Genomic DNA, 144,179 nt, shown 5'->3' on the forward strand with positions numbered 1-144,179 from the left:
TGCTTTTTTACTTACTTTAGTTAATAAATGTGTCTAAATAAGTATTACTACTCTATAGTATTCCATTGAAAAAACCACAATTTATCCACTCCTTTGTGGAAGTAGTTATATCTTCCCCCAATTTTTCCTCTACGAACATGAGTGCTACAATTAACATTCTTTTTTTTCCCTTTATTTTTTAAAATGTAAGCTCTACACCGAACATGGGGCTTGAACTCAGGACCCCAAGATCAAGAGTTGCATATTCTACTAACTGAGCCAGCCGGGCATCCCAGCAATTAACATTCTTGAACATGTATCCTTGTTCACATAACTGTGAGTTTCATAGGGAATAAATATACTTAGAAACAGAATTGTTGGCAACTAGGGTATGTAGATACTGTATATTACCAAATGTATCTCTGAGGTAGACTAGGCTACAGTATCAAATGGACCCCAAAATGTAATACTTTGACTCAATAGTAGTTTACTTCTCATTCACCCAAAAGCGGAGAATGGCATGTGCGTAGACCTTCACGGTTATTTGAATGAATACTAGGCAACTTGCAGAGTGGGTTGGGCGATGGGGACTCCGCTCCACACAGCTGTTCAGGTAACCATGCTGTCCAGGATTCTCCCTTTTTTAACCTGCAGCTTCCAACTTTCCCTATGCATTGCCATCCCAGTTAGCCAGAAAGGGAAAAATACATAGAGAAGCACTTTGCTTTTAATCCCATTCTAATAGTAACACTCTACATCTAACCGCAAGGGAAGCTGGGAAAGTTAGTATCTAGTGTGTCCAGGAAAAAGAGGAGAATGGATTTGGTAAAGACAGCATACTCTGCTTCCTTCATTTTCCAAAGTAGTGGAAATAAGTTTTATTTCCTCCAGGAGTGCACAAGAATTTCTATTCCCTCACGCTCTTACCAGTATGTGATATTGTCAAACTTTTCCATTTTCTCAAGATAATGGGTATGCAATAGCTTAGCATTGTGTTCTTAACTTAAATTTCTTTGATTAATGGTACAGTTAACATTTTCATATGTTTCTTTTGTCATCCATTTTTCCTCCTCTGTTCAAATCAAGTGCTCCATTTTTTTTTTCTAGCTTTTCCTTATTGATCTAACAGTTCTTCCTAAATTCTATCGACCTATTATAACTACTTTGGCTATATGAATTGTACAATTCTTCTGTACAACAATAGTTGGTGGATGTCTTTTCACTTGTTATTGTGCCTTTTGTCATACAAAGTTTCAAATTTTATTGTAACCCTGTTTATGGAGTGTGCCATTTATGCCTTATTTAAGAAATCCATCCTTGCCTAGATGTAATGAAGGTATTTCTATGTTTTTCTTTTGGAAGTTTTATATTTTCATTTTCCATATTCATCATCTATTTTTATCGAATTTGTTTTTGTGGGGGGTGGAGTTGGCAAAAGATTCTTTTATACCCGCATATGGACAGCTGATTGTTCCAGCATTTATTGAATAGTCCAACTGTCCTCCACTGATTAATAATACCACCTCTGTCATAAGTCAAAATCCTTGTACGTGTGTGTCTGTTTCTATATCCTTATCTCTTTTTATTGGTCTATTTGGTTATCTAACTGGTTGTAACAAGGGCATGTTTTAAGTAATAATAGATTTCTTGTAAGACTTGATAAATGGTAAGGATAATCCTCCTCTTGTTCAAAGTTGTCCTGGCTCTTCTTGGCTTTTTCCATTTGAGTTTTAGAATGGGGTTTTCAGGTTCCATTGGAAGTACAATAGGAATTACAATAACTTCACAGATTGATCTGAAAAAAACCATCATCTCTATGGTAAGATTTTGGTATTGTTTAAGTGTCTTTTTATTGTGATGTGGGGTTAAAATTTTAAACTGTGCATTTGTCAATGCCCATGCTCTGTACAACATAAAGTATGAACCCTAATGTAAACTATGGACTTCAGTTAATAATAATATATCAATATTGGTTTATCAATTATAAAAAACATACCACACTAATACAAGAAGTTAATAATAGGGGAAACTGTGATCCTGGGAGTAAGGAGACATATGGAAACTCTCTGGGCTATCAGCTCAATTTTCTAAAATTGACCTAAAACTAGTCCAGAAAAATCTATGACTTAAGGGAGAAAAAACCCATAAGCTATGATAACTGACGTTTAGTAGTTGTGGAATTTTTTTTTTTTTTAAGAGAGAGAGAGGGCACCTGGGTGGCTCAGTTGGTTAAGCGACTGCCTTCGGCTCAGGTCATGATCCTGGAGTCCCGGGATCAAGTCCCACATCGGGCTCCCTGCTTGGCAGGGAGTCTGCTTCTCCCTCTGACCCTCCTCCCTCTCATGCTCTCTGTCTCTCATTCTCTCTCTCTCAAATAAATAAATAAAATCTTAAAAAAGAGAGAGAGAGAGTGAGAGAAAAGAGTGAGCATGTGGTTTTGGGGGGGTGCGGAGAGGGACTGAGGGAGAGGGCGAGAGATGATCTTTAGCAGGCTCTATACCCAGCACAGAGCCTGATGCGGGGCTGAATCTCATGACCCTGAGATCATGACCTCAGCCAAAATCCAGAGTCAGGCACTTAATCCACTGAGCTACCTGGCCGCCCCAGTAGTTGTGGAATTTGAACAATGTTTTGTGGAGTTTTTTGTTTTAGTTTTTCTCTTGCTTGTGTCTTTATCTGTGTCGTAGCGGTTATAATAGTGGTTACCTGAACAAATTATTGTAAAGATTATGTAATAGGTGTAAAGTTCTTAACATGGTGGTTGGCAAATTGGAAGAGCGCAAAAGTCTTGTAATGTAGGCCCAATCACTCCTCTCCTATAATAGCCTAACATCCCAGCTTTAGATTAACCTCTGATTTAGTCCTTAGCTGCTTCATTCATTCATTCATTGGAAAAATATTCTGTCCTGGACATTATGCTAGGCACTGTAAATACAGAGACGTAAGTTTTCTGCCCTCACATAATTTATAGTCTAATGCGTGAGTGAGAGAGGTAAACAGACAATACGGTACAGTGCCACAGTATCATGAAGAGCAACACCTGATAGTCCTTCCATGTTCAGTTTCCAGGATTTTTCTAACCTCTGAATCTACCTGGCCTTGGGACCCAACCTTCTTTGCTTTGGTCTGCCAAGCCCCTGACTGAATGTAGGCTCTGACAGAACACTGCATTTAGAAAAGTCTCAGGTCCCAGTAACTCTACCTAGACCCATCACCATTAGCAGTTGGTGTTCCTGATTGATGGACTGCTTTCCTACCAAGAAGAACACACTTCATGGATTTTACTGCTCTTAGAAATTAACATCTCCCTCCATGACTCTTAGAAGCCAAGGCTTGCCAACCACACTGCTTCTGTTTCCCTAATCAGGCTACTCATGATTGTTTATGATAAGCATAAATTAAATACATTAAATACTTTTTGTTTTGATGTTAATAGCCACAACGTGCTAAGTTCTTCTTACCTAATATGTCAACTTTTACACTGCAATACAAATTTACATAAAAAAAAATCAATGAAGTTCTAAAACTTCATTATAACTGTGTTATCACTCTTGACTTACCTTAATCACATAAAGCATATGCATTATGAGGAGAAAATGTTAACCCCAACCCTAGAAATGATCTCTTTTGTACCAAGAGAGTGGCAAAGTTACTGGATTTTTTAAATTTATTTTTTAATTATTATGTTATGTTAATCACCATATATTACATCATTAGTTTTTCTTTTTTTAAAGATTTTATTTATTTATTTGACAGAGAGAGACATAGCAAGAGAGGGAACACAAGCAGGGGGAGTGGGGGAGGGAGAAGCAGGCTTCCTGCAGAGCAGGGAGCCTGATGTAGGGCTAGATCCCAGGACCCCGGGATCATGACCTGAGCTGAAGGCAGACGCTTAACGACTGAGCCACCCAGGCGCCCCACATCATTAGTTTTTGATGTAGTGTTCCATGATTCATTGTTTGCGTATAACACCCAGTGCTCCACTCAGTACGTGCCCTCTTTAATACCCATCACCAGGCACCCATCCCCCCACCCCTTCCCTCTAGAACCCTCAGTTTGTTTCTCAGAGTCCATCATCTCTCATGGTTCATCTCCACCTCCGATTTCCCCCCCTTCATTTTTCTCTTCCTGCTATCTTCTTCTCCTTCTCCTTCTTCTTCTTCTTCTTCTTCTTCTTCTTCTTCTTCTTCTTCTTCTTCTTCTTCTTCTTTTTTAAACATATTATGTATTATTTGTTTCAGAGGTACAGGTCTGTGATTCAACAGTCTTACACAATTCACAGCGCTCACCAGAGCACATATTTTTGAGATCATTACAGCAGGTAGCACAACAGTTCATTTATATATTCGATCATTTAAATATCTGACATTTGGGGGGGGTGCCTGGGTGGCTCAGTTGATTAAGCTTCCAACTCTTGGTTTCAGCTCAGGTCATGATCTCATGGGTCGTTAGACCAAGCCCCAGGTCTGGCTCTGTGCTCAGCAGGGAGTCGGCTTCAAGATTCTCTCCCTCTGTCCCTCCCCTTGCTCTCTCTCTTTATTTCTCTCTCTCTCTTTCTCTATTTCAAACAAACAAACAAATAAATAAAATTTGGCGTTTGGGGGCACCTGGCTGACTCAGTCGGTGGAGCATGTGACTCTTGATCTTGGGGCTGTGAGTTTGAGCCACATGTTGCATGTAAAGATTACTTAAAAATAAAAAATAAATTTAAAAAAATCTGACATTTGGTTTATTGTAATGTTATGACTGCTAAGTAGTAATTACTCTAGAGCACATTATGAGTTCTGAATGTCTTTTTATCCTATAAAAATTGTTCAGTCGTGTTTCCTGCTTCTTTTTGTTCACTGGGTTTCAATATCACCCACAATGCCCTCAAAATACTCTTTAGTTTCTTAAGAAACTAACATGGGAAGCAATCAACAAAAACTATATGCATAAACCAAAGAAACAAATCTGATCCTAAATAAAGCTAATATTTGCCCATATTTCCACTAACAAGGAATTATTAGAAGATTGCCATAAAATTTGAAAATAGAGTAAATTTCTTCTGTTCTTGCATGCTTTTAATAGAGACCAAAGCTAAACATCTTTTAAAGTTCAAATGTTTTCTATACATGCATTTGTGTACATAGACATATATATACATAGGTGTAATACGAGATGTAATAAAAAAATAATATGTACAGACAATTTATTTAGGAAGAATATATATTATTCTCATATTGCAATCAGCAGCATGGTTCAAATATTTGCTTGTTTGTTTTAAGAAGTAACAAATAAAAAACTAACATATGAACATGAGTTTGCTGTCTTAACAGTTTTTTGGAAATATTAGTTAAAGATTTCTTCTTTCCTGATACACTGCTTTCGAATATGATTTTCTAAATCTGGTAAGAATGCTTACTTAGAGATGCCTGGCTGGCTCAGTCAGAAGAGCAACTGACTCTCGATCTCCAAGTCATGAGTTCAAGCCACCCTGTAAAGATTACTTTTTAAAAAAAGAATGCTTAGGGAGCCTGGGTGGCTCAGTCATTAAGCGTCTGCCTTCGGCTCAGGTCATGATCCTGGAGTCCCAGGATCCATTGGGTCCTGCATCGGGCTCCCTGCTAGTCAGGAAGCCTGCATCTCCCTCTCCCACTCCCCCTGCTTGTGTTCCCTCTCTCACTGTCTCTCTCTCTCTCTCAAATAAATAAAATCTTTAAAAAAAATTTAAAAAGAATGCTCATTTATTTTGAGTTCATAAAATTATCTTCATAAAATAGTGGTGTTAAGTGCATGAAACATAAAATGACTTTGACTTGCAAATGTTTTGTCTTATTGCAATATGCAGTTCATTACTTTTAACAATTGTAATGATTTCTGGGGTGCCTGGGTGGCTCAGTCGTTAAGCAACTGCCTTCGGCTCAGGTCATGGTCCCAGGGTCCTGGGATCGAGTCCTGCATCGGACTTCCTGCTCTGCGGGAAGCCTGCTTCTCCCTCTCTCACTCCCCCTGCTTGGGTTGTCTCTCTCTGTCAAATAAATAAATAAAATCTTTAATTAAAAAAATTGTAATGATTTCCCTGTGCTATCACTAAATTAAAATTTTAGAGTGATAAATATAAGGGGAATTAGGTAAAACAATTCCCCTTGTCAGGATAGGAGCAGCTATTAGTTGTTATACTATATTATATTATTTATTAATCATCTTACATTAATTTATAGAATTTTTGTCTTATAGCCTTCTACTTAAAATTCATTTGTCATCACAGAAAATGAAAACAATGATGTAATACAAAATGAAGCCTTTTTTTTAAATTAAGGGATTCTTCCAATTGTACTTTTTAGCCTTTGGGAAACATTTTATTACATTCTTTTTAAAAAAAGAAAGCAAGAAGAAATGGGAGGAGGAAGGAAAGAAAAGAAAAGAAACCTGGTATAGCACAAAGTAATAATATTAGAAAAATAAGTAAGACCTGAATCTAGCCTTGTTGGAACCCATGGTCTGCTGGGAGAGTTAGATAGCTAAACTTCACAATGAAAAGTGATGAATGTGTTTTCCACTGCTATGGTAACTGAAGATTGGAGCCCAACCTTCAGAGAAAGTTCAGGAAAACATCCTTAACTTCTAATGCCAAATTTTTCCAACACTTTGGAAATTTTTTTAAAGATTTATTTATTTATTCCAGGGGGGAGGGGCAGAGGGAGAGGGAGAGAAAGTTTGAGCGCAGAGACCCCAGATCACCACCTGAGGTGAAACCAAGAGTTGAGGGCTTAACTGACAGAGCCACCCAGATGCCCCTGGAATCTTATTTCTAAGTGAGCATGTGGAGAGCATTTTGATAAGCCTCAGCTATGCTCTTAATTTTTATGCTTTTGAACATTTAGGTTCCACTCAGTATTTTGTAATTATATGTGTAAAACCTTTTCATGTCCACTAAAACAGGTACTAGATCTGAATGCAGTCAACTGAATGCAGTTTTAAGGCAATTCACAAAGACAAGCCTTTTTTAGAAGATTCTTTAACTGTGTGTTCTTTTGGTGTAATTATCTTAAACTGACATTGCAAAATAATTTCTGTAGTTAGAACTTATTAAATCTCAAATAGGCCATTAATGCAATTAAGTTGCAATATCTTTTCTCTTCAAAGATATATGGCATGTACCTGGATTTTAGAGTCACAAAGTCTTGCATTTGGCACCTTGCTCTATCACTAATAAGCCGTCTGACCTGGAAGGTTATTAACTTCTGTGAGTCTTAGTTTTCTCATCTGTAAAATAGGGATAATAATAACTGCTTGTGCTTAATTCAGTACCTGAGACAGTGAAGGCACTGACTAAATTATTACAACTTTGTGGCCCTTTCCTTAAGGCGCATCCATAATTGAGTAGTCAAAGCAATGGTGTCTGTGGTTTGAGGACCTGGAAAGTGACTGGCAAGATTTGTTTTTATTCTTATAAACTAATAAGTTAATATGTTACTGTTTTGTGGATACTGGCCCAAAACACAAGACTGATAGGTAGGAAAGAAAGGACTTTATTACTCACAGCACGGGAAGCTGCATGAGCTTTGGGTGGATGCTATGCATGCAATCAGTTTCCATTGAGGCTGAGGAATACTGAGCTTCAGGAATTCGTCACTTTTAGAGTAAGTGGTGAGCAAACCTACTCTTTGTCTGGGGTAGGCATTACCTCATCCCTCAAGGTTGCTCACTGCAAACACAACCCTGAGAAATGTCCCAGGGAAGGAACAGTAAGAGCCTTGCATTTTTGGCATACCTAGCAAGATTGTACAGGGATGCTCAAGGCCCATGGTGAATTGCCTCTCCACTTCTACCTATCTCACAGGTGAGATTGTTATTAAATATAGATTGAGAGGTGCTTTGGGCTTTTTGGAAAAAAAACAACTCCCTAGAATTTAGCATAAGACGAGACACAGTGTTTAATGAATAATTAATGAATAAATGAGAAGTATGCCCATGAAAATATAATTAGTATATTTATTGAATGGGTTTTTGTTGTAATTTTATTTTAAAATTAACATAAATGTTAAAAGGGCAATAATTTGTTAATTAAAGTAAAACTATGTATCTTGATTATTACTGGTATTTTGTAAAACCATGAGGTAGCCAGAGTCCTACTAGGAAATGTAGAAATCTAACTGTGAGATAATAACAGAGATAAAAGGGGACTCGGGTGTTTAAACAGATAAATGGCCAGAGTTGACAATACCAAAGTAAACATATCCATAACTATTGAATTTGCTTATTATTGTTAACTGCCATCAGCTATTCAAGTTGTAATTTATTTTTTTTTAAAGATTGATTGATTGATTTGACAGAGAGAGAGAGCACGGGAGAGCACAAGCAGGGGGAGGGGCAGAGGGAGAGGGAGAAGCAGACTTCCCACTGAGCAGGGAGCCCGACGCAGGGCTCCATCCCAGGACCCTGGGATCATGACCGGAGACAAAGGCAGCCGCTTAACCGACTGAGACACCCAGGTGCCCATCACGTTGCAATTTAGAGAAAAGAGTAAATACATGAGTAACTGTATTAGAAATCCTACAGGGCTACACTATTAATTTTAACTCTGTGGAGCTGCCTTATCTAGACATGCTTTTTGGCTTTCACAGCACACCACTTCCTTTATCCTTTCAAAGCCAACCTTCTATATCCTAAGACAGCTGCTTGGTTTAAACTCAGTATATTCTTTTGACAATAATTTCTTCACATGCTCTGATCAATTTCAGTTCTGCATTTGTGTCATGTGCAAAATGTGGACGGTGTGCTCACTAGCTTTTGTCACCCTAAGGGAGGCAGGGTATAAATTAAACTGTCCATGCAGTGAGAGCAGACACTGCCCTCCGCACTTAAAGTCCACTCTTACAATTTCCAAAATCCTCTGATGTATTGTATGCAACTACTTATACCAAAAATTATGAAAGCTTTAACTATGTTTGGGAGGTAGAGAAAGTTGAGCCATTCATTACCAGAAAGGAAATCTTACAGATCAAACACCCCCAGGGAGTGGAGTTCTTGCCAGTCAGATCGTCCTGAGTCTATTGCAGGTAAACATTGAGCCTACCTTCTCTTGGTCTCGCTCTTCCTATCCTCCCTGAAGATCTCTATAAAGTTCTTCATCCTTTCCCACCTCTTCCCTCCCATCCCCACCACCCTACTTCCTTTTCCTCATTCTCTGACTCAAAGTCCTTCTGAATCTGACAAACAACTGCCTAAGATAGAGAAGGAGAAAGGGAAGTGGGGTGGGAGGTTAGAGGGCACTGCAGACTATCAAATCTTACACACAATGGAGAAGAGGGAAAATTGATGGTCAAAATCATGAAGACAACGAAACTTTCTTTTAGTATCGAATCTAGTGTGTAGTTTTGCCAAAGAGTACGGTATTTTTTCTTCCATCTTGTTCTCCTTGTAGTATCCCAGCTTTGGGTGAGCCACATCCCCAGCAGAGTTGTGGGTAACTGTCCTAGGAAAAGACTGGGGGGAGGTGGAGTCTCTTACCAAAAATACATGGTTACTTTTGCATGTGATTGGCTTATTAGAGGCATCACATAATATTTCCTTATCTCCTAACCCATATTTGTCAACCCCAGGGATGGACCTTACCTTGCTTCCTGAGTGTCATGGAGCACATAACACAAACACAGTTGCTAAATTGCTCTCTTTATTACCTCCCTGGATCATTTTTTCCCTTACTTTTTTTACCATACCAAATTCTTATCATCTGATGATACTTATCAATTTTCTTCATATACAAAATGTATTTGTATACACATCCTTCATATTCTCTGCTAGACTGTAAGCTATCTAAGAACAAGTTGCACTTTCGATTTTTATATGCTCGCCACTGAACATCTGAAACATATTAAGAATGTATAGATAAATACATTGAAAAAGAGTGCAAATAAACATTCTCTTCTTTTCTCCAACTCTGTGATGACTCTGCTTTTGGTTTCTCTTTCATTTGGCATCTTTGACTCTTTAGTGTTTTTACTATATAGCTCTTGCTATAATGTTTCCCTCATTTTTACTTTCTAAGGCCACGAGATCTTTCTTCTCTATGCTGCTTTTATAGGTCTTGTGACATGGTGACATACTTCAATAGCTGTGTAACATATTTTTAATGTCATCTTTTATGAACATAAAATGAATTCTATGGAGACACATGGCAGATGAGGCACTTTCAACCAGAATGAACTCTATTTTGTTACCTGCAATCTTCCCAAGTATGACCATACTAATATCTAAAATTGAGAGGAAGCCTTATCTTTCAGTTAAGAGACTTTTTATTAAATGTGACTGAGTGGGAAGTTTGGGAGGAAGTGATGAGTTTAAATTTAAAGAAAAATATTATGCACATATTAAGTAAATGACTGTTCAAAATGGTTTAAAATGGAAAATACTCTGCTGCCCTGCCTCTAGTTCTTTTAATGATTACCTTCATCTCTCCATAGCTGTAAATAGTTTATTATTCCTAGATTTATCATCTTTATTCAATATGTACTACATCTTGACCCCTAATACAAATTATTTTTCATACTAATTTTCCCATCCACACCTTCTGCCAAATTAAATAGTTGCTTTATTTCCATTATTGATCCATCATTACTAGGTTAACATGGGTAAGTTACTTAACCCTCTGTGACTCTGTTTTACTGACTCCCCAAAAAAGAAAATCTGAGTACTTCATAAGATTGTTGTGGAGATTAAATGAGTTAATATATGTAAAGAACTGTGCCTAGCATATAGTAAATATTATATAAGTAATGACTTGTTGTTGTTATTTTCCTTCAAATGATTACATTTATAAATTAACATTATATTCTCAAATATTAATTTCTCATTCCATCAGTTTAGAAAATAAATACTAGCTCCCTACTCAAAATGCTATTCTTGCATTTTCCTCCATCTGACCTCTGATCTTGCACCTCCAAGTGTATTGGAATTAAATAATTTAATTGCATTAATTTAATTCAATAATTAATTCTGCTTTGTAACCAAAATTAAGGTTTCTGTGTTTTGCAATGAATGATCTTGAAAATTGAACTCTCCCTCAAAAGACAGCATTTACATTGTGGTAATGATGTGAATATTATTCAACAAACAGAAGAAGCAGATGATATGATTATACTTCTTTATAAGTCCAACATCATTACCACATACTGATCAAAAAGTGATGTTCTAAACATTGACAAAATATTTCCTCTTCTCACATTCTTCAATCGTCTGTTCAAATCATTCCATATTTTAGTTTGCTATATTTATACCATTGTTTCTGATAAAGCTTTTATTTTTCACTGGTATTTCTATTTGCTTTTCTTTTGCCTTGCTGGTAAAAGAAACATAACACTTTACCATATGCTGAAGATTATCCAACCTGTACATACTACTATCTGTTGCATTACTATTTCAGGATCCTTCTGATTTCCTGCTTCCATCTGGACAAACTTTGTCCTGATTTTCCTTTGGCTTAGCTTCATTGCTCTAATACTTTCCTCATCATTCACTTCATTCCTTGTTTTGCTAAACTAGATGACTAGGAGGTAAACTTTCTGAGTTCTTGCAAGTCTAAAATTGTACTATTTGCCTTCATAATTGTCTGATTATTTAACTGTGCATAAAATACTGAGTCCAAAATCATTTTTCTCTTCAGTATTTGTTCATATCCAGTGCTGCTAATTAGAAGACAGATGCTAGTTGGATTCTCATTACTCTGTTAGTTAACCTGGATTTTCTTTGTGGAGGCTTTAGAATTTTCTTTATCCTTGGTAATTTGAAATATAATGAGGACATATGTGTATGTAATTTTATATACATATATATAAAATTATATATATGTAATTCACTTGACTCTTCATAGGTATTTTCAATTTAAAAACTTTGTTTTCAATCCCCAAACATTTCTTTTCTAATTTCCTCTCTCTAATTCTTCAATTCTCTCTTTCTGAAATACATGTTAGTTAAATGTTGGAGTTCCTGGACTGAGCCTGTATATACCACCTTTCCATCCTTATCTTTTTCCTTCTCATTCTGGGACATTTTCTTGCAGTTCTTCTATTAATTTTTTTTAAATAATTTTTTGTTGGGGCGCCTGGGTGGCTCAGTCCATTGAGCAACCAACTCTTGATTTCCCCTCAGGTCACAATCTCAGGGTCGTGAGATCAAGCCCCACATTCGGCTGTGCACTCAGTGTGGAGTCAGCTTGTCCCTCTCTCTCTGCTTCTCTTCCCTCTCATTCTCACTCTCTTTCAAGTAAATAAATAAATAAAATCTTTAAAAAAAATAATATTTTGCTTCCAAAAGTTTTTGTCTTCTGATTGTTTATTTTTCATAGTTTCTAGCAGTCTATAGCATAGTTTTATGAATGAAATATCATTTTGAACTTTTCAGAGGGTAAATTCTGAGTTTTATTAGTGTTACACGTTCTCAATCACACATTGTCTCTGTTTTTGCCAGTTTTACTGTTTGTTCATCTTGGCTGTTTACATTTATTTTATTTTTATTTTTATTTTTATTGTTTTAGAGGTGGGGGGAGGGACAGAGGGAGAGAGAAAGCAGGCTCCACACCCAGCTCAGGGCTCAATCTCACAACCCTGAGATCATGAGCTGAGCAAAAATGAAGAGTTTAGGCACTCAACCAACTGAGCCACCCAGGTGCCCCTTGGCATTTCTACATTTAGACTGTCAATTTTCTTCATATTTCTCCATTTATGTTTATTTTTAAAAAGTAGATTGAGGGACGCCTGGGTGGCTCAGTCGGTTAAGCATCTGCCTTTGGCTCAGGTCATGATCCCAGGGTCCTGGGATCAAGTCCTGCATCAGGCTCCCTTCTCAGCAGGGAGCCTGCTTCTCTTTCTGCCTGCTGTTCCCCCTGCTTGTTCCCTCTCTCTTTCTGACAAATAAATAAATAAAATCTTTTTAAAAAAAGTAGATTGATTGATGCATGCTTGTGTGGGTTTCTATTGCTGTGTGTTGTTTCTCCAATAGGCTTCTCCACTGACTAGTAGCAACATACATGTAGATGAGTTAGAGGTATTGGTTGGCCAACTTTATTTAGGCTTTTCAAACAGAGAGCAAAAGAACAGTTTGGAGAAACACCAGAGAGTCAGAGTGGGGATGGGGGCAGTTTGCTCTGGGATATAACTCTTGTACTAGAAGCCTTAAACCTCCGTAGGAAGTTCTTTAAATTTCTTTAGAAAACAACCTCTATTCAGCTCTACTGGTAAATGCAGGGCATTTAGTTGCTCTGCTCCTACGGGGAGAGAAAAGTTGGAAGGACAAACTGAACAGTTGTTCCTGAAGTGGACTAATAACTCTCCTGTTAGAACACGCCAGTTCTACAGCCAGTGCCTCTCTAGGTTCCACTGGAAAGTTCAGATCCTATCATGCTATAGCTTTCTCCTTTTTGTAGAGCTTCCCAAGTGTCATTTGTCAACAAACTACCTTCCATTTTCCATCTTTCAGAAATTCATTGAAAACGCTGGTTAAATAATCAACCACTTCCCCATTTTATTTACTATTAAGGGTTTATTCTCTTTTGTATTTCTGTTTTGTCACTTAGATGATGATATTTGGGGGGGAAGGAGTATTAAATAACTGTACTCAGGCTATTAACTTAATTCACTCATTTTACAAATATTTACTGAGTGCATACCAGGTGTCAATATTAACATGAGATTGGTTTGTTGAGCTATAGATTTTCTCATTCTCAGAAGGCCATTTTGGGAGAGCAAATAATTTTCAAATTTTTCTAAACAAATACACCAAAGAATCATGCAGTGTTGCTAGCATTAGATACAATCCTGGGTCACAAGTCTGCACACTCCTTTGCAACTGGTCCTGTGATAGCAGAACCTTTCATTTCACCTTGATTGTTTACTATGACTCCCATGTTATTTTCAAATAAATGGGGAAATCTGGAATTTCACACCGGAGGACCCACCACATCCTTGCTTTGACATCTTGAACACTGCTCGGAGGCCATTTTTCTTCTTATTTCATATGTGAGAGACATAAAGCACCCTGAAGTCTGCCCTCTAACCATAGCTCTACTAGGTGGAGCTAGTAGGAAAACTAGATGGAGCTGATTAAGTCTCTCCCTGAACCAGCCGCCAAACTCCCTCTCTCTCCCTTACGCTTTTCCCTGAGGTGTTTTTTTACCTTTCTGGAACGTTGCCCTTCCCTTACAGTCTGGCTTCCACATAACAGTACAGAATAAATGGCAAGTTATTAAAAAAAAGTTATTAGGCCAAATTTGAAGGAAAAAATAAGAACCTAGGGAGTTACTTTAAAAAAAAAAGAAGCTGCTTTTGACCAAAAACATTTTCCCAAGATCAAGGGTGAGAGAAGAATTTGATGTCGTTATGGACTGTAAGGCAGATAAATCCATCCAAATCTGGAACAACGGTTGGGGGTTGGGGTGTGCTCTAAAGGATCATCCCTGCAATAAACAGGGACTCTTCTTTCAAACTGAGAAAGAGCATATGTAGAGTTACAGCCCAGTCAAATTCCCTGGGACATCCAGAAAAACTCAAGACATGAACCTGGTTTTCTATGGCCCAGGACTTATAACATGCCCAGACACAAATGCTAATTTTTCTGGAGGAAAGTAACTTCAAAGTGTTTTATTTTCAAACATCATGCCCAGGAAACTGACATAACCAAAAACTAGCTACTATGAGCCAGAAGCAGATCCTCAGAGACTTCAGGTGTTGGAACCACCACATGGAGACTCCATAAACACGCTGCTGACAATTTAAAGGAACGAATACAGCATCGAAGATATCTTCAGAGAATAGAAAACTATAAAAAATGATACCTGGGGGTAGGTAAGTGTGGAAGATAGAACAGCCTTTTCATCTTGAGAACCTAACAGGAGAGGTGTTAGACCCTTAACGGGCTTGAAAAATAATAGATATTAACAAGAGCTGACAGAATCTGAACGTTCACTACATATTAAATATTTCAGTCGGCTAGGGCTGCCAAACTAAAATACCACGGACTGGGGGCGGGGGGCGGGGGAGACTTAAACAAGAGCAATTTATTTCTCACAGTTCTGGAGGCTGGAAGTCTTGAGATTAAGGTGCCAGCTGGGGTGGTTCCTCCTGAAGCTTTACTCCTTGGCTTGCAGATGTCTGCCTTCTCTCTGTGTCTTCACATGGCCTTTTCTTTGTGCACTCGCATCCCTGGGGGCTCCTCCTCTTCTTATAAAGTCTCAGTCATACCGGATTAGGGGCCCATCCTTATTACTTCATTTAGCCTTAATTATCTCTTTAAAGACCTTAATCAAATACAGTCACATTGAAGGTTAGGGCTTCAATGTATGAATTTTGTTAAGAGAAAATATTTGCTAGGAAACTTTAAGAAGAATGCTATATCCATTTTGAGTGAACAGATGTTTATAAAAGCTTAAATAATAATAAAAGAACAAAAGAGATGAGATTTTATCATCATCATAGTTATAATCTTTGTAGAACTTTGGTAGAACCATTTGACATGCTGAAATTCATAGCATCAAACAGAATCATCTTCAAGAACTGTATTTTATTTTTAGCTATTTAATTTCATTTATATTAAAAAGTCTTTGAAGAAAAAATCCCTTTGGGAATTTTTTACTTCTGTGAGGCAGAATTAAAAAGAATATTAATTTTGTCAACTCAGATTCTGGAGTTGCTTGTTTATAAACTATTCAAGGAAGATGAAATATCTGCTATCATGTGTATAGATACCCCCAGGCTGATAGAACCAAAGAAAGCCTTTTTACTATGCTTTGCAGATAATAATACTAGCATAGCAGAATTTACTAACAACCACTGATTGCCTGCAAGAGAAGTTCATTTGCTGCTGAAGAAATAAAATGATGTGCCTGGAGAAGGTAAGCCTTTCTCATGTGATACCTAGTGTAAAGATCCTACCGTCATTTAACTCCAAGAAGATTCTGGAATTAGTAAGCTTGTAATGAATGCTGAGAAGGACATGGAAATTCAGTGGTGATTCTATTTTCCTTAAAGCCAAATCCATTTCCACTGCCACATTTTTGAATCCAAAGTGTAAGCACAAAATGTTTGTGTAAAGGTAGTAGTTGATGCAAAAATATTTTTTAAAATGTGTGTATGTAAAAGCAAATTTTTAAAATTCACTTTTTATCATAAAACTTTTCAAATACACAGATGAAAGAACAGTGTAATAAACCCTTTTGGACTTGTCACCTAGCATCTACAATTACCAGCATTTTATTACTCTTCTTTTATCTAATCTCTGGTAACTTTTAAATTTATTTATATTTTCTGGAGTCTTTTAAATAAAATTCCAGATATCATATGATTTCACCCCATCTGAATTTCCACATGTATCTCTAAAAGATAAGGATTCTTTAAAAATACTATTATCACACTTAACGAAGTTTTTAAAATTTTGTAAACACCCAGTCTATGTTCAGTTTTTACCCATTGCATTAAGAGTCTTTTTTGTGGTTTAGTTATTAGTTCATCCAATTGTTTATTAGCTTGTTTAAATCAGAATCTAAATAAGATCTACGCATTGTATTTGTTTCACATGTCTTTAAGTTTCTTTTACTTTTTCTTTTATTTTCTTCTATTTTTTAAGTAGGCTCCATGCCCAATGTGGGGCTTGAACTCATGACCCCGAGATAAAGAGTTGGATGCTCTATCTACTGAGCCGGCCAGGCATCCCTAAGATTCTCTTAATCATAATATTTCTCCCTTCTTTTTTGTTCTTTTTTTGTAATGTTAATTTGTTAAAGAAACTGGGTGTTTTGACTTATAGAATTTTCCACATTTTGGATTTGCCTGATTGTATCTTCATAGTGAAGGGAACAACAATCTTAAGACTGATTCTAAAAAAATAAATACATAAGTAATAAAAATAAGTAAATTAAAAAGACTGCTTCTAAAAATAATTAGAAACATCTTTTTCCTTCAGCTTTTAAATTGAGAAATAATTGACATACATCACCATGTAAGTTTAAGGAGTACAGTAAGATGGTTTGATTTACATGTATGGTAAAGTGATTACTACAATAGGTTCAACTAACATCCATTTTTCATACAGATAAATTAAAAAGAAAGGAAAAAATAAATTTCTCTTTGTGACAATAACTCTTAGGAACATCTTTTTGAGGAAGAACAGGATGTTTATATCATAATATTGTCTTTAAAAATATATATATCAAAAGTACCAAGCAAATCTTCAAGTCCAGAAATAAAAATAAATCTTTATTTTAGTCAATTACTTCTAGAGAAGAAGGAAAGCTTAATCCCCTCAGTAGCAACATCACTATCAACAGTACCTACACTGACAGATTTACCCAGAAAAATCTGTAGCTCCTTTAAAGATCTCAGTTGAAAGTAAATAAAAAACTCCAATATGATACTTAGTCTCACAAATGCACATATATTGACCATAAGGGCAACATAGTTGCTGTGTGTTGAACAATGGTTTTTCATGCATATGCTATAAGATAAAGATCAAACTGTTGCAGTACCTGGCTGGCTCAGTCAGTAGAACATGCCACTCTTGATCTCAGGGTTGTGAATTCAAGCCCCACGTTGGGCATGGAGACTACTTAAAATAAAAATAAAATAAAATATTTTAAAAAATCAAACTTAAAATTGAACTGCTAATATTTTTAATAATAAACTTATAATAATGAAAATTTTTTAAAGTTTTATTGTTTTCTAGTGGTTTATTCTTTTTTTTTTTTAAAGACTTTATTTATTTATTTGTCAGAGAGAGAGAGAGAGAGAGCACACGCACAAGCAGGGGGAAGCAGCAGGTAGAGGGAGAAGCAGGTTCTCCACTGAGCAAGGAGCCCGATGTGGAACTTGATCCCAGGACCCTGGGATCATGATCTGAGATGAAGGCAGACGCTTAATTCACTGATCCACCCAGGCATCCCTAGAGGTTTATTCTTTTAATGTGCCATTTGGTTTGGCATCAGTTTTTGCTGCATATTCATTTTACCATTCAGCCATATGTCATTTGCCTAAAATGTTAACCTCTATGTGCCTAAATACTTATTTCATTTTATTGTAACATGAAAGAGATGCTCACTTCCTCCTGCCCCAGCTGGAACTGGGGTGCTCCAGTCCATCTTTAGTGTGTAGGAATTCAATTTCCTCATATTCTAGTTAGTGATAACATATTTGAACCAAACATCCCTCCTACCACTTTTATTGGGGGACAGGAGGGAGAGACACAGACAGACAAGAATCTAGTGATCCCGTAAGAAGTATCAATGGCTAAAATTTTTGGTTTTGCTTTTGTTTTTTAAAAGACTTATTTATTCATTTGAGAGAGAGAGAGAGAGAGCAGGGGGAAGGGCAGAAGGTGAGGGAGAGGAAGTCCCAAGCAGATGTCACACCAAGCACAGAGCCTGACACGAGACTTGATCTCAAGCCCCTGAGATCACGACCTGGGCCAAAACCAAAAGTGGGATGCCCAACCAACTGTGCCACCCACTTGCCCCTAAAATTTTTGGTTTAGATGTATTTGCTTTAATCTAAAGTTTTGTGAGTTTCATATATGCTCACAGTCTTCTCCTATTACTATGTCCCACTTTTCCTCATGTTCATTGCCTACTAAATCACTACAAATATGTTTGGTGAGGGAGAAGCACTGTGAAAATAGTGATGGTGGGCTGAAGATCATGTCTTTCAGAGCTATCAAAACTGTGAACATTTAAGGTGCCAGCAAAACACCACATTCCCTGAAGGTAGGTGCCAAAGCTGTCTATGTTCTACTCCAGGCATGGAGGAATGACCTCGTCCCCTGTCCACACCACACTTAGTCTTCTGGATACCAAAGAAGCAGTGCTTTGTATCTTCACATTTTATGAACGCCTTCATTGAGAAACTCTTTGGCTTCTACCTACAGAAGCACTGGGACAAAATAATGCTCTCCTTGGCTTATGAGCCAATATGCTGTCCAGACACCACTTTCTTTGACCCCTGGCCTGGTGGATGCTGGAGTGGGGTGATTGGGGCATTGGTGGGATAAAGACAGAGGAAAGGATGACAATGAAACACAACAAAAATCCTTTTGTAGAGGTTAAATTCTTCCAGCAAATCCATTCTTGGCAGATTTAAGTCATCAAGCCATGGAATGTTTATTGAATTACTACTATGAACCAAATATTGTGCTGAGAGCTAGAGGCTAAGATTTGAGCTGCATACAGTTTCTGTTCTTTTGAAGCCTACAATCCAGAAGAGAGAAGGAACACTGAACAATTAATATACACATGCTTAATAAAATAGTTACAAGTGGGCAGAGTTAGGAAAAAGTTGAGGGATGCCCAAGAAAATATAATGGAGGACCTGTGATGTAGGTGTCCTGAAAGAAGCGATGTTTGAGCTAAAACCAAAAAATTATATAGTTTCATGATTCCATTGATATGAAACATCCAGAATAGACAAATCTACAAAGACAGAAATTAGCTTAGTGAAAGTGATTACTGGTTGCTTAGGGCTGCCAGGAGGATGGAAGTTGGACAGTGATGGCTAAAAGATATGAGATTACTTTTTGAAATGATTTAAATCTCCTAAAATTGATTGTGGTGATGGTGTGCAACTGTGAGTGTACTAAAAATCATTGGATTACACACTTTAAATGCACAAATTATACAGTATGTGAATTATGTCTCCATAAAGCTGTTACCAATAAAAAAAAAATCAGATCATGTCATTCTTTGCTTAACACATTCCGCAGTGGCATTCAATTTTGTCTGTAATAGATTCTAATTTCTCTGCTTTAGCCTACCAGGTTCTTGCCAATCTCTCAGCTTTCTGTCTTGCACCATATGCTCCAGTCACACTAGCCTTTTCTGTTTCTAGAGCATCCCAAATTCATTACCATCACAGTCTTGAATTAGCTTTTTCATTCCCTAGAGTACTCTTCCATTGTGACCTCCCTGGTTGTCTCTTGTCACACAGTCTCATCCCCTTACTTCCTCTTGTCTGATGAAATCCTTTTCCCTGGTCCTCCCTTCCAGTCTTTCCAGTATGTGCTCTAAATTTCCACCTTAGGATCAGTAAAGTTTCCTACATATTTCTTTTTTTAATTTTTCAAAATGATTTTATTTCTTAAGTAATGTCTATACCCAACGTGGGGCTTGAACTCACAACCGAAGATCAAAAGTCACATGCTCTACCAACTGAGCCAGCCAAGTACATGTGCGCTTCCCCCCTCCCCCCACTTTTTTAAAGTTACCTACATCTTTTCTTTTCTTTTCTTTCCTTCTTTCTTTCTTTCTTTCTTTCTTTCTTTCTTTCTTTCTTTCTTTCTTTCTTTCTCTCTCTCTCTCTCTCTCTCTCTCTCTCTCTCTCTCTTTCTTTCTTTCTTTCTTTCTTTCTTTCTTTCTTTCTTTCTTTCTTTCTTTCTTGTTTCCTACATATTTCTATTGAATGAACTACCTGAGAGAACTTTTCTCATAAAGCCTGGACCCTTCTAGCAAATGCTACATTTTCTTGAGGCTCTGACTCTATAGATATTAGGTTGTACATAATATTTTGTAACTTATTTTCTTCAGCAATAGTTTGAATTCAAACACAAATTATAAACAAGTTATTAGCTTTCGGTGATATAATTCGAAAAAGTTTTAAATGGGCAACCTGGCCTAGGAATGCCAGGACTGGTCCTTTTTGAACAAAACCATGACTACATTTAGTACCATAAGAAAAGAAGTCCCTCATACCTCATTCCAAGTCAGTCTTGCCTCATGGCCTTATGTTCTGTTGTAACTTGCTGAGCTTCCTGTTGAAGTGGCTTCTCCACCTCTGGACTGAGTGACATAGACTCAGTGCATCTTGGGAAACTGCAAGCTGCAGAAATGACTACCATCTCCTTCTTTATCTTCTGCTTGGTGTGAAGACAGTTGTAATCCTTCCCATGCCTTTGGGCTATGGACCTACCTTTTTGCTTTTCCACTGAGAGTGGGCCTAGTGCAGGCAGCATAAAACTTGTCTTAATCATATCTGATAAATCTGTTTCTCTACTACTCAGAGGACAAATCACAGCTCTAGCAACTGGGAGATCAGTCTTCAACTAGTTGAAAGTTATATTTAACCGCCTCTCAACAGATCCCCTTCATGTCCTTGACTTAATTGAAATCTGGCTATTCCCTGAGGATCTTATTTGCTCTGCAACTCTCTCAAGCAGAGACTACCTATTTTTCACACCCCTCTTACCTTGGGCTAGGCTTTCCATTTCTCTACTCCAGCTTCTTCTAGCTCATTTATTTCTTTCCATTCTGGGGGTGGGGGGCAAAACAAAACTGCTACCACTCTATCCCTCTTCTCATTACCATCATCTATCTGTTCCTGGTCTTTTCATGATGCCTTTAGCTTCTAGCTCAGCCATCTGCACTCCTACCATCATGTAATTTTCACAATGTAAGTTTTCATGTAAAGGATTCATTTAATACGCTGAACTCTCACATCCTTGACACTCACTTCCACTTCACCTTAAGAATTCATTCTCATAGTCATACCTGAAAACTTGTAATCCCCTGAAATTATAACACTTCCAATTGTTTTGATTTCAGAAATCCTCAATTTAGTCACCAGCCTGGCCTTCCACCACCCTTACTTTATCATCCTTTGTACTGTTATTTTCTACCTCATTCAGATGCCAACCTATTGAACCTCACTACTTTCTCATTATCTAGCATGTTCTTCTTGTCTTTACTTCCTGCATCCCTCTCTTTATAGACTATGGTCTATCAATGTTACTACTCCCTAAAAATTATCTACCACTCATTGCTTCTCTTTTCTTCCACTTACACTTGTCTGGCAAAACCTCAACTCTAATTGAATCCAATTATCCACATTCTCAATGCCTATTGCTGTGTAGTAGACTATTGCTGAGGTAAATCACACAACCAGGCTAACTGGCTTCATTTTATCATCACTGAAACCTTAAATAGACCCCCAAAACTACCCAAAACATCTCTTCCATTTCCTTAGTAAGCTTGCTTTTCCACTCCTAGAAACATCAACTTCATTGCTTTTCCTTTCTCTTCAAATATTCCAATATGCTTCCTTTGCTTACTGTTAGTCATTAGGAAGAACTCCCTCATCCTCTCACAACGACAAAACAATAGTTTTAACTGTAGCTTTATCCACTCTCCCCTCCTTTAAAATGGTGAGATTATCCTTATGCCTATATAAGGCCAACTTCCAAAGGTTTAGGGTCAGCACTTAAACCAGCAAACTAACTACTCACACACACACACACACACAAGTCTCCTTTGAGTAGAGCTCTGTTGCCTCTTGCTGTTGCTCTGTTTCCATGCTTCCCTTAACAACAAAACTTCTCAAATCAGCTGCTATGCACATCATCTCTGCCTCCATGCCTGTTTTGTGCTCATTACCTACTGTTTCTCCTTCTGTTTCTGTGGAGGGAGCGTTAGTTGCAAATCAGCTAGTTTCTTCATATCAAGCTTGATACTATTCTTTTATTTCTTATGTGGCAAAGCCATCACTATGAATTGCACATCTTTTATTAAACATTATGAGCCAAAAACTGTTCTTGATTAACCTAAAATAAATTACAGAAAGAGAATTCCAGCAAAGCAAAGCACACCCTTTGTAGGACATAATGATGAGAACAGCAGCAGAACCTACAGTGCCCAAGAGAGGGTACAGCAGGATTTGTGCTAACGCATGGTGACTAAAGGTTTACAGTTCAGTCTACCTAAAGTTAGTTCTCAATGTCTTAGAGTGTGCAATAGCACTCAGAACATGCATAAATACATCAATATATCAATGTCTACTAATGGCTGCTTTAAATATATATATCTTTAAAGAAAAATATTTCAGAACCAAGTAACATAAAAATCAGTGCGGTGTGGGGCAACATTAACCAAATAAGCCAGGCAATAAGTCAGCTTTCTGCTAGGGACACAGAAAAGAAATGATGTCTTTGTCTTCGAAGAGCTCAATTTTTTTTTTTTTTTTTTTTTAAGATTTCTTCATTGATTTGAGAGCTAGAGAGTGCACACGCAGAGGGGAGGGGCAGAAAGAGAGGAAAAGAATCTCAAGCAGACTCCCCACAGAGCGCAGAGCCTGACTCTGGACTCAATCTCAGGACCCTGAGACCATGACCTGAGCCAAAATCAAGAGTCGGCCACTTAACCGACTGAGCCTCCCAGGTGCCCCCAAGAGCTCAAGTTCTAACTGGAAAGACAGCAGCCTAGTAAGTTCTATAACAGAAGTGTGTACAGGATACAAAGTGGAGGATGAAGTATTTTGCTGTGGGAGGGAGACAATTAGGAAAGATTTTATGAATGAGACGTGAGTAAGAGTCTGCTAAATAGAACTTTCCAGTAGAGGAAGCATGTGCAAAGGAATGGAAGCATGAGATTGCCCCACAGAATTATGAGGAATTTGGTGGCTAGACCATAAGAACAAGAAAAAGGTACTGATGAATTGAGATCAGATCATAGATGATCTTATAAATCGTGCTAAGAAATTAAACATAAGATTATATTTTAGTCAGTGTGGAACTTTGAAAGGTCATAGGGAGAGGACTAACATTATTAAATTAGCCTTGGTTTTTGAGAAAGATTGTGTCCTGACCTGTGGTCAATAGATTGAAGGGAAACTAGAGGGGAGACTACTTCCACAATAAAGTCCAGAGGAGGGGCAGATTTTGGAGATCTCTAGGAGGAAGAATGGATAGGATTTGGCACCATTCTGTTCATTTGGTCATTCTAATAACTTAATCACTACTTCAGAGGACATGTTCTAAATATTCAGAAGTTGTAAATAAAGTTTTACACATCCTTTAAGTAGGCTTCAGGCCCAGCTTGGAGCCCAACATAGAGCTCGATGTGGGTCATGAGCATATGACCCCTGAGATCAAGACCTGAGCCGAGATCAAGAGCCAGATGTTCAACTGACTGAGCCACCCAGGTGCCCCAAGTTTTACACATCCTTTAAAATGTTGTTGTGGAGCTACGTGATTAACTGGGAGGAATCTTTACTATATATAATTGATCTTTAAAAAACAAACTTAAAGTAATACATACAGTAAATCCCATTTTATATATAAATCTTTGCATACTCAACTTTTATTTTCTTAAGATAAATTTCTAGAGGTTGAATTCTAAAGTCAGAAGATTAAAAGTTTAAAATATATCTGGGACGGGGTGCAGGGGTGTGTGTGTGTGTGCATGTGTGCATATATATTGTTATATAGAACAAAAGTCTGTAAGATATATAATAATATGATGACTGAACTTATAGGTTGTTTTCAATTTTATATTATGAGCATCCCTATTCATAAATCTTTAGATTCCTCTCCTACTATTTCTTTTTTTTTTTTTTTAAAGATTTTATTTTTTTTTTGACAGAGAGAGACATAGCGAGAGCAGGAACACAAGCAGGGGGAGTGGGAAAGGGAGAAGCAGGCCTCCCGCAGAGCAGGGAGCCCAACGCGGGACTCAATCCCAGGACCCTGGGATCATGACCTGAGCCGAAGGCAGACGCTTAATGACTGAGCCACCCAGGTGCCCCAATTCCTCTCCTACTATTTCTTTAGATAAAGTCCTAAGAATGGAAATTCTGTATCAAAAAGTGTGCACATTTAAAGGCTTTTCAGAGATGCCTGGGTGGTTCATTCAGTTAAGCATCTGCTTATCTCTTTCTCTATAATAAATAAATAATCTTTAAAAAATAAAGGCTTTTGATACACCTTGCCAAATTTTTTTCTAGAAAATTATCAATTCATATTCCATCCTTAGTATATGACAGTTTATACATGCCCACATCAACACTAAATGGTGACTTTTAAAAATATTTTAGCTATCTGCCTGCTGATAGATGATATGAAGTTGATCATTTTCTTTTCTTTTTTTAAAAAGATTTTGTTTATTTATTTGAGAGAGAGAAAAAACAAGCAGTGTGGAGGGGCAGAGGGAGAGAGAGAGAGAAGCAGACTCCCTCTATCCCAGGACCCAGAGATCATGATCTGAGCTGAAGGCAGACACTTAAATGACTGAGCCACCCAAGTGCCCCATTTGATCATTTTCTGACACATTTATTAAAGATTCATTTTCTGGAGTCTTAAACATATCTGGAAATACTGTTAGCATAAAGTGTGAGATTGGGATTCAACTTCAATTTTTCCCCCAATTGTTGCCATGTAGCAAATAATCCTTTCCCTACAGACTTGAGATGGCATCTTTATTAGAGACAAAAATTTTATTGATATTCATTTTTCTGCTTCCAGACTTTTTTTTAACAGCTTTATTGAGATGTAAATTCACAAACTACACAATTAATCCATCTAAACTGTGCAATTTAATTGTTTTTGGTATATTATTTATTTTAAAGACTGTGGTAAAACATATATAAAAATTGCCATTTTAACGTGATTCAATGTACAACTTAGTGGCATTAATTACATCCAGAATGTTGCATTATTTCTAAAACTTTTTCATCATCCAAATGGAAACTCTGTAACCATTAAATAGCAAATCCTCATTCCCACTGTTCCTGGCCATCCTATTCTGTTAATCAACCATGTCTCTGTTCTCCAGACAGTCTCATGCCATTTTTATTATGATACATTTATATATTCTGGGACGCCTGGGTGGCTCAGTTGGTTAAGCGTCTGCCTTCAGCTCAGGTCATGATCCGAGGGTTGTGGGATGGAGTCCCGCATCCCATCGTGTCGGGGCTCCTTGCTCAGCAGGGAGCCTGCTTCTCCCTCTGCCTGCTGCTCCTCGTGCTTATGTTCTCTCTCTCTCTCGAACAAATAAATAAATAAAATCTATAGCTATCGTTGAGCTGCATCTTAAGAGGATGCAGGAGCAATCCACTTAACATGGTGGGAGGGTCTTTGGTGATGTTTGGGGTCAGTTCAGAAGAGGGCATTCCTGTCAGAGGTAACAGCATGAGCAAAGACTTTAGGTTGAGAGATAGTATGGATGTGTGTAGGAACCAGTAAGAACTTACATATTGCTGTATCATAAATTTAAAAAGCAGGGAATAGTGAGAGAAGATGTTGAAGAGCTGGACAAGGACTAATACTAAAGTGTCTTAATGGTCATATTAGGAAGTTTGGATTTATTCTTTTTATTTTGGAGAACCAGGGAAAGATTTCAAGTAGGGAGATGACATTATCAGTGAGGGACATTATCACACTTAATTTATTTATTTATTTTTAGGGAGGGAGAGAGAGATGGGAGGGAGAGGAAGAGGGAGAGGCCCCAAGGTCAGCACAGAGCCTGACAGTGGGGCTTGATCTCACAACCCTGAGACTATGACCTGAGCCGAAATTGAGAGTTGGATGCTTAACTGACTGAGCCACTCAGGCATCCCTCATTAACACAGTTTCTTTGTTAAAAGATTTTCAATCATTTTCATTATTTTCATTTGCAGTATGTCCAACCAGATAATGAATTGTTTGCAGCTCCAGAACCACACGGATTTTCTGGAACTTTCTTGTCCTTGAAGGCATCGCTATGTCAGAAATGCCTTCTCTCCACTCCAGGCCAGTTAAAACATGAATACATGTCCTCTGTGCCAAGCGCTGTCAAAGCACTTAATGAGAGAATTGATCCTTCCTCGTGCTAAAGTCCGCAAAAGTCCTTTCTATGCCTTGTGCATGGAAAAGTTTTATTTTATTGTTTGACCTAGTCTCTCTAGGCCTCTCTGATCTCCAGTATGCTGTCCAAATGATTTACCCTGGGTCAGGATACGCATTTCCTTTTCACCTATTGTTTCCTGCTGAAAGCCTGAGTAGTTAGGAGCTATCTTTCTGGAGAGAGTAGGTAAAAAATTGTGTGGGAAGGGCGGAAGCCTGACATAAGGAACAATGTGTTCTGGGTTAAGCCCTTAAATTCCACAATGAACTTAGTAAAATGAATTCCGAATATTTTGATTTCCCTGCCTTGGTCCCATGTTTAAGAATAAAAACATTTACATCTATTCTAAACTAACAGGAAAGTGTGTCTGTGTATACAGAAAGTTTTTTCCAGAAAAAAACCCATTAAATATATTTGATATTTTTATTGATTTTCTGTTTGCTGCAGTTAACTCTTTCCACTTTTTCATCTTTAATGAACTGATACTGTAGAGACCAGTGTTTCAATGATGACAAGCATTTTTCATATCAAACTTAACCTGCATACCAGCTTGGTGAGCCTCACTCTCTGGACCAGGCTCAATATTCCTGGGTAAAGTTTTGCAAGATCCAAATTTTGTCAGTTTTCATTTTCCATCATTTTTAGTTGATTACAAGTATACTGGTTAGTATTAGCCACTGTTAGTTTTCTTGTCTTGTTTTCTACCAAATTTAATTTTCCTGAGTTGTGAGGTTTCAACACTATCAATACAATCTGATTTTCCAATAGGTCCTTTAACCAAAGCAGTGTCCTCCATGTTGTTAAAGCCATTCCCAGTATGATTATGATGGTTCTTTCTTCTTGTAACCTTTTCATAGACTGGGTAAAGACAGATTGTGTTTATATCTAGAAGCAAAAAGCAAAGATCATTAATGAACAAATCTGAACCTGGGTGCTTGGCTAGTTCAAAATAAGAATCAAAACATCATGCTTTGTGGTAAGCTTGTTGGCTTTTTTAGGATGAGAAATCTTTGTTTTGTGAATGTGACAGACTTGTCATTTCTATATTTTCTTTTTAGCTCCATTGTGTTTTTTCATAAATTTACTAAAATTTCTTTAACAAGATAAGTTTTCCCCAACTCTTCCAAGGAAATTTTCCATCTAATGATTTTCCATTTGAGTTCTACTCTAGTAAGTCCCTTAGGATTGGATTTTGTTTATAATCTTATTCTTTCCCAATGCCTTTTTCAAATTTCACATTAAGGTCCAGAAGATGAGTAAAAATAAATTTAAGACTTATTTGTGCAATTCATCCCAGACATTCCAAGGGAAAAAAAAAATGATTATTCATTTCTATTTTCCTTTCTCAAAAAAAAAAAAACAAAACAACCCATAAAAAAAGATAGTAAAACCAAGTTTTTAGGGATTGATGAGTCAAGGCAGGGGATGGAATTCTAGGATTCCAGTAGAATTAGGACAATCTTAAACCTCCTTTGTGGAAGAGCATTAGTATTGGGAATGCTCCAGAAGTCTGGAGAGAGTAAAGAACAGCTCTTCACCACATGCCTGTGAGCTATTATTCTACTCTGCACAAAACCTGCAGTGTGGACTACGGTTGGCATGAGGCTTAAATTAACAAGTAAAGGTTTCTGAAGAGCCCAGCAGGTGCTGGCTATCATTCTTTAGTGGGTACTGTAATGGTCCTTGCAAAAAGAAGGCACAATCCCTGTCCTTAAAGGGGCTCATTTTGGTCCTAGTGATGACTAGCAACAATTACCTCACAGTGTTTATAATGGACTGAGATAGAGGTCAGCCCAAGCTGCGGTGGAAGCAAGTAATCTAGACCAGGGGTTTTCAAACTTTTTTGTCTCAGGACCCCTATACACTTCCAAGAGCTTTTGTTTATATGGGTTAGTTATTTATCATCATAGGAATTAAATCTAAGAATAAAACATTTTAAAAAATAACAAAATTCTTTGTTATCATAATCGATTATGAAAAATATATTTTCCCACAAAATTTAATGAAAAGAGTGGCATTGTTTTAAATTTTTGCACATTTCTTCAGTGTCTGGCTGAATAGATGGCTGGATTCTCCTGCTTCTGAATTTAATCAGTTGCTACATGTTTTGGTTGAAGAAGATGAAGAAAAGTTGGCCTTAAACATATGGAATTGTCTGAGTTAAAGCTTCTCTGAAAGGTCTCGGGAATCCTTCGGAGGATCCTCTTGATACATTTTGAGAACTGCTGACTTCGACCGGGAATGATTCTTGGAGAAGGCAACTTGAGTCCTGAAGATGACTAGCTATTTAGAGACAAGGTGGGGAACGGAGGTGGTTAATGATGGGACTGTTGTGCACACCCAGCAGGGATTCTTGGGCAAGGGGCTCAACTACTCCGCTCTAGTCTTCCATTTTTGAAAGCAAACCCAATTAATGAAAAGTATGGGGGGCGGCAAATTTGATCATCAATATTACATTTTCTATGAAGCCTTCGTGCTTATTACAATCGAGAAAACCCGATCTACGCCTCACCCCTTCGGGCCGCCGGCGAGATGATAGCTAAAGGCCCGCAGGCGTGCCGCGCCCTCAGAAGACTGGGAGGGGCGCGGAAGCGCAGGGGAGTGCGACTGCCTGGGCCCCGCGGAGGCGCGGCGCGGGAGGGCCCACACTGCGCAGGCGCAGCATGCAGGCCGCGGCCCCCGGAACGGTAAACAGTGGGGTCACGTGACGCGGCCCGGCTCCTGCCCCCGCGCCGCCGCCGCACGCCGATGGCTGCGGGGTCTTGCGCCGCCGCACGGTCCCCACGAGGCGAGCGACCCTTGGGCCCTGGGCGGCGGTGGCTGCTACGAAGATAAAGAGGGCGGCGCGGAAGCCGGGCTAGTGTCGTCAGCAGCAGCCGCTCGGCCCGGTGAGGAAGAGAGGCTGTGGCAGCGACGCCGACGTCCTGCGCGTACCCCCTCGCCTCGGCACCCACCGGGCCCCCTCCTCCTCCTCCGCGGCGGCGGCGGCGGCGGCGGCGGCAGCGGCCACCATCTTCCTCTTGCTGCCAGTGGTAGCGCTCGTCTGGCGGAGCTGGGTGAGTTGCGGCTCTGGCCGCGGCCAGGGAGACGGGCAGTCCTCCCCTCCCCCACCCCCTTCTACACGCACAGCGCCTCCGCGGGCCTCCCCGCCCCTCCCGCGGCGGACACTCCGCGCCTTTCTCCCGCGCAGCCGGGAAACCTCACCGGCCTCTTGCGCAACGTCCTCGGCCTGCCCGGGCCGCGCCTCTGTAGCCCTGGAGCGTTTGGACCGCGGGCTGGGAGGGAGGCGCGGCGGCGAGATCGCCAGGCGGGGAGGGTCGGGGCCGCGGCCTCTCCCCGGCTCCTGCTCCCGGGCCTTCGGCGGTGAGTGTGCCCTACCGCCGCCGCCGCCGCCGCCGCCGCGCGGGCGCGCAGGCCCGCGGGGATCGCGGGCGCTGCCAGGAAGGCCTGGTCCGCAGGCCCCCGGACCCGGCCCTTCGGACCTCTTCCCTCCGGAGGAGTCCGGCTTTGAGCTTTGGGCCCTGGGTCTGGGAAGCCAGGATTGGCCTTTGCCGCGAGGCCGAGCCTCGTCCCAGCTTTTGGAGAGGGGGGAGTTGGCGCTCTATCCATCCTCCTGCTACCGCGCGCTTTTGTGCTCGGGACCCAAACTGTCGACTCCTTTTGCTTAGTTTGAAATGGGGAGCCTAGAATCTGGCCTTCGGATAATACGAGTAATTTAATGAACCACTTGTCGATACGTGTGTGTTAATGGTGCTAAATAACTGATCACCTGACACGGGGGGGGCGGGGGGGAGGAAGAAAGGGAGAGAATGTTGGTACCGCGCGTAGTCCTGTTTCCCTTCTTTCCCCCAGCAATGTGTTGCCGGGTCCGATGACCTTTTCCCATCTTTGGATTTTTAAGTGCTATTTCCTAGAGACTATGATTCGAGGTAGTTTGAATGCATGATTATTGGTGCTATTCAGGAATCATTCGCAGATTATGATCATGGATAATCATTAATGTAAGTGGCAACAACGCTTTGTTATCTACCTTTTTAAAATCTTCATTATGTGTAGAGATACTTAATTTAAAATCAGACATTGGTTACTGAGCCTTTCCCAAATGCTTTACTACCTTATTTTAAGCTTAAAAAAAAAAAAAAAGATACAGTAAACTATTTAGGGAGTACTTAGATAGTACATTGTTCTATTTAGTTACTATTTTGGGGTCGGACTTGTCTTCCTTTTTACAAACTCGTTGTTTGAGATCTTCCGAAACTACGCCTGCATTACTCATTCATTTCCTACCATTTTTTGATTCTTGAATGAAGTGTTTGGGATTGTGAAAATGTTTGTAGATGTGTTTGTGGTTGGAAAGAGACGTGAGTCAAAGAACCAAGAAATCTTCGCAGCATTCTTCTGTTCTTGAGTTTGTATATTCATTCCAGAGCACAAGAGATGTGTAAAGATTATTATTTCGGGTAGTTTTTACCTTCACTACCACTCGACCTTTTCTTAATTTTCTATTATTATCTGTCCAGTTCTTCTGTTGACTAGCCCTATAGTACAATAACGAATTTTTTCTCCATCATCATTATCACTATTTTAAATTACATATAATTTGAGAGGGGACTTAGGTAGGAACTATTATTGTTCTGATTAAGCCACACTGTTCAATTCTTGAGCTGCCGAAAGACTTCTACTCAACTGAAGTGGGCCACTTTTTAAGTATGCAGAATTTCAACAATAGATTTTAAGCTTTATTTCATAGCTGTATTGGTGATTTGTCAAAAGGATAACAAATGAGTTACTGATGGGACCAGTTTTCCCTTGTTCCTTGCATGCTTTATAGGTCCGTTTATTGAAGAGCATGAGAATGTAATTTATTATACTGCTTTTGCATCGTTTGGGAGGGTAGTGAACTTCCTTATCTATCACATGTCATTGGGATAGACTTCACATAACTTTAGTTGATCCTTTGGTATACTCTGTTGCATATTCAAATAAGTCAAATCTAAAAGAAGTGGTATGTGTAAATGTAGGTGAAAATTAGCGTTGGTTAAGTGCAAATTTCAGAATAGAAAAGTGGTAAAGAAGTTGTCTTTATGTTAAAATGGTTTAAAACCATACTATTAAAATTTAAAATGTATTGAGATTGGAATTTAGTGGTAAAGAAGTTGTCTTTATGTTAAAATGGTTTAAAACCATACTATTAAAATTTAAAATGTATTGAGATTGGAATTAGTTAAGAAAGGTTGGTAATTTTTGAGTTCTGTAATAGCATATTAATAAAACTATTATTGATAAAAGTTTGGAAAACAGCAATTGACAATTTGGATTACTGCAAAATTATCTTGAATTTAGATTTTTACATAGTATGGATTATATTTGGAAAAAACCGATGAATGTAAATTAAAATTAGGCATACAGTTCTGTTTTTTTGAGTGCTGAAACGTAATGGTTATCTTCCTTGGTAATATGGTGTTTGCCTTTTTGATACATTTTGCTTTCTTAAATGTGCACTTTTTTCCTTGTTTTTTACACAGATTTCTCATGAAATCCTTTTTACTTAATGTTTTGTCTAGAGATAAGATCTTTTTATTTTTTGAGGTAGTGAGATTTATTGATCACCATCTCAGGTTTGTAGGTTACCCATAACTACTTCACCAGTGTCATGAAGTATCAGGAGGAGGGCTGATTTCAAAATATTTTCATTCATCCATGTTTCAGGAATTCTTTCTGACAAGTGGCTGCTGATTTCTTTCTTGTGTGGAGCAGTACATCTTGGGCTCTGTTTCTCTTTTATTTCTTCTTGGAGCACCTCTGAGAATCCTGGAGTATCTTTTCAGAAGCTTAGACATTTTATTTTTTTAACTACAAAAATGACTTGGCAAGTTGTTAGACACTTACAATACAGTTGTGTGTTGAACAGTAAAAGGTAACTAACTCCCTTTTAGTTTCTGCTGTTTGATTACTGGGAAAAGATATGAGGGTATTGATTCAAAATATTTGAGACCCGGGTGCTGTTTGTACCCTCAAGAAACCTGGACTAGGTTGAGAAACAAGATTCAAAGACATGAGGTGTTAAATCATTGTATTAGAGTTAAAAGAAGAAATTTCAAGAATTACAAAAGGTATTGTGAGGAATTGTCAAATGTATAGACTGGACACTTACTCCTATGCATTGTATGTTTAATTTAGATCATTTTTTAATGGTCGGGATTTTAATTTTTATGATCATTTGTACCATGAAGAGAGGTGATGAAGAGAAATAGTTGAATAAAAATTTCAAAATACTATTCAGAAGTTTTAATCCGCACAATCTATTAGATGAAGTTTTAAATGGCATAGTAGATTGTACAGAAAGGCTAAATGTAATACTTTTGTTTCATTCATAATTTGTGTGAGTTGGCCACATGAAAAAATTCTAAAATTGTAGACTGTGAAAATAAATTGCAGAGTTTGTAGTGGATAACTTCCAAAATGATGTTTATACACACTGAGGATAGATAGCCACTGTATTTTTTTATATGTAGGGAGTGGCTTAGTGTGTATTTTCTAACTTATTTTGGAAGAAGTGTATGTCACTTTATTTTTAGTATTTTTAGGATTCATTAATGATATATTAAGAACTGAAAAATTAGTATGTGTTGTGAGTAGAGTGCATAAAGTATAGTAGTTTAAGTGTGCAGACTCAGGAATCACAACACTGCCTGGGTTCCAGTTTGGGTATACTGGATATGTGACCTTGGGCAAATTACATAATGGTCTGGGCCTCAGTTTGCTCATCTGTAAAATAGATATAATAATTGCACCTACCTCACAGTGTTGTTGAGAGGGACTAATGAGATAATGCATACAAGACACTGAGCATAGGGCCTGGCACATAGTATATGCTAAAAGGACATGTTAGCAGGACTGTTATTACCTAGGCCATAGTTCTAATGATGAACTACTTCCACTGTTTCTGTGGTTAATCCAAACTGCTAATGCTTCCCATAATATCAATAGGATATAGTTGTAAACTTTGAAGTTAACTCAATACGGTTGGCTAGTGTAATTCTGCTTTTGCCAGTTTCAACTTGTACTTGATAGTTCTTTTTCTAGATTCTTAGGTCAACTTTAGTCTTAGTATGGCAGAAGCCTTGGGTTCTTACATTCTCTTACCTGATAAATTCAGAAAAGTTACGAACCTTGCTGCTTCTTACACATTCTAACCAGTGAAACTGGAGTAGAATTTGATGTGTGTGTTTGGAGCAGTTGATGAGGTTGCGTTGCTCTATAGAATTATACTTTCTAGAATTGTGTCATACCACATGGTTTAACCATTTAGTGATTTTCCTTATCTCTATCCTGGAAGGATAATCTGTTATTCATCTTTAATGTTGTTATATTATGGTGGTTAAGAACTGACCTTTGTCTCAGAGCAGAATTGAGTCCCAGCTCTGTCACTTATTTATTCTATAATACTGGGTGTAACTTCGCTAAGCTTTAGCCCCACTCTTATGACTTGAGAATAATGATAGTACCTTCCTAATTGTGTGGTTGTGAAGATTAAATGACATGCATTTAGCTTTAGTGTGGTGCCTGGCACATAATAAATATCCAATGCATTTTACTTTATAAACAGATATTATAGGGTAGTGGTAAGTGCATTGATTCTTGAATGAAATTTTCTGGGTTCAGATTTCAGCACCACTGAGCAAGTAATTTAATCTCCTTGATCCCAATTAATTTCTTCCTTCCTTCATTGTTTCTTTCTTCCTTTGTTTACTGGATTATAATACAGCATTGTTGTGAGGATTAAATTAATAAATGTAGAGCAGAGTTTCTTAACTTTAGCAGTTTTCTGGCTGGATAATTCTTTGTTGTGGGGCTTTCCTAGCGCATTGTAGTATATTTACTAGATGCCAGTAGCCTGCCCTTCAGTTGCGATGGCCAAATGTCCTCTAGAGGGGCATAATCACCTCTGATTGAGAATTACTGATGTAAAGCATGTAGAACATTGCCTGGTGTGAAATTAGAGCACATCATTTTACGTTTTCGTCACCATTAGTAGTGGTACTTTTATTTTTCTACTACTACTGCCTATTAGAAATTTGTTTATGGTAAGGATGACTAATGAATTGATGGCTTAATTTAAACTGTAGTATAGGGGCTGGAAGTCACCAAGTTTCCATTTCCAGGCTTTGCGTTTAGATCTTCGCCTGGATTGCTTTTCCCCATTTTTGTATGGATCATTCTCTTTCCAGTTTTTGGCTTACATGTTGCCCTGTAATAAGATCTTCATTTAGCATTTTATGTAGAAACTCTCCTCCTGGGCGCTTGGGTGGCTCAGTCGGTTAAGCGACTGCCTTCGGCTCAGGTCATGATCCCAGAGTCCTGGGATTGAGTCCCACATCGGGCTCCCGGCTCAGCAGGGAGCCTGCTTCTCCCTCTGACCCTATCCCCTCTCATGCTGTTTCTCTCTCTCTCTCTCAAATAAATAAATAAAATCTTAAAAAAAAAAAGAAACTCTCCTCCTCCCCGCATCACTATTACCCTGTTTAAATTTTCATCATAGATTTTATAATCTCCTGAATATATTTGTACCCCCCATGCCATCCCCATACACATACACACAGATATAGACTGTATGAGACAGAGCTTCATCATGCGATAACCTCTTAGGGCCTTTGATAGCTTTAGTTATTTATTGTTAGGCTTAGATCTCTCTCTCTATATATATTTAGGGAGATAACATGGTAAAATACATAGTTTTACTTTGAAGATGCTTCTGAAAAGTCGAGATAATTTTAATGTACTCTTAATTTAAAGGGGATTTTTGTAGAAGTGTAATTTTGTGTGTGTGTGTGCTGTTGGTGCTTTGTAAATCTTTCTGCTTTCTAGTCATACATGGAAAAATACATGTTGGCTTTTTTCAGCATAAACTAAATTTGGCTGCAGTATAATTTTTTGTGAGTTAAGATAAAACAAGTATTTTAAAGTGGTAAATATCTTCAAACTCAGATTAAATTTTATTCAGAATGTTGGTAGTAATACTTACTTTTTAATTGTATTCTGAGTCTTTCTAAATGGTCTGTTAGGACCAAACTCTGTCATTCATAATTAGCACATGCTATTCCCTTTGCCTGGAGTATCCTCTGGACCTTGAGGATCCAGCTGCTTAGATATTCTTGGCCTCATAAGTTTCACCTTCCTCTGTGATGATGTCAGTCCTTCAATATGACACTTTCATATTTTGTTGTGATGTTTACATGTTGTTGTATTTGTTTATATGTCTATACTTTTTTATATTGTGAGTTCCTTGAATTTTGAGAATTGTGTTTGTTTCACAGGTACCTGTGATAACTAATTAAGTGGATTATCCAATTCTCTGACTTAGTTGGATATATTTTATGGTCTGTAAACATGAGTTGTGACTGAACTGAGAAATAATTTCTGATTTTAGCATATATATATTCTCAAATTATTAGTATCGATTTAATTGGATATATTCGTGTCATTAGCCACTTAGCATACACCCTAAATAGGCTTGTTATATTTTATTTTTATTTTTTTGAAGATTTTATTTTATTATTTTTTTTTATGGGGGGTGCAGGGACAGAGGGAAAGGGACAGAGAGAATCTCAAATAGGCTTCACACAGTGTAGAGCCGGATGTGGGCTTGATGTCACAACCTTGAGGTCATGACCTGAGCTGAAATCAAGAGTTGGACTCTTAGCTGACTGAGCCACTCGGGTGCCCTTTGAAGATTTTATTTTTAAGTAATAGGTCTACACTCAGCGTGGGGCTCAAACTCAAAACCATGAGATCAAGAGTTGGATGCCCCACTGACTGAGCCAGCCAGGCTCCCCTGTTTTAATTATTAAATTTATAATGACAAATATAAGGAAGCATTTAAGTATAATGTCATTGTAAGAAATAGGAATTTGTTTAACTCTGTTTAATTAACAGATATTAAATCAACTCTTAATTTTTTTCTTAATTAGATCTGATTGTTTATCCACATTACTAGGTATCTCCCCTAATTCTATTTTATTATTATTTTTAAAATAAACTTTTAAACAATATCATTTTTTTAAAGTTTATTTATTTAAATAATCTCTACACCCAGCTTTGGGCTACTCATGACCCCAAGATCAAGAGTCACTTGCTCTTCCAACTGAGCCAGCCAGCTGCCCCTTCTCTAATTTTAGGTTAGTGTTTTAAAAAAGACTTATTTTGGAATAATTTTAGACTTATAGAGAAATTGCTGACATTGTGTAGAGTTCATATATATCCTCATCCCAATTTCCTGATTGTTACATCTGACATAATGCTAGTGCCTTAATCAGAACTAGAGATTAAAATTGGTACATTGCTATTAACTAACTTCCAGACTTTATTTTGATTTTACTAGTTTTTCTACTACTGTCCTTTTTTTCTTCCATGATCCAACCCAGTTAACCACTCTGCATTTAGTAAATTTTTATGTTCATGTTAAGTGACTTAATATTCCTGCAGTCAGTTTAATGTTTGTTTTCCAGTTTAGCATGGAAATAACAATAAAATGTTATTATTTTTGATCCTGAATACTTGAAACTGATTTTTAAAAATAAATTACTTTATACTTCCATTAAATGTTACTTTCAAGATAGTCTTGTGGGATGACTATATACTATCATTTTTGGAATTCTTTGGAATTGCCCCCAAAGCCAGTTGCAGCTGCTTATGAAAAGTCAGTCTTACTAATTTATAACAATTTTACAAGAAAACTAGTCTTGTGATGTGCTGTGTAAAAATTGTCTTCTTGGGACCCTTAAGTTTGGGATGCTTTATACCCTATTCTCTGTTGGCATATTAAAGATGTCTCAGTGGTAGATGCTTAGCAAACGTTTGTTGAATGAATTAAAGGTATTATTAAAGAAATGTAATTTTGTTTTGCCAGTCCTTCTCAATATTTGACCACGGAAGCTTTTTCCCTGATGTGCTTATTTAAATCCAGATAAAACACACCTTTTAAGTCATATACCACTTTTGGCCAAATACCTGTACAGGAAAGTTTGGTTCACCCATCTTATTTACAATATGTTTTACTTTTTTTTAAATTGGTCTTTAAAGACTAAATATTGTTTACCATTGAGATTAAAAAATATGCCACAGGCTCTTAAGGTAAGGATGGTTCACTAATAACAGTGTTATTGAAAAACATGTGTTGCCTATTTAGGTCACTATTTAGAATGGGCTGGTCTTCCCTATAGCTTTGTGAGTTTGAGCTGTGTGATCATAATTTCTGAATATTCTGAACGTCTCATCACTTGAAAGCACACAGCTAGTAGTAACAGAAAGACTGACTTCAGGTGAAGTTTGTAGAATTTACCAGACTCGTGTTGCTGTGAGAATGAGTGCATTTTTAGTAGATTCAGCATACTTTTTTTTTTTAAAGAAGGAAAGTTAACTTTGCTTTTAGAACTGGAATTGCCCTTTTATTCTTTTTGATTTATCTGAGGAAAGAAAAGATTCCTAATTGGGATGCAACTTTGAAGAGGAGGTAGTCTTGGATTCTAGCACATTCAGATAAACTAATTTGTCTGTAGTTCTAGCTACTTGATTGTGTAAACATTTAGTAACCTCTTTGTAAATTATTTTTAATTAGCAGAAATTTATTATACTAAAATTTTTTTTGGAACTTAAAAACATATTAGTGGAAGTATTGGTGATGTATGATAATTGAGCCTTTCTTAGTACTGAGAATCAGGTAACATTAGGGAATTAAAACTTTTCCTGACTTTTTGTCAGCATTGTGAGCTATAATTTTCTTTTAATGGTATAGTTACAGAATGCATGTAAAATAACCAGCAGATCAATCAAATAGTTAACATTTTATTTCAGTGTTTTATCAATATTTTAAGTAAATTGAAAAATTTGAGAAGAGCTAGTAGTAAAATCCTATTTAGAAGGGGATTAACTTTTGTAAGAATGAGGAAATTGTCTTTCCTTTTTTTAGAATTTTAAATTGCGTTACAATAAACTTTCCATTTAAAATGAACAGGTTGATGAATTTCAGTGGATGTATACATCCATGATTTAGGACATTTTCATCATCTCCCAAAGTATCTTCCTGTCCCTTTGCAGTCTAGCCTTCTGTTACCCGAGGACCCAGGCAACCACTGATTTGTTGAAAGTTATGGAAAATTATTTTTAAAGAAGAGCCTTTGATGAATCAAATCTAGTCAATTTCTAGCTCTGTAGCTCAGTGTGAAAGAGGAAGAGGTATGGCTATGGGCTATGGAGCCTTGGAACCTGGGATTGAATCTTGGCTATTTCTTGGTTTTGGGGGAAGACATTTAAATCATTTAAATGAATTTTATTTCATAAAACAGATTATTTACATGTATTTTCTATATAGAGCCTATTATTGGAAATAAATGGGTTAAATTTAAGTAAAATGGTTAGCAGCATATAATATATAACCAGTAAGTTGTTGAGTGTCTTTGGACTTCCTCTTCTTTCATCATCTTTATAGGGGAAAGATCAAGGACAGTTTGAGGAAATTTTGGTAGATTTGGAGTCAATCTAAAAATCATTAGAATTTTGGAACCCAAGATGTTCTCAATTAGTTGATTTTCTAGCTAACTGAATATTATTAGATGTTTTTGTTGATGAGGCCCCCCCCCTTCCAGAATACATTGGTTCAGTTTTTTCTGAAACCAGTATTGAAGATAATTCAACTTTTGATTAATTGCGGATCTTCTAGGGCATTAGATGACCTTTCTGAGCAGTACCTAGTATCAGTAGGCGACTAGCTTGACATCTGTATATATCTCACATAACTCACTAAAATAAAATTAAATCTCTGCTATGTTGTTTTCTTGTCATTTATCTCATTTTATACTAAAGGAGTCCCCCCCACTAAAATGAGTGTATGTTCACGTCTCTGCCTGCATATGTGTAGTTTTTTGAGTTTTGATTTGTTGGGTTTAATTAATAGTTTCTTTCCATTTTTTCCTCCTACCCCTACAAACAACCTTTTCTTTCTATATTACCTTTCTTTAAATAATGTAAATGCTTTGTAAGTAAAACAAGGCTATTTTACAGTTTTAATAGGTATGGGACAATAATTTGATTTTGGCTCTTTTATATGGATTTATTGTAAAAGCAGTGTCATTCTTAATTTATGAAAAGATTATGGTTAAAAACATACGGTTTTTATGGTTTAAGCCATGTCATTCTTTCAACTGTATCAAATTAATGGATTATATACATAGGTTTCCCCCCCTCAAAATAATGAATCGAGTAAACATTTAATAGGATTTATGGTAAAATGATACTCTACATGTGTGATAAAGAAACATTTAGTAAAGATTCGTTCTACATGTCCAAATGTTTATTCTAAAAACAGTGAGGATTTTTTTTTAAACAATTCAGAAATACCTGTGTTCTTAGACTCAAAACTATTAAAATAATTTGGTTTTAGGTGATTATCAATTGATAGCTTTATTTCTTATGGTATTTTTTTTGTCTTTCTATAGGGCTGAAAGACACACAGAAGTCTTCATGGATATAGTTGATACATTTAATCATTTAATTCCTACTGAACACTTAGATGATGCCCTATTTCTAGGATCCAACCTGGAGAATGAAGTCTGTGAGGATTTTAGTACAAGTCAAAATGTCTTAGAGGACTCGCTGAAGAACATGCTCAGCGATAAGGATCCTATGCTAGGATCTGCAAGTAACCAGTTCTGTTTGCCTGTTTTGGATAGCAATGATCCCAATTTCCAGATGCCTTGTTCAACAGGTAATTCTTACTTTTTTTTTTCTTTTTTCTTTTTCTTTTTTTTTTAGTCTGCAATTTAAAATAAAAATTTTCAGCAGCATCTTTTTTTTTCTTTTTCTTTTTTTTTTTGGTGAGGGTAGTGGATTTAGGATTCTTTAACTTGAATTTAGAGCTCTTTTCTAGACATCAGAATTAGACTTTAAATTTTCTTCCAAGGAATGTGGAATTATCTTTGAGGATATTATGGATGTAGATAGGATGACCAATGACAATATAATTTATTATCCAAAGGGGGATACTTTTTGAGAATTACAGGGGTGCTGTTAATAGTTACATCATGACAAAAAGTATAAATTGGGACCCTCCCTAGTATATAGGGATTTCCTAGCAAATCAGGACATCATATTACCCTAGGCCTGCTGGAGTCAAGGGGAACTGCTGAATAGACCTTTTTCAGTGCCCCTTCCAGCCCTTCAAATTTAATATATTGTGTGCTTCCATTTTAGATATTTTGGCATTTTGAGAACTCTAGACCTGTGCTGTCCAACTTAGTAACCACTAGCCACATGTAACTATTAATCACTTGAGAGGAGTCCAGTCTTAATTGAGATGGGCCATAAAGTGCACATGAGATTTTAAAGACTCAATATGAAAAAATATATAAAATATATTTTACCAGAGTTTTTTAAAATGTTGATTACATTTGTGATGTTTTAGATACTTTTGGTTAAATAAAATCTATGATTAAAATTAATTTCACCTTTTTACCTTTTTTCTAAAGTGGCTACTTGAAAATTTAAAATTATGTATGTGGTTTCCATTATATTTCTATTGGATAACACTGCTCTAGGTTCTGTAGTTGAAGTAACTGAAAGATTGAGGATAGTAACTTTCTAGTAAGGCTAAACTAATTCTTAACTACTTCAGAGATATATTAATATGTGGAAGAATATGTAGGCTTTCTTTTATAAAGCAAAGCAAATATTACAACAAACCTTGGGGCAATTAGCTATTCCTTAAGCTAAAATTAAATAAAGGAAAATCAGCTTCACATGGAGAAGTTAGGCTTCCCCTCACTGTTCCCTGGAATAGTTCACAGGTTTATGTGGTGTTGATCTGTCTTTCAGTGACTCTAGACTTCTGCACTGTAGTTTTTCAGTATAGTTTTTGTTTCCTTTTAATATTTTCTACTTAATATTTTAATGATATTTAAAGTTTGGATTAGGCTGGCCTGCTATTCATCCATAAATCTGTCAGATTACTCAGCTTGAAGACCTCAACACTGACTGCTAGGAATTTTTTCATTTTAACAACTCTTTAATGCTGAGGTCTTTTGAACTGCTTGCTAATGGTGTATCTCTGAATTATATACATTGTGTTGTGTTATTGCGTAGGTTTACATTGTTTTTGTTGTATTCTAAATGTTACAAAGCTTTTAAAATTTTGTTTTATGTATGCATTGTTCAAGTTTTTTACTTTGGTTCCTGTGTCAGTACAATATACCTAATTATCTTTATTGTCAAGTGCTTTTGACAGTTCTTGGTTGTATACACAGTTTCACAGTTCAGTCCAAATTCGGGAAAAACATTTATTGCATACTTAATGTGCTTGTTACTGGAAATATAGATCCTCTTAAGGATGTTATTCTAGGTCTGAAATTGGCAAATGTATCATCTTGTTAGACTTCTTTACTTATAAAATTTCAGCCCTTTAGTAATACTACTGGTATTCCTACTTGCTGTTCCCCTATTTTAAAAAAATTATTTCTGTTGATATGAAAAGTTTTTATTGATGTGAGAAGTCTTTTCAGTTTGGTGAACATTTCTTTTGTTATTTGAAGATACTTGACAATTTTTTTGAGGTATGATTAATTAATACTTGTTTGTGATTCTATTATCTTACAAACTGACTTTTTTATTTAAGAACATAAGTGAATTCTTTTCTAAAAATTTTTTTAAATTGCTACAATTTATCTTTGTTCTGAAGCAGAATTGTTTGTATTAACATGTGTGTAGTATATGTGTTTTTAAGGTATGTAGGGAATTTGTAGAGGAAATTTTAAATAATAAAGCTCTTCTGTCTAGGATTGTTGAGGTTTCTTTGCCACCAGGTAGGGCATATATCTTGATTGCTTTGAAGTTCCCTTTGCCGTTTGGGATATTTGCTTGAGTAAAAGACCTGTATATTTTCTAATGATAGCAACATGGAAACCATTTCAATTTTAAAAGAATTTGTTTTGACATAATTTTAGATTTAAGAGAAAGTTGGAAAGAAGAAATTTTATTATAAACTAGTGAAAACCTTAGATGGACAACTTTTATAAGTTTTAGCTATTCACATACTACTTCAGCTTTTTGTTATAAAAAGGACAGTTTTTACCCAGATGTTTTGTTTGTGGGTCCATAGATTTTTACTAATTGTCTTGACTGACCTTTAGCAGGGAAATGATCCTGGCAGTGTTACTCATGTCAATGAAAGCTATAGATTATGGTTATTTTGTAACTTTGGTTTAGGTAGTGCTAAAACTAGCAAACAAAGTAACTGCTATGTCTTGTTCTCTGCTATGCTGAACCAAGTTGATTTGCTGTAGTTGTTAAAGACCAGTTTTTTGTTGACACGGTTGAGTAGCTTGCATATATTTCAGTTGTCTCCAGAAATCATAGAATAGCTTTAAAAATTACAAAAATAGGAAGGAAACATGGAAGATTACTTTTAGGGTTCTGTTCAAGGCAAAAGAGGATGCTAATTGCTTCATTTGGGACATAACCAGTAGATTTCTCATCCCCCCCCTTTTTTTTAATGCTTTAGACTCTAAAGCATTTCTTTATATACATATTGCAGTATTTATTTATGGTTTTTAGATTTGCCCAGTAAACTTTTTTTTTTTTTTTTTAAGTCTAGTAAGGAAAATCATTAAGTATTGTTGGGGAAATGTTTGGTCTTGATGTTCAATCAAGCCAGTTATTGGTATTTAAAAATCCTGTTATCCTTAAAATTAAAATATTTGCCCACGTAGTAGTTTCAAGATGCCAAATATATTATTTATATAAACATTTGAAGAGTATATGTAAAATCATTGAAATGGTTTTTGAAAAACTGGTGGTATAGAATGTCATGAAGAAATAGTTTATCATTTTACAAACATGTTCCCCTTTTACATAGATGACTAAGATTCATAAATGTGAAGCAAATCTTGTATTATTTCTTTACATGGTATATTGAAAAGTTCAGTGGCTGTAATTTGATTTATTTTCTTAAGACCAGGAAGACAGATACATTGTAGATATATGGGTATTCAGAGTAGCCTTTCATTCAGATAGCACTCATAGCTACTGCACCCTTGTAATATCAAGGTGTTCTTTCCAGGCTACATCATGGCTTACAAAATCTTCATTCACTAAATTAAAAAAAAAAAAAAAAAGCCCCTCCTGTGACATGGTGTTTGGAGATTAAAGAACTCAGAAAGTCATTAAATTCTTACAGGTATCTTGCTTATTTGCTAAGTTGATTCATATTGTATACTTTAAGTATTTTTTTCAACTGTAAAGGAAAATTTCTGCTAGCATGCATATGTGATACTTTCCTATCATGAACGACATTGATAATATATTGACATTAAGCAGTTTTGTTTAAGAAGAATTTTAGCTTATACTGCTTTCCTCTCACCAAAGTATTGTAATACTAGTTAAGACTGGTTTTGTAAGCCTCTTAGCAGTAGTGTGATTTATTCCCTTTTTTGGCACAGAAGTTTTAACTTTCAATCATAGTGCTATAGTTGGGGCTTCTTCATCATTAGAGGCAGAATTCATCTATGTAATATTAGAAAAATGGTGTACTTGTCCTGAAAAAATAATTTCTGTCTTAGTGCATCACTGAGATTTGTTTAAAAGGTGTTCACAAGTTTTTATGGCTTCATGCTTCTCTTAGACAAATTTCCAATCAGACAGTACATTGAACTAAACACAGTGGACCTTTGGTCCAATAAAATCCTGTTTTCAAATTTTAATTATTGTTCTTGTCCGGGGGTGACAAACTCTTTGTGCAAATTATTTAGACACATGAATCCAAGTACACATGTAAATTCATTCCATATTTGCACTGGGGTCCTTTTTCACTGTTTTTGTTTATTCTGAATGGTAGTTTTTTTTTTTTTTTTTTTAACTTCTTGTGCCATTACAAGAAGTCACAATCAATGAACCTCTTGTGTGGTTGATCTTCTTTTTGAGAATTGCATTTGAATGAGAAAATACAAATCTAATACATGTAAGTGAAGTAGTTATACAAATGAGATGAAATGTATTGTTTGAGACAAAGTGTATTCTGTTAATTGATTGGTAGAGTAACTGATCAGCCTTGTAAGAACATGCATAGCTCTTTAAGAATAAAACTTAATTTCTTAAGATTGATATTAATATTAAATATCATTTTGAGTTCTACTTTAGAGGGGTTTTGGCAAAAGAGGGTATGTTTAGAAGAGAGCAAATAGAAAAGATTGGCGGGTGCCTGGGTGGCTCAGTAGTTAAGCATCTGCCTTCGGCTCAGGTCATGATCCCCGGGTCCCGGGGTTGAGTCCCACATCGGGCTCCCTCGTCGGCGGGAAGCCTGCTCTCCTTCTCCCACTCCCGCTGCTTGTGTTCCTGCTCTCACTGTCTCTGTCTCTGTCAAATAAATAAATAAATCTTAAAAAAGAAGAAAAGATTGGCAAAAGTTTGTAGAATTAGAGATGTAACTTAGTGGAGGAGAGAAAATGCTGGAAGGTGGGAAGAGTAGGATATAGTAGCAGCCATAGATCCTTGAGAGTTTGTCAAATTGGCAAGAGATTTGACCTTTTAATGGGTAATGGGAAAGAGCTGGATCCATTATGTAGCAGTGAGAGATACAGTTTGATTGGCTAGAAGGAAGAACTTGGGGTTCCCCAAAAATAGAGTAATAGTTTCCTGGGGATATGAGATTTATGCTTTTTTTTTTTTACAATTGACTTTTGCTCTGCTTAGCTTGAGCTAAATATAAAACCAAGTATATTTTAATTTTACTTCGCATTGACTGAGCCTTTAATTTTCTTTTTAATTTAAAATCTGAAATCATGGGGCGCTGGGTGGCTCAGTCAGTTAAGCTTCTGCCTTTGGCTCAGGTCATGATCCCAGGGTCCTGGACGGGCTCCCTGCTCAGTGGGGAGTCCGCTTCTCTCTCTCCCCCTGCCCCTCCACCCCACTTGTGCTCACTCTCTCTTGCTCACTCTCAAATTAATAAAATTTAAAAAGAAATCTGAAATCATGTTTTCATCACTATATCCCTAACTAATATCTTCTGGTTTTTTCTTTTATTTATTACTTAAAGTTTATTTCTATTTTTATTCCTGTAACCCATTGCTTACTTCACTTAAAAACAAAATACAAACCTTGGATCAAGACTAGAATAGTTTTTATTCTTTGGGTTGCTAACTGAATCTTTTTTTTTTTTTTTTAATTTAACTTGGATATCTGTGCTGTTATAACAGGCTTCTTTTTTCAAGGTCTTGGACATTTGGTTCTGTTGAATCTACCTTTTTTCTGGAGGTCTGCCTCACAGGGTCCTTTGTCTTGTTCTTGTCTGGGTTTGCTGTTCTCTAGGCCTGTTGAGTATCTGTCATCCCTGAGCTTCACCGTGCTCCTGGAGTAGAGAGCTATTGTTTTCCTGTATTTCATTTTCTTTATCTGTGCCCTCTTAATGACATCCTTAGTAACTTTCTGATAACATCATATTTCAGTAATAATTTGCTTTTATATAGAAAACAAAGTTGAGAGCGCCTGGGTGGCTCAGTCCTTAAGCTTCTGCCTTCGGCTCAGGTCATGGTCCCAGGGTCCTGGGATCGAGTTCCACATTGGGCTCCCTGCTCGGCGGGAAGCCTGCTTCTCCCTCTCCCACTCCCCTTGCTTGTGTTCCTGCTCTCGCTGTCTCTCTCTCTCTGTCAAATAAATAAATTAATTAATTAAAAAAAATCTTTAAAAAAAAAAGAAAACAAAGTTGAATACCACCTTTTCTTAAAATTTTAAGACATTGCTTCTTAGCTTCTAGCACCTGGTATTGTGGATGGGTTGTCTGATTTCTTGTATGAGACTTTTAGGTGGCCTTTGTTAGGTGGCCATCCCCGCACCCCTGCTTTAGGATCTTTTCTTTATCTTTTGGTGTTTAGCGTTTAATTTTTGCGGGTACTTGGTGGTCCTTGAAGAGTGATTCCTTCAGCTCTGAAATTTTGTTTTTTGTTTTTTTTTTTGCAACTGCTAGTAGACAGATTTTGCTCTTTCTGGAGCCCATGGTTGTTTTTTGTTTTTCTTTTTTTATTACTTTCTTGCATCTTTACCATCTTTTGTCTTTTTAAAGTTCACTGCCATATTTTCTCTCTTTGAATATTTAATTTTGACAATTATATTACAGTTTCTAAGAACTCTTGTGTTCATTTGTACCATTTTTCTAAAAAAATTTATTTATTTATTTATTTATTTTATTTTAAGTAAGCTCTATACCCAGTGTGGGGCTTGAATTCAACCCTAAGATCAAGAGTTGCAAGCTGTATGTCCTGAGTCAGCCAGGAGCCCCCTATTCGTACCATTTTAAAAAAGTATTCTGTTGTTATAGGGATATAGTAAGAGTCTCTTTATAGTCCAAATTGGTTTGTGTATTTGTATATTTTGATCTTTCTCATTGTGTTGTAAGTGTTTTCCAAATGTCTAATTATTTTTGGTTGTTTGTTGATGTTTAAACTGGAGAGTTGGAAATTTATGTCAGGTTTGCTGTGGGATAAGTGTATGTTAACTAAATAGCCTGCAGTTATTTGGGGGAACCTCTGAATACCAAGGTGAGAGGCCCTTTATAATGAGGTGCTAACTGTCTTCGTCTCTCCAGCTTGTTCATTCAGTTTCAGTTTAGGGTTAAGAAAAGATTTTCTTGCTTGGAGTTCAGTGCTTGGCTGCAGGCCTTGCTGTGGGTGGTATTAAAGTCAGGAGAAAAGATGAGGTTGACCACTTAGCACATTAGTCCTTAAGTTAATTCTTCATTTCTAGCCCAGTCACTACCAGTGCCCTTTGCTGGGTGGGATTGTTCCTTTTTAAGTTGCAGCTCCTTTTGGCTCTAGGCTGTAACTTTTTCATGCTCTGTTTCATTAATCTCTTCTCTTGAGTTTTCTTTTCATCTTTCAGAAGTGTGTTACAATCTTTCATCTGTTTTTGGGCTTCCACTTACTCTTTGTTATTATGGGCTTTTACCTTTTATTTCTTTATTCTCATTTTAATGGGATTTACGTAGAAGTAGGAGATAAAAGTTGGCCATATGGAGCCAATGACTCTTTTAATTAGATCAGATAAAATTTCTGATAACCAGTAATTCCTACTTAAGAATTTTGGAACCCTGTCCATTATTATCTTGCCTTTGTCAGTTTAGAATTTTACCCTGTTCTTTATTTCTTCTATGGTCAGTTTGCATTTGTTCCCTTCCTTTTAAGATTTCTTAACCTATTAGTAGTATTAATCTTAATTGCTAGTTTTTTGTTAGTAATAAAGTTATTAACAAACTCCTCAGAGTTTGCAGGTTTATTAGTCAGAGTTTTCCAAAGAAAGAGAAACCAGTAGGGTGTGTGTGTGTATTATATAGGGAGAGATATTAAAATTAAGATTGTTTTATTTTAAGAAATTGGTTTATGTGATTGTGGAGGCTAGCAAGCCTAAATCTGCAGGGTAGGCTGGTAGGCTGGAGACCATAGGAAGAATTGATGTTGTATCATGAGTCTGAAGAATCTTGAGTCTGAAGACAAAATTCCCTCTTACTTGGGGGACCTCCATCTTTTTTCTCTTAAGGCCTTCAGTTGCCTTGATGGGCCTGATCCATGTTACGGAGGATAATCTGCTTTATTTAAAGTCTACTGGTGTAAATGTTAATCTCATCAAAAATATATTCACAGTAACATTTAGATAGGCATGTCAATAAATAAGTTCTGTGGCATAATGAAGTTGACACATAATATTAACCATCAGAGCAAGGTGCCAAACTCTCAGAACATGATAGATTATTCTTTGAACTATTAGTGCTAGTTTATGTATGTTTTCATGAAAACAATTTTTAATCTCAGAATTTTTGAGAAAGTGGTTTCATGGGGAGTTTGCAGGCAGAGGTATCTTATAAAGCCCCCAGGTCTTTTCTCTTGTAAGGGATTATATATAAAGGAAGTTGATAGAAAAGCTAGTATTTGTGGATGTTAATCTAACAAGTACTGTACAAAAGTATTTGGCCGGCATTATCTCATTAACTCTTTACAAAAACCTTAAAAGCTGTAAATAACTATTATTAATCTTATAGGTAAGTAAACTGAGATTTTGAGAGTTAAGTCATTTTCCAAGTTTACTAATAAGTAGGTCATAGTAACTTAGGTTAGAAAAGATTGTCAGTCTTTTTTGCCTTCAAGTGCATGAGTGCTCTTATGGTCAAGTCTCTAAACTGTATCCCAAACTTCATTCGGCTTCATAGTCAGCAAAAGTAGCATGAGGAGTGTTGTTTTGTTTTTGTTTTTCTTTTTGTTTTAAGTTCCATTTTTAAAAGAACAAAGGGGTTAGTTGTCTTCTTTTCCTTTCAAAGAATGTGTGGATTTGTAGGAGATATGACTCTTCACTATTAAAGACCAGGTGTTTTAGAGAGAGATAGTCATTAGCCAGTGATTTAGGCGATTGTAAATATTAGAAAGTTGCTCTAAGGATGTGCTTTTTACTCAGTGTCAACAGGTAGAAGTGTACTACAAGCTATGTAAAACTTTCTTCAACAGGTAAAGTACTGATTCAAGATGCTATTCAGTTAGATAAAAGGAAAAAAAAAATCTAACCTCTTCTCATTTTATAGTTGAAATTGAGAGTTAAAAATAAACATTAACTTGAAGAAATTTTGTTAACAGTGGGTCATTTTTGGCTTTATTCACTTATTGAGTGTGTATTTTGTATCAGGTAGTGTGCCAGACAGTAGATATACAGTGCTGAGTAAAACAAAACTCAGTTTCTCTTTTAAAGGAGCTTTAAGTTTAGTATAGAAGTAACGTTTCTGATATTTTGAGGTTGCTTAATAAGTCTAGTTATTTAACATGCACTTGCTGGGAGAGGTAGTCTGTCATGGGTCTTGTGTGTTCCTGAATGTTCCTGCTGAGTGTGCCAAGAATGCAAGGTCTTAACCAGTCTGAAACTGGGCTATTTTTTTAGGGTTGCATATTGAAAAATATAAAAAATTGTATTTTTAAGGTTGTGCAAGCAACCTTGAAGACTAAGATAACATTTATTCCTTCACCCCCACCAGACAAATTGCAAGTTTGCTTATTGCTTACTGTGAAAACAGTAAATTCCCCACACTGTTCCTCTCCTGTATCTCAACCCACTATGTACGCCCACCTGTTGCCCCTATGGAACTTGGGGGTGGTGGGGGGCAAAGAGAACTGACAACATCGAGGTCATGTTGCTTGCTCTGCCATGATGACAGAATTCTTTGTCTCTGACTCAGTAGTTTCATGTCTTTTGTATTCATGTATCAGTAACAGGCTAGTTTTTTAGTTTGCAAGTAGGGTAAAATCCCAGACCCTTCATAGTTCTCAATATTACTGTGTTGAAGTTCAGAAATGATAATATGAGGGCTTATTACCAAGCACTTTAATTATTAAATATGAAAAAGTGATTTATTTCCGTGAAGGCAAAGATAGCTTTATATACAGTATGTTGTTTATACTGGCATTAGAATAGTTCCTAGTCTAGCACATAGTAGGTGTTCAGTAAATTTTAACCGGGGTGGGTGGAAAGGGACAAAGAAAGGAAAAACAGTAGGGCCAGGTAGTGGGACCAGAAGTTAAGATGGTAAATAAAATGTTTGCTGCAGGTGGGGCACAGCTTTGGCTCTCAGATTTCTAGCAGTCATTGTGGAAGAGGAAAACATTCCAAGGTGAAAAATTAGTGTCTTAAAGTAAAACCAAATCCAGTACCCAGGAAAAGGAAAACTATTTCTGACACTAAAACTAGAAAGAAATTTTATCCACAAAGTTTTGTCCTAATGTGTGATGCAATTAAAAAAAAATCCTTAGCAAAGTACTCTCAGTAAACAAAGGACTCAACACTCAATATGTATCCCAGTATGAGCACTATCACAAGGACTAATAGAATGGTCTGACCCAATCCTATGTTAGATTTTACGCTTTCAAACAACCTTACTTGGATGTCATTTCTTACACCAGATTTTTAAACGTATTCATGTGAGGGTGAGTTATATAATACTGTCTGAGAACTGGTGGGAATGCAATTACCCAACCCCTTTTTTTTTGCAACTGTGAATGCATAGACATAAGCTTTATAAATAAACAGGGCTGTGTATGGGATTGTGTAAATTTAAAAGCTCTGATGGGGGTATTTGTTTGAATAGGAGGCTTCTCTCCCTCCCTAGCAGAGGAGGACAGAGCCATTATTTTCCACAGAAAATGATTTTGGGATCCTCCATAATGCATAAATGGACAGGAGAAGCCTCATATTTCAGATATAAATGAAGATCATTTTGGCATAGCTAATCTTTGTTTTATAGCCCTTGTTTTAAGTAGCAACTTGTTGAGTAAAATTAATAGATTCTATCCTCTTTAGTTCCAATCGATTATTCTTGCTGTTCTCTTCTAGTCACGGGAGGATTGCATAATCCTTGTGGCTATTTTCACTATTATCACTGCCTAGATTCCTTTGGAACTCTTTAGGCTTATTCTTTCTACTTCTGCCCCTTATACTTTTCTCCCTTCCATATTTATTTGCCTTAGTTGGAGAATGTTTTGAAAAGATTTCTTAGCTTTAGCTATTAGTGTTGGTATTGTCCTCTGCTATCTCTTCTCTAAAATACTGCCTTTCTCTAATTTTGCTCTTCTTTTTTCATAGACTTTATTAAGTCTAAGTGCATCTCGAATGGTAATTAGTTACAAAATGTGTACTTATAATAAAAGAGGTAAATTATCATGGAAGGATTAACTAGAAGTTTATTTACTAAAGCAGAGAAATACCCAAAATTGTTCTGAGCATAATTGGTCTAATTCCTTTTTCCCTGGTAAAGCTATTTCCTATAATCAGAGTCTCAGTTTAAGGTGAAAGCATTAGTTGGGTTGCACATCTTCAGTACGTACCAGTCCAGGAATACAGTGTGAATAATACCTCAAGTTAAGTGAACAGCTGCCTGGGATAGCTTAGGGGAGTAAACATTTTAAGTTTACATTTGGATATTTTTATTTAAAATGATCTGATAATTATTTAATTACACTGGTTATTTTAATAGTTTTTAATCTTCTTAAATAGGATGAACGTCATATCTAATAAATCTCATTAAAAAACTACTAGTTTGAAAAACTAGTCTAAAACTAGACTTCTGTCTGATGATTAGACTACCATCACCTAGGGGTGGTGCCCTCTAATAGCAAGAAAAGAGAAAAATATCTTCTGTATTTTGAGTCAGAAAAGCAAGGTATTTTTTTCTCCTCCCAGAGCTAAGTATAGTCTTAATTTTAAAAACTTTCATCACAGGAAATATTCTTATTTAAAAAATGTAAAATTTGGGGTGCCTGGGTAGCTCAGGCAGTTAATTAAGCGTCTGCCTTCAACTCAGGTCATGATCTCAGGGTCCTGGGATGGGGCTCCCAGCTCAGCAGGGAGTCTGCTTCTCCCTCTCCCTGGGCCTGTCTCCCCCCCGCCCCTTGTGTACTGTCTCTCTCTGAAATAAATAAAATCTTTAAAAAAGAAAAATGTAAAATTTATAAAATATGGCTGGCACAGTATTTTGAAGAGAATAATGTCAGATATTAAAGATATCCTAATTATAGTTAAAATGAAGAACATAAACAGGAGTCTGTTCTGATGATGTATAAATTTGAATTTACTTTTCTCATTAATGGGGTTAGGAATGGTTAGGGGTTAGGAATGGTTAGATTTCATATTAGCTTTCACGTGCTTTTTAAACGCATACTCTGTTGAATTAGAATAATAGAGTGAGCCTGACCTTGGTGCCTGGTTTTGTGGAGAAGTATGAAAGAGAAGTGTTGTTAAATCCCTTATCCTGGTGCATTTTGAAAATATGTGATATGCTTGTTTTTGACCATCTTATATTTTATTATCTCAATTCTCTCACCTTCCTACCTCTTTCTTCCTAGCTGATTTCCTTTCAGCCTCATTCTTTATCTGTGAGGTTTTTTTTTTTCCTCCAGAATTAACCGCTTACTCTGTTATCAAAACGTATTTTTATACCTTGTTTGTGATCTCAAGTCACAGTTTAAGCAAAGTAAGCTTATCTGGCTAATTTAAACATGATTGATAACTCTTTAACAGTCCCAGAGCTACTTATATTATTAAAAGAGCATGCTTTCTAATGCAAATGATTTTGCAGTTATTGGATGTTTGTACATTCTAACATAGTTGGTAAAAAAGCTTTCTGTATTATACGTGGTTGATGGATAGTATTCTTTGGTCAGGAAAGCTAATGTTCTGAGTTTAAAAGTTTAAACTTTTTGCAGTTTAAAAGACGAGTTCTTAAATTGACAGCTGTTTAATGTGGTAGCAATTTGATCAAATATACTTCTTGTCACAGAATATTTGTTATATACTAGATGTGAAATAGATGTGAAAACATTGATATTTAGTGTATTTATTACTCAGCATGAGATGGTTTGTGAGCAGCTTTTTAATCTTTAAAGTAGTGAATTCTGCTTTGCAGTTTAAAAATTTTGGTATAAAAAGAAAATCAAGGATCCTTGTGCAAATGCTTCTTGGCTTTGGTTTGATCTTCTTTTCCTTTGTCTAATTAATCTTATAGTTTTTATTCTTACCATTTTTTTCCATTGGTAAGAAAAATGAATAATGAACTCTCATTTTGCTATATCTTGATTTTTCTATCTCTTTAGGATGTTGACCAAAAGGAATTCTGATAAAAGAATGAGAGCTGCATCTGCAGTTCTTATGGGATCTCAATGATGAGACAGTTTGGCTGACTTTTAGTGATCCTAGAGAGAGATTAACTTGTCTTAAGGCCCTGTCCTGGCGTACTGTCCCTGGCAATTGTTGTACCCGCCAGCCGGAGGAATTGAATTTCATAATTCCTTGGCACTGGCAGATTCCTGTTATTAGAGAATTGGAAAAGCCGAATTACCTAGAATTACTCGAATCATAGATGTAGGCATCCTCAGCCTACTGGCTGATCCCAGAAATACTTTCCCTGTTCCAGGTTCTGTTCTTTCCCTAGTCTGTCGCTGTGATGGATTTGGTTCTCATAAATTATGATTTACTGGGTCATCTTGATAAAATTTTTTGGCTTTTTGGCCTAGGATTAAGTTCAGCTTGGGAGTGACAGAAAACTCCAAATAACAGTGGTATGAAGAAAAATGTATTTTGTTATATAGTAGCTCAGAAGGTAACTGAGAGTTGGTGTGGAGCTTCACAGTGTAAGGGGCCTAAGCTCCTTCTACCTTGTACTATCATGTATGATCCCTAATTTCGGGTTCACCTCATAGTTTGAGATGGCTCCTCCAGCTATGAAGCTGGATTCTAATCAGTAAACGAGAAAAGGGGAGTGGGAGGGTACGTCCCCTTCCTTTGTCCTGAAAGTTGCATGTACCATTTCTCCTTTCATTCCAGCGGCCATAACTTAGTGGCCATATCCAGCAGTAAGGTAGGTTGAAAAGTGTAGTCTTTATTTTGGGTGACCATATACTCAGCTAAAAGACAGAAATTCTTCATGAGGAAGGGTGGATGAACAGATACTGGGCAACAGTTGGCCAGCCCTTGCAAGCACAGATTCTGTAGCTCACTCTGTGGAGAGGCTAAGATCAGGATCTTTTTCTTGGTAAGCTGACCTCAACATACAGGTTATCCTGGGAGGTTTGAATCCTTGGCTTGTTTTCAGAGTTGATTCTGCTTCACTCACCAAAGACTTTCCAAGGCTGTATATCTGTTTTTTTACCCCCAACTAATGGAACTTGGGTCTCAGTTCATAAAATTCCAGGTCTGTTCATAGATCATGATTGTCTGCTCATTTCAAAAATTTTAAGAGAATTCTTCTATTGTTTCACCCTGAAGAGATGGGTGTCAGAATTGCTACTTGTATATCTGAGCCTTTATTTCATTAAGGTAATGGTGTCCAAACCTTTTTGACTGTACATGTTTATTAGACATTTTGGAGAGTTCATCAGTACTTGTATGTGTATTGATACACTTGTCCTACTATACTAGTATATTAATGTTCATTATATAACATAAAACGTTTTATTTTTTATAAAGATATTTTAAAATAAGTTATAGATAACATAAATGATATTTGCACTTTATGTACAAGAACTTTTTTGGAGTGCAGTTTCATTATACTTAATTATTTTTGAAAATTACATCTTGTCACTTTGATACAATGTTTTATACATTTGGTTCCAAGTTGAGTTTATTTTGATCCTTGATTTTAATGGCTCTCATGGATGAAAGCCATAACTCAAGAAAGATACATGTATTTAAATGGAAGAAATTTACTGTAGGCTCTACATAACAGATTATAATCCTAGGTTTTTGTTCCTATCTATCAGGTATACAAAGGCTTTTATTGCAGCTAAACTGGGAACATTTCTGCCATCTTCACTGTGTCTGTTATTCTTTTAAACCAATAGGAAGTTTTTACCTTTCAAAATATTTATCATTTGAGCTCAGAACTCACTAAACCTTTTTATTTGGAAAAATTTTAAAGTGTCCAGATAAGAGGGGCGCCTGGGTGGCTCAGTCCATTAAGCGTTCGACTCTTGGTTTCTGCTCAGGTCCATGATCTCAGGGTCCTGCGATGAGGCTGTGCACTTGGCACAGAGTCGGCTTGAGATTCTTCCCGCCCCGCCCCCCCCCCCCCCCCCCGTGCTCCCTTTCTCGCTCTTAAATAAATAAATAAAATCTAAAGTGTCCAGATAAGAGTTTTTTGTAGGTGTCAAATTTCATTTTTAGTTACAAATCATGTAATAATGGAAGCATTTCTAAACTTCAGTTTTCTTAGCCCAAGTTTTTTTTCTTTTTCTTTTGATTTTGGTATAGTTAACATACAGTGTTATATTAGTTTCAGATGTTCAGTATAGCGATTCAGTAACTCCATACATCACCAGTGCTCATCATGACAAGTGCACTCCTTAATCCCCATCACCTATTTCACCCATTTCCCCTGCCCACCTTCCCTCTGGTAACCATCAGTCTGTTCTCTATAGTTAAGAGTCTGTTAGCCCAAGTTTCTTTTTGAAAAACAATTTCTTATTCATTACTAAAAATGTCACCTTTGTCTAAAAAGGACAGATTAGGGTGCTTATTTTTTCATATGACCTATCCCTTACAGCTGCTTATAATAGAAAAGGCTTGTAACACTTGTCTCATTTATAAAACATTTGTCTTATTTAAAAAAAAAAAATGTATAACTCACCCTTAAGTATAACACTTCTTTCTTTTTCCTTCCCTTCCTTCCTTCCTTCCTTCCTTCCTTTCTCTCCCTGTCTCTCTCTCTATCTGAGAGATAGAGCCAGAGAGCACAAGCAGAGGGAATAGAGGGAATGGCAGAAGGAGAGGGAGAAGCAGGCTCTGCACTGAGCAGGGAACCCGACACGGGACTCGATCCCAGCACCCTGGGATCATGACCCGAGCCAAAGGCCAACTCTTAACCATCTGAGCCACCCAGGTGCCCCAAGTATAACACTTCTTAAGGACTTTGCTATGAATTAATGGAAGATCTCTCTGTAGTATAAAGATTTTAATGGTCCTTTCCCATTTTATGAAACTTACTGTAAACAGTCCACCCTTTATAAAGGTTTTGTTTTTGTTTTTGTTTAAATATAAAAAGAACTGTGTTGATGACATCCTGTAACTGCAAAATGTTGAAGACAAACAAGTCGTTTAAGGGTGCCAATTCCACGACTTTATGGAATTCTCACTCTTCTCTCGGGGTATCTCTCTTTAGATAAGTTGTGACTGACAATTCAGCAAGGATACTATTTGATTAAAAATCGGTGAAGTTTAATTTCTTTTTAGTTTTTAGATAACAGTAGATAATATTACTTCATTCCTGGACAGATATTGTGTGTACACGCCTTTAGTTCTGTATACCTCTTTAAGAGACCATTTGTTTAGTATATACTTGAAGTCTAATGGAAGTTGTTATAAGGATACCTGTTGAAATGGTATTTTATTTAGAGGCAGTACCTTTTTAATGTATACTGACCATTTTTTCATATTTTTCTTTTCAAAGAGTTTTTGATAAATACCTGACAAACTTTGACTTTTAAGCTTCATAAAATGTAAATATATGTAACTCATTCTAGGTACTTACATCATCCTTGACTTAATCTTAGTTTCTTATATTTTTCTTTTTAAATATTAGCTTGTTTATCTTTTGTAAGACCACTTTAAGTCTGTTTTGGAACAAAGTGGGCTATATATCAAATGTATGCTGTTCAGATACCTGATTAAGGATATATTTTATTTTGAGCTTCTCTTTTTTGTCTTTTTAAAGATTTTATTTTTAAGTAATCTCTATACCCAATGGGGGGCTCAAACTTAGAACCTCGAGAACAAGAGTCGCAATCTCTGCCTACCAGCTGAGCTGGCCAGGTGCCCCGAGCTTCTCTGTTTTTCTAAAAATTTAACTTTGTATTTTGAAAATTTAAAACATACTGAAATAGGAAGAATAGTACGGTATACACACATGGTGTATGTGCACCATCAACACGATTCAACTATTAATGTTTTGCTCTATTGGCTGCATCCATTTGTCAATGTACCAGATCATCCACCCACTCCTTCCATCTAATCAGTTTATAACTTCATGCATCTACAAAAAAAAAAAAAAAGGATTTCTACATGACAGTGTCATAAGCACACCTAAAAAATAGATAATTCCCTAAAATGTAATATTCTGTCCATATTCAAGTTTGCCATTTGTCCACAAAATATCATTTTCATTTGGTTTGTTCAAATCAAGATACAATCAAGGGATTTAAGTGTTGTATTTAATTCTGTTTCTGAAGCCTCCCACATTCTTTTTCCAGTGACACTGGCTTTTTGAAGTAATAAGACCAAATATCTCTTAGGAATGCCCCCAGTTTTGGATTTTTAATATTGTTTCTTTGTGATGTTAGTTAGCTTTTTCTATTCCTTTTATTTCCTGTGAATTGGAAGTTAGGTTTAAAAACGTTCTTCAGGTTAAACATTTGGCAAGATTCCTTCATAGGTGAAGCTGTGTAATTAATATTATATAACATCAAGAAGTCTTACAATGTTTCGTTTTGATGGTAAATTCAATTTACTGGGTTTGGCAATAGCCAAAACTGTGCTTCCTAAATACTTCAGATAGCAGGTAATCTGTAGGGATAGAACTTTGGCAACATTAAAATATTAGTTCTTCATTAGCGTTTCCTCTAATGGTTTTATGCATCCATTGATGATACTTGGTAGAATCATTTGTAGTAAAGTGGTGATTTTCTAATTCTAGTAAAGTGATTTTTATAACTCAATAACACTGAAATTAAAAAAAAAAAGTTAAAAAAACCTGTCAACTCTGCAATAAATTTAGAACACATAAGAGAATTATTACAACTTGGAAAACACAAGAAAAGAACATAAAAATACCTGATAAACTTAAATATACCTAGGTAAAGGTCTTGTTTAATGAGCAAAACATGAATTAATACTTTATGTATTTAGCTTTGAAGCAATGGTATATATAGTAAAACATATCTCATTCCATTTCATAATGTAGGTTTAGAAGTCAGTACACACTTTCTGTCATTTCACTAAGTCTCTCTGGGCTCTTATGAACAAACTGGACTGGATGAGTCCTTATCAAGTTCATTTCAGTTAAGATTCTAAATCTAGAGCCCTCCCTAAGGAAAAGTTAATAGCAGACCTCAGTGAAAAACTACTTTAATAAAGTTTATTTTTGTCTGTGTTACACACACACCTTTATTTACAAGCATGCACTCCCTTACTTTTATTTCGTGTATTTTTAACAATCTCATTTCCCTGAGACTTAACAAAATATACTCAGTGCTTGAGAAAGATACACTAATAGTTCCAAAGACATTATTATTTAAAAAGGAAAAGTAAATCACTAAAAAAAATTTTTTTCCAAGTATATTTGTCTCTGGTCCAATTAACGTAGGGACCAAAAGCCCTACCTACTACAACAGTACCTAAGGATATCACTAATATTGAAAGATGTAATAATTTATTTCCTAAGATAATTCAGTCCACAGTTATTAAATTCATGTTCACTATATTGATTAGAAAAAAAAAAGAGTTATGTAACATATTTTAGAAAATGACCCACCCAAAATAGTTTTCAAAAAAATCATTTTAAAACTACTCTTTCTTGGGGACTATCTTATATGGGATAATTACTTTCCTAAAACATCACATCGATGTTTCTCTATTAAAGTCAATATTGGGGATGCCTGGGTGGCTCAGTTGGTTAAGAATCTGCTTTCAGGCTCAGGTCATGATCCTGAGGTCCTGGGATCAAGCCCTGTGGTGGGCTCACTGCTCAGGAGGGAGTCTGCTTCTCCCTCTCCCTTAACCCCTCCCCCCGCTTGTGCTCTCAAATAAATGAATGAAATCTTCTAAAAAATATATTTTTAAAAAGCCAATACTGCTTGTCCATTAGTCAAGGTCATTTATTTGACAATTCTCCTGTGACCAAAGTGTATCAAATTTGATTTAAAGCATTGCTATCAATGTTAAACCTTAAACCTAGGAAAATTTTTCTGTCAAATCCTATCAACAGATCAGTTACCAAGATGACTTCTTTTTACACATTAAATGTACTTTTGTAAAGCTGCTTATCAGGAAATCTTTCATCAAGAAATTGAATTACACATGTAAAACAGGAAAATAGGGTTCTAAGGCCAAAATTTAACTAATATTTAATCTCAGAATGAAAAAAGGAAATCAGTAGTACTTTAAGAAGCACTCTACCTCTGTAACAAAGCCAAAGTATGTAAATTCTCCCTATAAAAAGGTATATGACTGGACATCAATACATATATTTAAAATATTCCATCTCACTGATTACAGCTGGGGCAATTTGAGCATATAAAACAAAAAGGACAATTTGAGCATCAACAAAAAAAAAAGTGTAGGGGTGCCTGGGTGGCTCAGTGGGCTGAGTGTCTGCCTTCCACTCAGGTCATGATCCCAGGACCCTGGGATTGAGCCCTTCATCAGGCTCCCTACTCAGCCAGGAGTCTGCTTCTCCCTCTCCCTCTGCCTGTGTGTGCTCTCTCGCTCTCTCTCTGTCAGGTACGTAAAATCTTAAAAAAAAAAAATGTGATACAATTAATGTATTTTTTAAATCTGTGCACCAATTAGGACAACCTAAAAGGAAAGAGCCAAAAAAATAATCTGCCACCTCTGACACTGGATGTGATCTGGAAACTGATAATCAGATGTTCATTCTTTCCCCTTAATCTGCCTCTTCAGGAGGAACTAGTTCAGAATAAGCAGATAATAAGGGAAAACTTTTCTTTGCCAGAAGAATGTCAACAAATAAATGTAAAAGAAAAGATAGCATTAGAAAATCACCACTTTACTACAAATGATTCACCAAGTATCATCAGTGGATGCATAAAACCATTAGAGGAAATGAGTTATAATTGGCATATAAAACTGTAAGGTATTTAGAGTGTGTATCATGGTGATTTGATACATGTATACTTTGTGAAAGGATTCCCCCATCTAGTTAATTAATAATTATCACCTGATGTATTCATGTTCATATTTTTTTTGATAAGAACATTTCACTTCTCTTACTAAGTTTCAGTTATGCAATAAAGTCGTATCAATTACAGACATCATGTTTTACATTAGATCCTCAGATCATATTCATTTTATAGCTGGAAGTTTGTACCCTTTACCAACCTCAGCCTCTCCCTATTTCCCCCACCCACTGGCATCCACATTTTTACACTCTGTTTCTATAAGTTTGACTTTTTTTTTTGATTCCACATGTAAGTGATACCATGTAGTATTTGTCTTTGTCTTTTTCTTGACTTATTTCACTTAGCATAGTACTCAGGGTCCATCCATGTAATCCCAGATGACAGGATCTCCTTCTTTTCTCATGGCTGGATAATATTTCATTGTGTGTGTATCTGTCTGTCTATCTATCTAGACACCACATCTTCATCGACTCATTGATGGACACTTCAGTTTCTATATCTTGGCTATTGCGAATAATGCTGCAACATGGGAGTGCAGATACCTCTTTGGTACCCTGTCTTCATTTGGTTTGGATATGTACCCAGAAGGGGGATTGCTGGATCATATGTTAGTTCTATTTTTAGTATTTTGAGGAACTTCTGTACTGTTTTCCATAGTGCCTATGCCAGTTTACATTCACATCAACAGTGAACAAGCGTTTCCTTTTCTCCACATCCTCACTAACACTTGTTATTTTTTTGTCTTTTTGAAGATAGCCATTCTACCAGGTGTGAGGTGGTATTTCATTATGGTTTTGATTTGCATTTCCCTGATGATTAGGGATGTTGATCGTCTTTCATATACCTATTTCTTTGTATGTCTTCTTTGGAAAAATGTTCAGTTCCTCTGCCTGTTATTTCATTGGATTATTTGTTTTTGCTATTGTGTGAGTTCTTTGTGTACTTTGGATATTAACCCCTTTTCAGATATATGATATGCAGATATTTTCTCCCATTCTGTAGGTTGCTCTTTCATTTTGTTGATGGCTTTCTTTGCTGTGCAGAAACTTTTTAGTTTGATGTAGTTCCCCTTATTTATTTCTGCTTTTGTTGCCTTTGTGTTTGGTGTCAAATTCAAAAAAGGATTGCCAAGGCTTGCTTGCTTGCTTATTTATTTATTTATTTATTTATTTATTTATTTTATATTTAAAAAAAAATTTTTTTTTAAAGAGAGAGAGAGGGTGAGAGACAGAGAGCACGAGATGGGAGAGGATCAGAGGGAGAAGCAGACCCCCCGTTGAGCAGGGAGCCTGATGTGGGACTCGATCCAGGGACTCCAGGATCATGACCTGAGCTGAAGGCAGTCGCTTAACCAACTGAGCCACCCAGGCGCCCTTATTTATTTATTTTTAAGATTTTATTTATTTGACAGAGAGAGACACAGTGAGAGAGGGAACACAAGAAGGGGGGAGTGGGAGAGGGAGAAGCAGGCCCCCCGCCGACCAGGGAACCCGATGTGGGGCTTGATCCCAGGACCCTGGGATCATGACCCGAGCCGAAGGCAGACGCTTAATGACTGAGCCACCCAGGTGCCCGGGATTGCCAAGGCTTATATGAGGAACCTACCCTCTATATTTTCTTCTAGGAGTTTTATGATTTCATGTCTTATGCTCTGGCCTTTAATTCATTTTGAGTTGATTTTTATGCATGGTGTGAGATAGAGGTCCACTTCCATTCTTTTGCATGTGGCTATCCAATTTTCCCAACACTATTGAAGAGAATATCCTTTTTCCATTGTATATTCTTGGCTCTGTTGTCATAAATTAATCGACTATATATGCATGGGTTTATTTCTGGGCTCTCTATTCTGTTCCATAGATCTGTGTGTAGTTTTGTGCCCAGTACCATATTGTTTTGATTGCTATAGCTTTGTAATTAATAGCTTGAAATCAGGGAGTGTGATTCCTCTAGCTTTGTTCTTCTTTCTCAAGATGGCTTTGGTTATTTGGGGTCTTTTGTGATTCCATAGGAATTTTAGGATTGTTTGTTCTATTTCTGTGAAAAATGCCATTGGAATTTTGATAGGGATTGCATTGAATCTGTAGATTGCTTTGGGTAGTTTGGGAATTTTAACATTAATTTTTTTTTTTTTTTGGAAATTTTTTTTTTCTTAAGTAGTCTCCATGCCCAGCATGGAGCCCAACACAGGGCTTGATTGAACTCATGACCCTGAGATCAAGAGTCTGATGCTTAACTGACTGAGCCACCCAGGCACCCCTAACATTAATTCTTCTAATCCATGATGGAACATCTGTCCATTTATTTGTGTCATCTTCCTTTTTTTTTTTTTCATCAGTGTCTTACAGTTTTCAGTGTACAGATCTTTTACCCCCTTTGTTAAACTTATTCTTAAGTATTGTATTCTTTTTGAAGCCATTGTAAATGGAAGTTTAAGTCTTTAATCTCTGTGTAATATGCTTGGCCAGAGTTCCTTTTAGAGACTTTATCAGTTCTACTCTTCAGAGGATTTAGTTCCTATGTATATAACCTGAAAAAAAAGCTACCAATTGTATCTTTTTGAGTGAGTAGGTTTTTGTTGTTGGTTGTTCCATGGTGGGATATTTCTGGTCTTTGTTTAGTAAACAACTGTTAGCATTCTTACTCTGAGTCCTGCAAGGGGTCAATCAGCACTACTGTGATGAAGTAGAGGTGTTTTATTCTGTTTCTTTGCTTGCTAAGGGTAATTTCCTGACTAGAGTCAAGTTTAAGGTAGTGGTTCAAATCTCTTGAGATGGAAACTTGGGAACAATAACATTTTTGTATACTTTCATGCAGTTCATTCAGACTGTGCTTAAGGGTGAATACTATGTTCAGGTGTGTTCTGGGAATTAGGGATATATCAGAAAGCATAATGACAAATTCCTGCTCTCATGGAGTTTACATTTTATTTTATATTGTTTATAATATCATTAAAAGTCTTTTCTTGGGGGGCGCCTGGGTGGTTCACTTGTTAAGCGTCTGCCTTCGGTCCTGGGATCGAGCCCTGCATCGGGCTCCCCACTCCGTGGGAAGCCTCTTCTCCCTCTCCCACTCCTTCTGCTTGTGTTCCCTCTCTCACTGTTAAAAAATAAATAAAATCTTTAAAAAAAAAAAGTCTTTTCTTGGGCTGTTACATATTAGAGATATTAAGTCTTAACTACTGAAAAATATGTAATCCTTTACGAACTTTTTTCTTGGCCTCATTTGCCTTTGGTTTTCTCTTGTATTTGAATAAAGCGAACCAAGTGTTATAGAACAAAGTGCATAACTGAGTTCTGATTCACTAAAATGGGAAACTCAGTAAATAATGGTAAGATCCATATTACAAGATGGTTATATCGCATTTTTTTCAAACGATTTTTGTTTTATGGAATCATTCTCATTAAATAGCATTCCGGACTTCAGGAGCTTCTGGCCTAGTCCACAGTGTGAAGTATAATGATTTGTTTTGGCATAAAAATGGTTGGTACTGTTTGTTCATTTAACACATATTTATTGCATACCCATCAGGTACCAGACTGTTTTCAATGCTGGAGGGTACAGTTTTGTTTGAGACAAATAAAGCCCCTGTCCTCAGGGAGCTTACAAAAATGTAGGCGATAGAGAATGTCTGGTTGTTTGGTGCTGGAGGGCATGGTTTATTTGAGTTGGGCTGGTCAGAGGAGGTCTCTCTGTGGAGGTGACATTAAAATAGCAGCATTCTTAGAGCCTTGTAGTGGCCAGCCTTTGAAGATCCTGGGTTCCTGGGTAAGTGAAGTACATTCCATGTAGAGAAATAGCAAATGAAAAGTATGCATTAATTTAAGTGGTGATTAGTCAATCCTTTTGTCAGATTAAAGTAATCCACTGTTAAAAAATAGCTCTACTATCCCCTTGGATTGTGATTACATGATTACATTCATATTTAATTTTTCACCCAGGAGAGTCTATAATTGGTAGAATACGTAAATGAACAGTGAAACACAGATTTCCCCATGTGCTGTCCCACCAAAAAAGAAAAAAACTAAGAAATAAAAAATGAAATTTAGATATCCAGAAGCAATCCCTAAGCAACTAAGTACTCCCAGTATTCCCTAAACACTTAGGCTTATATTAACAGTGTTTACCTGGTCACTGAACTTTTTTCCAGAGTTAGCTAGTGGGTGGCCAAGTGCTTTCTTCTCTGCGCTTGTTTTTAGAAGCATGGGATGGAGCTAATAATCCATGTGAAAATTTGTTATGTGCGTTTTTTTTCCCCAAAGATTGTATTTGTTGTGGAGAGAGAGCGCATGCATGCGCAAGCAGGCCCAAGCAGGGGGAGTGGCAGACACAGGGAGAAGCAGGCTCCCTGCTGAGCAAGGAGCCTGATGCGGTACTTGATTCCAGGACCCTGGGATCACGACCTGTGCCACAGGCAGACGCTTAACCGATTGAGCCACCCAGGTGCAGTGCTCTGGTAACTTTGTGTTTCACACAAAGAAAAAAACTAAAGTCCTTGTAGTCTAGACCCTTCTTAGTTTCCCCTGATACCTCTGCAATTTTATCTCTTATTCCCCTCACTTTCCCTAATCTAGCCACACAGACCTGCCCCCGAATCTATTCTGACATCCTAGGCATGTTCCTTCTTCAGAGTCTAGGTATTTGAATATGCTTCTAGATAGCTGTTGCCTCAACTTGCTCAGGTTTTTGCTGCAGAGTCATCTCAGCATTGTCATCCCCAGACCCCTTCTAGACTATACAGTGTCTTTTTGGGAATTAGAAAAAGGCATCCTTTTCTCCTGTGCCCTTCTAAGAGAGCAGACAGAGGCCTGGATGTCAGTCTTCACTTTCCCTTTGGGCCTGAAGCTGTTGTGCAGTAAACAGCCATTACAAGTATCCCTGGCTTTCCCTGGCTATTCTGTTTAAAATTACAAACCATACTTTGTTCCCCTCTCCACACTCTGTATTACTTTTTCCTTTGAAGTGTGAAGACTTATAATCTAACATGGTGTATGCTTGTCTCACCCTCATTAAAATGAAGCTGAAGCTTCATGGAAACAGTTAAAAAAAATTTTTTTTTTTTAAATATTTTATTTATTTATTTGACAAAGAGAGCACAAGCAGGGGGAGCGGCAGGCAGAGGGAGAGGGAGAAGCAGGCCCCGGCTGAGCAAGGAGCCCGATGTGGGACTCGATCCCAGGACCCTGGGGTCATGACCTGAGCTGAAGGCAGACGCTTAAGCGACTGAGCCACCCAGGTGCCCTAAAAATTTTGTATTTTATGGAAAACATCAAACAAAGCAGTGAGAATAGTGTAATGAACCTACGTGTACCTATTACTTAGCTTAAACAGTTAATAGTTGGTTTTATTTCATTTATACCCTACTCACTCCTCCTTACCTACCTCCCACCACAAGATTATTTGAAGCACAGCCCAGAAGTCATATAATTTCATCTGTAAAGATTTCAGCATGTATCTTTAAAATAAAGAATTCTTGGGGCGCCTGGGTGGCTCAGTCGGTTAAGCGTCTGCCTTCGGCTCAGGTCGTGATCCCTGGGTCCTGGGATGGAGCCCCGCCTCGGGCTCCCTGCTCGGTGGGGAGCCTGCTTCTCCTTCTCCCTCTGCTCCCCCGCCGACTTGTGCTCTTTCTTTCTCAGATAAATAAAATCTTAAAAATAAATAAATAAAATATGAGAATTCTTTATTTAAAAAAATAGCCAAAATAATGTTATCCAGTCTAAAACATTTAAAGATAGTTCTTAACATTTTCAAATGTGCAGTCTGTCAGCTTTCAGTTTTAACCCAGTTCCCTAAATTTTTTTTTAAGTTTGAATTGGAATTGAAATAAGGTCAATATATTCATTTGGTTGGTATATAAGTATATATCAGTCTTTATAAGTCCCCCCCCCCCCAACCTCCTTTCTTGGTACCCATTTATTGAAGAAACCAGGTCATCTCATCTTAAGTATTCTGTATCATTGGGATCTAGAATAATCGAGGCCAACATGTGACATATAGTAGTACTCAGTAAATGTTTTTAAAGGAATTAATTGAAAGGTAAGTAATTTATAGTATTCTAGGATGGAATTAAAATGTTAAATTTTTAGGGAATGATTACCATCTCACTTTTACATTAGCTTGATAGAATGATCTTGGCAATAAGAGAAATTATTTAAAAAAATAAGAGAAATTATTTAGACAGTTGAGAAGGAGCCAGATACAGGCCACTTAGGGCTACAGAAAGTTATTTGGAAAAATCTGCCAAGATATATTAATAACTGCTACCATTTAAGATCTTATTATTTGCATACCAAGCGCAGTATTAGAAGTTATGTATTAGTCAATTCAGTTTTCACAGCAACCTTTCAATGAAGGGTTCAATGTCTTCATTTTCCCAGTGAGATCATTGAAGTTAGTGGGGGAAGTGGAGAAGTGGTTCCTGGGCATTAATGTTTCTCTTAACAAACTTTATAAAACTAGAGACAACTCTTTAAAACCATATGCATGTATAACTTTGATAAAAAAGAAAAAGAAAGAGGCACCAGTAATACTTGTTTAGTGTGTATCTTTCTAGTTTCTTTTTCTAGAACTATTTTTTTGTGAAATGGATTAGAAAATGAAAAAGAAGAAAGGGAAAAATCTCTGAAATAACCATTATTAGTGTTTTGGTGTATGTTTTTTGGGTGTGTATCTGAATATAAAGCTTGGAAGACAGTTATACCACATGCGGTTCTTTCCCTCATATGATGCCTGTTTAGCATATTGAAAACTGAAGATCTGTGGTGAAAAAAATGGTTCTAATTTGCTTTAACCCAGTGTCTTTCTTTTATACTTATTTGATAGAAAATCCCCTTTCCAAGACATAGTGATAAGTTTTACCCAAAGTATGAAGTTGAGTTTGGCAGAAGTTGAAGTATTTGTGCACAATTAAGTATAAAACTTTATAAATTTGTTAAATTATAGCAGAAAGGATGGATAATTTGATGGTATTGGAGTAACTGAAGATGACATTCTGAAGAAAAATTAGCTTAGATTGACACCAAATAATACTAAAATAAGGTAAACAAGGGAAAATACTTGTGTCAGATAGGTAACATAGATATTACATAAAATATTCTTATACAGGGCGCCTGGGTGGATCAGTCGTTAAGCGGCTGCCTTCGGCTCAGGTCATGATCCCACGGTCCTGGGATAGAGCCCCACATCGGGCTCCCTGCTCAGCGGGAAGCCTGCTTCTCCCTCTCCCACTCCCCCTGCTTGTGTTCCTGCTCTCGCTGTCTCTGTCCAATAAATAAATAAAATATTTAAATATATATATATATATATATATATATATATTCTTACACACACAAAAAAATACTCGTATACATTGGAGAGAAAAACACCTTAACACCTGAGTGGGGGAGTAGGCAGAGCTAAAGAAATACAAAAAGTCAGTATACACATCTGAAGCGTTCAAGGTTTTTTAGTAACTGTTTCTTTTAAAAATCTGAAACTCAATGCCAGTGAGTTCTTATTAACACGCTCTCTGCACAGTTCTTTATAATCTTTATGGAAAGACATATGATGAGATATATAAAATAGTAAAATATGTATATTTTCATTCTTTGACTCAGTAAACCTATGTTTTAAAGTTTATTGTAGAGAAGGAATTGAAGAGGAAAAAAAAGATACATGTGCATAGTAGCAATATTTATATTTTCAAATTAGGAACATCTAATATCTAAAGTGATAAATTCACCCAAAATGGTTTATTTTATGTAACATACAACTTGATGTATATCATGCCACAGCTTCTTCTAGGAATGAATGGATGAATCATCCATAAAGGAAAGAACTCTCATTGAAGGGAGTTTAAGTAGAGGCTGGGTGGTATTCTGCAATATTAGAGGAAAAAGTTGTGGTGCCTCTGTTAGGAGAATATAACCATATAATTTCTTTTTCTACTTCAAACACAAGTCCTGTAAATAGATATCTAACCTTTATTGGAATGCTCAACATCATGCTCTTTAGGTTTATCTCAAGTCTGATACTTAATGCCAACTTTTATAACAGAGGAAATAATTGTAGTTGAGGAAATAAAAGCAGTTAAGTTTGGCCTTTGTACTGCCAGTGTGAATTAAGGCATGTCAAATGTGAAGAATTTCCTATTGTACTTGTGTTTTTTTTCTTTTATATGGTATTAAAGTGATTTAAACTAATCCTAGTTGTTGAGAAATTCAGTTAGTTTAACTCCAAATCGTTTGGTTTTATTTTCTTTATCTCATTTACCTCCTCTTCCCAAAAAGATAGATTGGAAATAGTCTGGAATATTAGTGTTGGGAGGACGTCACATAGACTTGACTGGCGCCAGAACTCAGCAGATTTAATTAGGCCCATTTGTGGATAGGGATGGGAGGAATTTTAATGTGATCTAAACTCAAGCTCAAGGATTTCTGAGTATGATCATAGATTTTATGCCAAAATTTCAAAATGAGACTGACATCTAATTCTGGAATCTGGGAGGGAGGAAAAAGTATATTGTTTTTTTCTGTATGCCATGACCATACACTTGTCTCCTAAAGAATCTGGGCCATTGCATTCTTTTGGTAACTCAAAGTTCGCATTTTAGTGAATTCAAAAAGTTGGACATCAAATACTGAATCTTGGTTAGCCTTGTGGCAGAAGGAGCGGGAGATGTGGGAGGTCCCTGAGAATAGGCAGGGTTCTGAAAAGAGCCCAGATTCTCCTTTACTTCTATTCATTTTCTTAGCAGAACCAGTTGGATTAAACTCTTTAAAACACAAATACCTATTTGGGAAGGTTTTGCCCCAGAGTATTCATTCTGCATTGTGAATTACTTTAATCAGATGAATGGATTAGAAGAAAAGTTTCAGATACTTTTTAAAATATGATTTGTTTTAGGAGGAGTTGAGGAAAAGCAGTGAGGGAGAAGGAATACATAATTTTTGATGGTGGGTACATGGGCGGGGAAGACTGAAACAGAAGTTAACAGGAAATGTAGGGCTTTCTAAGTGCTAGATACGGTTCCAAGCCTTTTAAACATATTAGTTTAATCATCACTGTAGCCCTCTGACCCACTAGTATTTTCTCCATTTTATTGAAGAATTTGAGGCCACAGAAGAATGGTAACAAGATAGGACTTCATATTTTAGAAGGATCACAGTGATGACTGTGTGGGGAGTAAACTGTGTATGTGTGTAGGGGGTGTGTCAGAAGAACCTGGGATGCTATTATGGTATAGTTTTGGTAAGAGGTGGTGGTAATTTGGAGTAGAATGTTAGCTGTGGAGGTGGTAAATGATCAGATGAATGATAGGTTTTATTTATTTTTTATTTATTTTTTTAAAGATTTTATCTTATTTTTATTTTTTTTTTAAAGATTTTATTTATTTGACAGAGAGCACAAGCAGGGGGAGCGGGAGAGGGAGGCTTGATCCTAGGACCCTGGGATCATGACCTGAGCTGAAGGCAGATGCTTCACCAACTGAGCCACCCAGGCACTCCAAGATTTATTTATTTTAGAGGATGGAGTGTGTGTGTGCACGAGCTGGGGGGAAGGGTAAAGGGAGAGAGAGAATCCTCAAGCAGAGCCCAAGGAAGGGCTCCATCCCAGGACCCTGAGATCATGATCTGAGCCGAGATCAAGAGCTGGCCTGCTTAACTGACTGAGCCACCCAGGTACCCCGAGTGTTTTATAGATAGAACTAGCAGGATGTGCTGATCACTTGAATGTGGTATATGAGGAGAGAGGAACTAAAGATAGTTCTAGAGTTTTGGGTTTGAACAGCTGGGTGAATGGTGGTTCCATTACCAGGAATACCTTAGGAGGGACAGTTTTATTGAGGAGGAATGGGTAGAAGCAGTGTTTATTTTCAGTGTGTTAAGCTTGAGATACGTGTTAGACCTAGTGGAGATGTCAAATTATACTCTTCCAGAGGTCAAATGTAAGCTTGGGGCTGGAGAAGATAATTTTGGGAGTCATCCAAGTATAGGTTGTACTGGATGAGATCACTTAGGGAGGTTTGAGTGTAGATAAAGAAGAGAGATAGGAGGACTGAACCCTTAAGTTCTCCAATGTGTAGACCTCTGCAAGAAGAGGAAGCTCTATAAAAGGATATTGAAAAATAGCTAGAGAGATAGGAAGATGTGTGATGTTTAAAAGCTAAGTGAGGAGAAAGGGATTCAGGAAGGAGAGATGGGTCATCTATGTCAGGAGGAAAGGGAGTAAGATAAAAACCTAATAATCGACCTTTGGATTTGGCTTGCTAAATCCCATTGATTTTTGCTTTGCAATATAGCCCTAAAATCTAGAACATACCTTTTCACTCCCTGCCAATAAACACTATTAATCAGGCTTTAATTGCCCTTCTCCTGGATTATTTTCATACTCTTGACTTTTTCCTTTTTCTCTTGATTACAGTACAAAATACATTGTGATTGTAAAAAAAGTTGGAAAACACAGAGACAGTATAACAATGACGTAAAAAAACTTAAATTCCTTATCTACCTTACCACTAGAGATAATCACTGATAACACTCCAGTGCTTTTTTTTCCTATTTCTATCTATGCATATTTGTAATGCATATATTGTATATGTGCTTTTATATAAAATTGGGATGAAAAGTAGTCTTAAATTTTACTTTTTTAAATGAATATTAAAATTTTTTGAGAATGTGTGTGAATGTGTGACAGCATAAGTATTTCATCATGGTGAAATAGCCTTCTAAATGAACTTTCCACCCATTTCTCCCCTAATTATATCTTCAGTGAGTCCTGATGAATTTTCCTGAAGTATATTCTTTAAGCTTTTAGTGCGTAGGATAGTGATTGAAGCATAGACTATTTTTGAGAGTAATACATGCATATAGCAGGAAATCTGGAAAATAGGAAAGAAGTATATTATCTTTTATAGAATAACTTATAATTTTCATCTATTTCCTGCTAATCTTTTTTCTGTTTGTCTAAATGTACATACACATGCATTTTGTTTTTTACTAACAAAGATCACACTGTGTTTTCTAGCCAGCTTTTTTCCATAATTTATTCTATTTATAATTTATTGGTCAAAGTATATAAGCAGTTTCATTATTCTGTTTGTTGTCAAAGTGCTCTTCAAAAAGATTGTACCATTTGAAAGTATATTTATAAAGAATTTTGTTCTCTTTAAATTTTAGGATAGACCACTATCTTGTTGAGCTCTTTTAATTGAAGTTCTTCTTGGATACAAAGATGAGGACTAGATAACTTCTTGAGGTTCCTTCTAACCCCTAGGATGAAGATAATAACTAACATTTGTATAGTGCTCTAAAGTTTACAAAGTGAGTTCTCATACATCATCTCACTTGATCCTCACAACAGCCCTGTGAGGTAGGTAGGACAGGTATTGTTATTCTCATTTTAGAGATAAACTGAAAGAGAGCTTAAGTGACTTGGTCAAGTTTTATTTAAGTGTTTTAGCTGGGATTTGAATCCAGGCCTTCTGATCTAAATAATCACATTCTTTTTACAAGATTTCGTACAGCTGCACATTTAGAATTGCTGTATGTCAGCTAGTTAAGTGAAATAAATTTGTTATGTACAGAAATAAACCCAATGACAATATAAATAAATACAGTGTTTATATTTTCTTCAATGTCCCCCAATCCTTTTCCATATCTCCCCCTCCCCATTGAATGATATGCTCTCTGACTAGAAGGTAATTTAATTATATAGCTATACACCTACTATTTTACCTGGCATTTGGGAGAGGGGGAAGTTATGTTTTTCATTTCTCTCTGTGTATATTTTTTTTGCTAGCACTTAAAGGTGTACCTATATTACTTTCTACACATGTAGCATAAAATCTTTAAGTAATAGAGTTATACTTCGAACTTGAATCTTTTAAGTCTAGCATGAACTTAGAATCACAAGCTTTTCAGGGTATTAAAATTTTGTACTACTTTAACTAAAATTGGGATAATTGAGTATTTCAGGTATAGTTGTTTATGATGTTCACAGAGGTACAGTGAATAATAAGTGAGAGTGACAGTGGAGGTCAAATCAAGAACAATTATAGCTAATCTACACTCTTTGACTAGTTACCTCATAAGGTAAAAGTTTGTAAAGCTGAATTGGGAGCTTGGTAGTGGCAATACCACATAATAGAAGTAGACCTAGATTTTCAAGACTGTGTAGTATAGTATTGCATTAAAATGTCTCACAATGTTTTCTGTAACTGCCTTTAAATACTTAAGGTAGTCAGTATTTTTAAAAATTAATTTTCTTGTTTTTGTTTTTTCTCTAGTTGTTGGTCTTGACGATATTATGGATGAAGGAGTTGTTAAAGAAAGTGGCAATGATACCATTGATGAAGAAGAACTGATTTTACCTAACAGGAATTTGAGGGACAAAGTAGAAGAAAATTCAGTGAGATCACCAAGAAAATCACCTCGTTTAATGGCACAAGGTAATCCTTCCAGAGAGGTTGAGCTAGAAAATCAAAGGTATAGGGACAGATGTGATAGTTTGTAAACTTGCTAAGCGGAGACTGTATTTTCATGATGTTTGCTAGTCTGAGCATTTTGATAATAATCAATTTTGAGGTTATATCAATTTGTTGGTATAATTTTTAAAAAATTTTTGTTGAAATTATATATTTACAAAATTTGAAGGATTCACTAATTCTGTAAGTTTCTAATGCCTATTTTCCTTTCCCCAGAGGAAATCATTATTAACTTTCCCAGATGGTTTTACTAAATTTTTTGGTATTTATTTCCATGTCTCTAAGTAACATATGTATATTGCTACTTTCTGATTATTCTGATGTGTACGTATTTATTGATTTCCCACTCTAGATGATGAATTTAGTGTTTGTCTTCTTGTCCTCATCTCACAAAAGTATATTTTCTCATCCTTCTAGTAAGTAATTTTGTTAGATCAGTAGTAATTATTTATGTTATTGTGACTGTGCTGTTCGAGATGACTGATTTAATAAACTAAGGTTACTTTTCCTATACAACTTTTTGTCTTTCTGATTTAATAATTGTTTTTGTTCATTTGCTTATAGTTTTGTACATTTGTACACACAGTTTTCTGTGTACATTTCAGTAATAACACCTCAACTATTCTGGTAGTTGTCTAAATCTTTCCTAAAAATATGTGTGCATATCAGATACTGTGTCATTTTCATTTTATTGAAGTCTCTTGGAGCTTTCTGATCTGCTTCCATGTGTACTGGTTTGTTAGCCCTATATAAGCGTGATGCATAGCTATTATCCAAGGATCTCCCTTTACTATTCTTCTGACGATTCTGTTTGGTGTTGTAGTTCTTATTTCCTTTTTTTTTTGGCATAACTCCTTCATTTTGGTGATACTTCTAGTAGTTTGCCGTGAAAAAGGAACATGGAGATACATTATTTTAAAACTGTATGTCTGCAAATGTATTTAATCTGGTCTCATGTTGGAATTATAGTTTGGTTGAACATAGAATTCAAGGTTGGACATAATTTTCCCTCAGAAATTTAATAGTGCTCCTCTATTTTCTTCTAACTTCAGTGTTGTTGAGAAGTTTATTCTGATTCCTTTTTTTCTTTTTTGATATGTTATTTACTTTCTTCTGGAAGTTTGTGGAATCTTCCTCTTCAGCTCGAGTATTTTGGTATTTCTGATAATGTATCTTGGTATAAGTGTATTTTAAGTATTGAGCTCTGGATACTCCATAGGTCCTTTTAGTCTGAAAAGTATTATTCAGTTCTGGGAAAATTTTTTGTATTATCTCATTGGTAATTCCTCTGTTTTTTTTCTCAGCTCTTGCTTTCTGGAACTCATTACTCAAGTGTTAGGTAGGAAGGACTGGCCCTTCCATTTTCTTTATATTGCCTACTTTGTACCTCTATGTCTTTTTCCTCTATTTGGTGAAGTCTTTTCATGTTTATCCTCCAACTTTTCCATCAATTTTACATTTCTAATTTCTGAGTAGTCTTTTTTTTGTTTTGGGAATAGTCCTTTTGTAGCACTGTGGTCTTGTTTCATGGACACAATATCTTCTGCTATCTTTCATAAGGTACTTACGTTTTAAAAAGTGTTTTAAAAAGTCTTTTTAATCTCCTTTCATAGTTATAGTTTCTTTTTTCTCCATGTTGTCTGTCTATCTGTCTCTCTTTATCTGTCTCCATCTTTCACGTCAAGAGACTTTTCTAAAATGTCTGATAGTTTGCTCGTGTTTAAGAGTAGGGAACTAAAACTGTATGAAACTAAAAGGTTAACACTTAAAAGAGAGGATGGGTTGGGTTTTGTCTACTGTGAGCTTCACTGTATGGTTCTCTGGTCATGCGGGGTTGTGTTGTTTGTTTGTTTTTTAAGGAATCCCTGATGCTAGAATTGAGGTTATTTATTCCCTTAGGCTCATTAGATTGGTAGCATGTTATGGGAACCTTTCAGGAAAGCTGACAGGGTGTCTCAGCTTTCAATATATATAAATTCACTTAATGTCACAAATTTCAGTGTACTTTACTGCCACTTTTAACTGTCTAGAAACCCAGTTTTATACTCTTCCAGAGAGCAAGCCTCCAGTCTTGGATTAGGACCAAGAAAGGGCAGTTGCCTGGCAGATGGAGTGGAGGAGAGGGAGCTAGGGATCTAAGTGCTTCTTAAACAGCTTTCATCTCATCTTCATTTTAACTCGCTGCCTTCATCCACACTTTAGAATCATCTGGGGTCACCAATTTCTAGCCCTTTTGAAGTATTAATTGTATTGGTTCTTGCTGACACTGCCATGTTAGGGTTTGTCTTTTTGGGGGGGTCTCTCCTGCATCAGTTACTTCTTGAGCATCTCTTGTTTGACTTCCAGAATTGTCACTGTTTTCTCCTGTTCTTCCTTTCATTTTAGATTTATGCTTTTGTATAGCTTTAGTGTGGGGTAGATGCATGTATTTACTTTATCATCTTTTCCTCAACTTATATTTATATATGTGTGTGTATATATATATATGTGTGTGTATATATAGATTAAAGATTTTATTTATTATAGAGTGAGTGCAGGGAGGAGCAGAGGGGGGGCGGGAGAGGGAGGGAAAAGAATCTCAAGTAGACTCTGAGCTGAGTGTGGAGCTTGATGCAGGGTTCGATCTCATGACCCAAACATCACGACCTGAGCTAAAACCAAAAGTAGATGCTTAACCAGCTGAGCCACCCAGTCTCCCTACTCTCAATTTATATTTCTAATCAGCTTTTTAAATCTGTTATTTGGTAATACTCGTGACTCTGAGTAATGAAAAGAATAGGATGAAAATTATGGACAAATGATTAACGCTTGGCCTTTTCAGCCAGGATTCAAACTAAGGCAGTTTATATTTAGAGCTTGATCTTTGGCTCAATAAATCGGTTACTATTGGAAAATGTTTTTTTCATCTTAATTACCTTGATAGTTGAATATGCTGTTTATTTGTCATTTTTAGCAACAACCTAGATAATGGGTGTTAAAAGTTCATTTATTTTATTTCAAGGCAGACAGAGTAGAGCTGTAAATTATTTCAGGCTGTCTTCAAAGCTTAAAATATATAAAAATATTATTAAAGTATATAAAAATATCCAGATATTGATAATGAACCATTAAGTTTTTAGTTACTTAAAAATGTTATATATCTGGACATGTGATAGTTAATAATCCACACTAAGTAATTTTTTAAAAATTGTTGGGTACTTATCTAATGATGAAATACTGTGCCACGTTCTGGGAGAATTAGAAAGAGAGTCTCTAAGATTAGGATGAGCAAATAATTTTTTGTTCAAACTAGGACACCTTTGAAAGTAAAAGAGTGTGCTATTAATAATCACATCAGGATTGTACATGTCACCTAGGACTGTTACAGACAAATGAAGACACATGATACCTTCCTTAAGAGTTTAATGGTATATGACAAATAAGCAAGTGTTTAAGTATTGGTGCATAGGAGGGTTTTGCATTGAAGGGAAGGAGTCTTTTTTTTTTTTTTTTTTTGTAATTGATAGTGTTCAGTTTTCATGCAGAGTTTATTTGGAGGCATTGGATGTGCATAGGCTTGGAAATAGCTTATTTTGTATTTCAGTTTGTGGGTTTTTCTCATTAATGAATCTACTGTAGCTCTCTTTCCTTCTAGTTTCTTTTCATTCCATTTGTTCTCCTGGAGGGTTTATCCAGATAGGGAAAAGAGGAGAAACTTATATAGTGGATTCTTTGTTAGGAATACTGTTAAAGGTGGGAACCTTTATTAAATTATTTTCATATTTTCCACATTTTCTTTCATGATATATTTTCTTGGCTTAAATTTCTTTGATTGTAATTTCTCTTTATCTGTGTTTAGTACTCTAGCATGTGCTTCATTTCTTAGGAATAGCTTATATGCTAAAATGGTGATACAAGTGAAGGACATTCATAAAAAGGAGTTTGTGTTCTTGTGAGGCTGTGTTTTGAAACTCACACAGATCCTGTTTATGATAGGTGGTCTAGTTCATATTTTGCTGGGACCTGAACTTGTTTGGTATTATTTATTTGAAGATATTTAATGTTAAAAAAAAAGACATTTGGTGTTTAAAACTGTATGACAGTCTTGCTTTATGATGGCCATTAATGTGAAGGAAGCTCATTTTACTTATTTTACTCCCAGCTTACTTACTATAGAAAAGAAACTTGATGTAAACATTCTTGTTTTATAGTAAAGTATAATAACAGTTTGAATTTTGTAGTTTGTTCTCCTGCCAAAATTTATAGAACTTTGATAAATATAAAACTTAACATGGGTATGTATATATATATATATACACACACATATGTGTGTGTGTGTGTGTGTGTATATATATATAAAATCATCATCATGAGTAACTGTTCAGTACATTTTCATTGAAATGAGCAAATTTATAACTCAGAGTAAAGAAGTAAATTGTATTGAAATAAAAACACATGGCAAAATAGCTAAGTTATTTTTATTTATTTTTTTCCTTTGTGATAGAACAAGTAAGAAGTTTGCGACAAAGCACTATTGCCAAGCGTTCAAATGCAGCACCTTTAAATAGCACAAAAAAGGCGTCTGGGAAGACTGTGTCTGCCCCTAAAGCAGGGGTGAAACATCCAGAAAGGTGTCCGATTAAAGAAGTTTCTGTGTCACCGAAACCTGAGTACCATAAAGAGAGCAGAAGGAGCAGCCGACATATTGGACAAATTGAAGTGGTACCAGAAGTATCAATGTCTTCAAGTCATTCTTCAGTGTCATCTTGTCTTGAAATGAAGGATGAAGCTGAATTAGATTCTAAGCAGAAGTGTAATAATCAGGGAGAAGCAAATGTGACATCTCATGAATTAAATTGTTCACTCCTTTCAGAGACTTGTGTTAGTATTGAAGAAAAGAAAAATGAAGCTCTGATGGAATGTAAAGTCAAGACTGTTAGTAGCCCACAGTTTAAGTTTTCAGATAAAGAAGAACAGAATGATTCTGTTGCAGATAAAACAGATGGCACTGTTGTTGAAGAAGTGAGGGAAAAGGGGAAAGTTGAACAAGAATCAAATGAGACAGTAAAATTATCCCATGAAGATGACCAAATTACTGAGGAACCTGCATCTTCTGCTTCTCTCTCTGATGCTGCTGCTTGTGCAAATCCAAATAAGACCGAAGAGAACCTTGTAGGTTTGTCTTGTTCTGTGAATGAAGTGAACAAATGTAATTTGCAATTGAAGAATACCATGGAAGTTGCTGATAAAGCTAAGAACTCCCTTCAAAGAAATGAAATAGAACCATTGGGTTATTGTAAAGACACAGAGTCTAATGATAAGCAGTTGGAGAGCACAGAATTTAATAACTCAAACTTAGAGATGGTTGATACTAATGCTTTTGAACCAGAAAGTAGTATTTTAGAAAATGCTATTTGTGATGCACCTGACCAAAATTCAGAACAGGTGAATATTGTTGAAAGTCTTAAAATGGAGTCTCATGAAATAGCAAACCTTCAGGATGATAGAAACAGCCAGTCAAGTAGTGTTTCTTGCTTAGAGTCAAAAACCGTAAAATCCAAACAAATAAAACCTATAATTCATTCTAAGCAAAACATGACCACAGATACTCTGAAAAAAATTGCCGCAGCAAAGCATGAATTAATGCATAACAAAACTAAAGTTAATGTCAAAAGTGTGAAACGAAATGTTGATGAACCAGAATCTCAGCAAAATTTCCATAGGCCGGTCAAAGTGAGAAAAAAACAAGTTGAGAAAGATTCAAAAATTCAGAGTTGCAATTCTGGTGTTAAATCTGTGAAAAATCAAGCTCATTCTACATTGAAAAAAACATCACAGGATCAAAATTTAGTACAGGTTCCCAAACCCTCAGCTCATTCTTTGAGTGATAAGCCTCATGGTCACCCTGGTTGCTCTAAAGAACCCCATCATCCTGCACAAACTGGACATTTATTACATTCCAGCCAGAAACAATGCCATAAGCCCCAGCAGCTGGCTGCAGCAATGAAAACCAATAGTCATGTGAAGGAAGAGCTTGAACATATAGGTGGTGTAGAGCTTTTTAAGGAGGAAGATAAACTGAAGCTAAAAAAACCTGAGAAGAACCTACAGCCCCGCCAGAGAAGAAGCAGCAGAAGTTTTTCTTTGGATGAGCCACCATTGTTCATTCCAGACAACATAGCTACTATAAAAAGAGAAGGCTCAGATCATAGCTCTTCATTTGAAAGCAAATACATGTGGACTCCCAGCAAGCAGTGTGGGTTTTGCAAAAAACCACATGGCAACAGGTGTGTGTGTGTGTGTGTGTGTGTGTGTGTGTGTGGCATGTGCATTAAAGAGAAATTGCTTTTTAGGGTGGGGTTATGTAAGAACTTTTTTATAGAAAGAAATTATTTAACATACAAAGACTTTTGCAGAAACAAAAAAAATCATCAATCCTGGATAAATGATAGAAAGATGGAGCCACTGAATTTATAAATATATCATCCCAGAACATCTGAAAAAGCATAGCCTGACCAATGGCTGGTATATATTGAAATGTTTTTTTGTCATTGTAACCAGTTAGAGAGTGTGATTTAGTTACTGCATCTGAAAGAGAAAAAAAGCTTGCTGCTAATCAGAAAATTGTTACACTGCTTTGGGTCTGTAAGTTATATATTACTTTATTTGGCTTGAGAAGAACTAGTAATAAAGTGTAAAGGTCATAATGGAAATTCTATTTTTCTTTCGAAGACTTTTTTTTTTTTTTTTGGGTAAATGAAGCACACTTACCATGACTTAATACCACCACTTCATAACTATCAAACTTAACCTTGGAATGAAGTTTGGTAGCTAAAACAACTGTTAAATTATCCAGGTGAATTGTGTATGTAACACAATAGAAAAGCTGTATTTATTTTTTGAATGTTTTAGTGATTTGAAGGATTTCTTATGAATTCTAATCTTTTAAGTGATTTTAGGATTCAGTGTTTATAGATTTTTGACACTGCCTGACCCTTCCCCATGAATTTTTTATTTGTTAGCTTTTTAAGAAAAGGAAAACAGGAGATGAAGTGGAGTTTGCAGTACAAGATTGTCCTGTTCAAGTGTTGAGATTGCTGTTGGAACGTCTGTCAACACTGACATGATAAAAGAACATTATAACTTGCACATTGTAATATTATCCTTACTCATGAAAGTAAATATTAGGATGACTTTTCCCAGTACTATCAGATTACATAAAAATGTGAAACTTCTTAGATAGGGAAAATTTAGTAAAGTACGTTGTGTAATTATTTTGTGTGGGAGCTGGTGGTTGGGGAGAGTCAGTGGGAGTTTGTGGGGCTATTCTGTAAAAAGTTTTATGTCAGCTGTTATGTCAAAGACATAACAAACTTTTATGTCTTCATTTATGATTCAGCCCATGTCCTATTTTTAAATGTCAGTGGTTACTCTTCATAACAACATATTCCAGTTTTAAAAAATTGTTTTGTTTTGTTTTTTAAGTTTTTTGGTTTTTTCTAACAGCTTATTCAGATATTCTAAAGTGGGCCTGCTAAATTTTCAGAATTAAGGGCTGGGTGGTGCTTTTAAGTGTTCTTTTAAGCCAACACTTTTCTCTCTGCCAGAATCTTCTAAAAATCATTACACTGACATGTGGTCAGAATAATAGAATAGGAACCTTAACTTGAATGAGTTTCTAAAATGAAACTTGAGCCTAGAGTTGGAAGTCATGTTAGGTATATCACCATGTAGCTTTGTTGCAGATAAGCTGCTCTTTTTTTTTTTTTTTAAAGATTTACTTATTCATTTGGGAGAGCGAGAATGAGAGAGAGTACATGAGAGGGGGGAGGGTCAGAGGGAGAAGCAGGCTCCTCGCTGAGCAGGGAGCCCGATGCGGGACTCGATCCCGGGACTCCAGGATCATGACCTGAGCCGAAGGCAGTTGCTTAACCAACTGAGCCACCCAGGCGCCCCATAAGCTGCTCTTCTGATGGCCTGGTCCTCAGGAGTTTGCCTAGGCTTTTTAACCATGGGTCACTTTACCAACATCAGTTGTTTTCCTAAAATGAAGATTAAATTTTAAGTCCCATTATGGTTCCCCCTGCCATGCCACCTTCTGTATCTACTCTGTAAAACCTAGAGTTTCTTTGCCTCATTGTGGAAAATGACTTAGAATATTAGCTATGTAGGGATTTTGAATTTACCCAATGTAATTAACATGAATATATAATGACACTGGAAACGATCAATTTGGGAAGCAATATTTCACATTACTTCAATTTTGTGAATAAAGAAGCGTAAGTAATTGATTGTTTTTTTCTTTACATATTAACTAGCCTTCACTACTTTTTTGATACATTGTGCTTGTATACATTGAGTTTACTCAGAAAATGTACCTGACATACAGCATGTAATTTTCCTATTTTAATCCATGTGTAAGATTTTGAATTTATTAGGAAGGGTATATCTGGAGATAATTTTCATTCATTTCATGCACTAGCCATATGGAAAGCTATTTGTTAATATGACATTTTCTGGCACTTGTGACAGGTTTGCATCTGTAAGGACTGTTTTATAACTTCAGCATTTTACATGTATTACAAGTGAAGTTAGCTTCCTGCCTGCGCTTCAGTTGGAAATTACATTTTTAAATATAGATTACTTCATGGCATCACCAAATGTAATAAATATTTGACCATAAGCAACTTCTGTACATATCCTAAAGACAGTAGGTATGGACTCTAACAATTTACACATCAAGCTTTTGTACTTGCTTCCATTTACTTTCCTCATTCAGCCTTGTAACAAAGGTATACTCCTTATTTTCAAAACCGGACTACTTAATAGTCATTTTTAAAAAATGATCTTTGGACATATTTACATAAGCCAGTTGGCATTTTGGAAGGAAGAAGTGTGGGTCTTTTCATATTACCTATCTTGCCGTTTCTAGCGTTTCCCTACCGCTCCAGAAGGTGTTTATGTTTTTAGTTTGTATTGCAGTTTCTTGCCCAGCTGTAGATGATTAGTATATTGGATGAAGTTTAGAAACAAACAAAATCTCCATAGCAGGATGGATTCATAGCTTTATACTCAAACAAATCTTTTTCTGAGAAGGAAATTTTTTTCCAGAATAAAAGATTTCTGTTTTTTCTCAAGATTTTAAGGGTTTGACAGATATGTATTTTTGTCTGCATATTAGATTGTTAGTGACAAAAACAGTGATTTAATGTTTATATGGAATAGAATCATTTTAGAAAAGAGTGAATCTACATTCACAGTAATATGGTATAGATTGTCACACACTTACCAGAACTGAACAACCATCTTGTAACAGGTCCATTGTTAGTAATCATAACACAGATATGCTAAGAACAGGAGTTCTCAAATGTTGCTTGCCTTTGTGATTTACTTTGAAGAAACTTGGAAGTTTTCTAAGAATATATTTGGCTTATGCCAAAAAGATTAGAATTTTAGTTTTTGTCTTATAACAAACCTAATTTTTATTTTTAAGCTTTGTGTATGAACAGTTAACAGTAAAAGAATACAACAAATATTTCTGAACTCTTCTATTTAACTGATTCATGCCTATCTGGTTTACTTAACCGATCCAGTGGTAAACTCCGTACAACATTATTTTTTTTTAGTGAAATATTTAACATCCAGGTTATAGTCGTTTCCGTAAGTGATTTTGCCTATTAGTAATCAGAAATTCATGGCCAGAGCAGAAAATGGAATAATTCTGTTAGCTATGTGATTCATACTCCCACCTCTCTCCCCCCTTTTTTAAACCATGAGGAATAATACAAAAAGGAAAGAAAATCATATTCCCTCTTTGTGATAGGACTTTTTTCCCTCAATATGGTTCATAAAATTTGTAGTACTTCTAACTTTCAGACCTAAAAATGATCCATATTTACATTTTTGCAAAATCAGTTTTATTTTCAAGTGAATTAGTTCTATTTTTCCCTAGGACATGTGGAAATTATTTTTATAAATGACTTCAGAATTTTATTTAACTGCAATATCTTTTATATAAAATCCTAAACTATTACGATAACTGTAGATGGCACTAGAGATTTGCTTTTCAGAACGTCAAGTTTCAGGAGACATTTCCAAAGTAAGCTTGAAAGGAAGCATGATGAAATATTTAGTTTTCTCATCATAAAACAACTCTTCCCTGATTAAATAAGAATTTGAAATTTTTAAATATGTGCTTTATAATTAGATACTCAGATTTGAATATGGGCTAACAGCATAACCATGGCCATAATGTGTAGGTTTTTAAGTAGTGTCTTATTGAAACTAGTTTAGACTTGCTTTGAAGAAATCATAATACAGCTCTGATAGTGGAAGTAAAGGGAAACGACTGCTAGTTTTCCTTCAGTATTTCAAAGACATTCATATTACCCACTTGGAAAAAATAGTTCTTACAACTTTGCAATAGGAAAACTGTGCACTTGCATTTTTCAAACTTATTTTGTTGGCTGGAAGATCTGTATCATTGAAACATGGACCCATCTAAAATTTCCCCAAGCCTAGATAGACCATTTCTATCTTGTAAACAAATACCACATTGTTTGAAAGTTTTCTTGCTGGCTTATGAATCCAAAACATTTGTTTTGTTTTGACATAAGACAGGAGGTTTTCTTGTTTCTGTTTCTTTCCCCATCATTTTGGGGAAATGAGGACTTACTTGATAAAGCTAGCACAGGCATTACTAGTTAGGGTAAAGAATGGCGAATTACAAACATGAAGTCAAGTTTCCTTAATGTGCAGCAATAGTTTGATACACAGTAGAAGGGCACAAGAGGAAGAGAAAAACGTGCTGCTGCTGAGGAATGAGTAGTTGCGGTGACTTTTTTCAAGACCTGTAAGGATTGAAAGTGATTTTTATAATTTCAACCTTAAATCTCTGGTGTAAGAGAGTTGGCTGTATCACTTATTGTACTACCTTAAAATGAGTTTTGGCATTGTTGGTGCCACTCTTAACAAAATCAGCAGAAAGTCTTTAATTAATTAAAGAATATACCTAAATCTTTTTATCTTAACCTTTCAAAAACATACCATGAATTACTAACCTGAAGAAGAAAGAAGAATGTTAAACATGATTAAGTGAGCTCTCTAGTTTACTTAACAGTGGGTTAAAATTAAAAAAAAAAAAAAAAAATCCCTCAAATTGCCATTTGTACATCTTATTTACCATTTTATTAAAAAGTAATTGCAGATATTTTTAAGTTAGACTAAATCTTGTGTCCACTGATTTTTTTCATTGTTAGTGAAGTTACTTAGATAAAATGTAGTAAAGGGAAACTTTTATAAAGAGATTGGAAATTAAAAAAAATTCAGCCTGAATATTAATATCTTCATGTTAAAATATCTTTATTCAGAGAAACAAGTTTATTATCTAAAGCATGGTCAGTAGTAAGGAAGTCTGCACACAAAAGTATGTAAAGAGATTCTTCAGCTTAATCACTGATACCACGAGCCAGAATGTTTTGAGCTCAAAGAATAGTGACATAGTTAAGGTGGTTAATAAACAATCTGAGTCTCCATTTTGTTATTTTTTGAGTTGCGTTTTTGCTCCGATCTTTTGTCATTCAAAATTACTCATTGGATGACCGATTCTTCAGTTTTAGGTAGGATTTCGGGGGTGTGGGGTAAATGTTATTGTAACTTTGACGGATTGTCTGTGATCAGATTTTCACAGATCTTACCACCCTTCTCAGAGGAGAAATGTGGTTATTTTATACTTTGTTACTCTGTGCAATATGCTGACAAAGGTCAGTTGCCCTTTATTTTGCCTTTATGGTTTTGTGTATTTTCTCATTCATACTAGAGTGGGTATATTTGACTTAAAAGTTCTGTCTTGAATATTCTTGAAAACTTGCTCCATGGTGAACCAATAGAATGGGTAAAGATGGAAAACATATCAGAAAATGATTAAAAATTTAATTTAGGCTCACTTTTAACATTTTTTTTAATGTATTAAATCAAAGTTTTTTCCCCCTCTTCCCAGGTTTATGGTTGGCTGTGGGAGATGTGATGACTGGTTTCATGGTGATTGTGTTGGTTTAAGTCTTTGTCAAGCACAACAAATGGGAGAAGAAGACAAAGAATACGTGTGTGTGAAATGTTGTGCTGAAGAAGATAAAAAGACTGAAATAGTAGATTCAGATATTTTGGAAAACCAGGCTAAAGTTGAAGTCCATAGTGAAGATAGAACAATGGAATATGAAAAGCTTGGGTTATCAAAGCACACAGCAACAAATGATAAAACCAAATATATAGAAGATACAGTGAAGCACAAGGTCAAAATTTTAAAACGGGTAAGCTTCTCATTAATGCATTCTTTCTGTTTAAGAACTTTGTATGGTCTGACAATTTGAAATTTCTCTTTGGGTTTTATTGTTCTAAGTGTATGTTTTCAAATGTATTTTTCCATAAAAATGAATGGATTTTTATTCAAAATATTTTGGCAATCGTGGTGAAACCAGGTAGTGAAATCTTCAAAATATATATATTTTATTTCTTACAGTATTTTGTGTAGTTTCTAGTCTCTAGTTTGATACTTGGATTTCCTTTGATAGGATGTGTGTGTGATTTTGTGGTATTAAAGTGGTACTGAGCTCTACATTGTGCTTGCTGATAAGCTTTTAAAACTTTTCAGTCCATAACTACTAATTCTTAAACCACATTTGACATTATTATTTTCAGGTAGAAGAGTTATTTCGTCTCTTTAAAGAAAAGTAGACTTAATTCTTTTGATTTTGTCCCAGTGTTTGCTTGGAACTTCACTTCATTACTTTTTCTCTTTAAAAAGTAGTTTTCCCTTACCTTATATTTTTAACTAATTTCTAAATGTATTTTCTAAATAGAAATTTCAAGATACTTAGTCAATTACCAGAGAGATGTATAAAAGATTCAATGCTTTATCTGATTAAATTTTTATAATTTTCATTGTGTATGTTTTTATTACCTATGATTTTTCTATTTTTGTTCTTATAATGGTAGGAAAGAGACAACAGAGGCAACAAATATATGTGGATAGTCAAATATAATAATCCAAGAAACAATGAACATGAGTTGGAGTGTTAGAAGAACCATGGAAATTTTTTAGTCTAGCCATTGAGATTGAAGAACATAAGCATGTTTTCTCCAAAATATTCTTCATTATATATAAACTCAGTTCTTTGAGACACTTCTTATATTACAAATCTGGATTAAGTTGCAGTTTGCCAGTCCTTGTAGCATCCAGTATTTTCTGGCTCCCCAGACATTTTGAGAATTAGATTATGTCCTTCTGACATTTGCTGGTCCTTTTTCTGTTGATTTGATTAGCACCGAAGTAATTGATACAGAATTGAGAGCTCCATTGAGAACAGTTTATAGCACATCTTTGGAAAATTTCTGTTAATTACTAACTATTAATCATCACTTCTTAGATGTAATATCTTGGCCATTCAGAAATATAGCTCATTGTTTTGTCATTTAGCTAAGTTGTCTCCATCTTGTCTGAAAAGACATGAAACATTAAATGTTTTGAGGAAACCACTCTATCCATTCTCTGTATCAGAAAAGAAATTGAAGTTAGTCTGATTTTTAAGGACATGTGCAATCCAAGTAATTACTGCTTCCTTTTCTTTTTGATGGTGAACTGTTGAATCTTATTTGGACTCTGCTGATACTAGTTTGTGGAATCTGCTTTTTAAATATCACTTCTTATACCTAGATTTTATGTTGAACCATTTCTTGAGTTCCTGTTGTGTGCCAAGCATGGTACCAGACTTGGGTGTATAGCATTAATTGGAATATGTTTCTGTTCTCAAGTAAATCTAATTGGAGAGATAGAAAATAAGTAAATAAAAAATTAGAAGATTTCTAGTCTAGAGAAAATCAGTTTTTTTGTATGTACTCTGTCTTCTTAAAGCCTATAAAAACCTATGATTATATATCATAGTGTTCTTTTCCCTGTCATTCTTTTTTAAAAATTTTCATTTTTTAATTTAAATTCAATTAACATGTATTATTTGTTTCAGAGGTAGAGGTCAGTGATTCATCAGTCTTATATAATACCCAGTGCTCATTACATCACATGCTCTCCTTAATGTTCATCACCCACTTACCCCACCCCCTCCCACTCCCGTCCCCTCCAGCAAACCTCAGTTTGTTTTCTATGATTAAGAATCTCTTATGGTTTGTCTCCCTTTGGTTTCATCTGGTTTTATTTTTTCCTCTTTTCCCCTATGATCCTGTTTTGTTTCTTAAATTCCACATATGAGTGAGATCATATGGTAATTGTCTTTCTCTGATTGACTTATGTCTCTTAGCATAATACCCTCTAGTTCCATCCATGTCATTTCAAATGGCAAGATTTCATTTTTTTCATGGCTGAGTAGTATTCCATTTTATATATGTACACATCTTCTTTATCCATTCATCTGTCGATGGACATCTGAGCTCTTTCCATAATTTGGCTATTGTGGACATTGCTGCTATAAACATTGGGGTACAGGTGCCCCTTTGGATCACTACATTTGTATCTTTGGGGTAAATCCCTAGTAGTGCAATTGCTGGGTTGTAGGATAGCTCTATTTTCAACTTTCTGAGGAATTTCCATATTGTTTTCCAGAGTGGATGTACCAGTTTGCATTCCCACCAACATCCTAATAGGGTTTCCCTTTCTCTGAATCCTCGCCAATATCTGTTGTTTCCCGACTGGATTATAGCCATTCTGACTGGTGTGAGGTGGTATTTCATTGTGGTTTTGATTTGTATTTGTATTTGATGATGAGTGATGAGCAGTTTTTTCAAGTCTGTTGGCCATTTGTATGTCTTCTTTGCAGAAATGTCTGTTCATGTCTTCTGCCCATTTCTTGATTGAATTATTTGTTCTTTGGGTGTTGAGTTTGATAAGTTCTTTATAGATTCTGGATACTAGCCCTTTATCTGATATGTCATTTGTAAATACCTTCTCCCATTCTGTCGGTTGTCTTTTGGTTTTGTTGACTGTTTCCTTTGCTGTGTAAAAGCTTTTTCTCTTGATGAAATCCCAATAGTTCATTTTTGCATTTGTTTCCCTTACCTTTGAAGACATGTCTGGCAAGAAGTTGCTGTGGCCAAGGTCACAGAGGTTGCTGCCTGTGTTCTCCTTTAGGATTTTGATATATTCCTGTCTCATATTTAGGTCTGTCATCCATTTTGAGTCTCTCTTATATGGTGTAAGGAAATGGTCCAGTTTCATTCTTCTGTATGTGGCTGTCCAATTTTCCCAACACCATTTGTTGAAGAGACTGTCTTTTTTCCATTGGACATTCTCTCCTGCTTTGTTGAAGATTAGTTGACCATAGAGTTAAGGGTCCAATTCTGGGTTCTCTATTCTGTTCCATTGATCTGTGTGTCTGTTTTTGTGCCAGTACCATGCTGTCTTGATGATTACAGCTTTGTAATACAGCTTGAAGTCCGGAATTGTGATGCCACCAGCTTTGGTTTTCTTTTTCAACATTCCTTTGGCTATTTGGGGTCTTTTTTGGTTCCATACAAATCTTAGGATTATTTGTTCTAGCTCTATGAAAAAAGTTGATGGTATTTTGATGGGGGTTGCATTGAATGTATAGATTGCTCTAGGTAGCCTAGACATTTTAACAATATTTGTTCTTCCAGTTCATGAGCATGGAACATATTTCCATTTCTTTATGTCTTCCTCAATTTCTTTCATGAGTGTTCTATAGTTTTCTGAGTACAAATCCTTTGCCTCTTTGGTTAGGTTTATTCCTAGGTATCTTACGGTTTTTGGTGCAGTTGTAAATGGGATCAACTCCTTAATTTCTCTTTCTTCTGTCTCATTGTTAATGTATAGAAATGCAGCTCATTTCTGTGCATTGATTTTATATCCTGCCACTTTGCTGAATTCCTGTATGAGTTCTAGCAATTTTGGGGTGGAGTCTTTTGGGTTTTCCACATAGAGTATCATGTCATCTGCAGAGAGTGAGAGTTTGACTTCTTCTTTGCTAGTTCAGATGCCTTTTATTTCTTTTTGTTGTCTGATTGATGAGGCTAGGAGTTCTAGTACTATGTTGAACAACAGTGGTCATAGTGGACATTGTTGCCATGTTCCTGACCTTAGGGGAAAAGCTCTCAGTTTTTCCCCATTGAGAATGATATTCGCTGTGGGCTTTTCATATGTGGCTTTTATGATAATGTTGAGGTATGTTCCCTCTATCCCTACACTGTGAAGAGTTTTAATCAAGGATGCTGTACTTTGTCAAATGCTTTTTCTGCATCTATTGAGAGGATCATATGGTTCTTGTCCTTTCTTTTATTAACATAGTGTATCACACTGATTTGTGGATGTTGAACTGCCCTTGCAGCCCAGGAATAAATCCCACTTGGTCATGGTGAATAATCCTTTTAGTGTACTGTTGGATCCTATTGGCTGGTATCTTGGTGAGAATTTGTGCATCCATGTTCATCAGGGATATCGGTCTATAATTCTCCTTTTTGGTGGGGTCTTTGTCTGGTTTTGGGATCAAGGTAATGCTGGACTCAGAACAAGTTTAGAAGTTTTCCTTCCATTTCTATTTTTTGAAATAGCTTCAGAAGAATAGGTATTACTTCTTTAAATGTTGGATAGAACTCCCCTGGGAAGCCATTAGGGCCTGGACTCTTGTTTGTTGGGAGATTTTTGATTACTGCTTCAATTTCCTTGCTGGTTATGGGGCTGTTCAGGTTTTCTGTTTCTTCCTGGTTAAGTTTTGGTGGTTTATATGTCTCCAGGAATGCATCCATTTCTTCCAGATTGCCTAATTTGGTGGCATACAGTTGCTTATAATGTGTTCTTATAATTATATTTCTTTGGTGTTGGTTGTGATCTCTCCTCTTTCATTTGTGATTTTATTTTTTGGGTCCTTACTCTTTTCTTTTTGATAAGTCTGGCCGTGATTTTATCAATCTTACTAATTCTTTCAGAGAACCAGCTCCTAGTTTTGTTGCTCTCTTCTACTGTTCTTTTTGTTTCTATTTCATTGATTTTTGCTCTAATCTTTATTATTTCTCTTCTCCTGCTGGGTTTAAGCTTTATTTGCTGTTCTTTCTCCAGCTCCTTTAGGTGTAAGGTTAGGTTGTTTATTGGAGACCTTTCTTGTTTCTTGAGAAAGGCTTGTATTGCTATATTGTTTGCTATATACTTCCCTCTTAGGACTGCCTTTGCTGCATCCCAAAGGTTTTGAACAGTTGTGTTTACATTTTTCATTTGTTTCCATGGATTTTTTAAATTCTTCTTCAATTTCCTGGTTGATCCATTCATTCCTTAGTAGGATGCTCTTTAACCTCCATGTATTTGAGTTCTTTCCAAATTTCTTCTTTTGACTGAGTTCCAGATTCAAGGCACTGTGGTCTGAAAATATGCAAGGAGTGTTCCCAGTCTTTTGGTACCAGTTGAGACCTGATTTGTGACCCAGTATGTGATCTATTCTAGAGAATGTTCCATGTGCACTGGAGAAGAATGTGTATTCTGTTGCTTTAGGATGGAATGCTCTGAATATATCTGTGAAGTCCCATCTGGTCCTGTGTGTCATTCAAAGCCCTTGTTTCCTTGTTGATCTTCTGCGTAGATGATGTGTCCATTGCAGTGAGTGGGGTGTTAAAGTCCCCTACCATTACTGTATTATTATAGATGTATTTTTTAGTTTTGTTATTAATTGGTTCATATAATTGGCTGCTCCCATGTTAGGGGCATAAATATTTACAATTGATCTTCTTGTTGGATAGACCCTTTAATTACGATATATTGTCCTTCCTCATCTTTTATTATAGTCTTTGGTTTAAAATCTAATTTAATGTAAGGATTATGACCCCAGCTTTCTTTTCTTGTCCATTAGCATGATAAATGGTTTTCCACCCCCTCACTTTCAATCTGGAGGTGTCTTTGGGTCTAAAATGAGTCTCTTGCAGACAGCATATTGATGGGTCTTGCTTTTTTTTAATTTTTAATTTTTTTAAAGATTTTATTTATTTATTTGACAGAGAGCGAGAGAGAGATAAGTAGGCAGAGAAGGGCAGAGGGAAAGGGAGAAGCAGGCTCCCCACTGAGCAGAGAGCCCGATGCAGGGCTCGATCCCAGGACCCTAGGGTCATGACCTGAGCCAAAGGCAGATGCTTAACCAACTGAGCCACCCAGGCACCCCCGGGTCTTGCTTTTTTATCCAATCTGATACCCTGTGTCTTCTGATTGGGGCATTTAGCTTAGAGTAACTATTAAAAGATATGAATTTAGTGTTGTATTACTTATAAAGTGACTGTTTCTGTATATTGTCTCTGTTCCTTTCCGGTTTATGTTACTTTTGGGCTCTCTCTTCGCTTAAAGGATCCCCTTAAATATTTCTTGTAGGGCTGGTTTAGTGCTCACAAATTCTTTTAGTTTCTCTTTGTTCTGGAAGCATTTTATCTCTATTTTGAATGATAGCCTTTGGATAAAGTATTCTTGGCTGCATATTGTTCTCATTTAGCACCCTGAATATATCATGCCACTCCTTCCTGGGCTTCCAGGTTTCTGTGGATAGGTCTGCTGCCAGCCTAATGTTTCTACCCTTGTAGGTTATGGACCTCTTGTCCTGATTTGCAAGCTTCACTATTATATGTTGAGGTGTTGACCTATTTTTATTGCTTTTGAGGGAGGTTCTCTTGTGCCTCCTGATTTGAATGCCTGCTTCCTTCCCCAGGTTAGGGAAGTTCCTTGCTATATTTTACTCCAGTATACCTTCTGCCACTCTCTCTCTTTCCTCTTCTGGGATCCCAATTATTCTAATATTGTTTCGCTTTATGGTATCACTGATCTCTCGAATTCTCCCCTCTTGATCCAGTAGTTGTTTATCTCTTTCTCAGCTTCTTTATTCTCCATCCTTTTGTCTGCTATATCACTAATTATCTCATCTGCCTCATTTATCCTAGCAGTTAGAATCTCCATTTTCGATTTCATCTCATTAATAGCCTTTTTGATTTCTACTTGATTAGATTTTATTTCTTTTATTTCTCCAGGAAGGGATTCTCTAGTGTCTTCTATGCTTTATCTTTATAATCGTTATTCTGAACTCCAGTTTTGACATCTTACATCCATACTGATTAAGTCCCTAGCAGTCAGTACTGCCTCTTGTTCTCCTTTTTAAGGTGAGTTTTTCCATCTTATCATCTGTCCAGAGAAGAATAGATGAACAAGAGAATAAAATACTAAAATGGCAATAATGACTTCAGAGAAATATACACTAAACAAGTTAGAAGAGACTGGAAATTGGGAGGAAAAAAAAATATATATATATATATATAATCAGACAGGTGAACAGAAAAGAGCAATACATTGGATCCTGTGTGTATTTTGGTTTGTTTGTTAGAAGACTAGATCCCAAAATTTTAAAGAAAGAAAAACTTATATATGTACAAAAATGAAATTAAATACATTGAAAGGATAGAATGTAACTGTAAAAATGAAAATTAAAAGACAAAAAAAGGACTATAAACAGACAGGTGAACAGAACAGAGCAGTACACTATATCCTGAGTGTATTTTGGTCTTTGTTAGAAGAAACTACATCCCAGAATTGTAAGGAAAGAAAAACTTATATATCTATAGAAAAATAAAATTAAATACAGTGAAAGGATAGAATGTAACTGTAAAGATGAAAACTTAAAAAAGTTTAACAAAAAACAGGAAAAATAAAAAAGAGAGAATATGATCAGACAGGTGAAGAGAACAGAGCTATACACTAGATTCTGGGTGTATTTTGGTCTGTTAGAAACTGCATCCCAAAATTGTAAAGAAAGAAAAACTTACATATATACAAAAATAAAATTAAATACAATGAAAGGGTAGAATGTAAGTGTAAAAATGAAAAATTTTTTTTTTTAAAGATTTTTATTTATTTATTTGACAGAGAGAGAGGTAGAGGCACAGCGAGAGAGGGAACACAAGCAGAGGGAGTAGGAAAGAGAGAAGCAGGCTTCCCACCGAGCAGGGAGCCCGATGCAGGGCTCGATCCCAGGACCCTGAGATCATGACCGGAGCTGAAGGCAGTCGCTTAACCAACTGAGCCACCCAGGCGCCCCATGTAAAAATGAAAATTAAAAAGATTTTTAAAAGTTGATAAAATAAGAAATTGGTTGAGAAAGGAAAGAGAAAAAAAATTGAAAGACTATCATGGGAAAAACCGTGAATTCTGTATATTATTTTCCCCTAGTACTGGAGTTTTGCAGTTCTCTATGATTGGTAAACTTGGTGTTAGCTGGATGTTCTTGCTGATCTTCTGGGGGAGGGGCCTGTTGTGCTGATTCTCAGGTGTCATTTTCCCAGGCAGAATTGCACTGCTCTTGCCATGGGGCCAGGCTAAGTAAGTGGCTCTGGATTGCTCTATGTGACTTTTGTTTCCTGAAGGTTTTCTGTGCTGCTTTAGAGGATGAAAATGAAAATGGCAGCCTCCCAGTCTCCAGCCCTAAAACCCAGAACTCCCCCTTCCCCCTACCCCAGTTCCTCAGTGTGCCCTCAGGGAAAAGTAGTCAATCACTGTGGTCTCCCTGGTCTCTGGCTGCATTCTGTGCTCACCCAGACTGTGACCAGCGTTTCTGTTTCATGGCACGTGACCCTGTTTCGAGTCTCCAAACCCTACAGACTCCTGCAGCACCCTCCTCCCCAGGGAGGGGTCTCGGGGTGGTTCTGCTGTTTGCTGGGCCCTTGCTCAGAGGTGGTCACCTGACCATGCTGCAGTTCGCAGTATGTGGCAACCATGAGCTGAGAGCCCACTCCTGGGCTCCCTGATTGCAGCTGGCTTCCCTGCTCTGATGCCTGGGAGCTCTGCCGCACACAGGCACCCCCCGGTCTTCCTGTGACCCCCAAGGATCCTGAGACCACACTGTCCCACCTAGGTGCTTCGCCATCTGAGCACCTTTCAGGCAGGGATGCCCCTCACTGGAGCAGACTTTTAAAAGTTCTGATTTTGTGCTCTGCTGCTATATCACTTTCTGGTGCTGGCTGCCAGAGGCTCCCTCCCCCTACAGCTTATCTTCCCATATATCACCTCAGATTCACTTCTCCACATCTCCTACCTTGCAGAAAGTGGTTGCTTTTCTATTTGTAGAGTTGCAGCTATCCTTTTCGTAGACCTCTGGTTGAGTTCGCAGATGTTCAGAATGACTTGATAGCTGTCTAGCAGAATTCCTGGGACCAGATGAAACTAAGGTCTCCTACTCCTCCACCACCTATGGAAAAACTTCTCCCTCTCTTTCAAACACTACCATGATGTGATTAATTACTTTAAAGGCTCTTAGAATTCTAGCTCACTAGTAGTTCTTTGTTGGTTATAATTAGGATGAGAGTAGCAAGTATCCTGATGGTTTGTTCTACTTTATGGAAGTTAAAATTGCCAATTGATACTGTGAGAATATAAGTGATAAACTTTAGTATATGTGCTGCCGAAGCGAGCACTTAAGTGATAAACTTATAGGTGGGTGTGATTTCATTTGTTTTAGAAAATAGTGTAAAACATAGATACCTATTTGTCCACAATCTTTCCCTCCTTTTTCCATATCTACAGCTAACTAAAAGAACTCTTACTTACTGTCTTATATCTGATTTTTTTTTCTAATATCGTTACTGGGAAAATGGTATCCAAGTTTTTTAGTTCTCCTTTATAGGCTATTATGTGTTCTGCAGAATAGGTGCTTAACAAATGGATTTTGAATGAGAGAGTAAAACTCCTTTTTGCTATTAATTGAGAGTTATTTTTGTACATCTTAAAAAAAAACCTTTAAATGCTTATTAGGCTAAAGAATATAATGTTTGCTATCTTAATAGATTGTAATAATAATTAGGTTTAATTTTTTTCATCCACATACTCTTGAGCCTTGCTTTAGTAGTTTTCATTCTAATGAATTAAATACTATTTTTTCCAAGGAATCTGGTGAAGGCAAAAACTCATCAGACTGTAGAGATAGTGAAATAAAAAAATGGCAGCTAGCTCCTCTTCGAAAGATGGGACAACCAGTTTTACCTCGGAGATCCTCAGAAGAAAAAAGTGAAAAAATGCCAAAAGAGACTACAACTGTTATTTGCACAGGAGAAAAAGGTTCCAAACCAGGTAGTAAGATTAGTAAAAATTATTATGTATTAATAAAGTTATATTTCATACACTATCAATTAGTGTATTTTAGGGAAATTTAACCATTTTAACATTTTAATAGCAATAAAAATAGTTTAGGTGATATTTCTTGAAATTAAAAACTATTGCTCTAAATTCTGGGAAGGGCTAATGAACTTAGTAAGACCCCATCCTCATGGCACTTAAACACTAATAGGAGAAGACATAATAAGTAGACAAAATGGTGTGCTATTTTTACAGCGTTTAGGCACTGTGAAGAAAAAGTAAATGGGGTTAAGAGTCACAGTTGAGGAGAGTGGTGGGAGTTTGTTTTAGGTAGGAGGAGGTAAATTGTGAGGTGGGATTTGAAGGGATGGGAACTTTTTTTTGGAGGACTGGGTAGAGTGCAGTCTCAAGGTTTCAAGGTAGAATCAAGCTTGGTATTTGAGGAGCACAAGAGCCACTGTGGAGTGGTTAGACAGTAATACATGGGATAGAATGATGGTTGAGATGAGTTCAGAGAAAATTATGTGGGAACTTTGAGGGCATGACAAAGAGTTTATATTTTATTCTGAATGTAATGAGAAACCTTCAGAGGATTTTGTACAAGGTAATGATGGGTTACTTTCGTTTTCCTGTAAAGATTGGATTGTAGGAGAGTAAGAGAGAACGAGGATAGTTAGGAGTCTGTAGTATCCTAGGAAAGAAATGATGGTAGCTTGGAACAGAGGTAGAGTGGAAGAATTAGAAATGGTCAGATTCTGATATATTTTATAGTAGAATTGGCAGAACTTGCTGGTGGATTAGTTATAGGTAGGTGAAGGAAAGAGAGTCTTAGCAGAGGATTAAATAAATGGTGCCATTTATTGAGAAAAACAGATTTGGGGAGGAAAATTGAAAAATTATGTTTGGGTGTTTTAACTTTGAGCTGCCTTTTAGATACCCAGGTAAAGATGTTTGAGTAAACCTTTGGCTGATGAGTCTGGAGCTTAGAGAAGACTTAAAGGGGTGGTATATAAACAAGGGATTTATCAGTGCATAGTTATTTAAAATCATGTACTAAGATATAAACAGCTACAAAAAAAAGTTTGATAATGAAGAGGCAGAAGCACAGCACTTGGGGGGCATACCAGCATTAGAAGTTGAGAAGACAAGAGGTTCCAGCAAAGGAGACTAAAAGATGGTCTGTGAGGTAAGAGAACTAAGGGACCATGATGAAGTTTCAAGAAGAAGGGAATGATCAATTCAGTGTTGTCTGGACATCTAATAAGATGAGCACAGATCCAATGTGATTTAGTGAAATGGAAATCATTGGTGACCTTGACTAGAATGGTTTTGGTGGAGCACTGGGGATAAAAGCCAGTTGTAGTGGTTTATGGAAGAATGGAAAGCCAGGAATCAGAGATCCTGATTAGTGTTTTAAAGAATTTTGCTGTTAAAGGGAACAGAAATGGTGTGGTAGCTAGAGGGATATGGGAGGTCAAGAATTTTTTAAGGGAGATATAGCATGTTTGTAGGACTGTGGGAATGATCCAGTAGAGAGAATTTGATGATGTCTTTTTTAGGGGCTCAAAATCCATGAAGAAACAAGAGGGGATGGGATTTACGTAGAAGGGTTGGTCATAGAAAAGGACAGCTTATCCATTTTAATAGTAGGGAAGATGATTGCATATGGTGGGAGGGAGGGTAGATGCAGGTAGGTTAGATTTGGTGATGGGAAGATGTGATAGCTGTCATTTTCCTGTTTTTCTTAGTAAAATATGAAGTGAAAAAATCAAATGAGGTTGAAGTTGGGGAAGGAGGTATTGTTGGTTTGAGAAGAAAGGAGAAAAAAGTCTAAAATAGATGTTTTGGGAGGTGGAGAGCAGATTTACTAGGAAAACTTAATAGAATTAGGACAGCAGATTGTTATCTACTTCAGATTTGTGGTTATAAATTTAAAGCAAGATCTGTTAGCATCAGTGTTTATTTTTCTCCAGTTGCCTTCAGCTGTTTGTAGGCTATTTGGCTTTTATCGGGGTTGTAGTTTTGCAAATGCAGATGTTTAAAGGAGAGAGGATAAAGGTGTTTAGTATGCAAGAGTGTGGTAATGTTGGACTGTCAAATCAAAGTTGGTTATGTGGGAAAATGACATGAATGATAAAAATGATAGATTTCAGAATTGTTGGGGCAGGGAAGGGGGCGGCGTGGGGGGGGGCCTGGCTGGCCTAGTCAGAAAAACGTGACTCTTGATCTTGGGGTTGTGAGTCAGAGCCCCATATGTGGGGTATAGAGATTATACTATACTTAAATAAGCTTAAAAAATGGGAAAAAAATAAAATAGGAAAAGGGCATATGCGTTTCATAGCTTTAAGCCACTTTTTAGTCACTTAATTTGTCATTAAAATTCATTTAAATTAGAATTTCTTTTTTTTAATTGAGATATAATTGGCATATAACATTATGTTAGTTTGAGGTATATGACAATGATTGGATGTTTATATATTGCAAAATGATCACAATAAGTCTAGTTAACGTCTGTCACCATATATAGATTAGAATTTTAATGTCAGAAATATTTCAGTATGGAATATGGGTTCTGATATTATTTCTAAATAGTGATTTTTAATCAGTCAATTTTGTTTATAAACTTACATTATGCATTAAAAAGGAAGATACCTTTTTAAAAACAATGAGTTTTGATAATTGTTTAAATTAGGGGCTCATGAGAAGCAAGAGCTAAAAAAGAAGAAAATTGAAAAGGGAATGCCTAATATGCATCCTCCTGCTACGTCTACTTCCAAGCCTTCTGCAGATCAGATCAGACAAAGTGTCAGACATTCTCTTAAAGACATTCTTATGAAAAGGTAACACACATTATTATTATAGAAGATTAAATAATATATGCTTCACGTATTTGAAGAATAATTGAATTATTCTAATTTTAAGACTTACAGACTCAAATTTGAAGGTACCAGAGGAAAAAGCAGCAAAAGTTGCCACAAAAATTGAAAAAGAGCTTTTCTCTTTTTTTCGGGACACAGATGCTAAATATAAGAACAAATACAGAAGTCTGATGTTCAATCTGAAAGATCCTAAAAACAATGTAAGTATGTTTTGTTCATGTCTATAGATATCTATGCTTCCAGCTTTTCTGAATACATTGGAATTTAAGATTATAATACAGTAGATCTATAATTTATTTCAAGTGAGACTGTCATTTTAATAGTCATTTGCTACTGAACTGAGTTATGAATTCTGCATAGTGGTAACTAGTGTTATATAATGAGTGTATTAAAATATAAAATACTAAGTCTGCCTTAACCTGATTTATGTGAATTTTCTTTGCTTTATGTCCCTTATTTAATCCAACTTATTAAAAATTCATTCATTATGTATTCTTTAAAATTACTATTAAGCCAAAATTAATTTGTAGACAAATTAAGTGACTAAACACAATATTGCATATTGGTACTTCTGATTTAAATCTAAAAATAGAGTAACAGTCCTTAAGAAAATAAATTACATTTAGGTAAAAAAGAATACTATTTTAAAACATTCTGTTAATTTAAATATGATTTTAATTCTAAATATCTTTTAGCAGGGCGCCTGGGTGGCTCAGTCATTCAGCGTCTGCCTTTGGCTCAGGTCACGATCCCAGGGTCCTGGGATTGAGCCCCTCATCGGGCTTCCTGCTCAGTGGGAAACTTGCTTCTCCCTCTCCCACTTCCCTGCTGTGTTCCCTCTCTCGCTCTCTCTCTGTCAAATAAATAAATAAAATCTTTTAAAAAATACATACATACATACATACATACATAAATATCTTTTAGCAGTGAAGCAAACATTACTTGAACTGTTAATCATTTCCTGGCATTTCTTGTTTGGGACTTAGAGGATATCTAAAAACTGTGTAAAACTTCTTGTATATTTGCTTAAGTTTTATAAGATTTTCACATAAGTGATAACAGTTCGTCAGTTTGTATAATGATATTTGCAATAGATAGTATGTGAAATGAGGTATTTCCTTGAGGTATACTAACAGCTACTTAAGAAAAATCTACATGTACAATCTGTCATCATGGTCTAGGGGATCAGATACATTTTGAATTATATAGTCTGGAAGCTTTTCTTCAGTTAGTAAACATTTATTTCCTTTAGGTTTCTTTCTTGCAATGGGTTCTTTGCTCTGGAGTCCCCTCTAAGCCTGTTAGAACTTAAACATATGAAATCTTAAAAATATGAAAGACCTCACATTCAGTAAAGTTCTTTTATGCAGTACCTTGCTATACTACAGGTTGGCTAATAAGACAGAGTGTGTGTCCTTGGGAATACTCTGAGAGTCTTTTTTGGTGGGGGCGGGGGTAGGGAACAGAGTCTCAGTACAATTTTTGGATAGACATAATGGTTCTACATGCTTCTCCACTGTGTGTTGATTTTCATATGAAAGATATATTTTGCTGCCTTAGATGATAAATTCCTAGAATACAAGGCTGTCAATAAATTTCTCTGTAGTAGATAATATATAAATCATTAAACATTTGTAAATCAGGTTTCAGAACTGATTTTTTTATTACATCTTTATTTATTACAAGTTTTTATACATACAGCATTTCATTTTAAAAATGTTTTTCTCCTCCTTCATTCCCATTTTTAAATATTTGCAGATATTATTTAAAAAAGTACTGAAAGGAGAAGTAACCCCTGATCATCTTATAAGAATGAGTCCAGAAGAACTGGCTTCTAAAGAGTTAGCTGCATGGAGACGGAGAGAAAACAGACATGTAAGATTATCTATGAATATGGTGTTTGACTATATCAGAACCTGTATTTTTCAGCCATAGGGGGGAAATTATATATACACGGAAGTAATTTAACACAGAATGCACAGTAATACAAACTTCCTGTTCTGTGCTTCTTATCCCCCATTAACTGAGTTCTTAAAATTCAGTTTTTGTTTTTCTTTGTCTCTGCTGCTTTTTTCTCATTTTTTCCATTTATGAGAGTACATAATTAACTTGTATTTTGTTATATTTTGTAAATCAGAAAGATGGGAAAATAAGCACATCTTAATCACATCTGTACTTTTCAAGAACACAATTTGAAGGTATTATGAATATTGGTAATTTGTAGCACTAGATTAAGTCAGATTGAAAATTTTATAGGTGTATAATTCCTTTCTAGTCATAAGTTTCAAAAGCCAAAAGCTCAGAAAAACAAGGTTTTCTTTCCCTTACACATTTATTGATAAAACCTGATCCAAATTGTCATGTATGAATGTTCATATTTGGTGTGGGCTTAAGTACTTCAGCCCCAGCTCATTGAAGTGTTATTATATAACATAAATAGTATGTGCACCATAGTCCATTTTTAAAACTAAAAAATTCTGAAAATAACCAATGCCAAGAGTTTTCATTTGGGGGTTGTGAACTTTTAAATACCTTTAAAGATTAAGTGAATATGACTTGGGGTTATTGTGACAGTGGGATGACCACGTTATCTACTATTTTGATTACAGTGGCCTCAGAATATTAGCTTTTTATGCTAGAAAATACTGGTTACTTATAGTTCATATGAACTGTACGTGATTTACCTGATTCTAAATACTTGCATCTCAGGCATTAAACCTCCGTGTAGGTCTTTTTCCCAAACTAGTTTGAAGCATGAGGCCTTGATTTGATATATTATACTTATTCATATAATTCTTCCACTTTCAACCTGTGTAATTTTTCCTTTTATGTTGAAAATAGTATCACCTCATCTTCTTTCCCTCCATATCCCAAATATGTACACAGCTCTCTTCTGCTTTGAAACACTGGCTGCAAGTACCATCTGCTTTGGAGACCAGCTTGTTCTTTAGGGCATGTATCTGATTTCTTTCTTTAAGGGTGATTCGCACCTAACAAAGGCAAGATTAATGACCAGACCCATCTTCACCTTCCTTAACCCATTCCACTCTTGACTACTTTTCAGTAGTTCTTGCTACACTTGCTTAATATTTTGTTGCCAAGTTTGTTCAACTAAATTATCACTGTCACAAAGTATGCTTAGTCAGGAGACAGCTGACAGGGGACTACTTGATAATTTTTGGTGTTTGAATAGACTTCCATTTTTGGGGGGATGTTAAGAACATCAAATTAGGAATCTGAGGAAGCTATTTCTCATTTTCCTGGTGGCAGCCGGTAAAAAACTAAATCAGAAAGCAGATAAATACCATGTTTCAACCCTTTGCAAATTACATTGCACTTTAGTTGCCTCTGGTTAAGTTACATGTGAACTTTTCAAGGCTTATAACCCCAGCACTTAAAATAGTCTCTGGCATTTGTAAGTACTCAATATATGTTTGTTGTTTGAGAGACCACCTAAAGATTAAAAATTATGTGATGTTGCTTTCATTTTTAGATAAGCTGTTATTTAAAGCTGTACATTTGGAAATATGTGTAATTTAATTATGAAGTGTTTCTTTAAAATATTTCCTTTAGACCATAGAAATGATTGAGAAAGAGCAGAGAGAAGTGGAAAGACGACCAATCACAAAAATAACTCATAAAGGTGAAATTGAAATTGAGAGTGATGCCCCAATGAAAGAACAGGAAGCAGCCATGGAGATACAGGTAAAAATAATAAAAATGTCATGTTTTGTAGTGCTCAAAACATGAAGGTTCCGAAAAGATTTGTCTAAAATGTTCTTAAAGGTAAAAGAAGAATTTTTAAAAATGTATATATTTTAAAGTAATTCATTTTATTGGTTTCATGGTTTTTTTGAGTGTTTACAATATTGTTTCTCTGGTTGTAGTGTGCAGACCATCTGCATCACAAGCACTGTTAAAACACTTGTTAAAATGTAGATTCCTGGGCGCGCCTGGGTGGCTCAGATGGTTAAGCATCTGCCTTCGGCTCAGGTCATGATCCCAGGGTCCTGGGATCGAGTCCCGCATTGGGCTCCCCACTCATCGGGGAGCCTGCTTCTCCCTCTCCCTCTGCCTCTCTCTCTCTCTCTGTCTCTGTCTCTTATGAATAAATAAAATCTTAAAAAAAAAAAAATGTAGATTCCTGGAGTCTCTGTGACTTGGTGAATTCTTTAATAGGCCTATAAATCTGTAAGTGCTTCTTAGGTAGACTGTGGTGTGAGAGCTTGGTACAGCTTTTCTTATTTTCAAATATCGGTGAGGAAATAATATGAAATCTTGTTAGAGGCCTTAAAGAATGATGTCTGAGTTTTTGCTCTACTTTAAGTAATAATTAGTATCTAGCATTTATTTTTTAAAGAAATAGTGAAGGGGGGCACATGGGTGGTGCATTTGGTTGAGTGGCTGACTCTTGGATTCACTCAGGTGGTGATCTCAGGGTTGTGAAATTGAGCCCTGCGTCAGGCTCTGTGCTCAGTATAGAGTCTGCTTGAGATTCTCTCCTCTCCTTCTGCCTCCCCCCCACCGCTTGCTCACTCGCTCTAAATAAATAAAATCTTTAAAATTAAAAAAAAAAAATAGTGAAAACCTATGAATGGAATAGTTTTCATTTTAGAAAAAATCAACATGAAATATAAGTTGATTTTAATAATTAGGGCCAAACTTTGCTAAAATTTTTTACTCTTTTTTTTTTTTTTTTTTAGGAACCTACAGCTAACAAGTCATTGGAAAAGACAGAAGGAACTGAAAAACTAAAAGAAGAGATTGATTCTATGTCCAAAGATACCACTAGTCAACACAGACAACATCTTTTTGATCTTAACTGTAAAATTTGCATAGGTAATTGGAAATTTTTCTTTCTGAAATGTTGCTTTCATTTTGAAAGAGAGATACTTGTATTTGTACTTTAAATAGGTTTTTGTTTTCTCTGAATTGGGGGTGAGGTACCTGCTCACTCCCTTTGAGGAGTAGCACATTTTTTGAGTGGTAGTCTTCAGAGTTGAGTTAATAGTTTTATACTGTGGTATGGTTTGTGATCTAGAATTAACTATACTATCTAAGATCTGAACTTAACAACCCTGGGGCAAAAGGCTAGAATTTAAGCATTAGAGTAGGCATCAGAAATGTTGGGCAGTTGTGATGGTACTGTCATTTATTAAGTGAAGGAGTAAAATAGCATTCATATTTTATTATCATATATAACAAATGAAACAAATCCCAAAATACCTTTTCTCTGGCATTCTTCTATTTGGTCATTCATTCAATAAATATTTATTGAGTTCTTGCTGAGCACTTTCTGGTGCAGGGAATATAGTGGTGAAAAAGTCAGATCTTATCCAGGCTTTAAGAGAAACTGTACCTAGTGGGAAAGATAGGCAGGTGATGATTTGGATTACAGAAGTACAGTTATAAATGTATTTAGCTAGCAGAAAGACCCAGCCTAGACTGGGGCATTGGGGAGACTTGGCTGAAGAATTGACATTTAAGCTGAGTCATGAAAGTTGAAAAGTAAGCCTGCAAAGAGAGAAGGGAAGACCATTCTGAATACTGGGAATGGCATGAGCTTGAAGTGAATTCGAGAAGAGGAGAGAGGCACATCATTTGTTTGAAGAGACAGATATTTAGAGATCACATCTTGTAATATCTTTTTGCCTTTCAAATTTCAGATTGTGACTTCTTATTAGTAGTGAAATCAGTTTAGTAAGTAGTTAACTGGCATTTCAAAAACAAAGAAAAACAAAATAGAAAATACCACAGTGAACTGCACTTACAAAGATGAGCACCATTTTGTGAGACTTTAGTTTCAGTTACTTTTTTTTTTTTTTTTAAAGATTTTATTTATTTTTCAACAGAGAGAGAGAGACAGTGAGAGAGGGAACACAAGCAGGGGGAGGGGGAGAGGGAGAAGCAGGCTTCCCGCGGAGCAGGCAGCCCGATGCGGGGCTCGATCCCAGGACCCTGGGATCATGACCTGAGCCGAAGGCAGACGCTTAACGACTGAGCCACCCAGGCGCCCCGTTTCAGTTACTTTTATAACAAAAATACATATATACACATACACATACATATATATACACACACATGCACACACACACCCACAGAGATGTGAGTGTGTGTATGTAAGTAATGGATCATGAGATAAAATATTACTTTATAGATCATGATCAGAAATGCTGAAAATCTTTTGTAGCTGCATTGACGATTTTGGTCTTTTATCTAAGAGCGGTGGACGGTGACTAAAGGGTTTCTTACCAAGGCAATGACATGATCAGATGGGAATTTTATGAAGATCTGTCTCTGACTTTGAGAAGAGATTAGAGTGGGAGAAGCCAGGAGAGGAAGGAGGGAAACTGCACAGGCAGCCTTTGCACTAGTCCAAGTAGGAGATGAAGATAGTTTTGATTAGAGTGATTAGAGTGGTCATTGGAGATAGAAATAAGTGGAGACTTTGAAATACTCACATTAGGTAATATTGATAGATGTTGGAGGTTGACTAGATTTAGGGCATAAAAAATGGGGATGTATTAAGGAAGAATTTAAATTATATTCAGTTTATTGTTAAAAATAGAGGATCAAGAATTTTGTAAACTCTGGAGATGTGACTCAATTTTTATTTTTTTACTGTGGTATGCTAAGAAATGATACATACCTTGTTCAGTAACATGAAAAATTGTTAGGTTAATCTATTTGCTGCCATCCATCATTGGATTAGAGGCTAGATGAAATGTATTACAAATTAAGTAATTTTCCTATAATAAAAATAATCCTATCTACTCAAAATTCTGTTTACATATTTTACAATCTGTACAGTGATAAAGACTTAAAGGGCAGAGTGTTTTTAGACTTTGTTATTCTTAAAGAAAGCCATCCATGATGTAATAGTATTCTTAAGTACACCCATTTAGCTCTGTCTTAATAAAAAATACTCTTAGTTATTTCTATTAATTTTAATCATTTCTGTGGTAATAGTTTAGTAAATTTAATGGTATCACACAAAAACATTTGTTAAACACTACTAGACCTAACCTATTTTCAGAAAGTTTGATTTTTTTTCCCTTCTTGATGCGATAGCCTAAAACCAATGTCATTTTTTAAACTTTACTAATATTTTTCATGTTTAGTAACTAAGCACTGCACTGCATTTATGTCACGAGCTGCTGCTGTATATGTAAAACAAAGTAGGATACAGAGTTGTTTTACTCTGTTCTTCTCAAGACTTGGAATTTGGTGTAGTTTAGTTAAAAAAAATTGCTAGGGTATCAAGAAACTGATTTTAGGTTCTAGTTATAATGTTTCCATCTCAGCTTATCTAAGTTGCTTAGCATCCTCTTCCCCTAATTTTTCCCATCAATTAGAGAGGTGTAATACAACACAGTATGAGAGATGATAGTTAAAAATTACCCTAGGAAATCTAAGGTTATGCAACAATTCAGTCAGAAAAACAGTAACTTTAGAAGCAAAATGGATGAAGTTATAGAAATTTCAGTTTACAAAAATGATTTATTTTCATGTCATCTGGTGTTAGGTCGAATGGCACCACCTGTAGATGATCTTTCTCCAAAAAAAGTTAAAGTTGTTGTTGGAGTATCTCGTAAACATTCAGATAATGAAGCAGAAAGTATAGCAGATGCATTGTCTTCAACCTCAAATATTTTGGCATCTGAATTCTTTGAAGAGGAGAAACAAGAGTCTCCGAAGTCAACATTCTCTCCTGCTCCACGGTAATATTCTCTTAGCTACAATTTCTGTAGTAATCATTATAGATCTTTGCCAGATTATACTTGGAGGTCTTCAAAAACAAAAAGGTAACATATTTCTTAGGAACCTTTCTTTTGAGAAAGTAACTGTACCCTCTAAAACATTAAACTAATTGAGAGAAAAGAGTAAGACTCAAAATTAATTTAGAGATTTGAGTCTGTATGTGGGGACTTGACTTTAAAATTCCGTTTAATTATGTTGGTCCCAAGAGGCAAGAGATAGGTCATTTAAGAAAAATTGCTTGTACTTCTCTGTACCTTCATCTAAGCCACCCTGGAAGGATGATTTTGAAAACACGACCATGTAAATATGAATGTAATTTTTTATAAAGTGAAAATCTAAACTCTTTAATCAATAGTCTTTACATATTTTGGCTTTATTGACATGCTAAAATAGAAATAATTGATGACTTAGTAGAAAATGGATTTATTCATGAGCAGATTTTTAAGGCTGAAAATTTTTAATGTCATATTTTAGTCCAGAGATGCCTGGAACTGTTGAAGTTGAGTCTACCTTCCTGGCTCGATTGAACTTCATCTGGAAAGGTTTTATCAACATGCCTTCTGTGGCAAAATTTGTTACCAAAGCCTACCCAGTGTCTGGTTCCCCCGAGTATTTAACAGAGGTACTGTGAACTTTTCTGCCCCTTTCTGCTCGTATTAACATATGTGTTTATAAAAGCAGTAGGAGAGAAAACAATATTATAAATAATAAAAATATTAAATGATAAATTTATTTTCATTCATAAGAAAACTATTGACAGTGATCCTTAAACCATTCAATTAATGGAACCATTGAGTTCACAAATGGAGTTTTTGAACTGTAGATAACTGTGTTCTGAAAGTTTTAAACCCACATGTCCTATACTTTAAGATGTGCTTTCCTGTGTCAGAGAATTAAAAATTAATGAGAGTCTGCATGGATAGCTTAAGTTTTCCTTTAAATACAGACTTGATAAAAGATTGACCTACTTAGTATGGTCTTCAGTATTAGCCTGTCAGGAAGATTTTTCCTTGTTAACAGTTCTTCTCATTCTCCTGTTGCTTATGTTTCCCAACTGCATGAATACAGTTCTTCCTGCCTCTTTCTGTGAATGAGATGCAGGTTATAGTTGAAACATTACAGCAAGTTGACAGTCTCATGAGACCAATGACTGTAGTTGCTGCAGGTACCCTTGGTTTTATACCTGCAGGAATAAGAAGGAATATTTATGGAATATTAATTTAGAATATTTATGGAAATATTTTTGGAAAATAAGCAGCTATACTATTATGATAAATGAGAAAATATGACATTTTTGAACTATTTTGAAGAAAGTTGTCTTTTTCTGTGTTTATGCAGAAGGAAAATAAATCAGTACACATGTACTGTATTTTTGTTGAGATTATATTTTCTATTATATTACTTTTCTTTGTATTCGGCTGAAATGAGTTTATTTTTTAATTTTTTTTTAATATTTTATTTATTTATTTGACAGAGAAACACAGCCAAAGAGGGAACACAAGCAGGGAGAGTGGGAGAGGGAGAAGCAGGCCTCCCGTGGAGCAGGGAGCCAGCCTAACATGGGGCTCGATCCCAGGACCCTGGGATCATGACCTGAGCCGAAGGCAGACGCTTAACGACTGAGCCAACCCAGGCGCCCCATTTATTTTTTAATTTTTATTTTTTAAAAATATTTAATAAGTAAATTATTAGAGCACATTCTAAAATTTTTTATTTTTTTAACATTTATTTAATAAATAAATAATTATTTATTAGAGAGAGAGCACAAGCCGGGAGAGTGGCAGGCAGAGGGAGAGGGAGAAGCAGGCTCCCTGCTGAGTGCAAAGCCTGAGGGGAATAAGCAACTTGAGCCACCCAGGCGCCCCTAGGCTGAAATTAGTTTACATGTAATGTGGCTTAACTAATATTGATCAGTTTATTTGTTTAGCATTATGTTTTAATAAACAACCTAATTATTACTTTTACATATAGTTTGCTTGGCAAGTAGTATTTTAGAAACATTGATTTTATAAGAGGAAAATTAAATGGATCCATATGATCTTCTTTTTGAACAAATCTGTTTAGAGATGTAGTCTTTGACCAGTCTGTGGTGACGAGAACTCTTTTAAATGGGAAAGAAGTCCTAAACAATGGAATTTGATTTTAAACAAATTACTCTCCTTTCTAAGCCAGTTTCTTTGTGGTTGCTTTCCTGAATTCTACCTCTGCTTTCTGCTTATTTTTAGTTTAGGACTAAAATCCCAAATAAATATTTAAAGTAATTAATAATTTAAATAAACTTAATATCAATTAATTGTGCTTTTTATGAGTTTTCTCAGCTTCTTAGAAAATAGAAACATACTGATTAGTTTTAAATATTTTCAGTTACACACTTAACTGATTTTATGTATAGTCATCTATTTTCAGAAAGATTCTACCATTTAAAAAAATGAATTTGCATTATTACAGTGTTATTCTCTACTGTGTAAAAATATGTGCTATAATTAAACTTAACTTTTGAGATGCAGCTGTTAATGATTAAATGATATCCTTGCCCACTACCACCAAGAAGAGGGCGTGGGGTAGGGGGAGGTCAGAGAAGAAAAACAATCTCTAATATTCTGAAATCTGTTGTGTTCTTTCTGGATTTTCAATGTGTCGTATGCTTGCCACTACCCCTTTACTGTGCCTGTCATTCCTGATGAGAACTGACATGACCTCAGATTTGATCTCAGTTGTATCTTGGGTACCCACCTTAGTTATTTGGAGTTGACATTTGAGGTAAAGCCTGATTGCTGCCCCTGTACTTTCTTATGTTCTGTGATGCAAATCTTATTATTTCCTTGTTTTTTATTACCATTTCAAATTAGTCTTAGAGCTAAATTTAAATGAATTATGACTATTATACTATATTTTGTATATGATCTCACCTTCCTTTTTTACTGTAGGATCTACCAGATAGTATTCAAGTAGGTGGCAGGATATCGCCTCAGACAGTTTGGGATTATGTTGAAAAAATTAAAGCATCAGGAACCAAGGTAAGGGAAATTTCTTTAGTTATACCAACATGAGAGAATATTTGAAAAGTAAATCGCTGAGAGTTCTATATGCAGGGTATCCTGGGGGTAGGAGCCAATACAAATTCTATATCTACATAGTATTCCTGACAAAACTGAACTAAAGCCATTTGCTAAGGCTCAAAACAGCCCAGCATTCCTTTGGTGGGTTTTTCTTTCCTTCTGGTATGCTTTCTTAGTGATTTCTGTGTCAGTGTTTTGGAAGAAATGCTTTAGAATTAAGTATTGAGATTCCTCCTGGAATTTTGCCTTGCTTTGATTATAGACATTTGTTGACTTAGGGCATAGCCTAAGCTGCTGCAACAAAGAGATCCTAAAAGTATAGTGGCTCAAAGAATATAGAAATTTATTTTTTTAATATGTCAGTGGTTCAGAGTAGTTCTGGGGCTCTGATTCTACAAGATCATTCAGGGACCAGTTTCCTTCTGTCTTATTATTTGCCTGTTTCCAAGAATGTTACCCTTATCAGTCAAACGTGGTCAAAGCTGACTTATCAACTCATGTGGGAAAAATGGAAGAATGCCTGTCTAGTTGTTTTAAAAGCAAGACCTGGAAATTGCTGTTATCCTTTCACTTCCTCTAACTTCCATTGGCAAGAACTTTTTAGTAACGTAGTCTTATGTAAGCTGCTAAGAAGGCTGGGAAATGTAATTTCTGGAAATGTTGTCTCTATTGGATGGTGATGTGCCCAGCTAAAAGGCTTTTTGTAATAGGAGGAAAGGAAGAGAATAGTTGGTGATCATTAGTAGCCTCTATCACAATATTATTTTTTTCTTTACTCTCTCTCTATTTTCCATCATTTCTTTAATGTGTAGAACAGTACTACACAGGAAAATTTACATTAGAAGAAATTGTTTTTCCCTCCAAGGATGATAGTACCTAGCATATTACAGACATTCAAAAAATAAATCTTAAATAAGAGAACATTAATTTTTTATCTTAAGATTAGACACGTCTAGTAAGATTAGAAATAATCCAGAATGGATGATCTCAAGATAAAAAGAATATATATTTTTCAATAATTGATTTTAGAATTTAAATTGATACAGTGTTAGAATACAAGTAAACTTTGAAGCACTATAAAAAATGTTACAATATGTATTTGCTATCACTTTCTCATGATAGTAAAAGTCATCGGAAAGCATTGGTATTACCCTTGGACATTTTGGGAATCACTCTTGATCTACCCCATATATTTCTGCCTAACACTTTATAGTATGCCTCCTTTCTGAACTGACTGAAACACTATAATAGTTGTTACCCCTGAAAGAGGACAGTTTAGATGACCTTTTGTGCCATAGTTTAGCTCATCTGTACGTTTTCTTTAGGAACTTGCATCAATTTAGGCTTTGTAGCAGTTCTGGCTCTCTCCCTTTTGACTACCTTTATGAAAAGGCATCCATTTTTTTTATATTACCAAATTAATACTATGTTGGAACTCTTTTTTCTATTGGAAACAAAACCTAGAACCCAGAGGCACACAAATAAGTTCCCAAGTAAGCCAAAGGATTCTACAAAATTTATGGCCTTTGTGTATTTGAGGTCTTTCACACAGCCTCTTTTATTTCTAAATCCAGTCCCTGTAAATGGGATTTTCAGTGGATTTGAGTGTTTTTCTGTATGTGTACATGGCAGGGTGGTGGTGGTAGGTGATACTAATTTTCAGTATGCTGAAAACACAGGCAGCCCTTTGTGAAGGTTGTAACATATAAATATAAAAACATATAAACATATAAATGAGATAATGTAGACACCAAAAGACTTGGGTTTAAATATGTTCTCTGTCACTGAAAGTTGTGTCACCTTGAGCAGATTAATTACCTTGGACTCAGTGTCTTATGGGACACCTTCAGATAAAACAAATCTGTCAGTGGATCAGCGAAGATCTTTTCCTAAGAGTTGCTTCCCTTTACTATTTTTATCTGCATTTAAGTTGGTAAATCATGTTATTTGGTAATCATCATAAAATTTACTAGATTATTACTATAATTGAGAAATGATATTTAAAACCAAGCTGATCTTTAGGTTATTATTTTAAACAATCATTTATTATTTTCTTGAATAGGAAATTTGTGTGGTTCGCTTCACACCCGTAACTGAAGAAGATCAAATTTCTTATACTTTGCTGTTTGCATACTTCAGTAGCAGAAAGCGCTATGGAGTAGCTGCTAACAACATGAAGCAGGTTAAAGATATGTACCTTATTCCTTTGGGTGCTGCAGATAAAATTCCACACCCTCTTGTGCCTTTTGATGGGCCTGGTAGGTATACATTTTAATAATAGAGTATGAATAAAATAAAGTGGGAGGTGAGACCAGAGTGACAAAATGGACTCTTCTTTCTTTCTCAGGATCCAGCCCTCTAGAGCTGACTTGACAGGGGCAGGCACCCATTTAATAGGCTGTAATAAGCTGGATGCAAAAATGTACCCTTTAATGTAATGGTTGAAAATGACTGTTTTTATTTTATTTTATTTTTTAATTTATTTAACAGAGAGAGCGTGCATGCACACAAGTGGGGTGGGGTATGGCAGGCAGAGGGACAGGGAGAAGCAGGCTCCCAGCTGAGCATGGAGCCCGACATGGGGCTCGATCCCAGGACCCTGGGGTCATGAGCTGAAGGCTTAACCGACTGAGCCACCCAGGTGTCCCGAAAATGACTGTTAATTGCTGTTTTTTATTTCATACAGGGCTTGAACTGCATAGACCTAATCTGTTGTTGGGCTTAATTATCCGTCAGAAACTGAAACGGCAACATAGTGCTAGTACTAGTCACACAGCTGAGACTTCTGAAAGTGTACCAACGGCTTTGCCACCTGATAAAAAAAGTAAAATAGACGTTTCCGCAGAAGAAACACCAGAGGAAGAAAATGACTTTTTTAATTCTTTTACAACTGTATTACATAAGCAGAGAAATAAGCCTCAGCAAACTCTTCAGGAAGACCTTCCAACAGTAATTGAACCTTTAGTGGAAGTCACCAAACAGGAGCCACCAAAACCTTTAAGATTCCTTCCTGGGGTATTGATTGGCTGGGAAAATCAGCCTTCTACTCTGGAATTAGCAAATAAACCTCTTCCCGTGGACGATATACTTCAGAGCCTTTTGGGCTCGACTGGTCAGGTATATGAACAGGCTCAATCAGTGATAGAACAGAACACTGTCAAAGAAATTCCATTTATAAATGAGCAAGCCGACCCCAAAGCAGAGAAAATAGATAAAGTGGAAGCACCTGATGGTGAAGCCAAGGAGGTAAAGGTTAAAGCAGATGATCTCTCAGAATCTACAGTTAATTCAGTAGTAGTAGGAGAAGAAACATCAGTAATGGGGTCTTCTTCCATTTCTCCTGGACCTTTGGCAAGTCTTAGCCTCAGAGGTAAGCCACCAGATGTTTCTACAGAAGCATTCTTAACAAATTTATCAATTCAGTCAAAACAGGAGGAAACTGTGGAGAATAAAGAGAGAACATTAAAAAGACAGCTGCTGCAAGATCAAGAGAATAATTTGCAAGATAATCGGACTTCAAATACTAGTTCTCCATGCAGGTCTAATGTAGGAAAAGGAAACATAGACAGTAATGTCAGTTGCAGTGAAAACCTTGTTGCTAATACAACAAGGTCCCCACAGTTTATCAACCTGAAACGGGATCCTAGACAAGCAGCAGGACGAAGTCAGCAGATAACTGCTTCAGAAAGCAAAGATGGAGATAATTGCCGGAATGGAGAGAAACACATCCTGCCTGGTCTGTCACACAAGGAGCACTTAACAGAACAAATCAATGTAGAGGAAAAGTTGTCTTCTGTAGAGAAAAACTCATGTGTTCAGCAGGGTGAAAATTCAGGGGTTGCACAAAACTCACCGTCGGTAGAAAACATACACACTTCTCAAACAGAACAAGCAAAACCCTTACAGGAGGATATTTTAATGCAAAATATCGAAACTGTGCACCCGTTTCGAAGAGGATCGACAGCAGCATCATCTCATTTTGAAGTTGGAAACACATGTCAATCAGAATTTCCTTCTAAAAGCATCAACTTTACTTCCAGAAGCACCAGCCCCAGAACAAGTGCAAACTTTTCACCCATGAGGGCACAGCAGCCCAACCTTCAGCATCTCAAGGCTAGCCCCCCTGGATTTCCATTTCCAGGGCCTCCTAATTTTCCCCCACAAAGCATGTTTGGATTTCCACCACATTTACCACCCCCTTTACTTCCCCCTCCAGGCTTTGGCTTTGCTCAAAATCCCATGGTTCCCTGGCCACCTGTTGTTCATCTGACAGGCCAGCCACAACGTATGATGGGTCCCCTTTCACAAACATCAAGGTATATAGGCCCACAAAATTTTTACCAGGTTAAAGACATTCGAAGACCAGAAAGGCGCCATAGTGACCCTTGGGGTAGGCCAGATCAACAGCAACTGGATAGGCCATTTAATAGGGGTAAAGGAGATCGACAGAGATTTTATAGTGATTCACACCATTTGAAAAGAGAGCGACATGAAAAGGAATGGGAGCAAGAATCTGAAAGGCATAGACGCAGAGACAGAACCCAAGACAAGGACAGAGACAGAAAAAGCAGGGAGGAAGGGCACAAAGATAAAGAGAGGGCACGGTTATCACATGGTGATCGAGGAGCAGATGGAAAAGCAAGCCGGGATGGTAGGAATGTAGACAAGAAACCAGATAAACCTAAAAGTGAAGACCATGAAAAGGACAAGGAACGAGAGAAAAGTAAACATAGAGAAGGAGAAAAGGACAGAGATAGGTACCACAAAGATAGGGACCACACTGACAGAGCTAAAAGCAAAAGGTAAAATTTGCAGGCTGCTTCAAGATTACATTCAAATAACTGAAATGTGGTATCTTAAAAACTTTGATTGCCTGCTAGGATTGTGCCATCTTTTAAATTTTTAATATTGGTGGTTTGCAGAACAATAAAATCTGTGTGTTGGTGCAGAGTGCTCTCTGTATCAGTGCCCATCATCCCTTCTTCATACCAACTGTCCCTAGTTATAGGAATTTAATATTTTTAAAAGTTTTACATTGCTGTATATTCAAAGATTTGTTTTATTAATATGCAATAAAGGCTTAGAAATTTTAGTTTTATTCCTTACTTGGTAAATATGGTTAACTATGGAATATATTTACTGCCTCTAGTGAATGTCCTTTATATAATGACTAATTTGAGAGTAATGTGTGCTCTGTAAGTTTGTTTTAAATTGCACTGTTTTTAAAGAAACTGTAGAGGAGCAACAGAAAGCCAAGCAACTTCATAATCAGATTATATTAATCATTTAGTTGAGCAGTTTTTGACTAAGAATCAGACGCCCAAGGGAGTACTTTTATTGCTTTAATCTGCACTCATTGAAGGCATTTATTACCATATACTACAACTTTGTGGTAGGCCATTTTTTTCCTTTTCATTTTTGGCTCTTTGGAAACTTGAATACTTAAGCTTGTACATGATCTTGTGTTTTGCTATCCTTTTTACTGTAAAATGTAAATATTTTAAGGGATATTTTGATTCTAAATATGATAAAAGAATTTCTCACCTATTTTGTGTGTGTGGTTTGAAATTCAGTAGTAAAAGCATTTCTTCTTTAAAGCTTTAATTATCAGATACTAAACTCTTTCTCCACCAAGAACAAACAGGTAATAGCTCTCTATGTCAGGCAATAGATGAGGGGAAAAACAATTTCTGTGTCATGGATTACAGGCTATTGAGTTAAATCATGTAGGTTAGAATTGAGAACTACCAATGAAAAAGTGTGTAGCTATAACCCATTATATAGGTATGTTTCTGAAAACTTGTATACCATCAAAATTTGATACACTGACTAATCATTACAGAACTTTTATTTAAGAGAAACGTGGTGTGAATCTCTTTGTAAAATGTATAAATAACTCTGATTTGTTGGTGGACATGGGATAACTCTCCGGTTCTGTATGCTAGTTTTGCTTGAAATAGCACATGGAGGCTATTGTTAATCCAAATTTAAATTTATTTACAGCCTAAATTACCTACTGTATTGATTGCTATCATTTAAAGCAGTAGCTACCAAAAGATACTAACACTTGAGACCAAAAAAGGGGGGGGGGCGGAAACCAGGATTTTTACTCATCTATATTAATGAAGAAAAATATAAATGACTTCACAAAATTAAAAAGATAAAGCTTGTTTTCTTAAAAAGTCTAAAGATTACAGTTAAAAATAGCTTTTGAAATTGAATCAGCTTTGCTATTCTTACTGGAGAAAAAAGGGGTGTAAATTCAAAACCAAATATTTTGTCTAATTTGCAGCCCTTTTTTTGTCATCCTTATCCTCCGAAATTAATCATCATAAAAGTTCTGAAACAGAGGACTTGTATTTAAATAAAATTTGTTTAATTTTGGTCTACTTTTCTTTTGGAAATGAACTTGTTAGAAAACTAGTCAGTTTGTAAATAAAACCTAAAGTCATCTTTTGCACAATTATGAAGAAATTGTTTTCAGGGTTTTACTATAAACAAACACAAAAACCTCAAACCAAAAAGTTAGCTTTTTTATTTCAAGTATGTATGTTAGTAAGTCTGCTCTCTGATTTATCTGGTTGTGGGGTTGAGCAGACACTGGATTTTTTTTTTTTTTTTTGACAAGATACAAGTGAAGAAGAGTGAGTTAATAAAAGAAAGCCTTTAAGTTAGTTTTTGATTACTTCTTAGTAGTTTCTTGTATATATTGTTGCAATGCTTGCTTGAAAGTTCTTTCTTCCTATCTCTTTGGAACATGATACATTCCTGTAGAGGCCCCTATTAGTAGCGGTGGCCATCTCCTGTATATTCAACAGACAACCAAGTCTGTTGACCCCTTGTTGATTGAAGTATTGTGGAGAGTGGGAGAAGTATAGGCATAATAACTGAGATTGTAACTTGTGAGGAAAGGGGGAAAAAGAAAAGTTTTCAATGAGAAGTAGATCCAAAGCCATTCTCGGTTTAAGTCTCACCTATAACTACTAGCCTTACATAAACGTGAGTTAAATGAAGTTCATCTTTATTTTTCCTGTCTTAAGGAAAACTTGCTCTTCAACAACAGTTTGATGCTTTTTAAATAAATTTAGAACCATCTTAAGATGGTATATACATACCTCTATTAAGTAAAATGTACCAGGGTGTCTCGATACTTAAAAAGTCCACCTCTTGTAATCCTTGTGGCAATAAGAAAGTCTCTGTGAACCCTGTGTATGTCAGACCTTGTGCTGGGGTGCTTTATATAAGCCTTGGTCAGCCTGAAAGTTGAAGACTTACCTTAGAGGTCTCTTGAGGAAACTTGTACTTAGAAAAATTTAAAAACTTGCCCAAGGTTAGACTGCTATTGTCAGAACTGAATTCTAGCTCATTTCTAGTTTTCTCCAAGGTCTGTGTGCATGCCAGTTGTATGAGAATTGAGAACAGGAGAGAGAGAGACAAAAGCCTGATTACTATGTATGTCCCTTTTGTATCCCCTTTCCTCTCTATTCCACCAATCTGTCTGAAACCCTTTATTGAACAACCCAACTTCTCAAAGTGAGAAGGAAGACACAAAAACACGTGGTTCCCTTGTATAGATTTGTTAAGTTTATATTCATTTCAAATCCTAATTCTGAAGTCTTATTTTCTATTGCTTCTGTGACAAATTATTCAAAACTTAGTGGCTTAAAACCACACAAATTTATTGTACATTTCTGTAGATCAGAAGTCTGAAGCAGATCTCAGCAGGTTGAGATCAAGGTGTCAGAAGAGTGCATTCCTTTTCTGAAAGTCTTAGGGGAAAATCCATTCCTCTTGCATTTTCCAGCTTCTAGGGGCCACCCACTTTCCTTGCCTCATGGTCCCTTCCATCATCTTCAAAGCCAACAACATGGGGCTGAGTCTTTCTCATGTTGTGATCTCTGATCCTTTGATCCCCTCTTCCACTTTTAAGGGCCGTTGTGATTACATTGGGCCCATCCAGACAATCCAGGATAACCTTCCTATTTTGAGGTCCACTGATTAGCAACCTAAAGGCCATCTGTGACCTCAGTTCCCTTTTGCCATATAACCTATTTACAGGTTCCAGGGGTTAGGATGTAGACAACTTTGAGGGACCATTCTACTTACCACAATTCTTAAGTTTAGCTTATGTGTAGGTAAACTAAGTTTTTGGAGTTTTAACAGCTCTCAGGCCAGAGTAAATATGTTTAAAAGTTAAGAAAAATACCAACAATAGAAAAGAAAATGGAGTTGACAGTTTAGCCACTTGGCTGTTGACACAGGTTTATGTATATGTGGTAACAGAAAACTGGTAAGTTTAAATCAGATGTTTTTAGTTTTTAATAATATCTAGTTTTTTTAAGATTTTATTTGACAAAGCGAGAGAGTACAAGCAGGGGGAACGGCAGGCAGAGGGAGAGGGAGAAGCAGGCTTCCTGCTGAGCAGAGAGCCCAATGCAGGGCTCTATCCCAGGGTCCTGGGATCATGACGTGAGCCAAAGGCAGGTGCTTAACCTACTGAGCACCCCCCCCCCCCGCCCCATGCCCCAGTAGTTGTGTGTGTGTGTTTTTAAGATTATTTTTTGACAGAGAGGGAACACAAGCAGGGGGAGAGGGAGAAGCAGGCTTCCTGCTGAGCAGGGAGCCCGATGCGGGGCTTGATCCCAGGACCCCGGGATCATGACCTGAGCCGAAGGCAAATGCTTAACGACTGAGCCCCCCAGGCGCCCCAGTAGCTGTGTTTAAAGATGGATATGAATTAATTTTAAATGCATTATGAGAGTTAATCATATTTTATTAAAGCAAATAGTTTACTTAATTTTAGCATTTAAATATACCAGTTGCACTATTCCAATCTCGGATCCCTTTAAAACATTTGGTCAGTTTACCACTTAACTAATGATAACAAAGGGCAATATACATAATCAACTATTGACTTTTGTCTCCCAAGCGAAATCATGAATAGAATTGGTTACTTTTAAAAAGGTGCCAACCCTTTGGGCGACTGCCTTCGGCTCGGGTCATGATCCTGGAGTCCTGGGGTCGAGTCCCGCATCGGGCTCCCTGCTCAGCGAGGAGCCTGCTTCTCCCTCTGACCCTCCCCCCTCTCATGTACTCTCTCATTCTCGCTCTCTCAAATAAATCTTTAAAAAAAAAAAAAAAGTGCCAACACTGATTCTTTGATTCCTGCTTCATAAAGAATTTCAGTAATTCATGTATAGAGCAAGAAATACTAGGTTAATAGCTTAGAAGTGTCTTGAAAACATGAGTCTACTTTATAGATTCAGAACAGAGTCATGGGGGGAAACTTCAACATACGGACTTATAGAAAAGGCAGTGAATTCAGTATAACTACGAATATCCTCAAATACCTTTGCTTTTTCTGTGAAATAATTCAGTGTGGATGGATATATGATGCCCAAGCTGTATTTTTAAAATATTCCTTATATTAAAAGAATACCCTGCAAAGTAATGATTTTTTGCAGCAACTTCTTTAAAAGAGATCTTTAAGGGGCGCCTGGGTGGCTCAGTTGGTTAAGCGTTGGACTCTTGGTTTTGGCTCAGGTCATGATCTCGTGAGATTGAGCCCCATGTTGAGCCCCACAGTAGGCTTGCACTCAGTGGGGAGTCTGCTGGGATTCTCTCTCTCTGCCCCTCCCCCCACTTGGGCTTTCTCTCTAATAGTAAATCTTAAAAAAAAAAAAAAAAATCTTTAAAAAGGTAAACATTTGGGCACCTGGGTGGCTGAGTCGGTTAAGCATCTGCCTTTGGCTCAGGTCATTATCCCGGGGTCCTGGAATCGAGCCCCGCCTCAGGCTCCCTGCTCAGCTGGGGGCCTGCTTCTCTCTCCCTCTGCCTGCCACTCTCCCTGCTTGTGCTCTCTCTGTCAAATAAATAAAAAATATTGAAAAAGGTAAACATTGCCATCACCTGGCTTGGTACATGTTTCACCTTTACTTTAAAACATGTTTACATGGGGCGCCTGGGTGGCTCAGTCGTTAGGTGTCTGCCTTCGGCTCTGGTCGTGATCCCAGGGTCCTGGGATCGAGCCCAGCATCGGGCTCCCAGCTCAGCTGGAAGCCTGCTTCTCCCTCTCCTACTCCCCCTGCTTGTGGTTCCCTCTCTTGCTGTGTCTCTCTCTGTCAAATAAATCTTTAAAAAAATAAAACCTTAATATTCAACACTGTTTCTGAAGCATTGTAACATTTATAGTAAAGTTGTTTTAAAGGGTTTCTGTATCAATTTTTGTGTTGGAAAAGCATATCATAGGAAATCTTCAACACTGTCATCCCAAGGATAGCAAAAATGAATAATGGTGATAATTCACCACATGAAATTTTAGATTTTCACCAAGTCATTTTGACTTACAGGAAATTGCTAGGTAGCAGTTTTAAGTTCTTACCAGTAGCTAGCCTCCAGTCTCTTGGAGCTTGCAGTGTAGTGAAGAAGACAAGCGGTCACATCTTTTTTTTTTTTTAAGATTTATTTATTTATTTGAGAGAGAGAGAGCATGAGAGGGGGAGAGTCAGAGGGAGAAGCAGACCCCCCGCTGAGCCGGGAGCCCGACGTGGGACTCGATCCCGGGACTCCAGGATCATGACCTGAGCTGAAGGCAGTTGCTTAACCCAACTGAGCCACCCAGGCGCCCAAGAGGTCACATCTTAACGTAAAATTGCAGCTGTCCGAAGCAGCTCTAAATCAGTAATTCTCAAACTTTGGGTTCAGGACCCAATTTTTTAATCTAAAAAATTACTGGGAACCCATAAATATGTATGGATTATATCATTTAGCGATTTAGAAATTAAATGTTACAATTTTAAAAATGTTTGACAGTAATCTACCTATTACGTTACTGTGACATTTGTATGAAAAATAACTTACACTAAACTTAGTAAGAATGTCATTGTTTTCCTTTTTGCACATCTCCGAAGTCTGACTTAAGACAGGGGGATTCTCTTATATGCTTCTGCATTCAGTGTTTTGCAATATGTCATTTTGTTTGAAATACATGAAGAAAATCTGACTTCACATGGAATTGTCATTGAGAAAATAAGTGTTCTCTGGATCCCCAGAAGATTTATGGGCTTTCAGGGGTCCCCTGAAACGTTGGGAAGCGCTGCTTTAAGGATAGGTGCTCTGCATTTATTATGAGAGAACACGTGGCCTGCTGTGATGGGGGTGTGGTTCACTGAAGCTTTGGTAGCCTTACACAGAACAGCTTTCTTGCCTATATACATAAAATGTGTATCTTTAAAGTTAGATCTAATTATCAGCCATCAAAACAATTTAAGAGCAGCTTTGATTTTAATATCACCGAAGTTAAATGGTATGGACCAAAACAAATTTAGGTCACAGTTTTTCAGCAAATATTGGACAGAGTTTTCTTGCATGGTTTCTGTTAAAAACAAAACCAAACTACTTTGAATCTATATATAGAATATTCTGCAATTTACATTATATCTTTGTTCACACACGTTTTCCAATTTAATATACCTGGGGGCAATTTGTGTCCCATTGAGTGGTGCCAAAGGTCTTAACTTGAGTTCTGCGGCCCTCCAAGGGCATCTACAGCATTCTGACCCCCCCCCCCCAAATCTAAAATCCTTCAAATGATAAGTTGCTTACCTGGTTTCTTTATACAGACTGGACCCTGCACATGCCGAATTCTGCCTAATAGCACTGAGAAGTTAACCATGCACCAGTCCTTTTATTTGTAAACTCTCTTCTCCATTTAATAAGATAATTATGTATTTTTCCTTTCAAACTTCACAAGTTGCTTATTACCAAGATAATTTTTTTTCTCCACATAGTCCTCCCTATTAGTGCATTGTGTCAGTGCTGATGTCAGTTGCTTTCTTGGTGGCCAAATTATCATAAATATTAAACTCTAAAAATGCTAAATAGCAGCAGTAACTACTTTCCCATCTGCAGTGGTGGAGTGGGGTGGGGAGAGAAAATCCTACTCACAATTATATCAATAACTGGTGGTTGGGTAAAATGGACTTTCACAAGTTAATGCTTTGAATGGTACAGATAGAATCAGTGTGACAACTTTTCAATGGCATTCAGAACCTGCTTTATGCCTAATTTTGAGACCTGTAGACTTGAAAAGTTAAGTGTAAATAAAGTTTAGCTTTTATATTTGATCAGTTATATAATTACATGGTTTAAAAAGTAAGTCCATAAGGTTTATAACAAAACCCAACAGTGTTCACACTACTCTCCAGAGGTAACTATTTTCGATTCTTTTAGCCATTTCTTAGAGGATATTTGCCTTCATATTTGTGACATGTTATATGCTTTAAAAAAAAGTTGCAAAAACTGTAACTATTAATATCTTACTGTGGAAGATAAGTGTTTAGCCCTCACCAGCCAACTCTCCTTTCCTCCACCTTCTGCCTTCCCATATTCATGCAAAAACTTTTGGTTTAAGTCCATATTTAAATTTCACATTATTGCAATCATGTAAATAATCATAGCTGAGCCATGCAATAGAATATGGTTATATATTTTTCTTATATAATTTTTATTTTTCCTATGGTTAATTTGCATTTTTATTTTATTTTTCTTTGTATCATTTATCCCACCTAAATTTTACTTAAAAACAATTCACAGATGTGCAAACACTAAATGGAGTGAAAACTTTGGAATCAACATATTTACAGACATATTGGATGTAGGAAAACAACCAAAATCGTTTCTTTAGCTGTATTTTATAAACTTACAAAAAAGATGTGTTAGCATTTAGACTACAATGTGCCAAAGAAATGACTATCGAAATAACTACATTTACATATATATTTTGTAAATTAAAATCACAAGTACTAGTTTGTATAATTTTGTTCATCTCCATTAAAAACATTGTATCCCTCTGATTTAATTAGCTCAATTCTTTGTGAATCCTGAAAAAATACATCTTTAATTTTGCCAACAAAATCTCTTTTAAAAATCTCTTGAGTCACTTTATTTACCTTTTGGCCATATTCAAAGCCCCCTAGATAACTAATGCCATCATAGTTTAAAGCAACAAATTTTTTGTGGGGGTCAATATCCTCAGAGAGAATTAGATTGTCATCTAGGTAGGCCTTAATAAGAGTCTGATTTTGAATTACTCTTACATGGTGCCATTTATTATGACAGAATGTGCCATTGTTATAGGTCACAGGCACAGAAATGCTTTCTCCTAAGTTAACTGCTATTTTCAAGGACTGATTATGGAGCCCAATTGCCAGAAAATAATTTTCTTCATTTTGAGCTTTTCCTATCCATACAATTAAGCCTTCTGTTTCAGTAGTACTGAAATTTAAGGATATAGTAGTGAACTGAAGGTTTCTCCTTCTGTAATCTGGATCAATGTATTTAATGTAAGAATTACCCATAAATTTTGCAGTTGAAAATGAAGTTTTGTTTTCACAATACTTTCCCACCCAACCCAAAGCACACAAGTGTAAGAAAATGACTGGTCAGGTATACATAGAGATTGGTGAAGACAGAGATAATTCAAACAATACACAGACTGGTCACATGTATTTCCAGCCCAATGTGGCAAACATCTGCAAGAAAAAGTGCCATTTACCATACATTCACCCCTATTTCTGCACACATTGTACCCACAGGGTGTCCCATCACAGTCACCTACATTTGAACCGCCTTTTGCTCCTGATTCGGTTAATTGTAGTTCTTGATTATTTATAATAACTTCTCGGACACAGCTGTGAAAACCTGTAGGTTCACTTGCTATTGACATAGGATTTACAAGATTTAAGGATGACATTCCTCCAATATAGAAGTCAGTATTTGTGTCCAGGGAGCTCATTTTAGCATTGGCTTTTTCTGTTACATTTATCCCATCCAGATCCAGGTAGCCTTCTGCACCAACTCTTCCTGCTTTAATCACATGCCAAGTACTTCCATTAGTCTTTACTTTTTGGAGAGTTTCGAGAATGATAGTTCTGTCACCAAGGTTGTAGCGAAGTTGAACAGAACCATTTACTAAGGAGATACATAAAAAATCACCTGTTGAGAAAGAAAACCAGTTAATTAGTAATGGTAAAATGTTGCTCCATTAAAAACTCTTGCCCTTTTGGCCATTTGAGTAAGTTCTGGTTTTGGGGAAAAAAGCAATAGTCTTGATCACAATAATGTTAGAGAATTTTGTTTCCATTTAGAGATAAAAATATATGTGTATGTATTTCATACATGTATCTTGTATTATTCAGGAATTGGCCACATAAGTTTTTCCTAGTTGTAAATATTTCACACTGAATGAATGTATTGTGGTACTTAAACTGAGGTTTTCCTTTAATGATTTTATATGGTTAAGGATGAATGTAAAAATTAGTAACTTAGATGTTTTACTCCAAGCTGCTGATTCTGTTTTTGACAGAGACTGAGGAAGTAAGAAAGAATTAAGAGCAGTTAATACAGGTGTTATGAACACCTCTTCTTACACACTCTCCAAGGTTTCAGCCATGTCCTTGGCATCAAGTTCTGTCTACAACTACACAAATCCCTAGTTGAGATCTCTGCTTGGATGTTTTAAAGGCACATCAAATCCCAAAGTTCATATCTCAGTTTGTGAACTTCCTCCCATACATCTGGCATCTTCCAGTCTTTCCAAACTCAGCGAGTCACTCCCTCATCCTCCAGTTCTTCAAAAATTTAGGTTTGATCCCTGATTCCATATATCTTTTTGTTCCACAATAATCAGTCTATCAAAGATAGGTCTCTAATGAAACAGATTTATTAACATTTTAGTTCACTGTAAACTTCTGTCTGTTTATGCCACCTTCATTAGGTTTACTGTCATCTCTTTTTTTTTTAAGATTTTATTTATTTATTTGAGAGAGAGAGAATGAGAGACAGAGAGCATGAGAGGGAGGAGGGTCAGAGGGAGAAGCAGACTCCCTGCCAAGCAGGGAGCCCGATGCGGGACTCGATCCCGGGACTCCAGGATCATGACCTGAGCCGAAGGCAGTCACTTAACCAACTGAGCCACACAGGCGCCTCTGTCATCTCTATCTTAATCTATTGCTGGAGCCTTCCTTTCTAATTGATTTTAGAATCTACACTGAAGCTAAAATGATCTTTTCAAATGAAAAGATCTGGTCATTATACTACCCTTTAATGGCATTCACTGTTGTTGAGATAAGAGCCTAAAATCCTTACATCTATAGAGGCTCTGGAGGTTCTCAGCCGCTTTCTCTAGCTTTACCTGGAGTGTATTCTCCCTCTTCCTCTACTCTCTTTACTCCAGTAACACTGACCTTGTTCTTGCCTCAGAACCTTTGTTCATGTTTTCATTTTCTTGGAACACTCTGCCAGATCCCCATTCCACCTCATCTACTATCCTTTAGGTCTGAGATCAAATGCCACTTCCTCAGAGAAGTGTTCCTTGATTCCCCGAAGTTGGTCAGGTTTGTTTCTTTTAGTACTTTAATTGCACCATGATTCTCTCCTTCACAATATTTATCTCATTTTAAAATTATACAGTCATCTGCAAACAAATCTGAACAAATATGATCCAGAATGTGTATGAAGTTGCAGTGAGGCATTCAGAGGAAAAGTAAATGCAACTCTCTGTGCCTAGAAAAAGAATGCAGCCCTTCAATGGAAGATTGTTTCAAGAGGTTAGCAAAGTATGGACATTATCTTCCTTAAGACAGCATTTTCCCTTTTCCCTAACATTTCACAACCAATAAAAATTTCTTCTCTTATCCAAGGATATTTCTTGTCACATGCTACTATTGCTTCCTTTTCTCCTTGGGCAGTGCCACACTACCTCACCTCCCTCCCACAAATAGTGTCCTTTTCTTCTGTTCACCCTTGTGGTCCACTTCAGACCATTACGCTAAGACTGGTGGGAGACCTAGCAGTTCTACAGTCCTACACCTATGATTTCCACTTGAGAAAACTATGTGAGTCCATGCAAAGTATGGTTCTCATAAATCATTTTCCTCAGAGAATTTCTAGTGAATATAATCTGCCATTACATCTGTGATTATTTGATTAACAGCTGCCTCATCCACTAGCTTGTAAACTTCATGAGAATAGGGTCTCTGTCTGATTTGGCCCAATGGTTGCTCTCCAGCACCTAGCACAGTTCCTGGCACATAATTAGATGCTAAGTAAACAATTGTTGAGTTAAGAAATCACCTTTGTATAGTTGTGGAGTGAGAGGACTCAGAGTCTTTCTCAAATACTAGCTTGAGGTTGAAAGCAAGAAATAAAACATCTTTTTCCTGTAATGATGAGCAAATTAAAAAAAAATCTCAACAAAAGGAAGAAATTCGCTTTATTCATGTATTTTCTAACATGAATAGTATTTTAACTAAAGAGAGAGAAGCAGCATTTGCAAACTTTTAGGCTATATAAAAGAAAATTAAATGTGGACTGAATCATCTAAATTTTTGTACTCTAAGAAACTAGAACAATGAAACATAAGTGATACTAAGTTTTAAAAATGTATAACACTCTGAATATACTTTGTGGCCTCTAAGTGGACACAAATTCTCTCACCAGATTATGGAAGAAGTTTCTCTTGCTACTTGTCTCATAGAGTGTCCTATGGTAAACGGTGTTACAGTGAAGGGCTACATTGGAATATAAAGTATCTAAAAAATGATTAGGAAAGCTAAAGCTGTGATCTATAAAATCACTGGTCAAGTTGCCAACTCTAAGAGCAAAGGGAATAGCTTCTGCCAAGGAAGGCTTATTTTAACAGTTTTGCTGGTACATTCTTGTCTTGTGAAGACTTGACCCAAAAAGAGGTGTTTTTCTTTTCCCCCTCTGTGTCCCTGGAAGCTAAAATTGCTCTTGTAACTGTATTAGCAGATTTTGTCATGCAAACCTTTATTTTAGAGACTAGAATATGGGCCCTGGCTGTAGTCATGGGTCACAAGTACAGACTGGCATTAGGGTAAGTGTATGTTAGAAGTTGACCTCTAGTGGACAGTCCTTCTAAGAAACTGAGCTCAGAAATGGAATGGAGATCATAAATGAATTCACCTTGGCTATTTAATGCCTGTTTAACCATGTCTAGGGCCCTCCCTCCCTCATCTGTGCTGCCACTGCCCCCCACCCCTCACCTCCACCCCAGCCATGCATCAGAGATCAAAGCAACCTTTTAGGATCTAACATTCATGAAGGTACTATAGAAGAAGTGTATTAGGCAAATTGTATACACTTTTATCTCCCGAAAAGGAAAGCGAAGGTCATATTAACTTACTTATCTTGCATTGCTGGTTTGAATATGCTTTAACGTTAAGTTACATTGCGGTGACCAGGCTTTTTAAAAAACATATTTGAGGGGCGCCTGGGTGGCTCAGTTGGTTAGGCGACTGCCTTCAGCTCAGGTCATGATCCTGGAGTCCCGGGATCGAGTCCCGCATCGGGCTCCCTGCTCGGCAGGGAGTCTGCTTCTCCCTCTGACCCTCCCCCCTCTCATGCTCTCTGTCTCTCATTCTCTCTGTCTCAAATAAATAAAATCTTTAAAAAAATAAAATAAAATAAAAAAATAAAAAACATATTTGTGAGGATTATAACTATATCAAGATGAATTCAGGCTGCCTGTGATTAATTTGTGCTTAATATAATATTGATAACTTTTATGTATAAAAACACTCACTTTAAAGTATAAAATACTTAACAGCAATGGGTAAACAGATGCCAAGGGTTTATTTCTTTAAAATCTCTTTCCAAAATCAAAGATCTAAAATCAATGAAGATAATTTTGAAATTATTTTGTTGTAAATTTTATATTATTTGAGATTATTAAAATTATTAACCTCTAAAGAGATAGAGATACCTTGTTAACTGAAAATTTGGCTTTTCATATATGAAAACCTAATTGGTTTTTGATATCTAAATTTATTTTTTTACATTGTGTGTTAAGTGGGCATTTTTTACTAAAAGCTCCTCTCAGCAGAGAGTCAGCTATAAGTCTTAGTTAACATTTACATCAGACATAACTCTTAAAGAAGGTACAAAGTACAAGAATATCACTTGTATTTTATGCAACCGTAAATAAATGAAACATCCTTTACCACTTCATTGCACTAACTGAACGCTAATAAATAAGTTTATGCTTTTCATCTGATAAATACCTTTAGGTTAATCTAAGTCTGAGAATGTAAAGCTTAGGTTTTTAATATTTTAAAGTTTTCATGATTTCCTTACATAAGTGTCAAATGCAGCACCAACCATGACATGAAACTAATATATCTATTTTCATCTCTCTTTGTAAACAGTGTCTGAGGCAGAAAAAAGGAAAATCTTGACTGACATGAATTGAAATACAGTGCCATTTAATAACAGATGTAAGAAAAATATGCTCTTGGACTCCTGTATGTGTTAATGTGTATAAGCTTTTTATTTTACATACATAAACATAAATACGTATCTAGTATACTAATTATAAAACTACAGTACAACATTCTTTGCCAGTGCAGTTCCAAATTAATCTTGATCCAAAATCTTGTTTTTATGCCCTTATCATGCAAAGGTTAATCCTGGGTTTTTTAATGAGCAACATAACTAAAGCTGATTGTTTTTTAATGTCTCTTGATTTAGAAGTAGAAATTTTCCATTTGTGTACAATTCTTTAATTTGGCATTTTCACAGGGAGATCTAATCATGAATTTAAAATGAAATATAAAATCTCAGGAAAACAAATCTCTTCTAAGGTATATTTTGTAGTTCAATCATGTTATCTTTTTTTATTTGAAATTATCTTTTCGCCTTGAAATTATTTTGAAGGTATTTCACCAGTGCATTGAGACAGAAACATGGAAATGATATTCTAATCATTTAGCAGCATATTAAGACATCTTCAAAAGAGCTACTTAGATTAGACTGTGAAAATCAGGGTACCATTTATGTTGACTATGGAAAAAAAAACTGATTTAATTATTTCCCAATACTAAAATTTCATTTTCTGAGGAACAAGATGAAAGAAAAGCCAAATGTAAAATTTATAAATATTTTGCAATAAAAATGTAACTATAAATTCAAATGTCTTCATCAAAATTCTGGAGAAAGATATATGAAAATGGAAATCAAGAGTAAAATAAAAACTAAAAAACAATTTTTAAACTGCAATATACTACGTGGATATTTTTATTTCATATTGTTTTGTAATAATTGTGCTACTCTTATAGTTAAAAATATTTTTACAAACTTATTTTGGACTGTGAATCCTAGGTTTACTATTTAGATAATATATTGAATAGCTTAAAGAAAATTTTTGGAGCTATAAATGTGGATGGATTTACTGGAAATATATCAATCATGCCTTCCTTTCCTTTATCTTTTATATACATATTTTGTTCCTTTTGACATAGGACTATTATGCTTGACTTCAACCTCTTTTGTCATGGGACTGTTATACAGTTGAGAATATACTATATTTGGTTTTTGCTAACTTTAATTCTAAATCTCTTACTATTTTATTAAAATTTATATTTAGAGAGTCAGTTCATAAACATATACTTGCAGTGATAACAGAACATAAGTATCAAGTATTTACATATTTTATAGGCTCAGTGACTTAAAAAAATAAAAATACTCTATTACACATTACTTAATAGGCTACTGGGAATTCGTTAGGACTTCCCCCCCGCCCCCGCCACAAACATCCTGCCAACTTTACCTGATTGTGCTTTTAAGTGTTGTGCAACATAAAATAAGATGCCATCTGCAGAAAGAGGTTGAAACTGCAATTGAATATGTGTCTTTTTTCGAATACGGAAGGAAGCAAAAGACATCCAGGATAATTCATGGCTTCTGAAAGATGGATCACTTATAGATAAAACTAACAACAACAACAAAAAACCTGAGTTAAGAAAAACAGTATTGCTCATAAATAAAGTCACATAATTTTATCATTTAAGAACTTACCTTATCTTCCAAGAGTTGCTCCTCACTAAATACATTGAACCATGGTAAATCTGTTCTAATCCCACTAACCGTAGGCTTTTTGTAATGGAGCCAATTATTGAAAAGCCACCTATTACTTGCGGTAACTATGCTCCTTTTGGCTGGTACTGTGTGGCACAGATCGTCTGCTCTGGATTATATTATAGAGAGGCATCAGATGCATAGATTCTGAGAATGTTTTATTCTTATCTCAAGAAATAGAAATTCTTGGGAATGCTTTCAAAAAGATGATTCCAATTGTGGGAGGCAGAAGGCATCACTATATGAATTATTCTTTAGTTTCTATATTTCTGATTAAAATGTAGAGTGTAATCAAGTCAAAATAAGATTAAAGTGATTATATAAATGGAAATAAATATCAGTTTACTTGACAATAATTTAGATCCATATCTCTTCAGAAAGTACTAACCTCTGGGTTTTCCTTCTTGTTAAATCTGAATAAATTCATTTCAACATGAATTGAAGTAGAATCATTATATAGATTTATAGTCCCTCAGATATTACTTGTTGCTTCTGTGTGTTTATGAAAGGAAGAAGGAAAGTTCTGAACATTTGGCAGCTTTTATCTCTATAGATTCTTTGTGCCTCATTTTATATGACAGAGCTTCTTAGAGTATATGTTGGTTCACCATATTTCTTGAACCACTGACCTAGTTATTTTGCCTTTTCTCCCTTTAGACCAGGCCTGTAACTAACTGTTGTTCTTCACTTTCAGATTGATATGCAACTGGTAGGTGTTTATCCAAGAGGTGTTGGCATTTGCTGATTATTCAGCAATACATCATTCATTGTGACTTATTGTAGTTCAAAATGGAAGAGGTTGGAATCACCCAGTATGATTCCTAAGAGTGTAAAGTCTTATATCTCGTTCCTAGACCAGACCCTTAATAAAGCTGAGATAGAATCTGGGAAGTAAATTTTAATAAAGACCCAGGTGTTTCTGACATAGGTGTTACTTGGACCATATTTTCATAAACATTGAATTAAAGTTTAAGAATACAGGCATAGTTAAAGTGAGAGTCCTTTTGGAATTGTGTTTGTAAATATTACTAAAGTAATGCATATTCATTATAAGACATTTAAACAGTATAGAAGAAAGTAAAGTAAAAAAGATGAAATTCCATTGTTCTATCTCCTCTCTTAATTCCCATGAACCACTGTAAACAGTTTATTGAATATGTAGCCAGACTGTATTTTCTGATGCACATACACTTGATGTGTGTCTAGATCTAGCACCTGATTTATTTCACATAAAAGAAACCATACTATATACAAACTATGCATAATGTATTTACTTTTAGGGCACCTGGATGGCTCAGTCACTTAAATGTCTGACTCTTGGTTTCGGCTCAGGCCATGATCTCAGGAGTCATGAGATCTAGCCCTGCATCAAGCTCCATGCTCAGCGAGGAGACTGCTTGAGATTCTTTCTCTCCCTCTCCCTCTGCCCTTCCCCCTGCTTGAGCTTGCATGCGTGCATGCTCTCTCTCTCTCAAATCAATAAATCATTTAAAAAAAAATAATGTACTTATTTTTTCACTCAACAATCTATCTTCATGAGACTCTGATGTTAGCGTATTTTGCCTATTACTTCTTCTAAACATTTGCACAGTATTTTTAAAAATAAACTATCTTTAGAGAAGTTTAAGGTTCACAGGAAAACCAAACAGAAAGTACAGTTTCCATATACTACCCTGCCCCCTACCCCACATATATAACCTCTTTACTATCAACATCCTGCTACAGAGTTGTACAGTGTACAATTGATGAACCTATACGGACATATTATTATCATCCAAAGTCAGTGGCTTACATTAAGTGTCATTTTCAGTGTATGTTCTGTGTATTGTGACAAATGTATAATGGCATGTATTTACCATCATAGTATCATACAGAATAGCTTTACTGTCCTAAAAATCCTCTATGCTTCACCCATTTTTCCCTCCCTTTTCCTCCCCAACCCCTGGTAATCACCAATATTTTTATTGTCTTCATAGTTTTGCCTTTTCCAGCATGTCATATAGTTGGAATCACATAGCATGTAGCCCTTTCAGCTTGGCTTTTCTTCAGTAAGATGCATTTTAAGATTCCTCCAGGTCGGGGCGCCTGGGTGGCTCAATCGTTAAGTGTCTGCCTTCACCTCATGTCATGATCCCGGGATCCTGGGATCGAGCCCCACATCGGGCTCCCTTCTCCGTGGGAAGCCTGCTTCTCCCTCTCCCTCTCCCCCTACTTGTGTTCCCTCTCTCGCTGTCTCTCCCTGTCAAATAAATAAATAAAATCTTTAAAAAAAAAAAAAAAAAAGATTCCTCCAGGTCTTCATGTCTCATTTCTTCATAGCTTAATTCTTTTAATATCCCATTGTATGGATGTACCACAGCTTAATTTATTCATTTATCTACTGAGGGATATCCTGGTTTCTTCCTAGTTTTGGCAATTATGAAAGATGTTTATAACATCTTTCCAATTGTCCAAGTCTCTTCCAAAGTGGCTATACCATTTCACATTCCCATCAGCAATGAATTAAGAGTTCCTGCTGCTCTACACCCTTGTCAGCAGTTGGTGTTGTCAGTATTTTGGATTTTAGCCTAAAATGGTATGTAGTGGTATGACATGTTAGATGTTGATATGTCCTAAAGAGAAAAATTAGGATGTATGCCTGTGGAGTCAAGGAAGGTGATATTAGAATAAAGATCTCACAGAGTTGAATAAATGACCTCTGTGGATCTATGGGGAGAGAGAAAATGGGTGCAAGGCCCATGAGGTGGGAAGTTTCTTGCCATGATCAAGGAACAGGAAGAAGGGAAGTGTGACTGAAGGGGCAATAAAGAAGGGGAGAGTTCTATTTTTATTTTTTTAAAGATTTTATTTATTTATTTGACAGAGAGAGAGCACACGCACAAGCTGGGGGAGCAGTAGAGGGAGAAGCAGGCTCCCTGCTGAGCAGGAAGCCCGCTCAGGGCTTGATCCCAGGACCCGGGATCATGCATGACCTGAGCTGAAGATAGACGCTTAACCCACTGAGCCACCCAGGCGCCCCAGGAAGGGGAGATTTTTAAAAGAGAAGAGAAAAAAAATTTTCAAAGAGGTTATGGGGCCAGATCACATTGTTAAGAATTGTGATGTGTTTGAGATTTTACCTACTGATAAGCTAATAAGAGCCTGCCACATTTCATAGATAATTGCAGAAAACATGAAACACCTGGGTCAGAGACAAAGGCCAGTTTATTACAGCAAAGCAGTAACAAGAGTATCAGAATTTTTTTTTGTCAGTTCCAGGAACCCCTATTGTCTTAGAAAAATGTGAGAGGAAACAATTGATATTGTGTGTTGCTTAAAAAGGAATTCTGAGTTTAGAGGTCTAAGTCTTTTATAATTGGCAGTGAGCATGCCTGCTCTTTGCCCTGAAGGAAGACACTATCTCTGTCTTCCAAAGCAGGAAACAAACTGACTCTTTGTTTCAAAGTTAATGTTATCAGTAGTGAGATGGGCCTACATCATGTACCTCTTCACGTGCACAGACTCATTTTCTGCAAAGATCTGTGGTATTTCTGTATTTCTGCAAAGATTAAATGATTTGAACCTGGTCATGCAGAAACATCAGACAGATCTAAGTGAAAGGTGATCCTATAGAATACTGTCAGAGATATGGAAAACAGGTAAGATAGAGAAACTGTTCCAGATTGAAGGAATCTGAAGAGACATGACAACCAAATGCATACATCCCTAAAGAGCATCCTGGATCAAAATGAATAAACACATTGTTGGGGCAGTTAAGGACATTTGAATCCGGTCTATGAGTTGGATGGTAGTGTTGTACCAATGTTAATTTCCTGATCTGGAGGTTTGTGTGTTGGTTATACAAGAGAATAGCATTTCATTTGGGGGAAATAACCACAAGGATGTTTAGAAACGATGGGGCATCACATCTTTAGATTGTTCTTAAAAGGTTCAGAAAAAGACTACTAATGATAAATGCTGCATGGGCATGTGTGTGTGACACAGAGAAGAAAATGCAATAAAGAAACAATTAGTATGGGGGAAAGAGATATAGGAATTCTTTTTATTACAGCAACTTTTCTGTAAGTTAAGAATTATTTCAAAGTAATTATTAAAAATTATTTTCCAAGACACCTGGGTGGCTCAGTCATTAAGTGTCTGCCTTCGGCTCAGGTCATGATCACAGGGTCCTGTGATCAAGCCCCACATCGGGCTCCCTGCTCCACGGGAAGCCTGCTTCTCCCTCTGCCACTCCCCCTGCTTGTGTTTCCTCTTTTGCTGTGTCTCTCTCTGTCAAAAAATAAATAAAACCTTAAAAAATAAATAAATAAAAATTATTTTCCTTATTGTTTTCATTATATACCCCTTTTTTTTAAAACTATCTTTTGTATTTATTGGACAAAATGACTTTTTAAACACCTCAAAAATAAGCTCAGTACAGCAAATTAAAAACCCAAACCAAAACAAAAGCCTCAAAGGTGAAGAATAAACGGATCATTATAAGACCTAGTGCTACCTGTTACTGATGGTCAGGGAGGATTAACTTGTTTTTCCTCTGAATTATAGCTTTCTATAAATCTGTAAATGTTTATATAGTATCATTCTCTTGGTATTTATTGAGGCTTGTCTTATGGCCTAGAACATAGTTAATATTTGTAAATGTTTTGGATGTTTTTGACAAGAATGTGTATCCGGAAGTGCTGTGTTCTTTCTGTTCATTATATCAAACTTGTTGATTATGTTGTTTAAATCTTCTATGTTCCTTACTGATTTCTGTCACTTGACCTATTATCGAATTCCAGATCATGTATCAGCCTACTCAACTACCTCCTTGAGAAAGTTTAAAAGGCATCTCAACTGTGCCTAACCTGAGCTCCTCATTTCTCCAAAAATATGTTCCTCCCATAGTCTTCTTTATTTTAGTTAATGGTGACATTATCTTTCCAGTTTCTCAGGATAAAAACTTTGCAGCTATCTTGGACTCCTGTCTTTCTTCCTTCACATGTGTGATCTTTCAGCAAATTGGTTGTCATGTCTCTTCAGATTCCTTCAATCTGGAACAGTTTCTCTATCTTACCTGTTTTCCATATCCTTGACAGTATTCTTTAGGATGACCTTCCACTTAGATCCATCTGATGTTTCTGCATGACCAGGTTCAAATCATTTGATCTTTGCGGAAATCAGAAATACCACAAATCTTTGCAGAAAATGATTCTGTGCACATGAAGAGGTACATGATGTAGGCCCACCTCACTACTGATAATATTAACTTTGATTACCTGCTCATACTTGTGTTTGACAGGTTTCTTCACTTTAAAGTCACTCAGAGATGATCTGGTGCCAAACCAGACAAAAGCACTTAATGAGACATGGAGAAGAGTAAACTGCAACAGGAGTTCGGATCCCTTGAGGACCATATACTATATGATAGTCAACTAATGGATTATGTCCAATATTAGATTTTGGGATATCATCACTACAACAGCAAACAATGACAAAATCATCTTTTCAATAGAGAAATCTCAACAGCTTTATTTGTAGCCATTTACTTCCAGGGACTGTTAGATTTGTAATATAATCAGGACAGCAGTCATGATGTTCCTGGCTTTGGACTTTGAAGCTGCAATTACTCCGTTACCCTTAGTACACCCTTATTTTCAAACAGGAAACAAATCTTTCCACATAATGTACATTTGTCTCCTACTGAATGTACATTCAGCTACAACATCAGAGAAGGTGCTTTCCTTCTGGTTAGCATGAAAGTATGTCAGCATGGGCACAGGTGAGGAACTCAGCCTCCAACATGCAGGGCTGTGGTGGGTCAGAGAGGGCGGGCAGCATGACTTGTGTTGGGTGGCTGGGAGGTAAGGGAAGAGATACAGTTATGGGAAGTGATAATACTTAACATTTTATTTTATTTTATTTTATTTATTTATTTATTTTTTAAGATTTTCTTTATTTATTCATGAGAGACAGAGAGAGAGACAGAGGCAGAGGGAGAAGCAGGCTCCCCGCGGAGCAGGGAGCCCGATGCGGGACTCGATCCCAGGACCCCGGGATCATGACCTGTGCCGAAGGCAGACGCTTAACCGACTGAGCCACCCAGGCGTCCCAATACTTAACATTTTATAGCAAACTACAAACTACAGAGCCCTGTGTAATCTCACCTAATCCTAAAAACACTGAGGTAAAATCTATTATCACCTCTACTTTGTGAGGAGGAAATGGAGGATCAGACATGTTATGCAACTTGTCCTGGGTCACTTTTAGTAGCTGGCAGAGCAAGGGCAGGTTCCCAAAGAACAGAAACACAAGACAGTGCAAAACAAATCACATAAGGGAGGAGAATGCTAAGAGCTATAGGAATCTTCATGAAAGCCTGGGCACTTGAACTGTGGCTTGAAAAAAAGTAGAATTTGGGAAAAGTCCAGGTTTTTCAGTGACACAAAGTTGTTCTGACAGTGAGTCATCTTTAGGAGATTTTACTAATCAATGTAGGTTAATTAAGAAGGAAACACCAACACCCCTCTTCTTGGATAAATGATCTACTGGGTTCTGGCCAACAGCCTCAGGGATGGTCAGTGTGAGGGGCAGTTACAGAAGGGATAGTTTTCTGAGAGGAAGAATAGCTAATAATTCAAGTGATTTTCCAGATTACACAAACTTCAGTCATGACCATCACTTTTATGACCTTGTTAATTATAAATAGGATTCCTTGAGAAATTACTAATATCTATATTTACCACTGTTTAAAAGCTGTGTCATTGACTGGCACCAGGCCAGTGCAAGCTGGTAAAAAAAGTAGAATGGCCTGCTTAGGGAAGTAAAAACACTTGGATTGCAATGATGCTCCATCTAATTTAGGGAAACCATAGATTTCTAAAACAAGCAACATTTTATTTTTTAAGAAACTACCCAACTATTTTCTAAAGTGGCTATACAAGTTTACATGTTCACCAGCAATGTGTGAAAGATCTAATTTCTCTACATTCTCACCAGCATTTGGTATTGTCTCTATTTCTTAAGTTTTAAGTGTATGGTGATATCTCATTGTCTATAAACTCTTTTTAGACTTGTGGGTATATATGACACCTTTTGTTTTCAGCCTGGAGGCCTCAGCAGAAACAGACAACCAGAAAAGTCAAATCTCACTGCACAGTGAGTCAAATAACCCCTGACTTAATACCTTGCCAATAAACACGTTTATGCCTGAAGATTCTCTGTGAATAATGTTTAAATAATTTTAGAATATTATGTCTCAAAGGAAGAAAAGAATGTACAAAATTAAACCAATATTAAGCCAATCTAGGAGAAGAGAATTACCAGTTTAATCAAATTATTGCATATTCTTTTAAAAATTATTTTTACCCTCTTGTTTGGAAATAATTTTTAATTTATTAAAAATCGAAGTAATAAAACTAGTACAAAGAATATTGTACCCATATTTGTCTTTTGCTAATTTTCAACCCCTTTATCTAGCTCTATCTAGCTATCTATATGATATTTTTTTTTTCTGAATCATTTGGAGGTAAGTTCCATACATCATGGCTCTTTGCACCTAACAACTTATAGATATTCTCTTTATATATAAACACAGTACAGTTATTAGTAAGTGTAATGTTAATACTATACTTTTGTCTGACATTCATATTCTAGTTTTTTTAGTTGATACAAATATCCTTTATAATATTTCCCTCTAGAGTATGAAATTACATCGAAAATGAGATGTTGCACTGAGTTGTCATGCCTTTTTATTCTTTTTTTTTTTTTGAAGATTTTATTTATTTGAGAGACAGAGTGAGCACAAGCAGGGGGAGGGGCAGAGGGAAAGGGACAAGAGACCCCTGCTGAGCAGGGAGTCCAACTCGGGGCTCAATCCCAGGACCCTGAGATCATGACCTGAGCCGAAGTCAGATGCCTAACCGACTGGGCCACACAGGCACCCCATCATGTCTCTTTAAATGTCTTTTCATCTAGAGCATTTCTACAGCCTTTCATTATCTTTATGACCTTGAATTAAAAAAAAAAAGTATTTAATTCAAGTTAGCTAACATATAGTATAGTATTGGTTTCAGGAGCAGAATTTAGTGATTCATCGCTTACATATAACACCCAGTGCTCATCCCAACAATGCCCTCCTTAATGCCCATCACTCATTTAGCCCATCCCCCACCCATCTTCCCTCCAGCAACCCTCACTTTGTTCTCTATAGTTAAGAGTCTTATGGTTTGCCTCCCTCTCTGTTTTTCTCATATTTTATTTTATCTTCCCTTCCCCTATGTTTATCTGTTTTGTTTCTTAAATTCCACATGAGTGAAATAATATAGTTGTCTTTCTCTGACTGACTTATTTTGCTTAGCGTAATACCCTCTACTTCTATCCACATTATTACAAATGACAAGATTTCATTCTTTTTGATGGCTGAGTAATATTCCATACCATATACATGTACACCACATCTTCTTTATTCATTCATCAGTTGATGGACATTTGGGCTCTTTCCATATTTTGGCTATTGTGAACAGTGCTGCTATAAACACTGGGGTGCATGTGCCTCTTTGAATCACTATTTTTGTATCTTTAGGATAAATACCTAGTAGTGCAATTGCTGGGTCATAAGGTAGTTCTATTTTTAACTTTTTGAGGGACCTCCATACTGTTTTCCAGAGTGGTTGTACCAGTTTGCATTCTCACCAACAGTGCTTTCCCTTTCTTCACATACTTTCCAACATCTGTTGTTTCCTGGGTTGTTAAGTTTAGCCATTCTGACAGATGTGAGGTGGTATCTCATTGTGGTTTTGATTTGTACTTCCCTGATGATGAGTGATGTTGAGCATTTTCTCATATGTCTGTTAGCCATTTGTATGTCTTCTTTGGAGAAATGTCTGTTCATTTCCTCTGCCCATTTCTTAACCAGATTATTTATTTTTGGGGTGTTGATTTTGATGAGTTTTTTTTTTTTATAGATTCTGGATACTAGCTCTTTATCCAATATGTTATTTGCAAATATCTTCTCCCATTCCATCAGTTGCCTTTTAGTTTTGTTGCTCGTTTCTTTCACTGTGCAGTAGCTTTTTATTTTGATGAAGTCCCAATGTTTATTGCTGCTTTTCTTACCTTTGCCTCTAGAGATGTGTCTGGTTAGAAATTGCTGTGGCCAAGGTCAAAGAGGTTATTGCCTGTTTTCTCCTTAGGATTTTGATGGTTTCCTCTCTTACATTTAGGTCTTTCATCCATTTTGAATTTATTTTTGTGTATGGTGTAAGAAAGTGGTCCAGTTTCATTCTTCTCCATGTTCCTGTCTGGTTGTCCCAACATCATTTGTTGAAGAGACTGTCTTTTTTCCATTGGATATTCTTTCCTATTTTGCCAAAGATTAGTTGACCATATAGTTGTAGGTCCATTTCTGGGCTTTCTATTCTGTTCCATTGATCTATGTGTCTGTTTTTGTGCCAGTACCATGCTGTCTTGATGATTATGGCCTTATAATAGAGCTTGAAGTCCAGAATTGTGATGCCTCCAGCTTTGGTTTTCTTTTTCAACATTCCTTTGGCTATTCAGTGTCTTTTCTGGTTCCACACAAATTTTAGGATTGTTTGTTCTAATTCTGTGAAAAATACTCGTGTTATTTTGATCAGGATTGCATTGAATGTGTAGATTGCTTTGGGTGGTATAGACTTTTAACAACATTTGTTCTTCCAATCCATGAGCATGGAATGTTTTTCCACTTCTTTGTGTCTTCTTCAATTTCTTTCATCAGTGTTTTATAGTTTTCAGCATACAGATCTTTTACCTCTTTGGTTAGGTTTATTCCTAGGTATCTTATGGTTCTTGGTGCAACTGTAAATAGGATCGATTCCTTGATTTCTCTTTCTGCTGCTTTATTACTGGTGTATAGAAATGCAACAGATTTCTATATGTTGATTTTATATCCTTTGACTCTGCTGAACTCCTGTATCAGTTCTAGCAATTTTTTGGTGGGATCTTTCAGGTTTTCTATTAGAGTATCATGTCATCTGCAAAGAGTGAGTTTGATATTTTCCTTGCCAATTTGGATGCCTTTTATTTCTTTTTGTTGTCTGATTGCTGAAGCTAGGACTTTCAGTACTATGTTGAACAACAGTGAGGAGAGTGGACATCCCTGTTGTGTTCCTGACTGTAGGGGGAAAAGCTCTCAGTTTTTCCCAATTGAGGATGATGTTAGCTGTGGGTCTTTCATGTAGGGCCTTTATGATGTTGAGATATGTTCCTTCTATCCCTACTTCCTTGAGGGTTTTTATCAAGAAAAGATGCCATATTTTGTCAAATGCTTCTTAAGCATCAATTGGGAGGATGATATGGTTCTTACCCTTTTTTTATTAATGTGGTGTATTATGTTGATTGTGGATATTGAACCACCCCTGCAGCCCAGGAATAAATCCCACTTGATCATGGTGAATAATCCTTTTAATGTAATGTTGGATTCAATTAGCTAGTATCTTGTGGAGAATTTCTGTGTCCATGTTCAGCAGGGATATTGGTCTGTAATTCTCCTTTTTAGGGGCCCCTGGGTGGCTCAGTCAGTTGGGTGTCTGCCTTTGGCTCAGGTCATGATCCCAGGGTCCTGGGATTGAGCCCCACATCCAGCTCCCTTCTCAGCAGGGAGCCTGCTTCTCCCTCTTCCTCTGCCCAGCCCCCTGCTTGTGTATTCTCTCTCAAATAAATAAATAAAATCTTGAAAAAGAAAATTCTCCTTTTTAGTGGGGTCTTTGGTTTTGGAATCAAGGTAATGCTGGCCTTGTAGAATAAGTTTGGTAGTATTCCTTCCATTTCTATTTTTTGGAACAGCTTCAGAATTAATAGGTATTAATTCTTCTTTAAATGTTCGATAGGGGCACCTGGGTGGCTCAGTAGTTAAGCGTCTGCCTTCAGCTCAGGTCATGGTCCCAGGGTCCTGGGATTGAGCCCCACGTCGGGCTCCCTGCTTAGCAGGGAGGCTGCATCGCCCTCTCCCACTCCCCCTGATTGTGTTCCCTCTCTTGCTGTGTCTCTCTCTGTCAAATAAATAAATAAAATCTAAAAAAATATATATATTTGATAGAATTCCCTTAGGAAGCCATCAGGGCTTGGACTCTTGTTTGTTGGCAGAATTTTGATTATTGTTTGATTCAATTTCTTTCCTGATTATGGGTCTGTTCAAATTTTCTATTTCTTCCTGTTTAGTTTTGGTAGTTTATATGTTTCTAGGAATTTACCCAGTTCTTCCAGATTGCCCAATTTGTTGGCATATAATTGCTCATAATATTCTTTTATAATTGTTTATATTTCTAAGGTGTTGGTTGTGATCTCACCTCTTTCATTCATGATTTTATTTATTTGGGTCTTTTTTCTTTTTGATAAGTCTGGCTAGGGGTTTATCAATTTTGTTAATTCTTTCAAAGAACCAGCTCTTAGTTTTGTTGATCTGTTCTACTTTTTTGAATTATATATCACTTATTTCTGCTCTAATCTTAATTATTTCCCTTCTTCTGCTGGTTTTAGGCTTTATTTACTGTTCTATTTCCAGCTCCTTTAGGTGCAAGGTTAGGTTGTGTATTTGAGACTTTTCTTGCTTCTTTTTTTTTTTTTTTTTAAGATTTTATTTATTTATTTTGACAGAGAGAGGCACAGCAAGAGAGGGAACACAAGCAGGTAGAGTGGGAGAGGGAGAAGCAGGCTCCCCACTGAGCAGGGAGCCCGACGTGGGGCTCGATCCCAGGACCCTGGGATCATGACCTGAGCCGAGGGCAAATGCTTAACGACTGAGCCACCCAGGCGCTCCAAGACTTTTCTTGCTTCTTGAGGAAGGCCTGTATTGCTATATACTTCCCTCTTTTGACCACCTTTGCTGCATCCCAAAGGTTTTGGACTGTCATGTTTTCCTTTTCATTTGCTTCCATGTATTTTTAAATTTCTTCTTTAATTTTCTGGCTAACCCATTCATTCTTTAGTAGGATGTTCTTTAACCTCTGTGTATTTGTGGTCTTTCCAAATTTTTTCTTGTGGTTGACTTCAAGTTTCATAGTGTTGTGGTCTGAAAATATGCATGGTAAGTGTTGTGGTCTGAAAATATGCATGGTATGATCTCAATCTCTTTATACTGCTTGAGGCCTGATTTGTGACTCCGTATGTGACCTATTCTGGAGAATGTTACATGTGCACTTGAAAAGAATGTGTATTCTGCTGCTTTATGATGAAATGCTCTGAATATATCTGTTAAGTCCATCTGGTCCAATGTGTTATTCAAAGCCCTTGTTTCCTTGTTGATCTTCTGCTTAGATGATCTGTTCATTGCTTTGAGTGGGATGTTAAAGTCCCCTACTATTATGGTATTATTATCAATGAGTTTCTTTAAGTTTGTTATAAATGGATTTATATATTTGGCTGCTCCCAAGTTGGGGGCATAAATACTTACAATTGTTAGATCTTCTTCTTGTATAGACCCCTTTTTTATGATATAATGTCCTTCTTCATCTCTTATTACAGTTTTTGGTTTAAAATCTAGTTTGATCAAGTATGGCTACTCAAGCTTTCTTTTGATGTCCATTAGCATGATAGATTGTTCTCCATGCCCTCACTTTCAATCTGGAGATGTCTTTGTGTCTAAAATGAGTCTCTTGTAAACAGCATATTGATGGGTCTTTTTTTTTTTTTTAATTCATTCTGATACCCTCTGTCTTTTGATTGGAGCACTGAGTCCAGAGTAATTATTGATAAATATGAATTTAGTGCCACTGTATTACCTGTAAAGTTGTTATTCCTGTAGGTTGCCTCTGTTCCTTTCGGTCTCTCTTTTCCTCTCAATGGGTCCCCTTTAATATTTCTTGCTGAGCTGGGTTAGTGTTCACAAACTTCCTTAGTTTTTGCTTATCTTGGAAACACCTTTATCTCGCCTTCATTCTGAATGACAGCCTTGCTGGATATAGTATTCTTAGCTGCATAATTTCCCCATTAGCACGTTGAATATATCATGCCATTTTCTTCCGGCCTGCTAAGTTTCTGTGGATAGATCTGTTGCCAGCCTTGGGTCTACCCTTGTAGGTTAAGGACCTTTTGTCCCTAAAGCTGCTTTCAGAATTCTCTATCTTTGTATTTTGCAAATTTCACTATGATTATGTCTTGGGGTTGACCTGTTTTTGTTGATTTTGAGGGGAGTTCTCTGTGCCTCTTGGACTTAAATGCTTATTTCGCTCCCCAGATTAGGGAAGTTCTCAGCTATAATTTGTTTAAATACTTCTGCTGCTTTTTCCTGCTCTTCTTCTGGGACTCCTACAATACAGATATTATTGTGCTTTGTGGAATCACTGAGTTCCCTAAGTCTATATTCGTGATCCAAGAGTTTTCCTTTCTTCTTTTAAGCTTCATTATTTCCCATAATTTTATCTTCTATTTCACCTATTCATTCCTCTGCTTCTTCCATCCTTGTTGTAATTCCATCCAGTTGAGGCCTGATTTGTTATAGCATCTCAGTTATAGCACTTGTTATTTTGGCATGACTAGTTTTTAGGTCTTTTATTTCTGTAGCCAGCGTTTCTCTGGTGTCTTATATGCTTCTTTCCAGCCCAGCGAGTATTCTTATGACTGTTTTTCTAAATTCTTGTTCAGATATATTGTTTATATCTGTTTTGAGCAAATCCCTGGCTGAGATTTCTTCTTGATCTTTCTTTTGGGGAGAATTCCTCTGTCTTGTCATTATGTCTAGGTTTCTGTCTTTTACATGTTATGAAAGCTTGTTATGTTTCCTGCTCCTAAGAGTAATACTATATTAAGAAGTAGTCCCACACTATCCAGGGCCTGGTGCTTCAGGAAGTGTTTCTGGTGTATGCTGTGTGCACTCTGCTATTGCATTTTGGCTGCTCTTTCCCACAGGTCAGTCGTCTGCAGAGTTCCTTCTTGCTTGCAGTGGTGAGTGTTTGGACCCTTAACTAGGTGTGCTCTGTTTGTTAAGATAAGCCTGCTAAAAAAACCCAAAAGCCAAAACAAAAAACCCAAAAACCAAAAACACTTGATCCAAGAAAAAAGGAAAAGGAACAGAAACGCAGATAGACAAACAAAAAACTATAAGCCTAATTCCAAAGAAAAGAGAGAGAGAAAAAAAGAAAATTAAAAATTAAAAAAAAAAAAAAAAAAAAGGAAAGCCTGGTTCTAGTTCCACCAGAACTGAAGCTGATGCTTTGGAGCACTCTATTATCAGTAGACTTGGTACATGTGGGGGCCTGAACCCTGGGGGTGGGGTTTGGCATAAGTGACTCCAGCCTCCACTGGAGGTGCTATGTTTCTCCCTGAAGTCCAACCATGCTGGTGGGGGGGGGGGGGGTAGGGTGGGGGAGGTAGTGAGAAGTGGAAGATGGTGTCACCTCCCCCTCGTCCCTGTGGAGGGGAACTCGTGGCCACTGCTATTCAGGAGGCCCTCATGGAAGAGTGAACAAATCTCCCCTCCTGTGTCCCAGGCTTTTGTCAGATCCCTGCCCTTAACCTGTCTGTGATTGGGCCATCAACATACTTGGCACCACAGTTCTCCTGTGTTTTGTCTCTGGCCAGTGGCTGAGATTCAAAACTCCAAATCTTAAAGGACCCTGCAAGGCATGGACCCACTCCTCAACCCCAGAGACCGCCCCGACTGTTCTGTCCCAGAAAAGCAGTCATCACCTGTGTAGGTTCCAGGAGTCTATAGTGAAGCACAGTGAAAAACTGCAACCAGGTTATATGCCCTCTATGTGTGCCTCTTTCCCCTGCTGTTGAATGGCCATGCAATGGCACCCGGTGGGCTTTCTGTCTGTGAAGAGGCAATATACCCTCTTCCAAATGTGTTCCAGTAGGGGAAACATTCTCTTCCAGTGTGACCCAGGGGATCCCCACACCACAGTGTCTTGCACAAACCCTACACGCTGCTCTCTCTCCCACTCTCTCCCTCTCTTCCTGACTTCTCTCCATGAAAAGGACTCCCTCCCCTTCACAGCATTGTAGCTTTTCTCTCCTCCAATTCACATCTCCAAACCTTGCATCTCCCATGTTCTCTCTGTCCAGTTGTGCAGATTGTTTCCTTAATCCTCAGATTGATTTCCTAGTTATTCAAAATGATTCGATGTTGATTTAGCTGCAATCGAGGGACAAGGCAAGCCCAGGGTCTCCCTACTATTCCACCATCTTAACTCCTCCCCATGACCTTGACATTTTTGAAGAATATTTTCCTCCTGTTATTTTTTTAAAAAGATCGATTTATTTATTTGAGAGAGAGAGAGAGAGAGAAAGCATGCATGTGAGCAGGGGGAAGGGAGAGGGAGAGGGAGAGAATCTCAAGCAGAATCCCCAGTGAGCAGGGAGCCTGACATGCGACTTGATTCCATGATCCTGGAGATCATGACCTGAGCTGAAACCAAGAGTCAGAGGCTCAACTGACCGAGGCACCCAGGTGCCCCCCTCCTCTGTTTTTTGAAAAGAATATTCATCATTGTGGGTTTGACTGATATTCCTTCATAATTAGATGCAGGTTATGCTTTCTTGGCTGAAATACTTCATAGATGATGATGGGTTCTTCCCAGGGTATCACATATGGAGACACATGATATCTATCTGTCCCTCATCGGTGAAATTAATTTTGATCACCCTGGTCAAGGTGTTGACTGATTTTTTCCTACTGTATAATATTCCATTGTATAATTGTGGCTTTGTTTTTTCCTGCAATTCATATGCTGTCTGTGGGGAGATACTGTAAGACCATGTATATCTGCTATTCATCAAAACTACCCCGTAGATTTAACACTCACTGATGATTCTAGCCCAAGTAAGTCTTTACTTGGATGCAAAATGGTAATATCTAGCCCTACCAGTCTCTCCACAATTATGGCCTGGGCACTGTAGCTTCTCACCTGATCTCTAGAATTCTCACAGAGGTATAATGGTCCATTTGTTGTTGTTAACTTGGTGTCTGTTGGGGGAAGGAGAGCTTGTAG

At 36.5% G+C, this 144,179-nt stretch overlaps 1 protein-coding gene across 9 annotated transcripts; it reads left to right on the forward strand.

Annotated features, from left to right (window-relative positions):
• The first annotated feature begins 29,286 nt into the window (after positions 1–29,286).
• PHF3 (PHD finger protein 3) lies at positions 29,287–114,155 on the forward strand. Of its 9 annotated transcripts, none has more exons than XM_045870135.3 (16): positions 29,287–29,637; positions 40,075–40,343; positions 72,314–72,475; positions 76,995–78,777; positions 84,489–84,798; positions 94,406–94,589; positions 97,288–97,435; positions 97,518–97,674; positions 99,233–99,349; positions 101,048–101,179; positions 102,178–102,313; positions 105,000–105,195; positions 105,710–105,857; positions 108,163–108,252; positions 110,357–110,476; positions 110,981–111,101. In XM_045870135.3, the coding sequence occupies exons 2-16, from the start codon at positions 40,100–40,102 to the stop codon at positions 111,017–111,019; spliced, it is 3,966 nt and encodes a 1,321-aa protein (XP_045726091.1). In that variant the 5' UTR covers positions 29,287–29,637; positions 40,075–40,099; the 3' UTR covers positions 111,020–111,101. The 9 variants fall into 9 exon arrangements, with proteins under 9 accessions (XP_045726091.1, XP_045726086.1, XP_064453812.1 ...); XM_045870130.3 differs by having other exon boundaries at positions 29,289–29,637; positions 110,357–110,552; positions 110,981–114,155; XM_064597742.1 differs by having other exon boundaries at positions 29,290–29,637; positions 40,167–40,343; positions 110,357–110,552; positions 110,981–114,155.
• The last annotated feature ends 30,024 nt before the right edge of the window (positions 114,156–144,179 follow it).

This window comes from Mirounga angustirostris, unplaced genomic scaffold (genome assembly GCF_029215605.1).
Source record: "Mirounga angustirostris isolate CCGP_5_RB_7025 unplaced genomic scaffold, mMirAng1.0.hap1 SCAF_8, whole genome shotgun sequence".
NCBI classification, from domain to species: Eukaryota; Metazoa; Chordata; class Mammalia; order Carnivora; family Phocidae; genus Mirounga; species Mirounga angustirostris.

Excerpts from the sequence above, each read along its gene's own strand:
- PHF3 (XM_045870130.3), top strand. The coding sequence starts at position 40,100 with ATGGATATAGTTGATACATTTAATCATTTAATTCCTACTGAACACTTA. Across the intron at positions 105,196-105,709 it reads ACATTCTCTCCTGCTCCACG|TCCAGAGATGCCTGGAACTG; the intron begins GTAATATTCTCT and ends GTCATATTTTAG. Across the intron at positions 105,858-108,162 it reads CCCCCGAGTATTTAACAGAG|GATCTACCAGATAGTATTCA; the intron begins GTACTGTGAACT and ends TTTTTACTGTAG.